The sequence below is a fragment of the Astatotilapia calliptera genome, chromosome 1, assembly GCF_900246225.1.
Source record: "Astatotilapia calliptera chromosome 1, fAstCal1.2, whole genome shotgun sequence".
NCBI lineage: Eukaryota > Metazoa > Chordata > Actinopteri > Cichliformes > Cichlidae > Astatotilapia > Astatotilapia calliptera.
The window spans coordinates 17,007,187-17,150,656 of NC_039302.1; the positions used below are offsets into that span (position 1 = coordinate 17,007,187).

Consider the following 143,470-nt stretch of genomic DNA (forward strand, 5'->3'; position numbering starts at 1 on the left):
TTTATATTGCAAGGTAAAGACCCTCCACAGAGTCAGACGCTTAGCTGCTATCTTATTAACATTATGTACGATTAACTTTTTGAACTTTGAAGGATCTTTGTAAGGTTACATCTGAAAAGGCCTGCAAACTGAACCTCTTTTTGGAACATGATGGCTTGACCCTGTACCTGACGTCAAGGCTTCCAATCAGAAGTCTCCCTGAGCGATATGAAGACTTGCAAGGGCCTCTTTTATTATGCAATTTCGGTTGAGACCTCGCAGTTATATTTCAGAATAAAAGGGAAAGAGATGATCACTTTATCAGGTAAAAATACAGCAGTGAGATTTTTCATTTAGATTAAAGTTTGAAAAAACAGTTGAGGTTACAAAAACAATCTGAGAATAAGCCGAATAAAGCTTTAAAAATAATAAATGTTGTATATCAATATTTTTTACAATAAAATTTATTCTGTATATGTGACATGAAATGTACATGAACAAAAACATTACAGTAATCTGTGACTTCAAAATGTGAGAGCAGAATAACATCAGTGTCTGCCATGAAGCATTAGAGAAGTATTGATGTGACTCTAAATAAGCCCATGGGCTAAAGCCGACAGAAAGTCCAATCCAGCCAGCTTTGCAAAGTGTAATTACTGCAGGGAGGAAGGCCATAATACAGCAATTTTAAACTGAAGGCATGCCTCGGGCTGCTGGATGGCTGACCATTTTCGAATTCTGAATGAGGAGACCCCTATTAACTACTTCCCCCTTTTACTCATGGTTCTAATTATATCACCAAGCATACAACACAACAATTAATATTCTACAACTAACTTTCTTTAATTATGGGCTGGACTGAGTGGTCTCTCCACTTGAGAACAAATTGGGCTGTATGCGGTCCATGAGCTAAAATGAGTTTGACATCCCCACTCTAAGCAACAATTAATGGGCCCATTGAGACATTAATGAGGCAGTAACTCTAGTTTTTCTTTACAGAAACAGCTTTTTCCTCTTTCTGAACAGTGATCTGAAAGCTTTTGACTTCTAATGAATGCTGTTTGTTAAAAAAGGAGCCAAAGGGTAACAGCAGTGTGAGGAGGTGAACACAGGAAAGAAGAAGCATCTGTAAAAGAGCTGAAGTGAGGACAGGATGGAGGCCAGAGGAGTGACAGTGAGTGAGAGTTAGACGGTGTCCATTGTCCACACTGAGCCCGATGTCCACGCCTGCATTCAGGCCAAACCTGTGGCCGCAGGGCACTCAATCAGTCCCAGTAGTGCCTGGCCGATCCACGGGCACAAGGACAAAACGAAAAGCTTTGAAAGTAATCTCCAAGATAATAGACTTCTGCTCCGTCCAGAAGTGAATCAATGCTGTGCTGAAGTGGGCAGGCCAAAAGAGAGACATTTTCCTTCTTCATCTGCTAGAGATGAGGCCACTTTCAACTTAACCTCATTTATTATCAAGACCAGCACACGGCAGTCCAGAGGACTTCAATCTCTGTCTCTGTGATATTACTGCCAGTCTGCACTTCATCCTTTTTCTTTACTCCACACTGCTTCTCTCTGTCACACAGCAAAGATAGATGGGAACAGTATGAAAGAGGGTCACCCACTCCCTCATGTGAGTTCATTATCTTACACAGGGAGGGAGGAAAAGACACAGAGAGGTGTTCACTGGGGATCCCGTACACAGTGGGGAATTTCTCAGAGCTCTAAAGAGGGGCAGGAGGGATGCTGGTCTAAAAAAATGCAGGTCAAGAGTGTCAGACACAAAACACAACACGGCATTCATTGCGCATAGACATCTCCACAATGCCAGAGAGGAAAGAGAAGTGTACTTTATTGTACCAGCAACTGTTCCAATGTTATGGAAATGCATGATTAAAAAGGTGAATTGTAGGTTTTGTGTCACTCGTGGTGGCGCTTTGTTATCCTTCCTGACATTCACTTAAACTAAGCAGGAACAAAGCTGATCTTTCTCTCAGTGTGTGTGTGTGTAACTGCTAGGAAATAGTGTGTCGGGGAATGCGTGCGGACCACAGTTTGTCCCCTATCGGTGTGCCACCAATTGTCAGACTGGAAGCTGCTCATTCAAATCAGCAACAAAAGGCTCTTTCCCAAATGTTCCCTCTCTGCAGATACACTGCTTTCCTCTTGAATGAAGCAAAGCCAGTAGTGCAGAGACAAAGCATGGATAAACGAGGGAGCACAAAAAAGGATTTATCAACTCATGTAAGCAGAACTATCTCAAGAGGTGTTAAGAAAGAGTGAGATCCAGAGAGGGGTAGGGGGTGTATGGGAAGAAAGACCACGACTGTAAGGAGAGAGGGGAAATGTTCCCATAGCTGCTGTCATTATTCTTCTCACCCGGGCGGTTATTATGGTTTGGAGAGGAGTTCTGGCTGCGTCCCGTGTGGTCGCTGCTACAGTGTGACCCAGTCCAGATGGCCTCTTCTCTTTCCCTTCTGTGTGTGCAGCACACTACTGGGACAGTAACAGACGTGCACAGCGCAGCTAACGGCCCACAGGGAGGATAGAAAGACAGTCAAGAGAGGTTTCACACCAACAAACAGAAACTGACACATTTACAGATGACTGACGACTGAACAAATAAGAGGAGAAACATGACTATTGCCGATCTGTTCGCGGACGACAAGAGCGAATGACCTGAGGACAAAAATGATGTGAGTCACGCTATGGTCTTCAAACTCACCAGACGTCAACCTAACTTAAAACCTGCAGAGATTTTTAGACAAATATGCTAAACCACACAAAAAAGTTTTTCACATCCACAACAGAGTTTCAGACATTTCACCTATATCAAGGACGACTGACTTCACATGAATTCACTTTTATACATTTGTTTTATGTCTTCTCTCAGTGAGAACAAATCCAGAAGTCCACTGGATCTGTTGCCTCTATGTCGTTTACGCAGTGTTTTATCTAAACTAAGTGCCCGTAACAACAAATAATCACCGTATCACCTCGTGTTTTTGGGACCGCATTATCACTTTTCCCACGTTTCCTCTCTACATCTTGCCTTCACCAACTAGTCAGATCACAGTTTACATCTATATTTGTCCACAACAGCAACTGTCTGCTATAAAAGAACACTGTAGCTTCAGTAGTAACAAAACTGTAACATCTACACAACCATAACAGATACAATAAACACAATTCCCTTAAATTTAGGTCCCGGGGGTGTGATGTAAGAGCACATGTAGCCAAACCCAACACATCACAATATGTACTGAAGTATTTCAATGAATTTAAAAGATGAGCACCAAAGTGTAGCATTAACCGTTCAGTATCTGATCAAATGTCAAATATACCCACAATTTCCCCTTCTGTTCATGTATATGGCCAAAAACATTATGGCCATACAGGTGCTTTGAGAGGTCACAGTGACCTTTGACTTCTGACAGCCCAGTGATTATAAGTCTGTCATTGTTTTTGTCAAATTCCATCAAATAGTCCAAAGGACATAGCATTCCCGAGAATGATAGCTAGGTCACAGGCCAAAGCAAAGGTGCGAGACTTTTGGTTTATGGTTTAAAAAGTTACTGTCAATGATATGTAACAGAGGCAGGGAAGGTTCATGCTAAAAGTTGCATGGTTTATGTGAAGCACACATATTAGTAAAATAAAGAAGCAATAAAGAACTGCAGCCAATGCTATGGTTGTCAAAAAATCAGTACTCGGATTATAATTAACACTAAAATCACTATTGGATTAGATACTCGTTTGCGAGATTTGACGTCATACAGAAGCTGATGTTCACAAACCTGAGCAACACTTTGAGGCATTTCATGAGTTTAGTAAAGCTCCTGGAGTGTTGTTAATGATAACCAGAGCTACACACATGCTAACGAGCCATTTAACTGGTATTCCATAGCCACACTAGCATCATTAGTGTAGGGGCTATGGCTAAAAATAAAACTAACAATGCTGGAGCTACACAGCAAACTGCACCAGTCCTGCCTGTCTGTACTGTTAATAGACAGTGTTAAATTAACAGGCTAGGACAATTACTTGTGTCTGGACAGAAAACATTGCAGCCTACCTTAATAACTTTATTTGATTATAAATGAAAATTACCAGAACAGCCAAACCTGAGATAACTTAAAAAGGGAAAATTAAAAAATGTAGCTTATATACACCTTACCATTATTCTAAAGTAGGTTTGTTTTTTCTCCACATGGCATAAGACAAATTTAATTTAATTGCATTGGCACTGTTGTTATTATTTGTATTGTTCCAATCTTTATTTTTTTAATGAAACAAATAATTCCTCTTAATTTCGGATCATTTTTTCCCCCTGTGGCATTGAAAATGAAAATGAGTATTTTCCTGGGTATTAGCATCAAGCTTGCAATTCTAGTACTGTGACAACCCTCAGCCATTACTGCATAGCTGTATAAACTGTTGCAAACACTAGAACATTAGCTCAAAAGCAACATCCGTTCCACCTATGGCACTTAAAATCAATAGGCATTTAATTTTAAATGTTTAAAATGTGGCATCAATATGTTGTTAAAGAGCATTCAGAGGCATGGTGTTTATGCCTTACGGGATTAGGACTCTGGCCAAAATAACATCTCTGATGGACAGAGTCTCCCACCCCATGCATGTAAATGTTGCTGAACTGCAGAGCTCCTTCAGTGACAGACTGCTGCATCCTAGATAAATGGTAAAAGGCCTGTATTTATATAGCGCTTTACTAGTCCCTAAGGACCCCAAAGCGCTTTACATATCCAGTCATCCACCCATTCACACACTGGTGATGGCAGTTACATTGAAGCCACAGCCACCCTGGGGCGCACTAACAGAGGCGAGGCTGCCGGACACTGGCGCCACCGGGCCCTCTGACCACCACCAGTAGGCAACGGGTGAAGTGTCTCGCCCAAGGACACAACGACCGAGACTGTCCAAGCCGGGGCTCGAACCGGCAACCTTCTGATTACAAGGCGAACACCCAACTCTTGAGTCACGATCGCCCCAAGCTGCATGAAGGAGCGTTTCCGCAGGACCTTCCTCCCTGCAGCTGTCAGACTGTACAATAAAAAACTGCTCCCAACAAACATAAATGTTTACATCTGCGCTGTAACTGCAATAATTTAATCAACCGAGCCGCACTACAACCTGGTTTGCCTCTTATCTGTAGTTATTTTTATTTAATTTAATAACTGTACAGTACTCTGTTTATAGTAACCATTGTCCATATGTAAATATGTAAGAAAATTTGTGTATTTTCTGTTCTGTGTCCTGTGTACTGTTTGTTTGTATATGTGTCTTTCTGGCTGCTGTTACAAGTAAATTTCCCCTTGTGGGACAATTAAGGATTATTCTATTCTATTCTATTAATTTCTGTAGAATCAATGGAAAGTGGAGCCAAGTGTAATTTGTTGCCTTAAAAAATGAAACAAACCCAAATGATCAAACATGTCTGGATGTGCGACAATTAAGGGCTAATTATACCGGTTACCACCCGCAGCTCCTTCATTAGCTGATTTGTCTGCACTGTGGTTACCACCCAAATCTCGCCGTTGCTCGAATCATCAAACTAACACACGGAGCTTCATCATAACAGTCCCTTATCGACTGGCCTAGAGCTGCTGTCTGCCACCTGCTCCCTTTCTCACAGCTCCGCCAGTGTACCCATCTGTGTAACCACCTTGCCCCTGCCGCAGACCAACCTGTGAGTCCCAGCTCATCTATTATCACTGACAGACAAGCACCACACTTCAGTTCAACACCTGTAACAAGTTCTCAACAACATATGGGTCCTCAGTTCCTCTGACAGCCTCGTGCTCTGACGTCACCTTTAAAGTCAAGCTTTACCATGTGAGTATGCAGTACTCCCCATTCTACCACTACTGTGTGTATATGAGCTGATCATGGTAAGACATTAACAGTTAAAGCTATGTGAGCCTTAGTAAATGGATCTGTAGTACTCATATTTTTCTACAGCCTTTAAACGGATTTCCCTGCTAAGCTCCTTCCTGTCTTCAGTCTCTACCGGTGTTGACTGCTGCCACATGTCATCTTTTATCTGCAGCTTCCACAGCAGTGACAGTCCGTTAGCAGCTTAGCAACACTGTGTCTGATATTAAAGCAGCTTTGATCAGTGTTTTTATCACAGCAGTATATCAAAGGCAACATGAAGACTCTGTGAAACAGGGTGCAGGTAGTTATAAATATATAGAAAATTATCAAATGCCTCTACAACAGTCAGCTGTGTTCAGTGAAAAACCTCTGATCAGTAAAGTATCTGTTTGTCTTTTTGTCTATCTCCAGCTTTTTTTTTGATCTAATGTATATATAATGTTTGAAGATGGCATTTTATATTTTGTCTAGGCAAACTAGCTTAGGCTGTAAAATACTTCAGTGAATGATATTCGTCTATGCTACATGAGTCATGGTAAAACAAAAGTACACCCTTTGTGAATTCTGAGGTTTTGCATATCAAGATCTAGTTTTTACCAAGTTCTAAATTTAGGTAAATCCAACCTGAGATGAATTACAATGAGATATTACACACTGTTGTTATTTATTTAACAGAAACTGACCCAAAATGCAGAAGCAGCGTATGGAAAAATTAGGAACATTATTTCATTTTGGCCTACGCTACAAAACTACTTTACAAGAATGCTTCAGTTCATTTGCAGGTATTAGTTTATGCAAGTCCCCACCACAGCATTTCAGTCAGGTTAAGTTCTGGACCTTCATTCTTTTCTTGTCTTTTTTCAGTCATTCTGTCATAGATTTGCTATAACAAACCCAAATCATCCCAACCACCATGTTTGACAGTTGGTATGAGGTGTTTGTGCTGATAGTCACCAAACGTTTTGGCTGAAAATCTCCACTTTGGTGTCGTCTTTCCAAAGCACAGACCTGTAGAGTCTGAGCTGTAGCTCTTTTTTGCAGTTTGCATGGTCCGACCTTGGGGTGAATTTGTTAGGATGTACACTCCTTGCGCTCCTTGAATGTTTTTCAATAATGAATAATTATTTCCAATGAATCTGTCTCACTGCAGAGTGATGGATTTCACATTGTTTGGAAATGTTTGTTTAACCCTTCCCAGATCAAAAGGCAGCAACAATTTCTTCTGTAAGATCATTGCTGATGTTTTTCCTCCGTGGCATAGAGAATCTTCCAGATGAGCAAACTCACAAAACTTATTGGTGATCAACAAATGAAGTGCAATAATTCTTATGGAAGCAGAAAACCTTCACTTAGTTTTTCATTCACTGTTTCTGCATTTCTGCAGTTCATCTGAGGTTGTGTTTACCAAATTTTAACCCCCACCTGTCTGACATAAATTCTCACTTCTTAGTGTACAGACAACCTTTTAATCTATATTGCATTGCTTTCTTGTCTGAACAGATGTAAGAAAACCTTTACTGAACCCACATAACATGTTGGCTTGTGTTCTGCACAATTTTGCTGCTGTTTTCTTGATTCTGTGCTGTTAAAAAATAAATCCTGTAACTTCATGCCATCCAGCTAAAACAGAAGATTATAAAGAAAAACAAATCTGCTGCATAAGCTTTAATTGGGTAATTTAGAAAAAGGAGATCAGAGATTTAGCTTCCCAGCTGGGAGGGGAATTGCCCATTACCCAGTGATTTTCTCGAGCATGACTATTACTTATGCTATGTAAAGGCTCAATGCTACCATGCCCAGTTAATTACATCCATTACTCAGGATTGGGTGGCAACTTCACACCTGGGGAAACACACACACAGAAGAACACGCTGTCACGTTCCTACTCACCTGAACACACACATAATCTAGATGTGTTTAGACTAAAAGCTGTGGCTGCTCTGGGTTGTTTCTCATTTTCCAGAGCTTAAAGCCCATTTTAGAAAAGGAAGATTGATTCCACGAGCTCACAGAGAAACACCGTCTTGTTGAAATTTTAAAGAAGCGCCTACTTCTTTCTCAGAAAACATTCTTACTGATAGGTTATGCCAGTTTTGACCTTTAAAGCCATCTGCGCTAACCTTTAAAAGCCATCATGTTTAATGTGAATCATAACAGAACAGCTGGCTGGCCGTGTGCATTCACTCACCACAACCTTTTGTTTTCACCACAGCTCCATATTCGGGGTCTGCTGGGAGTGAATTTTCTCGGAGTGATGGATCTCATGCTGAATTTGTCATATGTCATATCCTGTAGTATTGCTGTGATAGTGCGAGTCTTCTGGTGAAAATCAGCTGCCAAATAGTGGCACCTGCTGGGAGAAGAAAGCGTGTACACTGACAGTTCTGAATGACCTTGGTCGAAACAATATTTAGATCAGGATTCCTTCCTTCTTACCATTTTTATCACATTTACCACAAGTTAAAGATATATTTACCACCTAATATGATCCCCTTTTAATTTTTATGCAAACTTAAAGTAAATCAACCTCACAGATGCTGTAGCCAAACTGATAATTTAGAAATCCATAAATATAGACTTATTTAGTTAAACAACTTTAATGTATTACAAAAACAAACAATCAAACAAAAATCAATAGACTGAGCTCCTGACATGCTAAGTTATACTCACAGGCTACTTCTTTTGGGATGCCTTGCTAGCACTGGGTTGGATGCACTTTTACCTTTGGAACTAACAGTACATTCATTCTTCATGGCACAGATTTAACACGGTAAAATTATGATAGCATCACATGGATGCTGCAGATTCGTTGGTTGAACATCTATGATGTGACTCTCCCATCCCAACAACAACACCCCAAACACGCTGTATAGGATTGAGATTTAGTGACTACGGAGGTTATTTGAGAACAGTGAACTCACTGTCATGACCAAGAAACCAGTTTGGTGATTTGAGCTTTGTGACGTGGTCTGTTAGCCTGCTTGAAGCAGAACATGGATAAACGGATGAGCATAGTCAACAATACTCAGATGGGCTGTGGCATTCACAATGCTTAATTCGTGTCAAGATTCAAAAACTGAGCCACAAATATATCCTCAACTAAAACAGCCTCAGCTGGTGATGCAAGGCAGATTGGATCCATGCTGTAACCTATGTGCTTTAAGGGTTGACGTGCTGTGTGTTCAGAGATGCTCTTCTGCTTACTTCGATTCTAACAATCTAGCAATTCTTCTCTGACCTCTGACATCAACAGAAAACTGCCACTCACTGGTTATTTTCTCTTTTTCAGACTATTCTCTGTAAGGCCTACAGGCTGTGTGGGAAAATCCCAGTAGATCAGCAGCTTCTGAGACACAGGGATGCCTTTCTGGGACTAACAACCATGCTGGGTTCAGTCACTTAAATCGCCTTTTTTCTGATGTTCAGCTTGAACCTAAGCGGGTTGTCTTGACTAAAGTCTGCATGCCTAAATGCTTGGAGTTGCTGCCATGTGATTGGCTGATTGAGCAGTTGAATACATGAGTGTAGAAATTGATTATGCTCTCTAATTTCAAAAGCAATAATTCCCACCTTTCAGGTTGCTAAATTCCTCGGTGAAGAGAGGTCAACACCAGTGTTCACTCTCTTGTTATCACAGAGTAAATGAGCATCAATAATGTCTCATTAGTTCTTGATTTCTTCTCAGAGGTTTTTGGCAGGCGGTGATAAAAACCAACACTAGAGAGCAGCACTGTGATATATGACCTTGAAGAAAACCTTCAGACAGTATGGCATCCAGATTATATTTGGACAAAAATTGTGGGGAAAAGAGAAAACCAGGAAAGATCTGGCTTTCCAAGGAAAAGAAGCTTCCTGAAGACAAGCACTTACGGTGACCTTGGCTAATTCGTTTTGTTAGTGGACCAAGACATACCGTCTGAGGTTGTTGATGTCAGGTAAAGGGTTTAATTTAAGAGAGGCTGATTTAAATTTAGGTTTACATAGGGTAAGTCGCTGCAACATGAATGTAAGTAAATGAAATGCCCTCTGCAGTGATGGGAACACAATCACATCTGTCTTGGAGCAGTTTAGGCTTGATGTCTTTCCCAGCATGAAGGTTTCCTGTTTGCAGATTATAAATGGCTCTAAAGGGAAACTTTATTTATTTTTTATTTATTTTTGCTCTGTTTGGCTCCAGACAAACATGTCTTTAACTTTATGACTTATGAAAGTTCAAATTATAAACAAGAAGACATGGATGGATGAGTCTCTACTGTAAGTGTATTTCACATGAACATCAACCCTCACTGCTGTCTGACAGCCATCTAAACATTAGGGACTTTGACTGAAGATTGCTTTAAAAATTAAAAACACTATAATTTGAATCGATTTCAATTTTGAATCGTTTCAATTTAAAGTAAACAGCTGACTGAGAACAAAGTTGTATTTCATACCTTAAGGAATGAATGAACACTTAGAAATTGTATTTGTATGAATAAATGAATAAGTGGAGTTGAAAAGACTAAAAAAATTAAAATCATGTGTTTGAGTTTTGGGTCAATGATGAGATCCTAGGAGGGAAGGAGGGAAGTGAGTGATGAAAATTACTACAGCTCATTGCATTAGATGTCAAACACCTGCAGATGACAGAATAATTACACTATCAAGTTTAGGTTTAAGCACTTGTGGGCTTTATGAACATCTGGCAAATGTTTACATATTTCTTCCCTAAACTCAAAGACATGGCATATAAACTTTATTCATGTCACACTTTGTTAGAACAGTTCCTGTCTGAATAAACACACACACACACACACTCCCGATTAAGTAGCTAAGATTAGAAACAGATGTTGATTCAAAGAAGACATAACAATAGACTGTATCTCTACAGCCTGATGTTTTAGCTTGATCATCAGGACCACAGTATGGATAATCCTTCATGTATAGTCACGCAGACCAGCGTGCCAATATTATAGCCTACAATTTTCCAAAGTACCTTAATTCAAGGCCGGTTTCACACAGTAATCATGAGCCAAATAATCATGTGACATAGCTGTTTTATCAGAACAAAATATGCCCTGACTTCCACAAATGAAAGCCAGGCGCTTGACTTAAACATTGCCAGGACTGGACATCTCAAGCTTAGGTTTGAGAACTCCAGCACCCGAGACTGAGCTCCTGTTTGTATTGTGAGCGTGAATATTAAACACAGCCTAACGGTAGATATCAGTTTTCCGCTGTGACTGTGGCTGGTTTGATAAGTCAGATGAAGGAAGGAACTGAAGGAGCTCCTAGACGGTGATGTCATACGTTTTAGAAAAAACATCAGCACCAGAAGGCGACTGGACAGACTTGTTCCCACTGATGTCGCTGAGAGCTCTGTGTGGCACTGGCAGCTTATTTTCTTGCAAACAAGTTTTAATTTCGTGGCTATATAATAATGATCTTCCACAATGATTAACATTTACCTTCACATTTTCATATACTAATTTACTTTTAATATATTATTACTTCTCATCACCCTTCAGTGAGTTCCAGTATTTACAGAATGAACTAAAGCTACAATTATTGGCTCTTCCCTTTATCATCAGCTGTTTGATAAGTGAGTAATTTTCAACACTGCTTGCTTGTCGGTTAACCTTCCAGTCAGTTTATGAAATAAATCAGTAAATCCAGCCACCTGAACCTTAATATCAGTTGTGATTTTTCTACAATTACTTTGGTACATTTCATTAAAAAAGTAAAATTTTACCATCATACTATGAAAACTGTGCGTTGCAGCCTCTTGAAGTGCATAATGTTGTTATTTTTCCAACATTTTTCACCACTCATAACAGGACATTTTCAGGGCTGACAACACATACTTAAAGTGTGTTAAAACTTAAACCAACTCAAGTGTCACAATCTAAAGCTCAAATCCCCCTTTGTTAAAATTATTTTTTCTATGACCAACGTTGTGCATCATTAAGTCTAATGCTGATGACATAAAATGAAAGTAACAATCATTTATACCCTGGATGTTTTATCTCTTTTCTGCTAATAATTTAGAGAAAATTTGTTGTCTTTAAGTTTTAAATTTAAAAAATGTTTTATGCCACGTGTTGTATTTTGTCACGGTTCCACTCCTGGAACTCCACTCCACGCCTCATAGCCTGTTCTCCACACCTGTTGACTGTTCAGCTGGCTTTATTTAAGACCGGTGTTCTGTAGTTTATGCACCTTTCTGCTGTCACACAATAATTCCAGCATAAATTTAAATAAGTAGGACGGTTTGCCCCTTAATTTTGCCCGTTAGAGTATGCTTCTAGCTCAGGGGTGTCCAACTCCAGAAACAACGGGTAGGATGCTATCTTCTGCTGACCCTATACCTCTAGGGCCATTCACTCACCTTGTGCAGTTTCTCGCCTACCTTTTTCATCGCTGGTCACTACACCACTCAGATTACCTGCTGCACCTGCCTTCCCTCCTGCCATCATCTCTGGTTTGGAACTCTGGACTCTCTGGATCACAGCCAAACGATTATTCACCGGAAACCCGTCGGCAGTCTTCTCCCCCACGCTTCCTCCGACCTGCTCTCAAAGCTTCTGACCCCAGCACCTCGTATCCTGATCCCTTTCCTGCGCTGTGCCTTAGTTATCACCACTTGTATCACGTACAGCTACATCTCGTAGTTTCAAGTTTTGTGTATTATTTATAAACATTCTCCTTTTTGGGAAAGTCACTAAACCCCCGTCTGTGTCTGAAGTTTGAGTCCAGCCTGTGTGACACTATCACCACGTGGTATAGGTGAAGATTTCCTTTACTGTGGGGAAAAAATATATATAGCAATTTAAAAAGCATCAAATTACTTTTACAGCCAAATTACTTTTATACAGTCATTAAATGTAACTAAAACAGTTTTTCCAATAATAAAATTATGCATGGATTCTTTAGATATGTTAGATGTGTTTATTGTACAAAAAGAGCACCAGCTGATTCTGAGAACTTTTCTCATATTTGACTCCAAGAGAAACAGATTCAGAGGTTGGCAGTCATTGGCAGTGATTAATGAAGTGGTCCACCAACCTGCTCCAGAGCTAAATGTATGTGTGAGTTGACTGTTTTTATAAAGGTTGTCACACCATATTTGAACCATGTAGTTCAAATACATGGTCCTTATTTGTGCTTATGGTGTTTCGACTTCCAAGACATTTTTGCTGTTTGAGTAGTGTTGGTACATGGACATAAAATGAGGCACCACTGAATTTTAGCTCTGAATGAAGTACCATGACCAGGAAAGTTTTTCCCCATCTTCTGTTGTTCTTGGCCGGAAGGTGAACAAACTTTTTTTTCTCTCCCTGCAACAGTTTTCCACATCATGCAACACTAAAGTCCTGTCCAGTACAGTTATTGTTTGCAAGATGATAAACTGTGACTCCTGCACTCTTAAGCTGTTGTTTGTTTGGGGAAACTTGTCTTAAAATCCCTGAGGGAATTTACATTAACCCAAAACAACCGCTTGTCATGATTTTGTGCTTTTTACATATCAGAAAGGGATTGTAAAAGAACAAAGTTTTTTAAGTAAAGTTTAAAGGGCTAAATTTGCCTTTTCATGAGCTAATGATAAGTTTCATTGTCAGCGTTAGAATTAAATCTTAACCGACACATAATTCAATTCAATTCATTTTTTATAGCTCCAAATCACAACAACATTACATAACGGTGTGTTTGTTATGTTATAAAGTCAAGATTCTACAATGATACAAAGAAAACCCCACAATGGAAAAAAAAACCCTGTGAGCAAGCACTTTAGTGACAATGGGAAGAAAAAACTGCATTTCCTGTCTCTTCACATCTTACAGACAGACTATACCCAAGTGTATCAAAAAGATGTATCCGTGATGATAGACAGCAATTCACAAAGAAAACTGGTTAGAAAATAAAGATCCAAAGTGTAGTTATGTTTAAAGTTTTCACATTGTGAGTCAGGTTTCACAGGGACCATTTTCTACCTCTTCTTCTTTCTTTTGTTGCCTGGATGGGATCCTAAAAGTGAGTCATGTGACTGGGGAATAGCCTCTTGTCCAAGTGTGGTCTGGTTTTGTACCATTTCCTTTTTTCTGTGAAATTGAATGAAGCCAGATTTTGAATTACTTTAACCTCCTGAAAACTCGTGATCTTATGTGATTCACACAGCTGTGTGAGTTTCCTGTCTTTCACTCTTGTTGGGAGAAAAAAAGCACGAATAAATGAGGAACCTTCATATAAATGTCTTTCTTCATGGACAGGAGCAAAGTTTATAATCCTCTTCTATTGATAATAAGTTGTATAAATACACCACCTGGCCAAAAGTACTGGGTCACTGACACATTACATCTACAGGAGATGCCTGTCTATAGAGACCTATGCCATGAAGCTCTGAGCTGATGTTAATGCCAGTGGAGGTTTAGAGCTCTGCAATCATTGAGTGTCGGTGACTTTTACACCTCTGTTACTTTGTGTTCCTCAATGCTTCAGCTTTGCAATAATAACACTTGATCATAGACTATCTAGAAGCGAAGGAATTCAGTTCAGTTCAGTCAGCTATTTAAAACGAGACATTCTTTCACAAATCTTTATCAAGTCAGACTACAAGGCTGGTCACATTACTTTATACAGCTGAGGCCATAAGACTGAAAACACCTAAATTCACAGGCTAAGAAGTGTAACCCAATATTTTTGTCCATATAGTGTGTCAAACATCTGCAGCAGCACTCTTTGTAGGATACTCCAAGTAATAAAATACAATATGAACACTTCAAGAAGAGCAACATAAAACGTGGAAGAGCTGAACAAATGTCTGCGTGGATATGTGGCATCTTAGAGGCTTCTGAAGCCAGCGGTGTCATGTTGGACTGACCAGGATTCAGTTTCTCAAATGTTAAAGATTCTCCTAACATCTTCTTCCATCTCATAATCTTTCCCAAAGACTGACTCACCTTCCTGTTTATTTTACTGACCAAATTCTGTGGCAGACTCTTTCAATATCTACTAGTATTTTATCTATACTGCAATGTCAGACTGCATCACACCGTTGTTCCAATAAAAAGCCACGACATTTACACTTTTCTTACAGTTTTATTTTTTATTTATGGCCTACGATGTTGCTGAGTCCTTCTTTTGATTTTAAATGTCTATTACCAAACCAGACCAGAGCGCTAAGACAGAAATTACAACAATGTGCAATTTTCAGTCTAGATAGTTTTTGAAAAGAGTAGCATTGGTTTGGAGATTAAAAAAAAAAAAAAAAAAAAAAAAAACTAAGATGCTATTAAATACAACAAGAACTACAATAAGATGAAGACCAAAAAAAGTGTAGTTTTGTTTTATTTTGTTTTCTCCTGCTAAGCCAGATATCCCCATCTCCTCAGACCTTTAGCACTGAGGATCCCCAGGGGTCTCCAAACTCTGGTTGAAGAGGTAAATGGATGACCTTGTTGAGCACATATCATCTGTCTTCCAAGTCAGTGGCCACATGTTTCTAATCTACCCCTTATTTCTGCATGTCTTCATGCTTTAAGTGAGCTAGAGCCAGAAAACATGAAGTCGATGCTTGAACATTTACTTGTGTTCTCTATAACGTGGCAGGGAGAAAACCATATGTCCTCTCCCTTTGCTTGTTTCCAGGTTAAAATGTCTTTACAGTCATTTAAGAGGAAATGCGTTTGCGCTTTGGTCATGTGCAGTAATGGATTGGTCCTAACATCTCGCAGATGTTCGCTCTCCACTTCAGTGACTGGGTGTCATTAAGCTAAGAACATCGGCGATATGTTAGACAAACAGTGTTTACATTCTTGTACAAATGCCAAGTTAGTTGTTTGTAATATAAACATGCTTTCTCCATTTAAAACACTGATGTAAGTGTGTCATTAGTGAGGGTAAAGAGTAGCATGAAGCAGATTTCATAAACATGCACAGTATCAGGTTTCTAATATTAGCACCTTTCAACTTGTCTGACATATTTATTAGATATATCGATTAGATATATTTTTCTTGGATAACTTTGTTTTTTTTTAAATGATGAACATTGCTGTATGATTTATTGTAACATGTCATCATTTTGCGTGTAAATTAAAGCTGCATAATGCTTATAAATTATCTGGTAACTGGCCTGGTGACCTGAATGCTCAATGACCTCAGTGTTGCATTTTATGTCCCAGAACACCAGTATGGCTCCAGAGAGCACCATGTGGCCCTTATATGTTTATTTCTGGCTTTAAATGTAGCTGCAGCTTGTTGTTGAAAACAGGAACTGAAGAAAATAGGAAGCTAACTCATTACCCCTCAGGCTGATTATAAGTTAGCATGCTAGTTTGTAGTTTTTACTTATGACCCTCTCTTCCTTCAGATATGCCGTTTAAAGATCACCTTGCTAAACTAACAATTAAATGTACCGTACTTAACAAACCGCTACCTAATGTGAGGTTTATGTCTCAGTTGCCATAAATTTATAGGGTTCAGACATACATGTCTTTTTTTTTTTTTTGAAATTGTATTTTTTATGCTAAAATATAACTATTGTTGTTATCCATAAATTTTCAAATGTACCGTTTTGCAGGAAAAGGCAGAAATTATTGCTATTTAATGGCATTCATGAATAGAAGAATTCGTTTCAGTGACTGGATGTGATGCTTGATTCATTTCTGACTTCTCAGTGTGAATCCACATGTTGGAACCAGATCCGGGTATAACAATGTGGACCCAGTTTGAAACAAGTGTTTCCCAGATTTCTAAATATTTGTGTTTTCTTGTTTTTATGACAGGTGGTCTAATTAACTTGTTAACACATTTACAGAACAGCATGAAAGCTTCCCGGTTCAATCACAGAAAGAGACACAAATCCCTTTGGGTTTCCATCATGAAAGGTTATGAAAGGCATCTGGCATGAAAACTGCCAGATCAAACATACAGAGCTACCTACTGTGGTGAGTCAGGGCCAGCGTGGTGGTGCAGTGGTGAGAACAGCAAAAAGGTCCTGGGTTCAAATCCACTCCCAGCTGGGGCCCTTCTGTGTGGAGTAACATGTTTTCCCTGTGCCTGTGTGGGTTCTCTCGTGGTGCTTTGGCTTTCACCCACAATCCAAAGAGAATGATAGGTTAATTGGTGGTTCTAATTTGCCAGAGGTATGAATGTGAGTGGTTGTCTGTCTCTCTGTGTTAGCCCTGAAATAGGCAGGTGACTCATGCAGGGTGTCTCCTGCCTCTCACCCGATCACACCTCGGATAGTGTCCAGCTCCTGACTCCCCTGAATTGGATAAGCAGAAAAGAATGGATGGATGAATATATATCTTGCTATTAACAACAATCAGTAGTTACAGCCTTATAATATAATACAATAAGTATCAAAATATTAACTAAATATTCTTAAATGTCCTTATTTTCTCAGTAACTCATTACACACACTGTGATCCATGATAATCAATAGGTTTTCAGTGTTCAGTGCTGTAAAACAGCATTTTACCTTTAGTCACAAACGTTTTAAAAAATTTGCAAAAAAACTGTTTAATTGATCTCTGATGATAGTTTCTATTTTTCTTGCTTCAAGGAGAAAAAAACAATCCTTCTTCGATAAAACAGCCTGAATTAATGTAATCATAAGATGTGAAGGAGAGGTCTGCCAGCCTTCAGTCTGTTCGTGCTGCTGACTTCCTTTGTGGTTTATTTACTCATACTTAAATAAGCACCTCTTTCACGGCACATTTTCAATAACATTTCCACTGCTGAGACTAACACAGCCAATTTTATTTTATTGCTTTCCTGACCGTGAGTTATGTGGGCCAATCCAACAGTAATACATTACAACTAAACATATTGTGTGTGGTAGGCTACATTCTGCAACTTACGACTTACTGTGATCCAGGCCACACCGTTTTAGTGCAGATGTTGTAAGTTTGACACAATCATTAAAGGAAGATGACACACCAGAGCTGTTGTCACAGAGGTACGTGTGAGAAAACAAATGCAGACATAAAACGGTCTTTAACTTCCAAGATCACTAGTAGAATATCTGTGTGTTGTCCAGTTGAACCAGTGTGAGAATAATGCAGTTAATAGGTAAATGCATGGAAGCTGCACATTCTGCTCAGGCAGCAGTATTTCCAGATGTATTAATGCATCTGTTGTGTCTTACAGATAAAGAAGCTGCAGCTTGAAACAATAAAACTAGAGTTCACGTGTCATTATGGCTTAAGAAAACACAAAGTCTTCTGTGATGATGTAATATGATTGTATTTCTATAAACAGCAATAAAATCACACATCATTTCTGTCGCTTGCTCACTTCAGTTTCTTTAGCTGCCACAGTTTATCTCTCACTTTTGGACTGTTTTTTGAGCCAAAGAATGTGTTTGATGGCACACACACTGTAAATTATATCATTTTAATTAAGAGATAATTGCCAGATTATGCGATAATCTAAACAAGTCAGTTTTCCACCATATTTCCTCCCATTCTTATCTTACAATATAGTCTTCATGTATCCTGTAACCCTACCGTGTGCTGTAGTTGCACCTTCTGTCCGAATTCTGTTTGCAGCTGCTCTGCAAGAGATGAGAGACAAACTCCACAATCACCATGCAAAGTGTTGTTTAACTTTCGTAAAGCAAGATCTGTGCATTCTGTGTGAATAACTGTATTCCAAGGGCAAACAGGCATGTGAGTATTGTTTCAGGACTTTCCTTTAATCCGCAGAGCGGTGAGTAATTTAGTGTACTGAAACAGAAGAGACTTGTATGTCTTGTAGACAGACTGTACGTTACGAAAGCAGACAGGACAGCAAGGAAACAGAGGTTAAGCAGAGAGCACTGGGGGGAGGGGGTGGCTACTGGTCCCTTTAATGACTCTACCAGTGAAAATATGCAGAGCAGCTTCTGCTTCTGTCATTAGGGGCCCGGCATCACACAGAGGGAGAGAGAGCCCACTCTACTTCCTTCTGGGGGAAAAAGTGGTTGAAACTCAAGAAAATCAAGATTTTAAAACCTTTAGAAGATACATTTGACTTTGGAGAAAGCTCAGCATCATCAGAGAGCACAAAAACTACATCTCTGATGAAAACCAATAATTCCTGATAGAATGATTTAGGGGTTTCTCACAAAAGATGGTTTTGTGTTTTGGGATTAGATTAAAATAACTGATGCCTTCATTCATCATTTACTGAATATAGCACCAGGTTTAAAGCCCAGAGTAACTAAAGTTTCAGCGTTGATGGAGAAGGAAGGTCTTCAGTCTTTATATTCCATCACAGGTCAAGGATTCAAAATGATGTGTGGATGTTAATGCTGTGCCATTATTAACCAATCACATCACCTAGATTATTTTTTATCTTATCTTGCTTCTGAAATTTAACCAATTCTTTAGTGAATAAATTAGAGTGTGGCTGAAGAAGGAAACAATAGGAAAATCTGTGCATTGTGTAGAACGATATAAACTATTTTATTGATCTGTAATTGATGCATCAGTGTGGGCTTCACTTTGATAATAATTGCATTTACCTCTTCCTATACAAATGCTACATTTTACTTCACCTGGTTATTTTCCACCACTAGTGGAATTTTCCAGACATAAACTTTATTTAACCCAACACTGGGGAAATTCGCTTGTTACAGCAGCACAGGAGACAGGAGGAATTAGAGATGCATTAGAAAACAATAAAAAAGGGACGGGGGCAGACTGGTAATAATAATAATAATAAATAATCAATTTTTTTAAAAGCCAAATGTTCAGATGGTTAATATATTCAGTAAATAACACCAAGGTTTTCCTTTTTATATGTACATAAAGTGCAGTAGGAATTATAATAATATATATACATATTAATATTATTTTCATGTCCTGATGATGCCTGATCATCAAATTGTTAGTAATGTTAAATTTTACACTTAAATTTTGCAGGTGAATCAGCATCTAAATTGAAGACTTTAAACTGAAACTTATCTGACCTGTGAGCGCTTTGGGGTTCTATAGCTCCAGTTGCAGCGCAAATTTGTTGCGATCACGTATTTTGACTGTAGAGGAAGGAGTTTAGTGTTGTTCTCTCTATATTTCTGGCTTTACAACCCTATCTCCTGAGACTTCAGTCCTGTAATTGATGGTGTGTCAGTTCAGGATGTTCTAAGGTTGTATAACAATGGTGTAGAGCTGCCAGTAAGAACCTACATATTTATTATCAGGAAAGAATGCAACCCGCCTCCCACCATTTGGATGATTGGCATGTATCCCACGGGGGCTAAAACAGTCTATTAACCACAAACAATGCAGGAATTTATGCTGCTGTAGTATCCACTGCTACACTAATACCTCTGGTATCAAATGTCAAATGCTTTGACTGCTTACCATTTGGGATTTATTTATCTTATGTGTAAAAATGCAATTTAAAATGTATCCAGTGACTATAGTTGTCTGATGTGAAGGTATCCATTTCATATATATACTTATATATGAAATGGATATAGTTAAGTAAAGTGCTTCAATCTGTTTTCCATCACAGACCAAAGACAAACGATGAGTCACCAATAAAAGACCAAAATTAAACCAATGATGATCACAGAATAAAAGTGCAGTTTTTTCAGTCATGTGAAAAAGAAAGTTGTCACAGTCAAGTACAGCCTGTGATTCAGTAGCTTATAGAATCTAATTTAGCAGCATTAACTTGAGATAATAGTTTTCCGTATGACTTTTCTATACCACTGTTATAGATTTGATGCTTGCTTTACTTGTGATCCTTGTCCTGTTACGTAACCCCAGTTTGGTTTATTTTTTGGACAGATGACCTTATATTTGACTCTAGAATACTCTGATATACGGAGGAGTCCACAGTGGACTCAATGACTACAAGGTGCCCGTGTCCTGTGGTTGCAAAACGAACCCAAATCATCTCCCCTCCATCACCATGCTTGATGAGGCGATGAGGTGATTGTGCTGATGTGCTGTAATGTTTTGTTATTCCTAAACATGTGGTTCCAGAAGTCTTGTGGGTTCTTCAGATCCAACTTTGCAAACACATGCTGTCCTACCATGTTGCTTTTTTAAGAGGCTTTCTCACAGCAAAACTTTTTTAAGAGTGTGTTTTAGCTTCAGTGTAGAGTCTGAGATGTAACTCCTGGCTTTCTTTGCAGTTTCTCTGAACATTGCACAGTCTGACCTGGGGGTGATTTTTCTGGGATGCTGATCCTGGGAAGAGTGTGCCTTTGTGGTAACCCACAGCTGAATCCTCCAGACCAACCACTAAAACTTTTGCTTTTGTAGAGGTGCTCAGACTTGCTGATGAAAGTGCATTTGGGTAGCAGCTGCTACATACTCTCTTAATTCCTAACAAAAGGTTTTTCTCACAGTATTGCACAAACTTTCGTTTTCACATGACTTTAAATAATTACTAAAACGACTGGCGGATAAAACAAATTTCCATTTGTTTGCTAAATGTAAACTGTAACAGATATTTAATGGCCTGTTGATGGGAGATCTTGCCAGAGGCTGAGTTAATGCCATCCTGATGGTAAACAACCGTCTGCCTTGGCACAGTGCAGCTTGAATAAAGTGTGATGAGGATCAGCCTCATCCTCACTTCATAAAAACAACCTGTCTCATTTGATGTAATTCCACAAACTCTGCCCAACAAGATGTTTCTGTTGCCTGGAAACCTGACTTTGTGTGTTTGCTTATTCAGTCACTTTTCCTCCCATGAAGTCATTACTCGCCTCTTCTGTCCTTTCATTTATAAAGACACAAAGTTCATTTGTCATAAAGTGCCATAAAGTTGTCTTCACTAAAAACCTCTTTAGTGAAAGTGGTGGCTGGTGTCTAAGTTTCTGGCGAATATGTGATTGATATTTATTACGCTTAACCAGAGTATAAATTTGTTTTAGTGAAAAGTATTGCAAATACAGCCTCGTTACATCAATTTCAGATTTTCACGCTCACTCGACCGTGTCGATGAATACGCTATTTTTCCATGAGTGCCTTTTCTACACATAAACAAAGGCAGAGCATTGCTTTGGCCCTTTATCTGCCTCCAAACTTGACCACACTGACGCTTATTTTCTCTCCCCAAACCAAAGCACCTCTGCAAAGGAAAGTCAGTAATTGGTGGAAACTAAACATGAAGCTTCAAGGTTGTTGAACCTGATTGTGTTGGGTTTTTCACCTCCGGAGAACCCTGTGCTCACAGACATGCGACTGTATGTGTTTTATGTAATAAGCAGTTGACCAAACTTTGCCACTGGCATTTGTCCTTTTACCTGGCCTGAGGCCTGTGGTGCAGGACCCGGTTAAATTCTTCCGCTGCAGGTTGTTCTTTGCCTTGTAATTGACAAAAAGACGTCAGCTAATAAATGTTCTGTGGAAAAACAACAGATACTGACAATTTTACAGGATTTCTAACAGACATGACAGACTTTGCTCCTCTAGCTCGCTCTGTGACTCTGTGCCTCTTTGTCTGGTTTAACATCACTGAGGGGAAAAAAAAACACTTGCGTAAATCTATGTTTTTAATAACATAGATTTACGCAGCAGAGATGAGCTGGAGATAACAATTCAGCGTTATCTCTAGCTCATCTCTGCAGAGCTTTTTTGTTGTTTCAACCTGCAGCTGTTTTCTCTTTTGTCTGGAAAAGCTCTAAATACCAAACACCAGACAAAGGTAGCAGCTATCTGGTGAACATAGTGGAGCATTTAGCAGTTAAAGAGCTAGACTTGTCCCTCAGGACTTTGTAGAGACCAAAATCGGGCCCCCAGACTGTACTTTCACTAGGTCAGGAAATAAATGAATGGTAAAATGTTGCTGCTTCCTGGGTACGTGTGTCTATAAGCAGCTGTTTGGTTGCTGAGTCATAAGACGTTTTTTAAACAATGTGCATTTCTAAATGTTATTATTATCATCTTGTACAAAATAACCAAATCTTCAGTTAGTAGTACGCAATCCATACAGACAAGTAATCCAAGCCTGCATTTGACAGCACCTGTTTAGGTTTCATTTGGTTTCCTCTGCCACCAAAAACTTTCGGGCATAATTCTCCTCTCACTGTGTCCTTGATCTAGCAGCTGGTCCAGGGGCACTGCACAGATGTTGCTCACTGATTACACAACAAAATGGAGATAAATGCACATGCAAACAATTAATTCGCTCAAATCTGCTTCACATCTGAGAGTAAAAAGAAAGAAAAAAGTATAACTGAAGATTTTGTCTTCTTCGAATGGTCAAAATCTGAATTTCTAATTGCTACAAATGCTTTTTTTTTTTATTTCTTGTGCCTATCACAAGATTATAAAGTTGATGTGGAATATCTGAATCCCCAGCTCTTCCAGCTTAAGAAGGAAGCATGCAGACTGAGAGCAGAGCAGAGGACAAATGCCCAGATTGACCCTGACAGCACTGATCTTGGGCACGGGGATCGATTTTATTAACACCAGCATGTGTTGAATTTCCCATCTTATATATGTAAGACTATATAATAGCTGTTGTGCGTCATGGCTTTTATAAGAAATGTGATGAATTATAAAGATATTAGTGCAAAGATACTGTGGCACGCTGCCACAGAGGGAGGGGAGGGGGTGTTGGCTGAGGCAAAGAGGGAAGAGGTATAAAGGAGACATGAAGGAGTGTGTGTTGAACCAGAGGAGGGAAGAACTGAAGAGGAGGAAAGAAATGTGAAACAGAAGTATAACGGGAGAGAAAAGAAGGACATTCTAAGAGAGAAACAAAAACTAAGCTCAGAACAGAGAAAGGTAAGTAAAAATCAGTTTACTGGGCTACACAAATTCATGTGTCACAAGTCTGTTACTAACTGCTGAGACTGCACAGAGATGTGGCAACACTACATCAAAGTGAGCAGCTGTACTTATGGCCGATGTTGGTTGATTATGTTACAGAAAGTGGAGGGTTTATTCAAATTCCAGAGCTTGGAATTTAACTAGTGCCATTTGTGACTGGAATCAGGTGTCTTACCTGTGGCCTTATTCCGGGTTAGTCTTGCTGATACGAGTTTTACTATTAGTCTTTTTTTCTTCATTTCCTTCAACCCATCCATCTCAAGCCTAACTAACGTGTTGTTTCATTAACACTTTCTCTGTTCTTTCATCTTACAAGCAAAGGTGACAAATTAGTCTGCAGTGTACAATTTTTAAAGTGTGCTAATCTGAACCTTCTGTGTGGAGATTTGGACGGTGAGGCCAGTGTTTCAACAGTGGATGCACAAATGTTTGAGTGTTCCCCTGACAAATACTGATGACTAACACAGATGTGTAATCTGAGGGGGAAGGGGGGCTCTGTCCAGCCATGTTTTGGGGGGGGGGGGGGGGGGGGGGGGGGTTTCATCCCAAAAGCTAAAAAGATCAAATGTATAATGGTGAATATACTTAAGGACAAATTTTCAATCTAAACATGAACTATTATTTTATTACTTTTGGCAGCTAATGCAATAAGTCAGTTTGAGTGTCAATACATATTTTAAAATTTGGATGGTTTTATCAAACGCTGCTAACATGAAACACTTTTTTCTCCACTGAAGTTCCTTGTGAGAAGCACACATACCAGGGGTGAAAGTTCAAGTGTCAAACGTGGCAGAAGAGTGTGAAAATGTCGCTGAGGTGTCTGTTCATTTTCTTGGGAATCACTGCAGCCACTGTTGTTACAGCTCAAGGTGGGTCTCTCACAAAAAGCTCCTTTTGTCATCATTTGAGTAAAAAGATGATTAAAGAAAAGTTACAAAGCATCACAGCCAGCACGCATTCGCGCATCGTAATGCCGTGTAAAGAGTATAGAGTGCAGTGATTTGCAAACCATTTGATTAGCATGATTGATGACAATGTATCAAATCGTAAACGTTTTTCAAAGTTTTGTGCGGGAAAAAAACATTGATGAAAGCGAAATGCTTGATAAAAGGATGTGACTGCCAAGTTCAGTAATGCTAAAAACATGTGGTGTGTAGTTTAAACTGCAACTGGTCAGTGATTGGGTACTAAAAAAAAAAAAAACTAGAGGCAGAGTCTTTCACAACTAAAGATGGGGGGCCGGAAGGCTTGACAACTCTGTGAAAGACTGCATGTTCAGAATAACGTTTCTCAACATAAAATTACAAAGAATTTGGGTGTTTCATCTGGAGTCTGTAAGAACATTGACAGAATGTGGAGAAATCTCTGGCCAAAACCACTGCTCAAATGTCTGTGATGTTTAGTATTTCAACAGGCACTGTACTGAACACAAAACTGATTCTGCAGTAAAAATCACTGCATGGTCTCTTACTCTGGCACCAACATCCACACTCAAACTCACTTAAATAATCTTTCTTTCCCGTTCTTATGGGCTGTTTAATAAAGTTTTTAATTTTTTAAATACATTTTAATTCAGTTAATAATTAAGTTTTAACTTAAACTTCAGTTTTCCACTTAAGTGGAAATGAAACATTACATGTATAAAGGCAAATTGACACTACTGAGCCCTGCTCTCAAAAACTGACATAGATGTAACTCTATGTCTGTAAAGCTAGATTTAATGCGTAAAAGCTCAAGTTTTTCAAATATGTTTAGCGCCATCTTCTGTCAATATGGAACATTACATCGCCATGACAAACGTGACATGAGCTAATCAAATGTTTGTGATATGTCCTTTGCAGGATCATGGAGACAAAGTGGCAAAGAGTCTAGTTCTGCTGTCTACCAAACAGAAGGTAACTTTTGTTTCTTAAAAATCCAATAAATTTTCTGACTGATATAAAGTGTTCTTTCTATCGTCTTAAGTTTTATGAGATATGTTGAAGACTGTAACAATGAGGTGCTATTAGGACCATATTTATTTCCGCACTCTCTTTGCACATAGATAACTATCAGTGGTCGACATGGTTCAATGTTGATCATCCTGGAGGCCGTGGAGATTATGAACAGCTGGATGCCATTCGTTTCTATTACCGTACCCGTGTATGCGAAACTCCAAAGGCAATCGAAGCCAGAACCACTGAATGGATCCCAGCGCGTGAAACTGGGGAGACGGTCCATGCAGACCCGACTGTGGGCTTCTGGTGCCTGAATGAAGAGCAAGGTCCCCAGCTCAACTGCTCCAACTATGCAGTCCGTTTCCTATGTCCAAAAGGTTTGGCCATGAACATTTTTTTTCTGTTTGCCTCTGTGCAGTAAAAAAGATCTATTTTTTTTTTGTTTGTTAAATTTTTTTTTTCATAATCTAAGTAAAATTACTTTTCAGAGTACTTCTATTTTTTTTTTTCTTTCCCCCAGCACATAACAGTATTAACATTCAGGGAACCTGGGGACCATGGTCAGACTGGAGCCCATGTCCTGCCCTCTGTGGCCAAGTGGGGGTGCAACTTCGCCATCGAAATTGTCAATCTGACTCGCTGCTGTGCAGTGGGCCAAAATTAGATGGGAAAGCATGTAATGGACCTGAGTGCCCAAAGACAGGTGAAAAAAAGGCTTAATTAGGCTACACAGATAATAACATAGCACATATATGCAATTACAAATTTGTTACTAATAAACTTTTTCTTGTTTTTATGTTACTCCTTAGCTTGTTCCCTGCAGTGTGTGATGGGGCAAGCAAACTCTGACTGTGAATGCATGTGTGAAGAACACACAATGTTGGGTTCTGTACGCAGCGCTGGTGGTCTTGTCGCCAAAGGGGCCGCCATCCTTCGCTCTGGCAAATTCCTTACCCTTACAGACCACAATGGACATTTCCGCATACCCAATATCTGCCCTGATGGCAACACAACCCTGACTGTCAGGCTCAAGGGCCATGCCCCCCTTGATGTTGTTGTGCCCAAGAGCAGTGAGCGTACCTCTGTCCTCAGCGTCCAGCTAAAAAGAGCCGGTAGATGTCTATAGAATTACTTGTGGATCCAAATATGAAAGAATAATTCTGACCTGCATATTTACTAAAGTACAATCTGTTTAACATGTAGAGGTAATATTTTATTTCTGTTTTTTAGAGAAACTTCATGTGTTGAGCAATCCTGAAAGCAAGGTCAGGAGGGCAGGACAAAGTGCTGCCTTCTGCTGCAAAGTTGCAGGAACGCCACAGCCGGATGCATACCAATGGTAGGACTAATTATATTGGAATTTTAGATAGTAGACATGTTGAACTCCTATTTAATTATTTCATTTGTTTTGTCAACCAACAGGTTTCACAATAACACTCTCATGGAGAAGGAGTCAGAAAGCACCTTGGTCATAAGAGATCTGCATCCAGAGCAGTCTGGAGAATACTACTGCAGAGCAAGTGGTCCAACTGGAGCCATTAAGACTAAAACAGCTACTCTCAGGATCTTAGGTGCAGTATTAATTAAGTGAAAACACGTGCTGAATACACAGAAGTGAGAATTTTAGTATACGCAAACTAAATCATTTTAATTTCTTCATCTAAACACAGGCAGAGATGAGCATTCATGCAACCCTAAACCTGAATCCCACCTCATCCGCCTTCCACACGACTGCTTCCAAAACAGTACCAACTCATTCTACTACGATGTGGGCAAGTGTCCCCCAAGTACATGTGCTGAACAGCTCGACAATGGTATCAGGTGCAAAGACAAAGTGGCTTATTGCTGCGGTGTGGCAAAAATGGAGGAAAGACAGCTAACATGTCAGGGCTACCAACTGCCCACCATGGTGGTGACCAAGTGTGGCTGCCAGAAATGTGTGGACACTAAGGCCATTGTGCATGGTAGGGCCATTGCTGCAGACAATGGAGAACCAATGCGGTTTGGTCATATTTTTATGAATGGAGTCAGAATTAGTCGTACAGGCTACAAAGGAACCTTCTCTATCCAAATCCCCCAAGATACAGAGAGGCTAGTATTAACCTTCATGGACAACATGCAGAAATTTGTCAACACCACAAAAGTGCTTCCATTTAACACCAAAGGTGGGGCTGTTTACCATGAGATAAAACTTCTCAGAAAAAAAGCCCCTGTGACAATCAGCTCCACAGAAACCAATACTCTTGAGCTTGGGGAGGTAGAGAGTCAGGAGCCAATGGTTCAAATCCAGATTCCTCCCTATTCCTTCTACAAGGAAAATGGCGAAGTCTTCACGGGTAACGTCAGTGCTAGTGTAACATTTCTCGACCCCAGAGACATCTCCACAGCTGCCGCAGCTCAAAGTGATCTAAATTTTATCGGAGATGAAGGTGATACCATGCCACTGAGGACCTATGGCATGTTTTCAGTTGACTTTAGAGGTGAAGAAAACAATGAGCCACTGAATGCAGGTGAAGTAAAGGTTTCACTGGACTCTACTCAGGTTCAGATGTCAGAGCACCTCAACACCATGAAGCTGTGGTCACTGAACCCTGAAACTGGTCTGTGGGAGGAGGAGGGGAGTCTGCAGGTGGAGAAGAAGAAAAGAGGCAAAAGGGAGGAGAGAACATTTTTGATTGGTAACATGGAGATCAGAGAAAGGCGACTGTTTAACTTGGATGTCCCAGAGAACCGTAGGTGTTATGTGAAAGTTCGGGCTTTCCGCAGTGAACGGTTCATGCCCAGCGAGCAGGTGGAAGGAGTTGTGATCAGTCTCATAAATATGGAGCCCAAAGCTGGCTACTCCACCAATCCCCGTGCCTGGGGCCGATTTGATAGTGTGGTCACTGGTCCCAATGGAGCTTGTCTTCCTGCTTTCTGCGATGAACAGAAAGCTGACGCCTATACCGCCTATATCATGGCCAACCTCGGTGGAGAGGAACTGGAGGCTGTCCCGTCTGCTCCCAAATTCAATCCCAACCTCATTGGAGTGCCTCAGCCTTACCTTGGTAAACTAAACTACATGCGATCTGACCACGAGGACCCCAGAGTGAAGAAGACAGCATTCAGCATCAATGTAGCAAAACCAAGCCCCAACACAGCCGAGGAAGGTAACGGACCAGTGTACCCATTTGAGAACTTGAAAGAATGTGAGGAGGCCCCATTTAGTGCAGCACACTTCCGGTTCTCAAGAGTCGAAGGAGATCGCTACGATTACAACACAGTGCCCTTTAATGAAGATGACCCCATGAGCTGGACGGAGGATTACCTAAGTTGGTGGCCCAAGCCTATGGAATACCGGGCCTGCTACATCAAGGTCAAAATCAACAGCCCGCATGAGATCAATGTGCGGTCCCACAACATGGGCGGTACCCATCCCAAGACCGTAGGCCAGTTGTACGGCCTTCGAGACACTCGCAGCATTCGCGACATGGACCAGACATCTGTTTCAGCAGTGTGTCTGGAATTCAAGTGCAGTGGGATGCTGTACGATCAGGAACGTGTAGATCGTACACTGGTGAAGGTGATCCCACAAGGAAGCTGCAAGAGAGATCATGTCAACTCAATGCTTCAGGAGTATTTAGTCAACCACCTGCCCCTAGCTGTCAACAATGACACCAATGAGTTCACCATGCTGGCGCCTCTTGACCCTCTGGGCCATAACTACGGAATTTATACGGTGACAGACCAGGATCCCCGCACAGCCAAAGAAATTGCACTTGGCCGCTGCTTTGACGGTACTTCTGACGGCACATCTCGGGTCATGAAAACCAATGAGGGCATAGCGCTAACGTTTATTTGTGGAGACCGTGAGGTTACACGCCAGAACGTCTTTCAAACAATGCAGCGCTCTCAAGGTCAGACAGTAGGAACAAACATCGTGAGAGGGGAAAGCAGGCAGAACCGGCGCCGGCAGAGGGCAAACGCACCACGCAGCAGTCGTAGACGTAGCACCAGAAACCCTGAGGGAAAACGTACAAAAGCCAGAAACTAGACAAGAGGAGACCTAGGAACATCATGAAGACCAGACGATGACTTGCTAAAATGAAACCAGATGGTGTTAACATGTTTTTGTTTATACATCCATAAATATCCCCCATCCCCACTTGAAGAGTAACTAAACTGTTATGCTAATTTCTTGCATCTTCATCTCAAGGAATATGTAATGTTTCTTCCTCTCACTTTACATTACTGTGGCAAATATTTACTTGAAAATGTAAATAGAGTATTTATTACACAAGTATTATCATCTTTCCAACTGTACTATAAACAAGGACAAAAACAAATTTTTTTTTGACCAGTGATTTATTAAATTAGATGCTTATAAAACACTGCAGATGCTGTATCTTCCACATTGTATGTATCCAATTGTCCATGTAACATTTAAACTGGTCAACTGCTTAAAAAGAAAAAAAAAAAAAAAAAGACAGGAGAAAAACTCTCCTTTCAGCCAACTGTAGCCCATATGAAGACATGGTGGGGTGAAGCCCATAAGCCCCCGCTCCTCATCACACTTGATACAAGCCTGCAGAAGCAACAATTAGGAGACCAGTTGTAGCAAGTTAATCCACTTGCCTGATCCATACTTTTTTTGCATTAGTAGAAATCAATTAGTAATTTTCTGTCATGCACAAAAAACAAAACAAACAAAAACAAAAAAAACTAAGTACTGTTTGCTCCATATTTTCAAGGATATTCCAGAGATATCAAGAGAATGGCTGTGAGGTTTTAAAGTCACATTTATTATACTTCTCTATCCCTTTTATCTTACAGTGAATGTTGTGTGCTCTCTGCAAGCTTACAACTACTACGTTCATATTGCGTCAGTCAACCTTTCCAGAAATAAAGATGAATAATGGACTGAATAATTGTCTGCATTTGGCAACTGAAGTTATAGATACTATATACACTTGCCTGTAAGAAAATCATCCACAGGTAAGTGAGACCTATAATATATACATGACATTCTGTTTAAAGGATTTGCATAGAACCATGTGTTTCTATGTCACTAGACTTATAACTGCAATACTGTATCTGACATTTTGACAGGAGCAACATTTAATTTAAAAAGAAACAAAAAAAAAAACAAAACAAAAAACAAGCCCTGCAAAACTCAGATAACAGCAGTTATGGTAGTATTCTCCGTTGTAGCTGGGTCGAGCAACAGATTCCGCGTGATTTGTTTGTGAGTTGAGGCTGAATGAGAGAGAAAAGGCAATTCCATTTGCATGGAAGGAGAAAAGAAGAAGAAGAAGAAGAAAAAAACCGTGAGTGGCGAGACTGGATGCTCCCTGGTATAGTCCCTCTGGTCACTGAAGCAAAATGAAGGGGGCAAGACACAGTTCAGATTTTCCAGGATGGCACTGGACAGCATGAGAAGGTACAGCTGCATTTCTGACAGTCGGGAGAAGGGGAAAGGGCAGTAGTGATGAAGCCAGTGTCACATGAAGTCCTCATAGTCTTGGGCGTAGCCTCCATCAAACGCTGCATAGTCAAGGTCATCTTTGAGCTGTGCTTTCAAACCACCTCCAGCTAAGACCCCCTTCTTCTTCTTTTTTCCTTTGTTTTGCTGTAGAAGGCAAATAAAAGCGACTTAAACTAAATACATATATATTTGAAAACGACTATATAACTACAAACTTTTGCCAGAGTTTACTTTTTATGATTGGACATCGAGTAAGTATTGGGTGAGTAGCACCCCCTGCTGAATAGAAACTTAATTAACTTAATAAATGCAAGCATGCAGTCACTTACTTTTTCTTGTTTCTGTTTTTCACTAAGTAGGACTGACAGGGAATTACTGATTTTCTTCAAGTCCTCTACTTCCACTGTAAGAGGAAGAAAAATAAGTAGTTATTGGACAAGCCCAGTGCATTTTTAATTTAAGACAAGTGTAATAAAAAATGTTCAGTAAAAGCAGGAAAAAAAGACTTACATGAAATACAAAGTTCCCGAAACAATGACTCCAAGAAACTTGAATAATGCACAGATTTTTCAAACTGGGTTATCTTTTCTTTTAGCATTTTTTCAAACTCTGTGAAGTCTTCTTTGGAAGATGGACACATGGCATCAATTCCAGTGACACTGTTTGAAGTGCTGCCAACACCTGAAAAATATTTAAAGGTCACCATTACATACATTAATCACAACAAGATGAACAATATCAGGTCTCAAAAATCCCATATCTGTAGTATATACTTTTGTTAGACATGCGGCAGTTTAAAAAACACAGAGTCTACAGCATCAGGACCACAAAACACATATTTTCCTCAAATCACAGCTTTCCCAAAGCATGTGTAAAGATCTTACTTAAAGCTTCAGCTTTTAGAGTCCACTCTAAACATTTTACAGATAATAGAATGGTGCATTGTTCCTTTGGAGGTGAGGTATAGTATGTGGCATCTACAGCAGGATTACTGGGACATCTGTGTAAAATGTAAAACCCAAACAAGTATTTAAGCCTTTTAAGTCTTAGTTAAATGTTAACTACAAGCAACAGCGACTAATGTATTGCAAACTAAATGTATTGCATCAGTTATACAACCTGATTTTGTGGAAGACCTCATATTCTTGATAAAAAAAAAGTTTCTACACCTGATCCGGTCTTACCAAAAGCATCTTTTGCTAGCTCCAAGTCTGCGTCTTCCTGTAATTTCTTCACTCTTAATTTTTCTGCCAGCTGTTCTTCAAGAGTGAGCTCGTCTTCCTGTAAATAAAAATGTAAGAGTTAAGATATTATTAGAGATAAACGAGCATAGAGTCAGAAGGTTTACAGATGAGAAAGTGGGACTTACTTCTTGCTGTTCCACTGCCTCCTGTTGTTTCTTCTTCATCCGGTTTTCTTTCTCTTTTATCTTTTCACTAAGCTTTTTCTTTTCAGAAACCTTTGGTTCTGCAAATTAAAATAATGACATAAGAAACATAAAATCATTCAGTAATCAAGTATAATCCATTAGTGAAAGGCAAGCGGTACTGGAGTACAAACCTGGTTTCTTCACATCTGTTTTTTTCTCTTCATCTTCTTCATCATCGTCCCAGTTGTCCTGTGAACACAGAACGTAATGTGTGTAATTGTTGCCTTTTTATTAATATCTATGCTAGAAGTTATAAATATATAGCCAAAGATGTACAATATAACAAAAAATAAACAAAACAAAAAAACAAACAATAACAATTTTTTTCTGAGCAACATCTTAACACCTACAGAGTTAGACAACTTTACGAATGTAAGTTAGTTCAAAGGCTGCAATCAGTCAGAATTTTTATTTTAAAATAACAAAAAATCTAAACTTTTTAAAACTAAAATGATCAGTTATCGACATGCAACAGCTGCCACTTCATTTTCTGAAGATGAATAACTTTTGTTCTACCTCTTGTTCAAATTATTCTAGTCCTGATTACACTGGTGCAGATGTATATAAGCTGGATCGATCAATGTTACTGATCCAACAAGGGTAATAACTGTGTTACAGTACCAGGATAAAGAATAAAAATAGTACAGTCTACAGTCAACTTAAAGTACCACATGCACACAGTGAGTGCTTAATACTGTGTGATAATGCAGAACTTGTATATATTAAACAGTGGTTAAGAATCAAAAAAATATAACAACATTAAAGCTTAAGATTCTGTAATTCATGACAATGAGTTACGAGTTATGACATCAGTGTTAATTTATTAATTTTATCCTTTTTGGCTGCTACCTCAAAGCACACTGTGCGCTGTCGATCTTACGTGCTGCACAATAATGTATAATATTTAGTACTTACTGTTATATTCACATAGATCATTGTGATGATGTCGTTTATTATATTGCTCTCTTTTTCTTTACTTGTTTTCTCTTTTTTCTTTCTCAACAGGTGATCCAGGTGATTGATATATGCATTTGTCTGTTTGTTTTGTTGGTTTTTGCCCCTTATCACCATCCCTCTTCCCCGCCCGTTCACCTATAAATTATTAATTTATAGGTGATGACTCTTCAGACATCACTTGGGTTGTGATCCTGTAGATTGCTGTCTTATATTAAGATCCACCTTAAGTGTCACTACAAATAAATGTAATCCTATCCAAGAAGACACTAATTTCTAACTGAAATATCCAATACTTTAAACTGTGAATTACTACACAATAAACATTTGACAACCGGCCTGTTGCATTTCCAGCAGGTTATGAACAACAACAACAGCAGCAGCAGGATGAAAGTCGCCTGGGAATAAATGTAATTATCTTGAGTAAAAATTAACTTTGTGCTATTGTCTTATTTCCACAAAAATCTTAACCCTTCTTCCTAAACAATGACCATTTTGTACTACAGTGGACATAAAACCACCAGGCTCTTCAGTCTGGACGCCATATGCGACAGAAAACGGGAGAACTGAAGAGGCCTCTGCCAGCACTTTCCACAGGATCAATTATCTGAGGCTTCTGGACAGAGACCGTGCCAGCTTTCACGTAGCAGCCACCTGTATTACGGTATCAGCTGAACAGCGGCTTCCTACTGCCTGCTGTAAAGTCGGAAAGTTCCAGGCCTAGTTCTTGGCTGAGTTGAGTCATCAACCCAATGGATGATTTCATCTGAATGGGGCTAAAGTTGGTTAGCACGCTAACGCCGCCTCATACTCAACGTGACTCAAGCTGTGGGTTTGCCAGAGTAGACATAATTATGCTAATCTCCAATAATCGTTTAATGTAACTAAATCTGTGTAATAATGGGATGGACCTGTATATTAGGAACACATGACCAAATCACTCAATACTGAGGTTACCCAACATTAAAGCTTATTTACAGACGCAACAATACACGAGAGCTAGCAGACTAGCTAGCTCAAGTGGCCCGTCCGGTGAGAGATTTGCTTCAAGCACCGCTATCAAAATTCATGACACCAAGAGAAGTAGAAAACACTACTAACGTCCAAAATTTGATTAAACCCATAAGTATGAACTGGCACGCCATTATTCAGTTTGTTAACAATACGTTTGAATGACTGAAACTCGAATACCAGCATACCGTTAGCTGAGCTAGAGTTTCCAGAGGCTGCCTGTTGGAGCCACATGAGTTAGCATAAAGCTAACAGGGGTTCGGAGGTTCGGACTGACAGGCGACGAGAAACCACGACGAAGCGTGGCATTACATCCTATCGCTTTCTCGGTCAGCTAACAGCTCGCAAACAACCGGTGGCCGATTTTAAAAAGCGGCTCAGACTGTACCGAGTGTTCGTCACGATATTGTACCTTAACATCTTCATCTTCGTCCTCGCCTTCCCATTTGTCCAGCGCTGCCGCCTTTTTAATCGGTTCCTCCGGCTCGAAGTTGTCAGCGTCTGTAAAAACAACAACATGAGAGTCGTTAGGTCAGTCCACATCTGACACCCGGAGTTAACAATGAGAGGTGTATTAGGCCCTTAAAACACCGAGTGCGACAAGTAAATGTTGTACAGATAGCCATCCTTCCCAACTTAGTTTCTCACCCCAGTCCGCCATGTTGGCTGTGTTGCTTGTGTTTGACAGGCTCGCTGTACAGTCAGTGCAGCAGCCCGTTGGCCACGTTCAGAAACAGCTCCCACCTTCTGGGCGGCACTCCGGCCTTATCTAATGTCCACGGAGCACTTTCAGCACAACGACCCCGATATAACTAATCTCATCACGCCTTTATTTATTTCAATTGTAAACATGAGACGCTACAAGCTAGCTGAAGCCAAGTTCCACACATTTTTAAGTCGAGCATTGTAAAATAAATGTGTTAAAAGTACATTTTACATAATTCTTACATAAAGAGTCAAAACCTATTCTTAATCTCTTTTGGATACATTTGGATACACTACATATTATTTTAATCGAAGAAAAATAATTAATAATAAGCCTTAATTTTAACTGAATCTCATAAGGGAGTATAATAAAGTATATACATTAAAAATAGTTTTTAATCATTCTTGTGGAGAAAGCGCAGTGCCTCAGATGTATGATATTGATGGGAATTGAAATGGAAATGGTGATCAATAATTCCTCAGCGATATATTAAAATAAATAATATTTTTGAAGGAGCAAGGTTGAGCTGGAAAGGATGTGCAGCAGGTTAGGGTGATTGAGATAGAGATGGAAATGTAGTAATGAATAAAGTTTGCTGAGAAAGTGGAAAGGCTACTTTGAGGAGCTCATGAATGACGAAAATGAGAGAAAGTTGAGGATAGATGGAGGACAGTGAATGAGGAAGTGCAGAGGATTAGTAAAGAGGAAGCAAGGAAAACTATAAATAGGATGAAGAGTGAAAAGGCAGTTGGTCCAGATGACATAACTGTGGAGGAGACATCCAGGAGAGGGGGCAGTGGACCAGATTAGAGTGTGAGAGGATGCCTAGGGGATGGAGAAGAATTGTACTAGCACCCATTTTTAAAAATAAGAGTGATGTACGACCCCTAAATGAAGCAACTGAAAGAAGAAAAGGAATTCTTTATACGACCCTTGCAAATGTGATTAATATCCAATTACCTATTGCAAAAAATCTAGTTTCATACACTCTTTCTGTTTCATCATCAGTGATCATGATTTTGACTTCATTCCTTATTTGTCTGTTACTAAATATGATAAGCTTTGTTTTGATCTGATTTATTGCTAATTTCAACTGTATTCAGAAGCTATTCCAAACTTTTTCTACGGTATAAACAGTTTAGAGCCCTCCTTGTTGAACCTCACAATGAAACCGGAGTTATTATTTATTTGCACACAGTGGTATCTATCAATGTGGTAGCTATTTAACCAATGTGCCATCCCGTTGATACCGTTATCTCCGGTTTTATCTTTAGTAATCTGTCATCTCTAGTGTCAAATGCTTTTTGAATGGTGAACAGAACTGTGGGTAAGACTCAGCTCTGTTAACAAGCAATAAAGCAATAAAAAGAGTCAATCAGAGGTAGATTGGTTCAGTTTATTGATCATTTAGATTCATTTTAATCACACCACCAATTGTGCACAACAGTACAAAACTCACAGCAACAACAGATCAAAGTTGATCAATACTAATACAATCAGGCCCTACTAAGTATTGTTTTGTAATCAAGATAACTCAAAATAGATAGATATATAGAAAGTGTTATCACTATTACTCACATAAACCTATAGTTCCCCAAAAATAAATAACTTTGTACAACAGATTTCTCTCATAATAACTGCACAACAATTATATTCTAACCTTTATCATTTTTAAGTATTATTTCTAGGTATGGCATCCCTGAGAAGGATATATATGGGACAGTGTTTAGATAGGTTTGTACAAAAATAAATAAATAGTCTAGGATCTGTGGGTATTAGATAGACTTGCTGATTAAAACAAACAGCTCCTACTCTCTCAAACTGTTAACTTTGTTCTTTCAGTGCTAAATGTTGATGGTAAAGTAATAGTTATGCAAGATCAATTACAGTGTTGGTAAAAAGAGTACGGAAAGCTTTAAATGCTGTTTATTTCAAAGAAATACAGCATTGCGCAGAAAGACAATCATCATGTGGATGAGGGGGTCTCCTGATTCGGCTGGGGTGAACGAGGTCATGTGTCAGGGCAGAGCAGGACGGTCAGCAGCATCAGCAGTCCCAATAAGAGACACAGGGGGCTGTGGCTCAACGCCAACCCCAGTGACCTCCCTACAGGAATTCAGCAAAAGCATTACAAATGTAGAGCTATGCAAAAATATAGTTCAGGCAGATTATCTGACTTAGAATATCATTAACAAAAAAAATAATCACAGTGAAAAATGACAATCACATCACTGTAGGCACTCTCTTCACACCTAGAGTATCCATGCATAGCATATCCAGCAAGGCATAATGTTCATAATCTCAGTTAGAAAAGAAAGCACACTGGAAACATCTAGAAGTACAATGAGAACAAAGTGCTGAAACCAGCAAGCAAACAACAGCAGCTATTGTCAGCCTTGATTTTGGGAGTCAAATTACAGTAATAATTTATACACTCACAGGTCACTTTATTAGGTATAGCTTGCTAGTACTGGTTTGGTCCCCTTTTGCCTTCAGAACTGCCTTAATTCTTAATTCCTCACAGATTTTGGTCTATACTGACGTGATAGCATCACACAGTTGATGCAGATTTGTTAGCTGCACATCCATAACGCGACTCTCCAGTTTTACCACATCTCACTGGTGTTCTACTGGATTGAGAGCTGGTGAACTCCTCCTACTGGAAACTGCCATCAGAAGATTGTACACTGTGGTCATAATGGGATGGATGTAATGAGCAACAGTACTCAGTCAGACTGTGGTGTTTAAATGATGCTCACATGGTACTAAGCGGCTCAAAGTGTGTGGAAAAAATGGGCAACAGGAGCAGAAAACAACTCTTGTCAGCTAGGAACAGAAAACCGAGGCTAAATTTCACACTGGGTCATCCAAAATTGGACAAACAGATTGGAGGGTCACAATTTGGCTTAAAAAGCATGGAAACACAAAAACGATTGTTGGTTCACTGTGTTCAAAGTTCAGGCTGCTGGTGGTGGTGTAATGGTGTGATAGATATATTTCCGTAGCACACTTTGGGCAGGTTAGTACCAGCTAAGCATTGTTTTACACACGCCTACCTGAGTATTGTTGTTGATGTGTCATGTTCATCCCATTATGACCACAGTGTAATGCACTATGTCACAAAGCTGAAATAATCTCAAACTGGTTTCTTGAGCATGACAATGAGCTCACTGCACTAAGAAACCCTCCACAGACACTAGATCTCAATCCAATTGAGCACCATAGCTGGACCGGCCATCGGGCATACCGGGCATTTGCCCGGTGGGCCGCTGGCGATTTTTTGGATTTTTTTAGGAAGGGTATATATAATGAAAGGTGTTGGATTGGCCAATTGGTCATGATCGACTCTGGGCTGGACCAATTACAGCCGAGGAGGCCGGATGCACCCTCTCCCTTGTTTAGCGATCACGTGATTTTCGCGCATTGCATGCCGGGAACGCGTGGCAAAACAATCCAAGTACCGCATCAAATGCAAGCATTTGCAGCACCGCAAAACGTTCATTCTCCGGTTCCAATGCCTTCTTGTTTTTTCTTTGACGCACAAAAAGGAATGTACAAAAATAAAAGGAGAACAATGCCGGTCCGTACAAAGACAGACTCGACGAAAGGACAAAGAAAAGATACGAGGAAAAAATCAAAGGAGTGAAAGGGTTAGACCCTTACGAGCACACAGAGTGGACAAAAGACGTTAGCGTGCTGCCCAACTTTCACCACGCTCATATTTATAATTATACGGTTCTTGGAATGAGTGCATACACTCATGAAGTTTAGTAACTTCAGGTCACTGCAACAAGCCCAGGTACAGTTTACCGACAGATGGGTACAGGACCTTGAAATGCACCGTGTAGAACGAAAGACCATCGTACGAACAAAGGTAAGTTTACCAGTCTCACGAATCGTCTCATAGATACACATTCGTTAACCGTTTATTACCATAACCTTTGAGCTCAACGGTAATTAATTAGTAGTGGAAATAATTTCTGTTAGCATTACAGAAATGTAGCAGTGACAATAATATTGTATGCTGTAATCGCACTGGACAATTAGTGATACAAAACAACTGTTTTATCCTGTGAATAAAAGTATATATTTTTGTCAATGTACCATGGTAATAACAGAAGCGAAACGCAATATTGTGTCAGGACAATTCACTATTTATGCACAATAAACACAATAAACAAAGGAGCATAGCGCAACAATTTCTGTTCAGCGCCAGACTTGCTTGTAACCTATATCACCAATTATATTAAGAAAAATGACGTATTAACTACTACAAAACTCTGACCTTTGTGGGAATGCTTGGAGCAGACTAACATGTGAGCTGGAGTGTTGTGAGACGTTATATTTGGTATATCCAGACCATCCACCGCGGTAAAGTGAGCCGTCATTTGTGAGCCGCGGTCAAGCCAGCCGCCTCCTATCCGCCGCATAAATTTCCTTGCGCTTTTACACCAGTCTTTACGGTAGCGCCTTTTCGCTTTATGTGCCGATTGAAAGACTATACCCGCGCGCGCACAAATTACAATGTAGCAGCCCGATACAGTCAATACAATTATGGAAATGTCAGAAATTCATTAAAAATCATCCTGAGTAGTTGAGGTCCAACTTTCAACACATCCCCCCTCTGGGACACCTACTGTACCTGTGTGCCAGGTTTCACCCAGATTTACTGTAGAATTCCTCAGAAATTAAAGGGTACTTGTATTCAATGCAATACAGCCAATGCACTACAATTGTGTCAATTTTCAAAAATTCATTAAAAATCATCCTGAGTAGTTGATGTCCAACTTTCAACAGATTCCTTCTCTGGGACACCTACTGTACCTGTGTGCCAAGTTTCATCCAGATTTACTGTAGAATTCCTCAGAAATTAAAGGGTACTTGTATTCAATGCAATACAGCCAATACACTATAATTATGTCAATTTTCAAAAATTCATTAAAAATCATCCTGAGTAGTTGATGTCCAACTTTCAACACATCCCCCCTCTGGGACACCTACTGTACCTGTGTGCCAAGTTTCATCCAGATTTACTGTAGAATTCCTCAGAAATTAATGGAAACATTTATTCAATCTAATACAGTCAGTACAATAGAATTATGTCATTTTTCAAAAATTCATTAAAAATCATCCTGAGTAGTTGATGTCCAACTTTCAACACATCCCTCCTCTAGGACACCTACTGTACCTGTGTGCCAAGTTTCATCCAGATTTACTGTAGATTTCCTCAGAAATTAATGGAAACATTTATTCAATCTAATACAGCCAATACACTACAATTGTGTCAATTTTCAAAAATTCATTAAAAATCATCCTGAGTAGTTGATGTCCAACTTTCAACACATCCCTCCTCTAGGACACCTACTGTACCTGTGTGCCAATTTTAATCCAGATTTACTGTAGAATTCCTCAGAAATTAATGGAGACATTTATTCAATCTAATACAGTCAGTACAATAGAATTATGTCATTTTTCAAAAATTCATTAAAAATCATCCTGAGTAGTTGATGTCCAACTTTCAACAGATTCCTTCTCTGGGACACCAACTGTACCTGTGTGCCAAGTTTCAGCCAGATTTACTGTAGAATTCCTCAGAAATTAAAGGGTACTTGTATTCAATGCAATACAGCCAATACACTATAATTATGTCAATTTTCAAAAATTCATTAAAAATCATCCTGAGTAGTTGATGTCCAACTTTCAACACACCCCCCCTCTGGGACACCTACTGTACCTGTGTGCCAAGTTTCAGCCAGATTCACTGTAAAATTACTCAGAAATTAATGGACATTTATATGCAATTCAATATAGCCAATACACTACAATTATGGAAATTTCAGAAATTCATTAAAAATCATCCTGAGTAGTTGAGGTTCAACTTTCAACACATCCCTCCTCCGGGAAACCTGCTGTACGTCTGGGCCAAGTTTCAGCCAGATTTACTGTAATATTCTTCAGAAATTGCAGGGAACTTATGTTCAGTGCAAGAAAGGCTGAAAGACGACCACCACTGAACAAGACACACAAGCTGAAACGTCAAGACTGGGCCAAGAAATATCTCAAGACTGGTTTTTCTAAGGTTTTATGGACTGATGAAATGAGAGTGAGTCTTGATGGGCCAGATGGATGGGCCCGTGGCTGGATTGGTAAAGGGCAGATAGCTCCAGTCTGACTCAGACGCCAGCAAGGTGGAGGTGGAGTACTGGTTTGGGCTGGTATCATTAAAGATGAGCTTGTGGGGCCTTTTCGGGTTGAGGATGGAGTCAAGCTCAACTCCCAGTCCTACTGCCAGTTTCTGGAAGACACCTTCTTCAAGCAGTGGTACAGGAAGAAGTCTGCATCCTTCAAGAAAAACATGATTTTCATGCAGGACAATGCTCCATCACACGCGTCCAAGTACTCCACAGCGTGGCTGGCAAGAAAGGGTATAAAAGAAGAAAAACTAATGACATGGCCTCCTTGTTCACCTGATCTGAACCCCATTGAGAACCTGTGGTCCATCATCAAATGTGAGATTTACAAGGAGGGAAAACAGTACACCTCTCTGAACAGTGTCTGGGAGGCTGTGGTTGCTGCTGCACGCAATGTTGATGGTGAACAGATCAAAACACTGACAGAATCCATGGATGGCAGGCTTTTGAGTGTCCTTGCAAAGAAAGGTGGCTATATTGGTCACTGATTTGTTGTTGGTTTTTTTTTGAATGTCGGTGAGGATTCCGCACGGCACTCCCCTCCATTCACCTCGCGAATCTCCGCTCTCTTCCAAACAAAGTCGACGAATTACTGCTCTTAAACCGGACTAACAAGGACTTTGCACGCTCTGCTGCCCTCTGCTTCACTGAAACCTGGCTCAGTGAGCGAGTCCCAGACGCTGTCTTAAATCTGCCGGGCTTCCAACTTCACCGGGCGGACCGCGAAACAGAGCTCTCAGGGAAAACAAAGGGCGGTGGAGTCTGCTTCTACATTAATGAAGGTTGGTGTACTGATGTCACAGTGTTACAGAAACACTGCAGCCCACACTTGGAAAGTTTTCTCATCAACTGTAAACCTTTTTATTCACCGCGGGAGTTTTCTTCCTTCATGCTGGTCGGAGTTTACATCCCTCCACAGGCCAACGCGAACAACGCACTGTGCGAGCTGGCTGACCAGATTACTACCCTGGAGAGGAAATTCCCGGATTCCTTTACAATTATTCTTGGGGATTTTAACAGAGCAAACCTAAACCACGAACTCCCTAAATACAGACAGCATATAGTCTGCCCCACCAGGGACAACATCATACTGGATCACTGCTACACCACTCTAAAAGATGCCTATCGCTCTGTGCCCCGGGCAGCTTTGGGACATTCTGATCACTGCATGGTCCATCTTATTCCAGTTTATAGGCAAAAACTCAAACGTGCCAAGCCTGTAGTCAAAACTGTGAAGAAGTGGACTAACACAGCAAAGCAGGAACTGCAGGACTGTTTCGACTGCACTGATTGGACTGTTTTTGAAGCTGCATCTGAGAACCTAGATGAGCTCACAGACACTGTGACATCATACATCAGTTTCTGTGAAGACGTGTGTGTGCCAACAAAGACCTTTTGCACATACAACAACAATAAACCATGGTTCACTCCTAAACTCCAACATCTTCGCAAGGCCAAGGAGGACGCCTACAGAAGTGGTGACAGGGTCCTGTACAAGCAAGCCAGGAACACACTGACCAAGGAGATCAAAGCAGCTAAAAGGATCTACTCCCAGAAGCTGGAAGAACGGCTCTCAGCCAACGACCCTGCATCAGTGTGGAGGGGCCTGCAGGAAATCACCAGCTACAGACGCCCCCCACCCACTATTGAAGCAAACAAAGACCTGGCCAACGAGTTAAACACTTTCTATTGCAGGTTTGAGACGGACAGACTCCCACGCCCCACCCTCCCCTCCCCAGGGACATTGCTTCAGACATTGACCCCCAACACACCTTCCACCTCTCCCCCCTTCACCCTGCCCCTCCCCAATCAAGACTCAACGACCACCCCCACCCTCCCCAATCCAGACTCAACGACCACCACCACCCTCTCCATCCCAGACTCAACGACCTCCACCACACCTCTCACCCCCCTTTCCTCCTCCCTGAAACTAAGAATACACACTCAGGATGTGAGCCGACTATTCCAGAAACAGAAGCCCAGGAAAGCCCCCGGACCAGATGGCGTCTCACCCTCCTGCCTCAAAACCTGTGCTGAACAGCTGGCTCCCATCTTTACTCGCATCTTCAACAGATCCCTGGAGCTGTGTGAAGTTCCCTCCTGCTTCAAACGCTCCACCATCATCCCTGTTCCCAAGAAACCCACCATCACAGGACTGGATGACTACAGACCTGTCGCCTTGACGTCTGTGGTCATGAAATCCTTTGAACGACTGGTGTTAGCCCATCTGAAAGACATTACAGGCCACCAGCTGGACCCTCTGCAGTTTGCCTACCGGGCAAACAGGTCAGTGGATGATGCAGTGAACATGGGGCTGCATTACATCCTGCAACACCTTGACCGCCCGGGAACTTATGCCAGGGTCCTGTTTGTGGACTTTAGTTCAGCTTTTAACACCATTGTGCCTGAACTTCTTTTCTCCAAACTCTCCCAGCTCAGCGTGTCACCAGCTACCTGTCAGTGGATCACCAGCTTCCTGACAGACAGAAAGCAACAAGTGAGGCTGGGGGAGATCACCTCTGAAACCCGGTCCCTCAGTATTGGTGCCCCTCAAGGATGTGTCCTCTCACCACTACTGTTCTCCCTCTACACTAACGACTGCACCTCCAATAACTCTGCTGTCAAACTCCTAAAGTTTGCAGATGACACCACTGTCATTGGCCTCATTCAAGATGGTGATGAGTCTGCATACCGGCAGGAAGTTGAGCGGCTGGTACTCTGGTGCAGTCAGCACAATCTGGAGCTGAACACTCTTAAGACTGTAGAGATGACAGTGGACTTCAGGAGACATCCCTCAACTCTGCTCCCCCTCACCATATCAGACAGCCCTGTGTCGACTGTGAAGATCTTCAAGTTCCTGGGTACAACCATCTCCCAGGACCTGAAGTGGGAGACCAACATCAACTCCATCCTCAAAAAGACCCAGCAGAGGATGTACTTCCTGAGACAACTGGGGAAGTACAGTCTTCCACAGGAGCTGCTGATCCAGTTCTACACTGCGGTCATTGAGTCTGTCCTGTGCTCCTCCATCACAGTCTGGTATGGAGCAGCCACTAAACAGGACAGGAGCAGACTGCAGTGGACTGTACGGGCAGCAGAAAGGATCATCAGCGCCCCCCTGCCCTCCATCCATGTTACAGGAAAAATGATTCTATGTTTCTTTACCTTCTTTTAAATGTACAAAGATGCCTTTTGTCTGCCCTCTGCCTATGGTTAGATTAGTTTAGAATTATCTTTTTAGACTTTCCCAGCAAACACATCTTGTTTCTGGGACATATTGTTTTAGATTGTTTTATCTTCCCTAGCTCTCTGCTGACGAGACTAGCACCATATATGGAGTTGTTTTATTTTATCTGTTTATTATTTGTTATCCTGTTCTCACTGTCTCTGTGCTCTGTGCCTATAAAAATTACCAAGCCACTGTGCATGGTGTGAGTTGTTCTTAGCAGCTCACCCGTGTACACGTTTGATAAAGAAAGTAACTTTGTCTCATTGTGTCTTTATTTCTCCTGGGTCTTTTACAGAGTTTTCCCCCAACATTTCTTGGTCCTTCGACAGCCGGATCACCTCCATCGTGTCCCATCTCCGTGACCAGTCCACGTTGTTCGCCTGTCGACAGCCCACTCACCAGGTGTGTGGAAAAAGACCAAGAGCGTTAAATTCGGGTCTTGGCCAACGTCTTAGAAAGCGACCCACGGTGGTGGGGCCCGATCGAGGTGGACCAGACCCGGCGACACCGACCAGGTAGATACAGACACACTGACACAATCTTGCGTAAAAGCGTATTTTAAATTCAGGGAATTTAAAATAGCGAAAGTAGCTCGTCGCGACTGGAAGCTCCCCACCTCTGTGGGTTTAAAGTAGCTCGTCGGCTGGTAGCTTGGAGCTCGTCGACTGGAAGCTCCCCACTTCTGTGGGTTAGGTTTGGAGCTCTGGGTAGCTCCCCCAGCTGGGTCAAGGGAATAAGTAGCTCGTCTACAGAAAGACTGGCAGCTCCCCTTATGATAAGGGTTCCGATCGCGCGAATAAGTGTGAATGTGAATGTATATGTGTGTATTGTTTTAATTAACGGAGCAAGCTGAATTTTCACGGTCCAATAAGAGACTGAGCTGCTCCTCCTGTGTTTTTTCTTTTACTGCTGTTCACTGACGTGCTGGTGAGTTGAGAGAACGGTCGAGTTCCGTCTCGTAAAGTTCACACCGCTTTTGGAAATAGTCCGAAAATAGAAGGGCGTGTGAGCAACCACTCTCGTCTCTAATACCAGCGAAGGTGATAGCAGCTGTATCGTGTATATATTACTTAAACAAAAATAAGTAAATACATAAATAAGATGGGTAATCAAGCAAGTGAAATTAAAACTCATTCCTGCTGACGAGCAGTGGTGAGAAAAGAAAAGTCCAGACGCCGGACAAAAACAGAGAGAGATTTAAGAAAACAAAATATAAACAGTCAGAAGAACAGAATCCAACTGCCAGTTTAGTAAAACCAGAAGACAAGACACTGTGCAGTGTCCACAATCCTTTTAGTAAACCATCACTCATTCCTGCAGCCGCATGTGCAGCAACACCCATATCAGGAAGAACATAATAATCCCTTATTAAGTGAAAACTAGAGATCAAAGTAGTTTGAGGTAGTTTAAAAGGGTTGAAAACAGACCCCACTGAGTAGATATAAATATAAAAAGTACGAAATAAAGATAAACAAAGGGAAAGTTACAGTAGAAATTATCTTTAGAGTATTTGAAATTAATAATAGCAAGGATAACAACCTGTAAAGTGATATTATCAATGAAACACAGTTGGCATGATGACCATGCCCACAATGTATAAAATGAATATAAAGCAAATAATTCACACGAAAATATTTTAATAAAATAAATAAGGTATATTAAGACTGTGTCACTGTTCAGCCAAGGACAGTGTGTGAAAAGGTAACTGTCTCCACCTTGGGAAAAGGATGATTCTGCAGGTCATCTGAAGCCCTTGATGGATACAAAATAAAATATAAATAATATATTATAATAGAACTGCCTGGTCCGCCATGCAACAGAGAGAACAAATGTGACCGCAGATTGGATGAATTCAAAATTATCTGTTTGCTGAATAAGATGATCCTAACTAACAAATTGGCTCAGTAGTAGTATAGTGGTACACACTGATAAAATATTATAATATGCTATTGCTGTTATATAAGACAAAGAGGATAATATTAACAATGACATAATATTAATATGAAGAGGCACCTTAATCGGTTATGATGTGAGGTGGATAATTGTTAAGCAGTAGTCTGCATCAAGCTTAAGGTTTGCTGAAACTCAGTGTAATGACATGTGAGATGAAGACAATACAGAGAATAACTAAACTAATGAAGTGCATAGAGGCACTTGACCAGCTTGAAACCTATCATCCTAGAATGACACATTGCTGAGATATAGAGCACACCTATAATAACAACCAATAAGCAAAACCCTGTAGACAACAGCTACAACTACAGGATTGAGAAGCTGAATTAAATATGTAGACACTGCTAAGCTGATGAGCATGTTACACATTTTCTTTTCTTTTTATTTATTTGTTTCTTTTAGAGCAGAAGCTGCTGTAACACACCCAAAGAAAGACTCTAGGTCTGACCAACCGTTTCAGTCATGGGCAAAAAGATGTCAGTCAATAAAATTCTAAAAGATAATTTATTGACAAAAGATATAGCAAGAGATAAAAGATAAAACAGTCCACTGTCCCACTTAAGAATTGTATAAAAACACACAGTCCCAAGGCCAGAGCCAGCTATGCCACACAGCCCAGTTGCACTCCACATGTTGCCTTTAACAGGGTTAGAAGTTGTCCTTGGAGACCCACCACCCTGCAAGCATATAGTCAGTGGTCACTCAAGCCTCTGCAACTCTGCTGCCTTTAGGCTGTGGCATATAATAGGCCCTGGCCTGCACAGAGAGACAAAACAACACAGCAGTGTTTGTAGTGTGGGCTATAAGAAGACCAGTGTATCAGTGCAATCAAGTACACCTGCCTCTAATTAGTCCAACCCCATTCCAGCCATTGGCTCACCAAAAATGTGACACACACAAAACCACTCCCAACCCAGTGCAACTTCACACAATAATATGGAGCTGAATTAACACAGGCACATTAGTCTACCATGTTACAAGCTGCATGCTATTACAAGCCAACAAATGCAGACTTCTGCCTTGTTCGGGTGGCAGCATTTTTCTTTTTTCTTTTGTGTCCTGACACGTTTATGTTTTTTGTTTTTGTTTGATTATTTTGTTGGTTTTGGAAACGAATTTAAACGAACTTGTGACAATACTTGAGAATCACAGTGACACATAGTGATTAGGCATATGATTGAAAAATGCCTAGGTTTAGAGCTGTGAGCTATGAGCTGTGAGCAATGCAAAGTTAAATATATATATATTTGTATAAATGGGAAACAACCCTAACTTGAAAGTTTGAAATGTGTGAGATCCATGAATTGTTTGAAGAACTAGAAATTATCTAAAAATGCCTTAAGTGAAAATGTAGAGTTGCATCTATTCTCCCAAACCAGAAAAAAAAAAAAAAAAAAAAAGGAGAAGAAGCATTCTGTAACTTAGAAATAAGGCTGACGTGTTGACAACAGACTAAAACACTAATCCGCAGGTGGCTATCAGGAACAGAGAGGCGAGCAAAGTCACAAACACCAAGGCTGCAGACAGCCACGCAGAAACAGCAGATAACATAGAGACAACGCCTGCTAGAACCGTGGAGAGGAAGGTCACTTCACACGAGATTGTAGGAGTAGGCCACAGAGAAATAATGCAAAACAGTTTTGAGGCAGCCACTTAAGAACTTATTTGACCTTACAGCACAGGCCGAAATTGTGTAGGTTACGCAGTAACCACAGATAGTAAAATAATAGAAGCAAAACCACTCTCTTCTTCATGTTCTGCACAGAGCGCTGAGCTGATAGCTGTGATACGCGAAAGTGAAATACACAAAGACAAACTAATAAACATACATACAGACAGCCAGTATGTTTTCTCTGCTGTGCATCATTTTGCAAAAAACACTCAAAAAAATGAATGAGGTGGATCGTTCAGTGTATATTAATTATTTATTTTCATTTTACTTAAAATATATGTTTTTGTTAAGTTAACATATGTTTTTCTAATCAAGTCTACGTAATTGTGTCTATTATTCAACGTACATAATACTAATGTGTTACTTGATCGCATAACATTTAAGTTAAGTCAATTAGGATCGATATACCTTGTATATCCACAAGGTGGCAGTAATGCAAAAACAGTTGTAATGAAACCGCGCAGAACAAGAAGGTTTCACGGCTTGTGCCTGCTCATGCGCAAGACTTCAAATTTAACTGAAAAAGGCTGTTTTGGCGCCAAGCTACTGTTTCTTTGAGAGGTAAGACCACTTTTTTCTTTGACTATGTTGTGTAGTATCTATATGTCCAGCATGGTTATATTTTGCGTTTGTCTTACAAGACATGTTATATCGTTTGCGTGCGCTTGTTTTACATTAGTTTTACTGGGTCCTGGACATGCTTATTTTGTGGACTGTGTAAGAAACATTTTTATTGTTTTTTGTTTTATTAAGGGATTAGCTACAGGGGTTCATGGGGTTATTCTTTCAAGGGGTTATTTTTCCATTTGCTTTCTTGGGATTCCTTTTCTGTAATCCGAGAGTCGGAAATATCGAATAGGATAGCAAGGATAGCATAAAGTGACATTTAAAATCCAAAAAGTCAAGGGCGAAAGCCACTGTGACACCATTGTTCTGCTCTATCAGTAATCTGTATTATGTAAAAATGGTCTGTAAATACAGCATGTTTCCTAGCGGAGTTATACATATCAATGTAGTTATAAATTACAGTTTGTGAAAGTACACACTTAATTTTTTTTAATAAAATTATTCAAGACATATGAGTGGACAGACAATGGAGGTCGACAGACCTGGTGATAATTGCTTCTATAGAAAGTTAGCACATGGCAGTGTCAATCTCTTGCTTTTCTTCTGAGTAGTATTTTATTTAGTTGTAATTCAAACAATAATTTGCTTCTTGAAATTAAGTAATGAATTTCTTGTTTTACTTTATAAATCTCAGATCCTGCCTTTACCTGCTCCCTCCTATACTGATGTGGTGTATGTGGTATTGCTGAGCTTGTATGTGGTATGTGAACTGTTATACTTTTAAAAACAAAACTGTTTTATAAGTTAAGTTTTCTTTTGTGACCCATCCCATGCCCCTGTTATTTCTTCTCCACATCTGAACCATGGTAAAGGTTGCAGTTCAAGGGCCTGAGGCATGAAATTCTTTTCAGATCAGCTGTGATCAATATTTTTTGGAACTTGATAAATAACAATAAAAGCTGTAATGGCTCCATTAGCATTTTGTGTAAATGTTTGTGTTAAAATTATAGCTTTAATGAGGTCTTACTACATTAGTTTTAGTTTGTATATGTGTACATATAGTATGTATATTTACAGTACAGTATGTTGTGTTTGTTGACATATTTTCAGGTGGAAGCAGAATATGTGAGGATTACTACTGCTGCACATGTTCCAAGGCTTTTTACACAACTTGACCAATACACTGACCAGCTCATAAAAGTCTTCAAGAAAAAAGGAGGCGTTGGAGGGAAGAAAATTAGACAAACTTTGGCCCCAGCCACACAGGTGCGTTATTCTGTTGGTAGCAAAATATTATGGCTAATAAGATCATTTTCAAATTTAAACAGCTAGTGTATGGTAGCTGCACAGTGCACTTACATTTATATTAAGCAAGACAAAGTTTGGTACTCAAAACGTTGGAAAATTTAAATTACCTAAACATATGTAAAATCTGATCCCTTGATTTAGGTTAAACCATAAGTGAATGTTTTTATGTTATGTTTTGAATGCAAAAAAGATGATGTATTAGTTTGTCTTTACCTCCATTATGGACATATATAATGTGGTGGAAACCCTGCCCAACAGGTTAACTATTCATGTCCATGTGATGATTAGTTGGTCTTGTGTACATGTCTATCTGTGCAGTGGATATGTCATTCATTTTGCGTATAATGTGAGTTTCTGTCATCCTAAAGTATATCTGTTTTCTCTTCCTGTATCTCTGCCACTCTCTACAGAAGGAAAGTATTGAAAAGGGGAGGGAGTGTATCCTCAGGGCACTACCTTTTTACCTGAATGAAGACCCAAGCATCCTCTTCAAAGAATAATTGGTTGGTAATTTTAGTTTAGTTTTTTATCTGTATTAAACCAAATTTTGAATAACTAATGTTGTTGCATGTTGTTGTTGTTGTAATTTGCATGGAACCTGTTTAAATGTTTTGGGAAATCTTCTTGTATACCCAAACTATGTATATTTTGAGTTATCTGATGATCTTGCTTTGTCTTTAAATAACTTTTGTGAATGCATGAGTGAGGTCAAGAAATGGCTGTTGGCAAATACTCTTATCCTCAATGAAAAAAAGACTGAAATTATGATTTTTGGCAGTAATGCTCTTCGCGCCAAACTTCAAGATGCCTTTGGCTTTCTTACTAGCTCTTTTTCTGATACTGTTAGGAATCTGGGTGTCATGTTTGACAGCTCCCTTAAACTTGATAAACAGGTGTCTGCTGTTGTCAGATCTAGCTTTTATCAGCTTCGCCTTATCTCCAGGGCCAGACACTATATCCCGTATAATGACTTAGAAAAGCTTATCCATGCTTTTGTAACGTCGAAATTAGATTATTGTAACTCACTTTATACTGGTCTCCATGTTACCCTTCTACATAGACTACAGATAGTTCAGAATGCTGCGGCACGTATTCTAACTAAAACCAAGAAGTTTGACCATATTACTCCTGTTCTTGCTGAACTGCATTGGTTACCTATCAAATACCGTATTCAATTTAAAATTCTGCTGTTTACTTTTAAAATTATCAATAATACAGCACCAATTTATCTTAAGGAACTTTTAACCCCCTATGCCCCTGCTAGGACTTTAAGGTCATCCTCGCAGTCATTGTTAGTTCAGTCTAGATCTCGATTGAAATCTAGAGGCGATCGATCGTTTGCTGTTGCTGCACCTGTGTTATGGAACAGCCTCCCGATTGGCATCCGGGAGTCTGATTCCATTTACTCCTTTAAAGCACGGCTTAAAACTTATCTCTTTAAACTTGCCTTCACTACTTGTTAAATGTTGACTTGTTAGCTGCGATTCATTGCATTTATTTTTATTATTTCTTTCTTTCTTGTTGTTCTCTATCATGGCGGCATAGAGTCTGTTTAACCTATGTGCTGCAGTCTATTCTATTAGTGGCTCTTATCTGTGAACATTGTCTGCTGTTCTTATTAATTTGATATTAATGCTCTTAACTGTATTATTTTATTTATTTATTTTTTTTAATTTTTTTCTTTTATGTAAAGCACTTTGGTATGCCTAGGCTTTTAATGTGCTCTATAAATAAAGGTTGTTGTTGTTGTTGTTGTATATTTATCGTTGAATCTGTAGTCTGAAATAGTGGCACACTGGGGTGCATGTTCCTAATATTGTGTTTACGTCATTAAAGGGTAGCTTTGGCCCTTTTTCTTTCTTTTTTTAAAACTGGATGCCATTTTTCTATGTTTTTGTGTCTAAGCTACAGCTGTTCAGAGGGAGCTGGAACAAATTACCCTTGCTATCTTTACCATCGAAAGAGCTGATGCCAGCACTCCTCCAGCCGATGTGGGTATAACCATCTAGTGTGTCCTGCATGACCTGGAAGACCTGGCCTCTGCATGTGCACTCTTAATGGGTGGGATATATGCACTGAATCTCAGTTAACCTCAAGACTGAAAGCTTTCTTTGAAGTACTTCAGAAGCTCTTCCTTCATCTGTATGTCAGCATACTCTTGACCAAGGTACAGTTGCTCAAGAATACACTGAATGAATAAGCCAACCTTTAATTTGGATGATGAATGTTCTGTCAGATGGACAGAAGTTTTTCGGAGGCTGAATGGGAATAAAATGGTAATTTGTAAATGACAGATAACGGGAAAATTACATTTAAGAGAAATTTAGAACATTTTGAAAAGTTTGTAAACTACTACAATTTGAGAGATTTTACTGTTGTGGGGGGCTAGTAAGAGACAATCAAAAGTATTGAGATTTAAAGGATTTAATTGAGAGATGATACTGCACCAGAAATGTTGAAGGGTGGTGTGTATATTAGCGTTCAAGGCATATTGTTATGAGGTGGAAATATGTTCATATTCAGTTTGTGTTACATTGTGTGCATTGTAAAGGTAATTGCAATACATACTAAAAATAAGGGTAAGTTAGGAGGTTGATCTGATATCCTCGTGTTGGTGTTGTTCCCAGATCATCATACTAAATGTTGTTCCAGGATCAACATTGCAAGTGACCAATCAGAATGTTGTGACGTCATACTTTTGCGACTTCGGGAAAAACCGGCGTAAAACAAAAAACTGTACTTAAGCTGCGTGAAACCGCCTCTGTCCGCCGATCAACTGACCCTAACCCTAACCCTAACCCTTTAATAAACAGTAAGCAGAATTGATATTGTCCTTGCAACATTGGAATTTCATAAATGCACGAATGGCTTGGCGCGCAAAAGAATAACGTCACAACAATGTGACAACATTTTCATGATGGTCTGGGAACAACACCAACACGAGGATATCAGATCATCCAAGTTGGGAATGCAGGATGAATGTATATTTTGTGGACTTTTAAAGACGAACAATTGTTTCCATGTTAAAATGTTTACATCTGAAGTTTTTTGCCCAAACACTAGTAAAATAAATGTTGACAGTGGCGAGTGTTAAATGGTTACTGCTGTGCTGTTGCAAAAAAACTGAACGCTGACAAGCTGTTTTATTGTTAGACCATAATGTTGGCATGTTTTGTTAAAGTTTTATTTGGGATGGTGATGTAATTTTCTTTGATTGCTAATATCAGTGGACTATTTATTATTATTATGATGATGATGATGATGATTGTTGTTGTTACATTTTTTTTTTTTTTTTTAAATTGTGGCTGTTGAGGTGGACACTTCACTTTGCATTGTTAAAGGAAAGCACTTCATTGGCATTGTGTTACTGGACTGACCCTAAGCAATCATTGCAAATAGCAACTTTGCTATCCATTTTAGACACTAAAAGAAAAAAACACTCACAGACCTTACTAGCATCACATGTGCATAACTCAAGTGTCATCTTATCAATGTGTTATGTGATCTTCAATGTGTTTTTTTTTCTCTCTTCTATTTCTGGTAGATACAGACATTTAATTTAAAGTCTTGATGTTGCATCTGTCTACATACTGTTAATTACTAACCCTAATGAGCTGTTGTGTTTTATTTTGGACTGGGTTTACACAAATGCTCACTGAATGTGTTGGCAATAAAAGAAATTTTAAAAAATAAGTTGGATGTACTTAATTCATTTGTGTGGAACCTGTTGACAAAATAGATTTATGTAAAACTAATAAAGCACAAGGTGGCTGAAAATATAATATTTGAATTAATCTAACTTAAATTTAACATTTTACTGCCACAAATAAGAAATGTGTTGAAGTAACTAATCTAAACTATCTAACCTGAAAATATATCATCTTTGTTCATACAACATAACTTGATTTAGTTAGTCTTAAATATGTCTTGTTAATCTTAAGTAGTTTTTTTTAAATTAGATGAACTAAAGATTTTTGCTTTAAACTAACATAATTCAATTTCGTGGAACCTGTTGACAAAATAATTTTAATTAAAGTCAACGTTTCATTTTTTTGAGTGAATTTGGCATAACAGAGGAATGATTACACCAACTGGAAAACCGGTTCACCATGCCAACCTCTTACAACGCCTACTGACTCTTTCATTACTACAGGCAACAATTTTGCTGACAGAGCAGCAAAATAGGCGGCACAACAGACAAACATCACATTGATGGCAGTAAACACACATCAGATTCCACTGGATGTGTTGAAAAATGAACAAAAGCAGCAAGCACAGCAGAGCAGGCAAAATGGCTAAAACACGGTGCAGTTCTGACAAACGACTTAATGATGTATTATGGCAAGCTAGTGTTGCCAAAATTCCTCCACAACATGGCGGCATTAGTGACTCATGGCTGTACGCATTTGTCAACGGGGGGACTGACCAGTATTGTCAACTCTCATTTCTACACTGTAAATTCTACACTGTAAATTTTGAAACCTCAGCAAAACAATTTGTCAGAACGTGCATGACGTGTCAAAAATATAATGCTCAGGGAAACCTGAGACCACACAATCCATATGGACTTTATTGAGCTAAATGAATGCCAAGGGTAAAAATACACCCTAGTGGTTATAGATGTATTCTCAAAGTGGCCAGAAATCTACCCAGTGAAAAAGGCAGATACAATTTCAGTAGCAAAATGTATGTCTAAGTTGTAGGAAAATAAAGAGATGATTGTAAATGACGAAGAATGTAATGATGTCTATCAAGTGTCTTGCAGATCACAGCCCGGTGACTGGGTTCTGATCAAAGTGCTCCAAAGGAAAAACTGGAGCTTGCAAAATTGCGGAACGACCATCCTGGATCCATCAGAGTCACTGCAGGCGAGTCAGTGAAGCCATCTAAACACAGCTGACGGCAGGCTTGCCCACTTGTTGTGATCTCGCCCGGTGGAGGGGTCAGCTTTCCTGGCCGGGGGGTCTACTCGCGACAGGAGGGTGTGTCCCGTCGTCATGAGGTGGTGGCTCTTAACAACTGCAGCGGCCCTGACCATGGCCGGGCTCCTCACCTTTGCTTCCGTGAGGGACAATAAGTCACGCTATATGAAGAAAAGGCAGACACTGTATGACAAAGGAAAGTACACCAAGTTTCCCCATGGCTATGCCACTAATTTCTGGTGGCAGTTTATGAACACTACAGCTTACTGGAATAATAAAACTGACTGCTATGCAAATACATATACACTTTCTGCCCACCGAGGAACGAGAGGAAGTGTATGGACTGTTCACTCAACGAAACCTGTGCCAGTAACGCGACACTGATGAGCCTCAACTGTCGCTCCAACTACAGCTACCGAATGATACTACAAACAAAGACTCATTACCAGACAGGATGTGCACGGACGGCACCAAGCAGTAAAGGAACCAGAGTTTCGCATCTGAGGAGGAGTGAAATTCTTACAGAGCTTGATCCCCAGCATTGGAGTTGCCGAGGTGCGGGATCACGTGGAAATCAACCGATATGCTCTGCTACGACACATCAACTTAACTAAGGCCCTGGGAACGGCCTTAGCAGGAGAACAGAAGGCCATCAGAACGATGGTGTTGAAGAACACACTGACACTAGACCTGCTAACAGCATCACAAGGAGGAGTTTGCAAGCTGATCGGGGAAACATATTGCACTTTTATCCCTGATGGATACGAAACTGGAGGAGATATTTATGAAGCTTTGCAGAATTTGACCGCTCTGCAAAAATATGTCACTGACCACACACCTGGAGCAGCTACAGCACAAGGCTGGCTGGACTGGCTGTTCAGCGGTTCATGGCTGGCTGCTGTAGCAAAGCCATTTTTCCTTCTAGGTCTCATCATGATAGCACTGCTCATATTAGTGTTGTGTGTGTTGCCATGCCTAAGAGTAATGATTTCAAAGATGATAACAACTACAATGACTGCTTATGTTGCCGTGCCTCAAGAAGAACAGCATCCCGTTGCAATTCTGTTAGAGGAGAACTTGTAATAACTGCTAATGAATGACGTGGTGATTAAAAATGACTTGTCAAGTGATCATGCACTGATTAACACATTAGTAGGTTATGCAAGTTTTCATCCTTTTATTTTTTGAAGTTTTCAGTTTTAAACATGAAGTTTTCATTTTACATATTAGGTTTTCATCATTTTTAAATACAAAGTTTTCATTTTAGTTTTCATCCTTTTATTTTTTGTAGTTTTCGTTTTAAAATATAAGGTTTTTATCCTTTATTTTTTGTAGTTTTAGTTTTATTATTTTTTCTTGTTTATTCCACTTGTTATTTCATTTACTATGATTTTCATTTACTATGTTTTTTTATTATTTTCTTTTGTTTTATTCTTTAGACCAAATGACTTCCATTTCTGCTATGCTGACATTTTGAAAATTAAAAAATCGCTTAAGATACTTAATAAATAACCTTCACAGACAATTGTTGTATACATTTAAAATAAGTTAAAACAGGAGGGAATGTTACAGGAAAAATGATTCTATGTTTCTTTACCTTCTTTTAAATGTACAAAGATGCCTTTTGTCTGCCCTCTGCCTATGGTTAGATTAGTTTAGAATTATCTTTTTAGACTTTCCCAGCAAACACATCTTGTTTCTGGGACATATTGTTTTAGATTGTTTTATCTTCCCTAGCTCTCTGCTGACGAGACTAGCACCATATATGGAGTTGTTTTATTTTATCTGTTTATTATTTGTTATCCTGTTCTCACTGTCTCTGTGCTCTGTGCCTATAAAAATTACCAAGCCACTGTGCATGGTGTGAGTTGTTCTTAGCAGCTCACCCGTGTACACGTTTGATAAAGAAAGTAACTTTGTCTCATTGTGTCTTTATTTCTCCTGGGTCTTTTACAGAGTTTTCCCCCAACAATCCAGGATCTGTACCTCTCAAGAACCAGGAAACGGGCAGGGAAAATCATCGCAGACCCCTCACACCCTGCACACAGACTTTTTGATCTGCTGCCCTCTGGCAGACGGTACAGAAGCCTGCAGACCAGGACCACCCGAAACAGGAACAGTTTCTTTCCCCTCGCCATCTCCCTTCTTAACAGTTGACCTGTCACACTGCTCCCACTGCCAGACTGCAACTGCACCTTATGTACATTTTGTAGTATTCATTCCACCTCATTCATTTCTGTATTTTATGTATATAAGTTTAGATTCGTTATTTATAGTTGGTTTACATAGCTTTGTGTATGTATGTGTAATGTGTATATATAGACACTTGTGTGTGTGTGTGTGTGTGTGTGTGTGTGTGTGTGTGTGTGTGTGTGTGTGTGTGTGTGTGTGTGTGTGTGTGTGTGTGTGTGTGTGTGTGTGAGAGATTTACATTGCTGTGCTTGAGAGCCACCATCTACCGGAACAAAATTCCCTGTATGTGTCTGCACATATACTTGGCCAATAAACAGGATTCTGATTCTGATTCTGAGATGTATATTTGTGAATGTGGAGATGTTATATTGGTTTCACTGGTAAAAATAAATAATTGAAATGGGTATATATTTGTTTTTTGTTAAGTTGCCTAATAATTATGCACAGTAATAGTCACCTGCACACACAGATATCCCCCTAAAATAACTAAAACTAAAAACAAACTAAAAACTACTTCCAAAAACATTCAGCTTTGATATTAATGAGTTTTTTGGGTTCATTGAGAACATGGTTGTTGTTCAATAATAAAATTATTCCTCAAAAATACAACTTGCCTAATAATTCTGCACTCCCTGTAGGTCTGTTGACAGAGCTCTGTACAGGTCTGCTCGAGCTGACCTGAAAAGGGGTCCCACCTGTCCAGCAACAACACATGGCATGGAATAATAGACATCATAAACCACAGAGGCAGAACTGTGAAAACAGAAAACCTGAGTGTGCAGCTAGCAGAGGACATAAACAGCTTCTTTGCCCGCTTTGAAACACCACAACAGCAGCATTCATCTGCCTCAGCCCTGCTCCCATCCTCATCCTCACCTGGTTCCTGCACCGCTCCATTCACTGTAACGGAGCACGATGTCAGATGAGTGTTCCTAGCAGTGAACCCCAGGAAGGCGTCCAGACGGAATACGTGGTAAAGTGCTAAGACCATGTGCCCACCAGCTCACCCTCATCTCCACCAGAATCTTCAACCTCTCACTGGATGAAGCAGCCATCCCATCCTGTCTAAAATCAGCCACAATCATCCCAGTACCAAAGAAGTCTCCCATCACCAGCCTGAACTATTATTGCCCTGTGGCCCTCACACCGGTAATCATGAAATGCTTTGAGAGACTAGTCCTTCAGCACACCAAGGATTACCTCCCCCCAGAATTCGACACCCACCAGTTTGCATACCGTGCAAACAGATTCACAGAAGATGCCATCACCCTCCACTCGGTGCTGAGTCACCTAGAACAGCGGCAGAGCTACGCCAGAATGCTCTTTGTGGACTACAGCTCACCCTTCCACCACTCGCCCATTGAGAGCCTACTAACTTACTGAATCACAGTATGGTACAGCAGCTGCACTAAGGCAGATAGAGCCACCCTCCCAGCATGTTTGCAATGAGTAGGAGATGCTCTGTATCTCACTGTACAACTGTATAGTGACAAAGGTATTGGGTTCTTTTCTAAAAATTGCTATAAACAGAGGAACCCAAACTGATGAAAAGTGGCGAATATTTTTTTTTCAAATGACTATTTTTAGTGGATTTTTGATATAGAAGCAGAATGACAGAATGTTAAAAGAAGTTACTTTTAGTCATTCTAAGCTGGGCATTGCGTTCTCTGGCTGTTCAAAGCCATGGAACTTTAGACTTTCCAAGCAAATAATGATGGCCATACTGATGTTCTTTTCAGTACATTTTACTTTATGTTCATTTTCATTTTTATGATGTTTCTATTTTTACATAATTCCTCCCACATAGCAAAATTGGTATGGCCTGGATCTGTCCCACACAATGTGCTTACACATGGCCTGTGTACCGCAAAGAATGACGGCCCTATGGTGGCCCAGATCTGGTTTACCAGAGGTGGCCCACACATGAGCCAGCACAAGGCCAGTTGCAGACACACTGCTGGCCCTGTGCTGGCCCAGAACAGTTTCAGCTCTGGCCCCAGATGTCAGCCTAATGTGTACCTTAGCCATGTAAGCCATGTAATAACAACATGTGCTGGAACATAATAGTGCAAAAGTAACATGACGAAACTCTGTTCAGACAGTGAATGGACTGATTCTTATACAGCACTTTTTTACTCACCCATATTACTCAAAGTGCTCTATACAACATGTCACATTCACCCAATCAGGCCAAATGTGGCATGCCATCACATAAACAGTGCCATCTTACCATGCCAGAAGTCAGCCAGCAGTGCCGGCTTGACACCAGATCCAGGCAAGACCCGTCTGCTATGTGGGATGACTTGTTCTTTTGGCATTTTAGTTGTGGATTATGTTTGGACTGTGTCTCTTGCCCTTTCAGTATTGTTTCCTTGTGCTTCTAAGTGTCCCTTTGTTTCTTTTTAGGTTATGTAGTATGGGTTAGAGATATTTTGTATGTTGTTTTTGTTTAATAAATCCGCCTTTTGGATTATTCCCTGATGTGCCTGAGTTCTGTTATTTAGTGTCACTTTGAAAGGACACACATCCAGCATTGACATATAATTGTTCTTTCAATTTTTGATAAAGATTACAGTGAATTGAGATGTAACTTGGCCCACAGGTACAGTAGGACGCCCAGAGTAAGAAAGTGTTGAAAGTTGGACCTCAACTATTATGGATGATTTTTAATGAATTTTTGAAATTTCCATAATTGTAGTGTATTGGCTGTATTGAATTGCATATAAATGTCCTTTAATTTCTGAGGAATTTTACAGTGAATCTGGATGAAACCTGGCACACAGGTACACTGAAAAAAAGGGACTGGCCATCTCTTGGATTTATGTAAGCATCTTGCATGCATTTAACACAATTGCCTCATGTTTTAAAGTTAAATGTAACTATATAGTGTAAAAACTACATGATATGCAGAAAGGGTGTATTAAATTGTTCATATCATGTTCAGGTGAAGTAAGTCAATAAGATAGCAACGTTAAATCTCGTGAAACCACGCGTGATTTCATCTCGCGGGCTTTGGATCGTGGTTTAAAAAAGGCATCCATCTCAGTCAAGTCGAGCAGCCAACTCTACGTTTTTGGTATGTCTTGATTTTTTGAATTCATTTTTACCATATTTCAGCCAAATGTAGTTAAACGTCTAGATTGTCGCCATGTAACATGCTAAAAAAAGAGCCGTTAGCTTATTTGCTGTTTTATCTGTTGTCAAAGAATTGGCGCTTTTTCATTTGAATTTGTCTTTGGCACAAGAGCCGTAATATCACATTAAACCTAATTACGAGGCACTCATAACATAATTTGGTTTTCTGTGTGAATAGATTTGTCAACTGACTCTTCAGTTACATTGTGTATTTACTGCACCGTGGTGTTAGTGAGATTTTGGACATTGAACAGCTTATATCATCAGCGGCATTATGCTAGCTTACATCCCTACCCCTCCTGCCCTCCTTTTGTTTTTGTTTTTGTTTTTTTTGCTGCACATTGAGAGATGACCTCTATTCTGCATTTCACCAGGAGTCAGCTGATGGATTGTGGGTTCAAGGTGTTATGGTAAGAAAGTATATTCTATTTTCGTTTCTGTAACTTAATTATAATAGGTTTTTTATAATTATTAGGTGCATGCATACTCACCCTATTAATACAACTGAGAGATCCAAAATCTGCCATAGGTTTAACTTATACCTGTATTGCCAGAAAGGTGATTACTGGACTCGCATTAATGCACACTTGAACTGAAATGAGGTTGTAACTTGTGGGTTGTTGGGTTGCAAATCAGAAACAAACATCTTTGGATTTTTTTTAATCCCATAAGATCTGGAAACACAGTTTTTATTCAACAAAACATTACTGATTAACCAAGCACAGTGCCTGCTGTTATTTCAAAATAATTTTATGTCATTTCAGATAAAATGCAGCATTCCAGTGCATCCCAACCATGCCTTTACAGTCAAGGTTTCTGACGGAGCTGAGTTTTTCTCTGACAGTCTGCTGAAAGTGTTTGCAAAGTGATCAGGGGAACAGGGCACAAAGCTAAAGGATGTAGCTGCCATAATGACAGTAAGAACTTTAAAATTCTTTAACTACAAAGTGTATATGTATTGCATTAGGTCAGTAAAAGATTTTTATGCTACATCCATTGAAACAGTCAACTATTACCTGTGAGTAATGATTCCACTAAAAGGATGCCATAATTTTCGTCATGCATTTACTGGCCCACTGAGAAAAAATTATCTTTTTTTAAAAATAAATGTTCTGGAAACTATATATCCATAAAGTTGATGTCAAACAGGAACTTTTGATATTGCTTTGTAGATGCTGGTGTTGCATGTTGACTGGTTTAAAAAGTCAAGAGTTTTTGTCTGGGATCATTTTCTTCTGTGCTACTGAAAAGTTCACAAATCTCTGTTTTCTTTGTTATAATAGTCAAGGATGACATTAATGCTCGGAGTCCCTCATCAAAGTGCTCCGCATCTGTGTGAAAGACAATTGCAACATCTTGGTGCAGGAGTTCATGGTGAGTGTTTTATGAGTAGATTGTGGCTTTGCAACATTTAAAAATGCATTTAGTTATCCACTTGATCCTCATTGGACTGGTTAGGACCAGTAGTCCTCTTTAATAATTTGAAGTTCACATGAGGCCTGGTAGTGAACTCGGCCACCGGCCCTTGAGGCCCCATCCTCACCCCTGTATTAGGGGTCACATCAGTGTGAAAAAACTTTAAATTTGTCATTCTAATGAACAAAGGAAAATCCCACCAATATTTATATTAGCTTTTGTTTGAAAAAATGACCAACTGACCAACAGCTAACCAAATTGTGGGGCTGAAAGTCTAAATTCTAACATCTTCTGAGTGACATAGCCTGGATTTCTGATGGGCCGGTGTCTTTCTAACAAAAACTAATGTAAAGCATTTGAAATTATTATGTTTTTCACCCTCTCTTAGAAACTCTGTTAGACCATGAATGGCAGCATGGCAGGCCACTCTTTGGCTATAGCTATTTACTATGTTGCTTGCATTGGTTTAAATTACTCTAACATTAGAACTGGTAGATTCAAAAGAGATGAGTTTAAAAAGGAATCTTAAAGAAATGTTTTGTGTTTAACCAGGACTTGACTGAGGCCACTGCACAGATTGAGAAAACCACAATGAACATCTGTCTCCAAAGGATGCGGCAGGCAATGACTTTTCTGATGTTGTTCTTCAAGATCTGGATAACGTGACCTTTGCAGTAGCCATGCTGTTTGGACCTTTTTTATTCCTTCAACATGAGTTACCCATCACAACTCTGCTACACTTTTGAGGTGATTCAATGGGTGGTAATGGAGTTGGATGCAACTCAGCTCTCAAGAAAAGCTCACAACTAAGACAAAACTGCTCCTGCAACGAAGCTCACTGTTATGCATGCAAGGTGATCAGCTCTAGGTGAGAGGACATTTAAATCTCACACTTGTTCTGCTGCATTTTTGAAGCTCAATTCCAGGAACGGATCGCAGGGTTCATTTTTATATACTCTGCAACTGCCATGAGGACGAGCCGTTTTTTGTTGTTGTTTGTTTTTCCTTTTGCTCTGTACAAGTTCTGTTTGTCTGTTTGGCAGCATTTTTAAATTTCTCTTTGTATTTTTTCTTTCTTTTACTAGTGAAGAGATGTAGCGTGAACAGTTATACAGTCTAAATATCCCATATGGGTCGTGTGAAATGGTATTTTCAGTTTCATTCAGTTGAAGTAAAGAACGTTGAATATTTCTAAGTGTGCTGTTTTGAACCAAGATGTCACAGTATGATCAGTGCTGTAATTTTTGACAGTCACTGTATCAATGTTATTTTTGCGTCTCTTGAATAAAGGTTTTGACCTGCAAGTGCTAATTTCTTTAGTTATTGGGGTAAAATGGGTAGTGTTAATAGGAAGGTGTTTGCCAATTCAGTAACCTAATTTAATGTTAATGGAAACTAACATTACCTCAAATTGTTTAGTTATAATTGTTGTTTAACTGAATCTTGACGTTAGAGGCCTTAAATAGAATGTTTTGTATTGTTCTTTCCCAACATTTTTCAAAAGAAACGGTCCAATTTCTTTGCTGTGATTGATTCCAGAGAACACGGAAGAACTGACATTATTTAACTGTTGATTTATATAGATTCAGTAGAGGAGTAATGTCAGTTTAATTCTTTACCTACTGCAGTGAAATTAGACATGTTGTTTTGAAAGGTTACTGGTGGATGCCAGCAACCATCTTGGAAGAGAACAATACAATCTGTTATAAGGCCTCCATTTGAAAATTGTGTATTTGATACTAGAATATAATAGCAAAATGTAATTTGAAGATAACATGTAGTATTTAAGTGACCAAGTAGTATTGGGTAAAAGTTATTGAATCGTGTTGGGATAACGTGAGAAAATTGTGAAGGATTAAAATATTCCAAGAGCTCAAATTACTTCATCAAAACATGTTTAAGTCACATTTTATCAACACAAATTGCACAAGTTTATTGAACATGAATAAATTGTGTTAATTTAATTCAATTGTTTAAGTTGCTGCCAAAGCAAAACATCTGTGTGCAACAAATGTCCACCATTGAATTAAGTAAATCCAACAACATATTTTTTTCAGTGTACAGTAGGTGTCCCTGAGGAGGAATGTGTTGAAAGTTGGACATCAACTACTCAGGATGATTTTTAATGAATTTTTGAAAATTGACATAATTCTACTGTATTGACTGTATTGAATTGAATATAAGTTTCCTTTAATTTCTGAGGAATTCTACAGTAAATCTGGATGAAACTTGGCACACAGGTACAGTAGGTGTCCCAGAGGAGGGATGTGTTGAAAGTTGGACATCAACTACTCAGGATGATTTTTAAGGAATTTTTGAAAATTGACACAATTGTAGTGCATTGGCTGTATTAGATTGAATAAATGTTTCCATTAATTTCTGAGGAATTCTACAGTAAAACTGGATGAAACCTGGCACACAGGTACAGTAGGTGTCCCAGAGAAGGAATCTGTTGAAAGTTGGACATCAACTACTCAGGATGATTTTTAAGGAATTTTTGAAAATTGACACATTTGTAGTGCATTGGCTGTATTAGATTGAATAAATGTTTCCATTAATTTCTGAGGAATTCTACAGTAAATCTGGATGAAACTTGGCACACAGGTACAGTAGGTGTCCCAGAGGGGGGATGTGTTGAAAGTTGGACATCAACTACTCAGGATGATTTTTAATTAATTTCTGAAAATTGACACATTTGTAGTGCATTGGCTGTATTAGATTGAATAAATGTCTCCATTAATTTCTGAGGAATTCTACAGTACATCTGGCTGAAACTTGGCACACAGGTACAGTAGGTGTCCCAGAGGGGTGTGTTGAAAGTTGGACATCAACTACTCAGGATGATTTTTAATGAATTTTTGAAAATTGACACAATTGTAGTGCATTGGCTGTATTAGATTGAATAAATGTCTCCATTAATTTCTGAGGAAATCTACAGTAAATCTGGATGAAACTTGGCACACAGGTACAGTAGGTGTCCCAGAGGGGTGTGTTGAAAGTTGGACATCAACTACTCAGGATGATTTTTAATGAATTTTTGAAAATTGACACATTTGTAGTGCATTGGCTGTATTAGATTGAATAAATGTTTCCATTAATTTCTGAGGAATTCTACAGTAAATCTGGCTGAAACTTGGCACACAGGTACAGTAGGTGTCCCAGAGGGGGGATGTGTTGAAAGTTGGACATCAACTACTCAGGATGATTTTTAATTAATTTCTGAAAATTGACACATTTGTAGTGCATTGGCTGTATTAGATTGAATAAATGTCTCCATTAATTTCTGAGGAATTCTACAGTAAATCTGGATGAAACTTGGCACACAGGTACAGTAGGTGTCCCAGAGGGGGGATGTGTTGAAAGTTGGACATCAACTACTCAGGATGATTTTTAATGAATTTTTGAAAAATGACATAATTCTATTGTACTGACTGTATTAGATTGAATAAATGTCTCCATTAATTTCTGAGGAAATCTACAGTAAATCTGGATGAAACTTGGCACACAGGTACAGTAGGTGTCCTAGAGGAGGGATGTGTTGAAAGTTGGACATCAACTTCTCAGGATGATTTTTAATGAATTTTTGAAAATTGACATAATTCTATTGTATTGACTGTATTGAATTGAATATAAGTTTCCTTTAATTTCTGAGGAATTCTACAGTAAATCTGGATGAAAATTGGCACACAGGTACAGTAGGTGTCCCAGAGAAGGGATGTGTTGAAAGTTGGACATCAACTAATCAGGATGATTTTTAATGAATTTTTGAAAATTGACATAATTCTATTGTACTGACTGTATTAGATTGGATACAAGTACCCTTTAATTTCTGAGGAATTCTACAGTAAATCTGGCTGAAACTTGGCACACAGGTACAGTAGGTGTCCCAGAGGGGGGATGTGTTGAAAGTTGGACATCAACTACTCAGGATGATTTTTAATGAATTTTTGAAAATTGACATAATTGTAGTGTATTGGCCGACTGCATTGAATACAAGTACCCTTTAATTTCTGAGGAATTCTACAGTAAATCTGGATGAAACTTGGCACACAGGTACAGTAGGTGTCCCAGAGGAGGGATGTGTTGAAAGTTGGACATCAACTACTCAGGATGATTTTTAATGAATTTTTGAAAATTGACACAATTGTAGTGTATTGGCTGTATTAGATTGAATAAATGTCTCCATTAATGTCTGAGGAATTCTACAGTAAATCTGGATGAAACCTGGCACACAGGTACAGTAGGTGTCCTAGAGGAGGGATGTGTTGAAAGTTGGACATCAACTACTCAGGATGATTTTTAATGAATTTTTGAAAATTGACACAATTGTAGTGTATTGGCTGTATTAGATTGAATAAATGTTTCCATTAATTTCTGAGGAATTCTACAGTAAATCTGGATGAAACTTGGCACACAGGTACAGTAGGTGTCCCAGAGGGGGGATGTGTTGAAAGTTGGACATCAACTACTCAGGATGATTTTTAATGAATTTCTGAAAATTGACATAATTCTACTGTATTGACTGTATTGAATTGAATATAAGTTTCCTTTAATTTCTGAGGAATTCTACAGTAAATCTTGGTGAAACTTGGCACACAGGTACAGTAGGTGTCCTAGAGGAGGGATGTGTTGAAAGTTGGACATCAACTACTCAGGATGATTTTTAATGAATTTTTGAAAATTGACATAATTCTATTGTATTGACTGTATTGCATTGAATACAAGTACCCTTTAATTTCTGAGGAATTCTACAGTAAATCTGGATGAAAATTGGCACACAGGTACAGTAGGTGTCCCAGAGGAGGGATGTGTTGAAAGTTGAACCTCAACTATTCAGGATGACTTTTAATGAATTTTTGAAATAAACATAATTGTAGTGCATTGACTGTATTGCACTGAATATGAGTTTACTGTGATTTCTGAGTAATATTACAGTAAATCTGGGTAAAAACTGGCCCAGAGGTAAAGTAGGTGTCCGAGAAGAGGATTGTGTTGAAAGCTTGGCATCAACTTTTAAGAATGATTTTTAATAAATTTTTGAATATGCAACCAGACTGTCACGATGGCTGTATTGAGCTGTTCCATTGTAATTTGTGTGCGCGCGTGCGTGTGACTGTTCACGCGCGTGCGTGTGTGCGCGAGTCTAGGCTTTCAATCAGGATATAAAGCAAAAAGGCGCTACCGTAAAGACTGGTGTAAAAGCGCAAGGAAATTTATGCGGCGGATAGGAGGCGGCTGGCTTGACCGCGGCTCACAAATGACGGCTCACTTTACCGCAGTGACCATCCGTCGGCTCTTACTTCGGAAACATGGCTTAAAAAATTTCTCTTCAACGACTTAATCCGATAAAAAAAACGATCTCTTTACCCGTCGGCTTCCCGTGGCTGTCATGCGACCGGCTATTGCAGTTAATAATACAACAGCTTCTTGCCATTTTTTGGGTTTCTTTTTATCGCTGTGTAACTGAGTTCAATTGAAAGCCTGCGTGCGCCAGTACCTCTTGCCACAAGTTCCCAGAATCCTTTGCGGTTTTACCCCTGAATGACGTCACATTTTCAATCTTTATCCTGGTGGGCCGGTCTCTAGTCAAAATGCCCGGGCCGATTTTTTGTCCCAGTCCAGCCTTGTTGAACACCTTTGGGATGTGGTGGAACAAGAGATTGTGCAGTCTGCAGATCTGGAGCAACTGTATGATGCTATCATGTCAATATGGAGCAAAATCTCAGAGGAATTAAGAAGTAAGGCAGTTCTGAAGGCAAAAGTGGATCCAACCTGATAATAGCAAGATGTACCTAAACTAGCATAAAACTTTGGTAAGAGTTTTGATAAGGGCGATTATATTTTCATCAGGTAAAGCGATTAATGCATAAAGAAGACAAATCAAGTTTAATGGTTATCAGTGGACAGCAGTGATTCAGGTTTTACCTCTGAAGTCAACAAGCTTATCGTCCCAGGGTGTTAGCACCATAGCTAGAGCTGTTTTCTGGAGGTCTGACAGAACAGAGCGCTGGTTATCAGTTACTGCAACAGCCTGCTCGTAGGAGAACATGGCGATCTTTTCCTGGGAGAATACCACCTTTTGAAAACAAAACACACAGCGGGGGGATAGAGATAAAGATAAATTAAAGACATGATAAAGATTTGTCAAGATGGACGCAAAAACAGGAATACATTTTTTTTATTGTAAAAAAACAAATGTTACTAAAAAATTATGTACTTTTTACACATATGTAGTTTAGCTCACCTTGATATTACAATAATCGGCCCTGACCAGTGAAACTAATCTTTCTGCCAGTGAAAAGAAGGTTTACTACCCGTTTAATCTCTGACATGATATACTGTGGTGTAGTATAGATTGCTGTGGGAGAGTTTGTCATTAGCAGGAATTGCTGTAAAAGTTATTAAAACACATTTAAAAGTCAAAAATAGTATTTCCTCCTTCACATTTTCTAAAGCCATCCAGTTGGCCGGATCGGAGTCTTTGTTGGTTCATTTCTGGCCCCCGTGCTTTATGTTTAACACCCAAGATATGGTTGGTTTAATTAAATCTTGACTCACAGCAAACTTTTTTGGTGCCATCATTGAGATAGCCAAAGGTGCGATTCCCTCAATTTGCTCTTTTACCAGCGCTGACATGGCCATGTCTGGGATACCCACTGAAAAACAAGCAAAGTGTTCCAGTGAAACAGAGCAAAGGGTGCTAGAAACAATGAATCAAAAGCTTTTACAGCAAAGCATAGAGGAAAACAAAATGTCTTTGATTTAAATCTCTCACCACACATTAAGGCAGATGTAGGACTATGCATAGTACAACTAAAATTCATGTGGAAAAGACAATGAATAGACAATACCTGCCAGGACTCCGATCTCAATGAACACATCGGTGCCCCAGGAACTCATGAGTCCAAAAACGAGGCTGTGGGTTAGCAGTTCAACAAGAGCTTGCAGCTGCTCCTCTGAGCAAGACAGCCTCAGCCGACCCAGCCTGAGAACCGCCTTACTGCAGCCATCGGAGGGAGACAGAGTACAAAGTAAATTCAAGTGTCAAGCTGGGCTTGAAAAAATACGCTTCATTTAAGCATTTTCCGATATTGTGCGCACCTGAGCTCTATAGGATTGAAAGACCTCAGCTCTGTGGCTTTAGCGCCACACACAATGTATCCCATTGCCACCAGAGTGCTGGAGTCAAGCTGGCTCGGATTCTGCTTGGTGGAGTTTAACACGGTGGAAAACAGTGTGGCCAGCTAGGACGACAACAAGTTATAAACCAGTCTAATACAGCACAATAATGCCACAGCTGGTATTATTCTTATCAGACGAAATAAAAACTGCCCAAAACACAAAGCAATTTTGATGTAACATGTAAATATTTGAACTGCAGTGGCTAAAATACTTACCTGTCTGCTATTCCAGTCACTGACTGTGCCCAGAGCGGCGATGCTTCTCCGCTCAGTCAGTCGAATGGCATTCAGCTCGTCTAATGATAGCTGTGTCGCTATTACACCGAGCTGAGAGATCACAGCCTGGGAGAAGGATGAGACTGGGCCATATATCTTCATATATTCACGTTAATACCGAGAGGCCCGGAGCAAAGACAGAGCAGAAACACAGTGTTAAGACCTGTAAACTTTGGCCATCATCAAATGAAACACATGTAAGAGGTTTTTGTTGGACTGATTCAGATTAACAATCAGTCTGACCTGCTTGACTTTCCTGAGCACTTCAGTGCGTTGGTAGGATGCAAGAAACGGGTCGTGACCCATCAGCTCCAGACAGTTGGAGAAGGCAGATGAAGGCATGCTAGTCAAACTGCTGGAGAGCCAAACGGAGGGGGCTGTTGTATGCAGAATCTCACAAGTAGGAACCACTGGAGTCACTGGCCAGCAACACACACAAACATATGATCAGGAGATTATCTATGAAAATGTGTCAGCAATGTAATATAACCATGGCTTAGTTTGAAGTTGTCAAGTTTTTTTGTTTACTGAAAAGTATTAGCCAAAGTCTTTCTGAAAAATTTAATTCAAGAAGCTAATTTTCACTGTTAGAAGATCAGCAAGTTCTCCTGCTACAAAAGTCAACTTGCAAAGAAATTCATACGCACAAATGTATTACGCTTTCAGCTGTACCAAAAGACAATAATGCAAACAATGTTTAGAAGGATAACAATTCCATCCAAAACAATGGTTGGGTTAATAACTTGTTGTTTTTTTTTTGGACCACTGTTTCAGTTCATTTTCCAGTCTTTACTTAGAGGCGATAAAACGTTTTTTTTCATCAAGCCTGGTCACGTGATTGGATAATAAATAAAAAATAAACATTATCATTCTGTATTTCCAATTCACTCACTAACTTAACTACGTTATTCATACTAATTAGAGAGCATCACAAAGCTATATTAACTACCCCACTGCCTATTTTTCATTCAATATGCTGTTTGCCTACCAATAATCCTCCCCCCCCGCCTCCCCTCTATATGACTGCATAACAGAGTATATAGACTTTATATAGCATAAAAAGTTGAAAGAAAAGGTGGATGATTTTTTCCTAATTTCCTACTTTAATTAAACAAGGCTAACTTTCATATATTCTATATTAATTATGTGGGAAGTGAACTATTGAGAAAGTGTTTGTTTGATTATTTTTTTTGGTTAAACTGATTATTATTAATTATGGCTTTTAGCCCATGAAAATTAGAAATGCCAGCTCAATGAAAGAAGGATTTACGATACTGAAATTTCTAAATTTCTCTTTCTCTAGACTTCAGGACCTTGATTTCCAAAAAAATGCAACATTCACTGTAATCAATCCAGTTTTTCCTTCTTTAGCCGCATACATTTTACAGTGGATGTCCCCTCACTGTTTGGCAACTTGACTGTTGATCGTGAAACACCTTTGCACATAATTAAAATGTCTTTTTTTTACTTGAAGTTATTAAAATTGAAAGTGCTCTTTGCAGAACTAAAAAATCTTCGCCGGCTGTTTCACCTTTTTTCAAGAGTATATGCTAACATAAGCTAACTAAACTAGTCTGCTTTCTGTAGACTGATATGAACCTCTTCCTCCCTAGAGCCCTTGCATGGGTCCATGTCATGTCTTGTGACACTTCAAAGGCAGCAGAGAATGCTACATTCACTGAAGAAATTCTTAATCCCACCAAATTTGATGAAAACCATACAAGGTTATTGTAAGAGAAACCAAAGTAAGGCTTACATGACTGAGAATTTAGTTTAAGGAAGCCCAGGAAAAACTGCAGAACAAACTGCTGCCTTTCAAAAATGGTCTTCCTCTCAGTCTCATCTGAACACAGCATCCCGATGTCCCCACGTTCCCACTGATGGTGGCTCATGAACAGCTTCTCTATTCGCTCCACAGTCATCAATGCCTGCGGGCACACAGACACAGACAGCAACACGCACATTTGAATGGGTTACAGGAAGACAGCAACCTCATCACCTGATCTTGACACCTTTTGGAGATGTGACACCCGAGAGATTTCTTTACAGGCTCTGACTTAACATGTCATTGGATCAAGTTCTGACACAAAGCTCCACTGTGGACTTCTGGACACTCAGCGAATGTGTTGCACTTTGAAAAAAGTAATAATAATATGGGGAACTATTCAGGCTCTGGGTTCAGATATTAAGTATTAAATACTGAAAGAAGTGCAGCAATAAACTTACCAGGGAAATCTGCTGCAGTTTGTCTTGAGGCAGGAAGAAGAGAAAGCGGTCCACCTGACTGAGTGTTGTCTGGTCCCAGTTCTCCACTGGGCTATGAGGGGGAGACAAGATCATGCTATCATTGTTCCTTTTATCTCAGGTTGTGTGCAAAGCCTCTATCAGTGGAAAGTTTAGAAAATAAATTTCATATAACTTCATTTTCATTTTAAAACCTATAAAAACTGTAAAAGAAACATCCTTACAAGGCCAACTTCTAAAAACTGCTGCGTTGGAGTTTGTTGATTAATTCATGCCTCTGTGAACTAAATATTCTATGGATACATTCACATTCTTGAAATTCTCACCCATTTAGTATATATGTGATGCAGTTGACGTGGAAAAACATAATAAATACAGTGCAAGAAAAAGTAAGTGAACTACAGTTTTTTAAAATTCATTCCTAAAATGGTCACATCTAACTTACACTTATGAACAAATAGTCTAGTTCAATGATTAACACAGACCTCATTGCATTCTTCCTTTTCACAATGAATATATAATTTCTACTGTAACAATGTAGCTTGGAAAAATGATGTGAACTCTAAACGTATGATCACAACAAAGGTTGACATGCCAAAAAAAACACCCAGACCAACTGTGGAGTGATGAAACTACAGTTAGATTGTTTGGGAATATTAATATTATATTAGTTATCCAATTTAATACAACGTTAATAATACAAATCTATATAAAAAGAGCAGTGCATATCAACATAAGTGAAGGGAATCGGCTCATCATCACTGAGCTATAAATAAATGATCAAATTTATCAGTGCTTTAACATCATGGGGGCTTTCAGCTGAAGCTTAGCGTAGGCTGGGTAAGTGACTTTACAGGGAATGCAAAGATATTTAGTCATCTTAATCCTACACCTCAACTGCTAATGATGCTGTAGAAATGCCAGAAATTAATTAATTATATACCTTAATGTCAGTTTTCAGCAGTTGAGCTCAGTCGCCACACAAAATATTATAATTATTTTTGTGATTAATTCAATTTAATGTATTCTTGTTTATATAACACCAAATGAAAACAGTCAATTCAAGGTGTTTTGTATTGTAAGATCAATTATAAGGAAAATAACACAGAGAAAACTCTGACAATCAGAGGACTCCTTAAGAAGTGAGGTGACAGTGGGAAGGAAAAACTCCCTTTTAACAGGAAGAAACTTCCGGCAGAACCAGGCTCAGGAAAGGGGAAGCCATCTGCTGCGGCTGGTTGGGACTGATAGGAAACAAGCGGGCCAAAAGACAAAATGTGGATTAGCATATATGTGTTTCTAAACTTGTGACCTAAAGAGGAGCTGCCCACAGAAAGGGTTCTTAAATACTGTTTCTTGTCATTATTTCTCATTTAACCTAAGGACCAATTTAACCTTTCTATGTAACATGTTATCATTTCAGATCTTTATGTTAATTTTATTTATTTATTTATTTTACAGCTCACACAGCTGCTCAGTCTTGCTGTTTTCCTGAGAATCACTTGTTGAATAAATGTTGAATAACACTGTATCTCCTTTCAGCAGACAGTTCGGTTTGTGGTAATGTTACCCAAAGGCAGCAGGCTCTTGGAGAATACGAGCCACGATTTCCATCTTGGTGCTGCTGTAGCAGAGCCCATGGAGGAAATCCAGATTTTGAATGAAGAACCTGCGGTCCACCTGAATAAAAACCTCATCTACCACAAACGGTGCCATGATGTCAAGCAAACGGAACTCCTCCTCCGTGAACACGCCTGTATACATGCCCTGGAAATAAAGCACAAAAAAATATATAAATAAAAAATAGGATATTTCAAGAGACATGGGAAACAAGAAAAGCGTACTAACTAAAAGCTGGCAGAGAAAAACTATTTATTAACTCTTTGGTAAATCCTGATTATCTCAATTCTAACATTTCATCTATGCTCATGGTAAAAAGAAAGTACACACTCTGCAAGTCTGCAAAATGCAATTCTAAGGTTTTACTTATTAGGACATGGTTAAAAGTTAACTAGCTTTTAACCATGTCTTACAACCTGAGATTACACAACACATGACATATTACACCATGTCATTATTTATTTAACAAAAACTCAGAAGCAGTGTATACTCTTTAATAAAAACCTTTTTGCTTGCATACATTCAAAATTCAACATGCTAGTGGATTTAATAACTGTTGGCACCTTTTATGGCAGAAGTAACGTTAAACAAACTGATACCTGCAGATCAGACTTTAAAAAGTGTCATACACTCTTGAGATCCTTCAACAGTATCTGTATGGGGGTGAGGTGTGGACTCCAAACTAATCTGATCTACTGAACTTGATCTCACAGACGTCCACACTGAAATGAACCTATAAGAAACACTGATGAGCCTTTTTTTGATGTGTGTTATCTTAGCAAGGTGCTCATTTTTGTGGTGAGTACCGAGTACTGTGCAGTTCTTATGTTCCTAACTGATGATGGATGAATATTTAAACTTCCACCTTACTTTTCCGCTGTTTGTAAATGTTTGACAGTTGCTAATTTTAACGGTGTTTTTGGTCTTAGCTAAAACTTGGAAGAAGCTCAGATTATATTTTAAGACAAACACAAGAATAAATCCAGATAACTGTTATCATTTTTGTCTTCTTTTGGTAGCTTCTTTTCCATTGAACCTCAGAAAAGGGCCACTGGGAAATCAGGCTCTACTTACCAACCTCTGCGCCATTTTATCAACCAGCAGCAGCTGCTTTGTTCGGGACAGCAGGAGAAAGTGATGCGGTCCTGCTATAATCATCCTCCTGAGACTGTTCATCATATCTGTGGAAAACCTTTTTATGGCACTCACCCTGCAAGACACACAAGACCAAAACAATCCAAAGTTTTGTTTCAGGGCAAAGAGTACACAAGGGTCTGCTGCATTGCACACATACTCATTTTTCACTAAAGGCATGCAAATCTTATGGATATTAAAGTTTTTCTGCAGTAACTATAATGCCAGCTTTGGACTTACGGCATTGAAAGTGCAATTTCAACTCCAAGATCTTCAAGCAGTTCAAAGAAGAACTCAAACTGATAGAGCACCTCGATTATACAGTTTTTCTGTCCAGAACAACAGACACATAATAGAAGTCACACATTAATGATCCTTGAATTAACGTAAATATCTTAAATGTCAGGAATTAATTGATGTGTAATTACCAGTGAGGTGTGAAGAAGACCAGGCTGCTGCCTGAGCAAGGCCAGGATGCTTCTCGCTGAAGAAGGTGACCGATTTGCCTGAAAACGATCTCTTAAGACAGCACAGCTCACACCCTGCCCCAGCGTTCCCAGACTCCTAGAGTCAATAGATGCGCAATAGTTAATTTATAAAGCTGCAAAATTGCTGGAAAATAAGAGCATCAACCATCAAAGGGGTTCATATATTTTGAAAACAGACAAGAAAATAATTGCTATGATTGCATGTTCATCTGTCTGTCAGATTAAGTGTACTTACAAGAAATGTTGTTTGATCAGATTTGGATTAGTATCAAGAACCTCTCTGAAAATTCCTCTAGCCTGGGGAAGAAAGTGGAAAAGTGTTGGCGTTGTAGTGGTAGCGTGCAGGTTTGCATGATCGGTTGCATTCAGAGGCTGATCCATTCACAGTGTCGCTGATGATGCCATTCTTCACTTAATAATTTAGCAGCTAATCGAGATAGCGTCATGCACACCTCACAACAGAGAGGAAGCATATCCAATAAGAGGAAGCATGAAGAGATCAAAACACAACAGAGAACTCCCTGCTTCACTGTGAGAAGCTTTTACGTATTCATATACCGGAAGTGTTGGTACAGCGCATAAAGATGTAAACTTCCTACCCTTTTCTTCCTCTTCCTTTCCCCGTTTTGAATTCCTAATAATGTTTCACTCATAAACTTTCTTTTATATTTATTCAAGCCGAGCTGTTTACCACTCTGCGGTAATGCAAAGCAGGCGCTAATGTCACAGATGTGCGCTGTTGTGATACCTGCTGCGTGTTCCAGGGTTTTGTAGATGTATTGGAGAGGCTGTTCACAAGTAGACGTTTCCTTGGAAGAACACTGATTAGTGGTGTGCAGCCGAGCAAAGGAGCTACATCGTTCAACCAGGTGACCACCTCTGGGAAGCCCTAAACACAGTAAAGATAACACAAAGCGTTGCAGCAGGTGCTCGACACAGATGCATTCTTCTTCTTTCAGCTGCTCTCTTTAGGAGGTGCCACTGCCTCCATCTCACCCCATCCCTAGCATTCTCCTCTGTCACACCAGCGTTCTCCACGTCTCCCTCCACTACCATGAATCTTCTCTGTGTTCTTCCCTTTTTCCTCCTGCCTGACATCTTTTGGCCAGTATATCCACTTTCCCTCCTCTGCACGTGTCCAAACCATCTCAGCCTTGCCTCTCTAACTTTTTGTCCAACATGCTTAACCTGAGCTGTCCCTCATATGTACTTATTTCTAATCTTGTCCATTCTGGTCACTACCAATGAAGATCTAAGCATCTTCAACTCTGCCATCTTTATCTCAGCCTCCTGTGTTTTTATTTATTAGTACAGCTATAGACAAACCGTACATCAGCAGTTCTCACTGCCATCTTGTAAACCTTCCCTTTCACGCTTGCTGCTTCCTTCTGTCACAAATAACCCCTCAATACTTATCTCCACCAGCTCCACCCTGGCTGCACTCACCTCGCTTGTGCACTGTCCAGGTATTTAAACTCTTACTAACTTTCGTTCCTCTTTTCTCCAGTGGATACCTCTCCAGACTCTCTTCCTCCTGCTCCCTACTCTCACGATAGATCACAATGTAATCTGCAAACATCACAGTTTCCAGACCTCATCTGTCAAGCTGTCCATCACCCTCATGTAAACCCACATTTTGAACCCCTTGATTTGAGCCCAAAGATCCCTGTTTCTTCAAATTAAACTGTGGCATTTAGTGTGTGTGTGTGTGTGTGTGTGTGTGTGTGTGTGTGTGTGTGTGTGTGTGTGTGTGTGTGTGTGTGTGTGTGTGTGTGTGTGTGTGTGTGTGTGTGTGTGTGTTTTACCCATAGTTTGGTGGCTATAGCATTGGCTTGTGGAGGGAGGAGGAGGCCTTTTCTGTCAAGCAGACAGAGACCTTGTGTGTGCTGCGAAATAGCAACAAGGGTTGAGAGCAGTTTATCAGATGTAAGCATCAGCAAGGTCTCTGTCTTCACTCCTACAATGAGAGAGCCGAGCTCCCCCAGCCGGTCTGGGATAAACTGGGCAGCCGGGAGAGAGATGATGATGATGTAAGTGTAAGGCCCAAAAATACAGAGACAATAACTGAACTCACTTCACTGTGATGAGTTTCCAAAACTTACTCCATTGACTGAAGACAGCTTGTCTACTATTACAGCTGCCTGAAACATTAAAAACAAAACAAGTAATCATTCAAACACCTCGTCAACATGTTGGTTAAATTCACCGTTTCCTAAAATATGAAAGTCTTGTGGGGTTTAGTAACACTTGTTCACACAACCGTTTCGGTCGAAATGGCACAAACTATGTGTAGCTTTGAAGATGTTACTTCTCTGCAAGACTCCTTAAAGACATATGAAACCAACAGCTGTGAGGCTGAGGAAAACGCAAAAGGCCTCAGTTCAGATGAGAGCAGAGGATGAAGTAAAGCTTAGGTCTGTTCTTCATGAGGCCTGTCACCAGTGCTGAGACAGGCTGCCAGGCTGTCAGCTGTTCCTAAGATATAAAACTCCCACCAGCTGCTACGCAATCCAACCATCTACTGCCAACACATGATTGTACACTCACTGAAACCGGGCCTTGGAAAGAAAAGAGTCAATTTGCTAGTAAGAAAGGAAATTACACCAATTACAGATGATGACTGTGGTTACCAGCTTCTGGTATAGATTTCAGGTTTAATTTACTCCTCTACCTGTGCAGGACTGAATGGAATAGAGTTCAGGGTGGGGAGGACAGAAAGCAGCTGAGACGTGGAGAGACCCTGCAGGAAAGTCACGCCTAGCGAGGGCAGGAGGAGCGCGATCTCTGCCAGGCGCTCAGCAGGGACTGCAGACGGGACCTGCAGCTCGGTGGTGTTCAGTAAAATATTGAAAACCTGCCAACAAAGTTAAGACAAACAAAAAGAGCAATTATTACATGAAAGTATACATTTAAAAAAACAGTGAAGGAACTGCACATGAGTTCTGTTCCTACCAGGTCACTTGGCAAACGGAGTCCTTTACGTGTGCAGCTCATAATACTCTCGCGGATCACACTGAAAGCCTCGGTGCCTTTATAAACATAGAGATCATCTGGGTCTGCCAGGCATGCGATACTACCCAGCCTGAAATCACAAAGCAATGTTTCAACAACACACTCACAGGAAACACCTGCCAAAATATTACATGTATTTAATTTTAAGAAAGAAAGAAAGATCTTAGTTTTTTAATTGGTTTGATTGATTATTTTAAAGGTTTTTGTGTCATTTTTAAAGGTTTCTATAACCTAAAGAAATCAAGGCATTTCTAACTAATCAGTACACATGCTGTCAAATAATTAAAAAAAAAACTTTACAACAAACCTTGAAATTTTAATATTGTGTGTAGGTGATACTTTTTTTAAATAAAGCAAATTTAGTTATGAGGATTGGAAGTCAAGCAAGTAGATTGTATATATGACAAACTATTAAGTTATATTAATAAAATAAAAGGTTCAAATGCACCTAAAAAAGACCATCCAGCAACATTACATCAAAACTAATTACTGTTGTCCCAGAACTTCTTCAGCGATTTCACTTGGATGAGATAAAGAAATGTTTCCCTTGCTGAAAATGCTGCATACAGCTGAAACTTTTGGGGGATTTATTTCTATTCCTGGATTATTAAGCATGCATCAACACATTGTGTTCTGTCAGGTTTTATCTATGATTACAAAAAGAAAACATGGATGGAAAATGTTGGAAATGCCTTCCTATAGTCATTCCAAACCTGGAAAAGTCCTGAGCTGTTAGGTTCCTGTAGGTGCTGATGAGGTTGCGTGCTACAAATTCCTGCTTTAGTGGAGTGAGGGTGTTTCTCTGCAACACATCCAGCCCATCAAGTAGCTGCCGATGAAAGCATTACAAAAGTGACATATCACAATTAAGTATTAAAAATGGGCCAATACATTTTGCAATATAGTGACAAGGAAAGAAAAAAACAGTACAGTGTAAAATTTGAGGATAAAAAGACTGCATGCTGTGCACTTTAAACAAGGATTAGCTGAAAGACAAACATGTATGTTTCCCCTTTGCCCATGCTTTTTTAATTCAGACTAAATGGAAGGTAATATTTGTTTATATGTTGTATTTATTAGCAGTGCAAACCATCCAAGGTAAATTATAGTAAAACCTTTGGAAAGGTATATGTTTCTTTACTTCCTTGCCTCTATAGCATAACACATTTGTGCACATCTAATGCTAAAAAGTTAACAAACTCAAAACTTTTAAGAAAGTCACACAAAACATAAAGTGTAAAATGTCAATTTGTGGGGGAGTTTTCTCATTTTGTTTTGTAAAGTTTGAAACAATTCCTTTTATTTATTCTTACTTCAGTATTGAAATATCAGTAGCCATGCTCATTCCTAATTCATGTTTTCCCAATATTACTTATTGAACACTGGCCCCTAGAATAAAACCCACAGTAGTGACAGAGACAGATGAGTCTGTGCTTTCTTTTGACCAGCGTGTGACAAGTGGCTGTGTTCTGCCCTGGGGCCGATCCAACTAGCTGCTTGCTTCTCAAGTTTCCCTGCCAGGTGTCAGAGCTCAGAGGGCCGTTACCTGAGCAGCTGAGAGGTGTTGGAAGTTCTGGAAGGGCAGGTAGGCGATCAGGTTTCCTGTGTCCTTGATGAGCGACTGTTGACCTCTGGTGATGCTGGAGGGGGACAATGCTTTGCTGTACCACAATCCAAAGGCCTGCTGCTGGTCCGGGGTCATGCTCTTTAAGATTTCATTAATTTTGTCCCGACTGGAGCAAAAACATTAAAATAATATGGTTTGTTTGAACTTTCTGCTGAAAAGTTAAAAAATAATAACAATAAACTTATTTATATGTGACCTTCTTTGAATTACTGCATATAGTATAGTACTGGCAGGCATCATTAAATTTAGCTTGACTTAGAATAAATATTAAAATTCTTACAAAGGTACAAAAAGGCCTGAACAAGCCTAAAGCTCATTAACAGTCTATCAGAGACTTCAAATCTCTTAAGTTTAAGTCATATAAAAATCAAAGTATAATAGCAGCCTAATGATTAAATTCATTCTAAAACCATTTCCCCTTTTTTTCCAGTCTCATTATTATATATTAGGTTAAATATCCATGGCCAACAGGTACATATTTAAGATGCAAATTTCTTACAGCAAGAAAATGATTTTCCAAAGTGAGAAACTGGAAAACAACTGCAACAAAGAAAACAAGCGTTATCTGGATTAAGATAACTCTGAGAACCAGCTTGCATTACATTATTTACAATGTATAATGGATGCTCTGGACTCTGCATGGCAACGCATCATTTCACTTCTGACTTCATTCAGATCCCAGAGGCATTTTCTCAGGGAAGAAAAATATATTGAAATGAATCTCAGTGAATGTTCAGCAATGAGCAAAGTAAAATGATACAAAGCATGACCCATTTTCCATCTCTTTGAGTAAAAGCACCTCATCCTAACCTGAAAATGAGAATGGATGCTTTTAAATTTCACACCTATTATGCTATCTTTCTTAGCATAATGAGGTGTAATGAGGGCGGGCCCACATTACACCGGTTTTAGAATCGCTGCACTGGCTCCCCGTGTGTTTCAGGATCGATTTTAAAGTTCTTTTACTGGTTTTTAAATGTCTTAATGGTCTTGGGCCTTCTTATCTCTCAGATCTGCTTTTACCATACGAACCCTCGCGGACCCTGAGGTCCTCTGGTACTGGCCTTTTAATTGTCCCTAAAGTCAGGACACATACTCACGGAGAGGCAGCTTTTCAGTGGTATGGTCCTCGTCTGTGGAACAGCCTGCCGGAGGAGCTCAGGGCCGCAGAGAACGTACATGTTTTTAAGAACAGGCTCAAGACCCACCTTTTTAATTTAGCTTTTACTTAGCGTTTATTTATTTTATGCTTATTTATTCTATCCTGTTATTCTATTATTAATTTAGGATTTACCTAATATTTGTTTGATTTTATTCTTATTCATTTTTTAATCTTCTTATTCTATTTCTATTTATATTGTATCCTGTTCTTATTTATTTTATCATTTTACCCTATATATATTGTATTGCGTCATATCTCCAGTGTTTCCTCGGAGGGCGCTCTCTGCACCGGGGCTGTTATTGACCGTGGCTGCTGGGTCTCTTGGGTCCTCTCAGCCTGGCTGGGGGGCTCCTTTGCCTCCCTCCTGCTGTGTGCCCAGCCTGGAGGCTGCGGTCTGTGACCGGCTCCCGGTGCAGACGGCTCTCTGTTATAATGTTTCCTCACTTGGCTCATGCGAGCCCAGCCCAATTTTTACTCTTTAAGTGTGCGCGTGTGTGTATGTGTGTGTGGGTGGGGGGATATATGTGTATTGAGAGTGTGGGGAGTGAGTTGGAGGGTGGGGTGGGCTGCTTTTAACTATGTAAAGCACTTTGTGCTACATTTTCTCTGTATGAAAAGTGCTTTATAAATAAAGATTGATTGATTGATTGATTGATTATTGACTCAGGAGCCACTTTAATAGCCTCACATGTTCAGCTGCTTCTTCATGTAAATGGACAGCTCAGCACATTTAGGCATGTAAGCCTGGTCAGAATGACCAGCTGAAGTTCAAACCCAGCATTAGAAGGAGGGAAAAAGACGATTTATGTGACTCTAAATGAAGCATAGCAGCAAAGGAGTCCCTCTAAAGTTGCCTACAAACAGGAAACTGAGGCCGCAATTTACATGGGCTCTCCAAAATTAGACAATAGAAGATAGGACTGATAAGTCTTAAGTTCTGCTGAGATGGTAAGGTCACCATGGTGGTGGTGGTGTAATGGTGCGAGGAACATTTTGTCAGCACACTTTGGCCGCAATCCAGTAAAACGCCTTTCATGTGTGGTAAAACAGGAGAGTCACATCATGGATGTGCAGCCAAACATAATCTGCAGCCAATGTAATCTGCAGGAACTATGTGACATTATCATATTAATAAGGACTAAAATCTCTGCGGGAGGTTTCCAGCACATTGTTGAATCTATGGCGTCGTTCTAAAGGAGGTCCAATCAAGACCTGCAAATTTGTACCTGATAAAATGGCCGTCTGTGGACATACTATTGTAAGGGTTCAACATAGCCACAATTAGAGTCAAAACTCATAGTTTTGGTTTAAAATTATGTGCAGCAAAATATGTCCTACTTCCAAGATAATCACAAGAACAAAATGAAAAATGTTAGCCTTTCAGGAACCAGAGACACCGTTTTAATCCCTCACACGGGACATGTGGTAAGTTCCGAAAATAATAATGCTTAGATGCATGAGTAGTGGGCTCATTAGTAAAGAAGCTCCATCACTTACACATTGATGTTGTTCTGCCAGGGAGGCAAAGCTTGGATGTCAGCTGGGCTGGCTTTAGTCAGCATTGGAGCGAGCTCAGGGAAAAGAGTAACATCTTTTACCAGGTGAGTCTGCAGTATCTCTGACACCATGGTGGACAGGTACTCATTGGGCAACTAGCAAACGGAAGAAAACAATGTCAGCGAGAAAACTGTGCCTCAAAGAGATACAACAGATGAACTGACAACTAAGACTTCTGGGAAGGGAAATTAAAAGGCGGATGTGGTGGTGGTGGTCTTATTCACCTGCAGTGTGTCTTTGACACTGGCGTAGTACTGAAGGATGAGTCTGATGGTATGATTGTGAGCTTCTTTGAGCACTGGCCTCAGGCTGCTCGGCGATAAATTGAAGTACGCCTGCACATGTGGAAAGAATGCGAGCAATAAACACATACTGGATATTGTGGCAATTCGCATTAGTATTATTATACAACATATCTTACCTTAATGAGAAGCATTTCGTCAGTGTTCTGCAGGTTTCTTCCCGTCTGCAGCAGTCTGCTTAGCACCGTCTACAGAAGGGAAATATGCAGTTATAATAGCACCTTATAGAAGGAGCATCAGACACATATAATACAATTGTCCCCTTTGACACATTATTGTAAGTGTCAAATCAGTTGTGAGCCAGGAGAGATTAACACCCAGAGGAAGAGACTCATCATCTGGATATCAGTGACAGAAGTGTAACTGGACACCAGCTGTAGGCCGGCTGTACACTGAAGGTCAAATGACGCTAATGGTAAGTGATATGATGAATAATTAGATGAATGATAAAGCCAATGAACGGAACTACACAGAAACAGATTGAGTCTTTCTGAATAAAAGATGAGGTGAATCTCTACTCACACTACGCTCTGATTAACCTGCAGAGTAAATTTCCGAGAAAGGTGCTAAAATATACTCGATCAGCTCTCATTGACTAACAGACTCTCGCTGAGCCTCAAAGCAAAACAGAGCACAGCAAATTATCTCAAACCACCAAAAACTCTACATAGATAACAGATCAATGTAATAATGACAATTCAATAATATGACAATAAAAATAGTTGCAGAAATCAACATAGTACAGGATTAGCACTGGGCTTTGCCACACCTCATTTTTTATGAGGTTTTTTTTATAGGGATTTTTTTCTATCAAAGTGTGTTTTTATGTGTTTGGGATCATTGTTACTGTTAGATAACAGTAGATACTAAATATTACATGTTATTGTGCAGTACACAAGATCGACAGCGCACAATGTGCTTTGAGGTATCAGCCAAGAAAGGTGTCGTTTGTGTCTGTGAACATCCGTGTGTACACCTGTGTGGATCAGCATGCTTGTATTCCAAAGGTTTCTCCATGTGACGATCTGCTAGGGAGTGTGGGGAGCCATAGCCCCGTCCCCTAGGGCATGAAGCAGGTATGGAGGAGATCCAGGCCCCAGACATCCAGAGGCCCCAGAGTACGAGGACCCAAGGAGGACCACCACAGGGGCAACCGTGCCACCCTCCTGGGAAGAGCTGAGTAGAGCCCCAAACGAGAGGTCACCCAGCAGCCACGGAGCAGAGGCCAGAGGGGGTTGCAGTGACGTGCCCGCAGGCTCTGCCAGCAGCCAGCTGTGCCAGAGAGGACCAAGCCTCAGGCCCAGAGGCCTGAGGGCACCCCACCCCCGGAAGGGGCCCAGCTGGGCCACAGGCACCAGGCCCCGCCAATCAGCCACCAGGAGTGAGCCAGTACATACATGAGCACCCAGCCCCAGACACCAAGAACCACCAACACACCAACGTTTTAAGTATATTTTTAAAGGTGACCTTATTTGACCTCAAAGAAGACGTCAAAGGTCCAAAGGCCCACATGTTGTCAGTACAACATTTGTGGAGGTAATACACAGTAGTTCTTGTTCTTGTGGAGCTGCTTTTACCAGCTTCACAAAAAACAGAAAAATCGTATATATCACCAACTGTAATACATTAACATGAGCAAAATGCAAAGAAGGTTTTTTGAGCATTTCTAAACCTTTGGTCTGTCTACTTGTTCCACTACTGAGTATCTACTACTACACTACTCATAATCCACACGAGTGCATGAAAGAACCACTTACCCCAAAACACTGTAGCAAGACTCTCTTGTTGTCAGAGTTGTCCTCCAACTTGAAATAGTTGATCACAGATTTTAGCACACTTGGTCGTATTGTCTCAGTGACATGCCACTGGGTGATCTGAACCTCCTCCAGGGATAACAGGACAACCACAGTGGTGCTGACTGCTTGCTCCAATGCTCTAGCCACAGGTGGAGTCAGCAGATCCACCATCTTGGACCGCACACTGTCCACCCAACAGCGCACTACTGTCTGCAGGACCATATTCTGAGTGGCACACGGCTGACAGGCTGAAGCGAAGATGGTAGGGCAGCTCCAGTTGAACTCCTTCACCAGATTTCTTGCTAGGCAAAAATTAGGGTCCGTAGTGGTGCTAGTGTTGTTGTTGCTATTGTTGTTGGTGGTGGTGGCATTGGTATAGGTGGTGTAGGTGGTACACATCCTGTTCACCCACTGGCTCCACGGCTCACGGGACAGAAACAGGAGAAGACCGTCATTAGGGCAAATGGATAAGAAAAAATTGGTCTGATCATTCTCCCAGCATAGAGCCAGGAGTGCAGCATCTGGTGGAGATGTGATCCAGCTGGAGTATTGACACTGTTTAGTCACGCCTTCCACACTTTTATTAGGAGATGTCCCTGGGTCTTTTGAGTAGTTGGCACAGTGCTGTATTAGCCAGGTGTTGTCCTGATTGGCCAACAGGTTTTGTAGGACTGTATTATTGGCACAGACTCTGGAGGTAAAGTTAAGTTGGTCCATCTCAGCACAGAGAGCCACCTCAGTCATGTCCACAATGATGGGACGCGTCCAGTCAGAGTACTTGCACACCTACAGGACCATTTATGGTGAACACAACATGAGAATAAAAAGTCAACAGTTAGAAAATGGCTTTACTGTTGTATATGCAATTAATGCTGTTATCTTTAGTTTATTTTTTTTTTCTGTAAAGATACAAAATGCACTAGTGGATAAGAATATATAGGTTCAGATTTCAGAACAGAAATGTTCAGACTTTGGGATATAATGGGATGATTTTGTTTATAAGAGACTCATGCAGGCTTATTTTACTACATAAGGCTTAAAATAACAGTTCTTTCTTTTTTGTGCTTGTTAATTAGATTTTATATGTTCATTCTTGCCAGGTAAAACACCCACCTGAGGTGGTACGGTTATTTCCTCCATGTCTGTGCAGACTGATGTAAGCCATTTGTTCAGAGGATTTTGCAGCAGCTTTTCCAACACAGACTGCTTGCAGCAGACACTCTTCTGAAAAGCACTCTGATCATTCTGCCAACAAAGTCCGATCACAGAATCGTCCACCTGTCGTTCTCCCCACGTATTGTAGTCACACCACATTCCAATGTTGAAGGCCTCTGTAGGCTCGGGGTGTGGAAAGCTAAGAGAGGTGCGGCAGTGTTCCTCAAGCCAGGTATTTTGTGTGCTAAGAAGAAGGTTATCCAAAAATGTTGCATTAGAGCAAACCTTTTTAGTGAAACCGCTCTGGTCGAAGAGGATGCACATTGTCAAAAGATCATTGGTAATTTCCACCTCATGCCACTCAGAGTAGTGACAAAAATCTAACTGCGTATCCAAGCCAGGGATTGGCAGTGGAGGAGGTACGTTTGTGCAGTTAGGCATGAACTGAAAATGTTCAGGGTTAGACATTACAAACATAAAGAAGCCAGTGTTCTCACAGATGAGGTTGGTCAGTCTGACACTGTCGAGGCTCATGCAGAACGCCAGCAGGGAGGTATCCACCATGTTTGTGAACTTGTTAAGCCACTGGCCATACTGGCAGAACTCACTGACCATGTAGTCTGCAGAGGAGTTAGCGCAGTATCCGTACAACCAGCTGTTCATCTTTTCAGATAGCAGCTTCCGCATCAATACAGCATCGCTACAGACCTGCTTCACAAACTCCACACGTTCATTGTCACTGCACAGTGACACAAGGACAGGGTCCACATTATTTTGCAACCAGTCGTTATAGTTGCACGCAAGTTGTCTGAGGTTGGAGGCTTCCCTGGCAACTCGACGAGGTTTAGTGAGAGGGGTGGCGGCAGGGGCCGGCCTTGCGTTGTCAAAACTGCAGTCAGATGACCTGCTAACAAGTGGAGAAGCCAGTGTTTGAATAACATAACACATGTTGCTCCACACATTCTTCATTTGGTTGGAGCTGAGGGAGCTTAGAGCCTCGCAAAACGTGACCACATGCGTGGAAGACTCTACTCCTGAATTTGAGAGGATCTCAGCACACATTGTGTCGTTGATGGTGGCCAGATTGTAGCTATCACACAGGGTGTCGTAATAATTCATAGTGCTGTTTTCAGCATATGAAATGCTGCGTTGGGAGGGAGCACTGGGAGGAGTCTGGCATTCAGGTCCTGGATGCATAAATGCTGACTGATCTTGAGGGAGGAAGATGTCCAGGAGGATATCGATCAGTGATGTACTCAAAGACCAGCTCACATTGTTCTTAATTCCCCTGAACAAAACAGGAAGTTAATTATTATTGTACATTTTATACATCAAATATAATATAAAAAAAATCATTGGTGTTATTCGTTCCACCTGTTAGTGGTCATAATGTTGTGCCTGACTGGTATGGTAAAGTCATGGTAAAAAGATCTAGTGCGGCTTTACTAGTTTAGTGTCTACATCCATCTTGTGGACAATTTTAACTGAGGTATAAAACACTTACATAATGTGTCCAGCCGGCACTTTCAAAGGATTAATATACGACTCACAGCAGTAATTCTTCCTGCTTTATCAGCAACCTTGTTTTGTAAAGAAGGAAAAGCATTGCCCTGTGGTGCTGATGTAGTTAAAAAGCTCCACAGGGCAGCTTAAAGATGAAGTTTATGCAAATTTTACTAATGACTCACCACATAATGAGCTGCTGGAGGTCTCCTAGAGAACACACAGGAAATCTAATTAGCATAAAACTGTAGAAGAATTCATAATAATAATTTCTGGAATACAAAAAAATTACATAATATAACAATAGAAGTATTTTTTTAAATGCTTTACCTTGTTGACAGGTCTCCTTTTCATCTAAAACTGGGACTTTTATTCCAAACTGTAAAGCTATTCTGGTGTAGTCCATTGGTACTTGGATAAATAATGCCACAAACCTTAAGGTGTATGTTACTGTTGCATCTATGAGTCCACCTAACACATTTATTAAGTTTTTAGAGAGAGAGAGACTCGACAGTATATTTATAAATGTTTCTTGGAAACCACTTAACGCTGCTGAATCCCCCATCCTGAGGTAGGTCCTGAAGAAGCTGCCTGACTCTTCATCAGTGGTCAGTGAAGAGCATGTCTGTGACCTCAGAGTTGTCAAAAAAGTCAGCAGTGGTTTCGCTAACTCCAGAGACACCGTCTTTGTCAGCTCTGCCTCCAGTCCACAGTCCTGTCTCCCGGACAGAATGCAAATTGTTATTTTGGGAAGATCATCTAAGAAGTTTTCTCTCAGCAGTGGCTGAAAAATATTGTACAAGTTCATCAGGGCACCATAATATGTGGTTAAGTCAAAACCGGCTCTGGTGGTAGAGGAGCTGAAGCTGCGTGTATCTCCATTAGATAGAGAGTGGATTTGATCAATAACTTTTTGGATATCTTCTTCTAACTTGGTGCCCTCACCAGGAGTCTGGTTTGTGGTTCTTTGCATTAATTTGGGTTGCAAACTCGTTTGCTCGACATCACATATGATTCCTGTTGATGCTAAACAGAAAGAAAGACAGAAAGAAAGAGGGTCATTGTGTTATTTTTATACTATGTATTCAGCAAGCTCTTACTCTAACTGAAGTCTGAAGCCTCTTTTAGTAAGTAAGTAAAGTTTATTTGTTAAGCGCTTTTCATAGACAGCCAATCACAAAGCGCTGTACACAAAAGGCTAAAAAGAAACAGAAGGTTAGGTACCAAAATAGACAATTTAAAACAAAAAACAACAACGACAAAAAAGTTACAACTGTTGTCAAACGTTCACTGGCATGAATGTCATGGTACTTTGGGGGCTTTAAATCGTTTATTTGAACTGTTTTTTTCAGGGTGGAATGGCTGTACAGCATACATCTTTAGTGACTTGAAGAAACGAGTTTGGTGCACAAGCTTGAAGTTATTTGGAATTTTCCCAAAGTCACACAGGGTTAAAATTACACAATGCATACATATATAGGCTCAGTATTTGTCATGGACATTAGGCCGTTTCCAGTTCGTGGCTGGCTTGAGCTGTGGTGGTTCCTGAACATCCTAACTATTTTTTTCTCATCTGAAGGTGACAGTTCAGGTCTTCTTTCAGATTTTTGCAAAGCGGAGACACACCTTAAGAACTTTTTATGTACAGTTATTTCAACTGATGATCGTGGAATCTGCAGTTGTTTAGAAATGGCTCCTTGGACTTTGGCCACCCCAGTGAGTGCTATCAGACAAATCCTTTTTATGTTGGCAAAGAGAAACTATCACCTCAATTCAATCATGATCAGTGACGAGATCTTAATACACCTTGGTCTTATCAAGTTATAAGACACCATAGAGCCTTCAGCATCACGTATTAAAAGTGAGTGTATGTATTTGAACCTGTATGCAGCCTTCTGACCTTGTGTGGAAAAGAGAAAAACCAAAATGAATCCAAACTTATGCAACCAATACTTGGTTTTTTTTGTAAAGATGTATGCTGTACAATTATTCCACCCTGGAAAAAGAACGGCTCAACAAAATCATTAAAAGCCGTGACATCCATGCCCATATCATACAAAATGACGGCGTTGCTTAGTACGAAACAAATATTGATTTTTTTTTATGATTGAGAACCAACAATCAAGTTTACTATTCACACGATATATGATACTTGCGATGGAAAAGTCAAGACTTTCTATTAGCTAATAATGCTAAATTAACAGATTATTTTTAATTCAATTTGTGTTTTATTTATCATGTAATACTACATTAGAGGAACATTTTACTTTATTTTTTAAAATTAAGACTGCCTAAAAACTGTATTTTGTACTCACCAAATAAGATGCACACAATGCAAATAGCTGGTGCTGACCACATTGTAAATGTCCTGAAATGTAAGCAGGAAACCCCCTCAGAAAAGTTTTTGTTAAATCCTTTTTGTTGTAGAGAAAGTTTTTAGCTTTGCTGAGAGAACAGGCCAGAGAACAATCTTCATAACTGCTAACACTATAATGCCTGTCTCTGCTGAAGAAGTATTAAACCTCCTTAGGATTTTATCTTCGATCCTTCTTCGGTGCCGCTGTGCTCAAACAAGCTGCCGACTCTTCACTTCAGTGTCAGCCTGCAACTCTACACCTGGTCTGAAAGCACCGTAATTAAGGACACTGGTAAAGGGGAAAAAGGAGGTGTGAAATGAGGGCTGTGAAACGCAGAAGGGATTTAAGCAATGGGCACAGCCAAAATGTTGCATTATTAATCGAGTGTGTTGATTAAGTCCTCCATTTGAAACTGGACTCCTGTCAGGAAGAGACAGAAGACACCAGACTGACTGCTGGAAGATTTATATGACATCTGCTACCAACAACTCCCATACCCGACCTGATCCAGCCTCTAAAAAGAGTAAAATTAGAACATCTTTGAATCTAAGATACCATAAAATGATAACAATTCTTATCAACATACTATTTCCCCAAATATATGCAAGAAAAATGATGCGTATGATTTAGATGAGTATGTCTCACTTGCTAAAATTGATCTTTTGTTCCTTGTTTCACCTCTTGTTTGACTGCAGCTCCATTTGTATGTTGAGGAGAAAGTGCTTACAAAAACACGCATGGTCAAACAGAGAGCAGAGAGAAACCTACATAGATCCTAGGCAAGTGAGAGGTTCTCACATAAAAAAATGAAATCAAACCAGTGCAAATACAGCAAATAATAGGAATTAAATATTCTCCCAACATCTTTCACTTCTTAGAAATGACTTGTTCATCTTGTTTGTACAGGTGATTATAATAAAAGCAAGTCTTTACCCCCGTCCTAATTTCTTAGCATACTTGTCATACTTCAGTGTTTCAGACCATAAAACAAAGATAATGAACTTTTTAAATAATGATGTAATTTATTAAAGGGAAAAAGTTATCCAAACCTACCTAAAAAGTTGTCCCCCTTTGTTGAATTATGAATCCGCTTGTATTAACCACAGGTTTTCTTGGGGCGGTTTGGGGGGGGGGGGGGGGTAATCTGAGTTCAATTTTACCAGCCACAGGCAGACCACCTGTTTGGTCAGAAACATTTGCTGACTAGAAGATGTCTGTCAAATTGAAAAAGGCTAAATGATCTCAAAAAGGAACACTTCACACCATGATCTAAAGAAACTGCTGAGAAGACTGACATCCATCAGCCTGGAAAGCCATTTCTAAGGCTTTGGGACTCCAGCAAATACAGTGAGTGCCGTTATCCACAAATAAGGAAAACTTCAACAGCGGTGAACTTTCCCAGGATGGGCCAGGCGACCAAAATTGATCCAAGAGGCTCATCCAGGAGGTCACAAAAGAACCAGAACAACTTCTAAAGAACTGCAGGCCTCACTTGCCTAAGTTAAAATCTAAGTTCATAATTCAACAATAAGAAATATATGTATAGGAGAATTCCAAGGATAAAACCACTGCTGATCAAAAAGAACGCAAAGGCTCGTCTCACACTTACCAGGAGACGAGATGATTATCCACAAGACTTTAAGGAAGTAGCAAAATATTCTGTTAACTGACAAAAGTTTAACTTTTTTTTGGAAGGTTTGAGTCCTTTTATATCTGGATCAAAACAGCATTTCATAAAAAATATTATACCAACAATCAGACAGTGGTGGGAGTGTGATGGTCTAGGCTGCTTCAGAAAGGGGACGACTTGATGGAATCAGGAATTCTGCTCTCTACCAGAAAACCCTGAATGAGAGTCAGTTTTTCAGTTCAAGCGTTCTTGGAGTGTGCAGCAAGATAATGATCTGACACATACGACCAGGTCAACCCCAAAATGGCTCTGGAAGTTCAAAAAGGTCTTGGATTGGCCTAGTCCAAGTACAGAGTTAAATCTGATTGAGATGCTTTGGCATGACCTTAAACAGGCCGTTCAATTACTTTTTAAAAAACATAGGACTAGGTAGCTTTGGATGGCTTTTTTTCCCTTAAACATTTTATATTAACTCAGGTCATCTTTGTCTAATATAAAAGAACAATTGATGATCTGAAACATGACAAATGTGAAAGTACAGAAGGGAGCAATTAATTTTTCACAAAGCTGTAAATGTTAATGAACTTTAGGTTATAAATACCTTTGTACCATTCAAAAGCAAGTTTTTGTAATTTGAAGATGGATTTAAAAAAAAAAAAAAAGTGTGATTTTGACTTAAGTGCAGCCTTTGAGCTTTAAGCAAAAATATTGGATTAACTTTATTAGACGCAACACAAAACACTGAGTGAACATTATGCTGATCAAACTCTGTTGAGATAAATAGTACGAAGCACTAAATCCAACATTTGTAGGCTCTAATACTTTGTGCCATCATTCCCGTGGAATTGACGATATCAGACTTCTACCTTTGTCCTCCCAGAATTTAAAGAACATCTTTCAGCATCATCTGAACTGTAGAGGAAATAAAACAAAAAAGGGCATTCAAGATGTTTTTAACCGTTTTAAAACTGTGTTTCAGAAATGAACTGTATATACACTTTACAATAGCATACAGCCTGACAGATAACAAAGATCTCCTAAAACATTTTAAATACATCTTCAGCACAAATAGCAATTCTTGCAAGTAAAATGGCTTAATGTATACTGAAAATTAAACCAAAACAATAAGAAAAAAAAAAAAAAAAAGGCATCGACACAACTGATCTTTTTGGCAGAAAAAGTGCCATGATTTAAATTTAATTCAGGACTTTCCCACAAAAGCAAGCTGTACTCTTTACATGCTAAGCTTAACAGTTCAGTGACATAGCGCTAAACTAAACATACAGATATTTGTAAGAAACAAAAAAAAGAAAACACAAAACTCCATCTGATGTAAAGTTAAATCTTCATTAATACATTTAAAAGTAGATATGACATGCCTTTAGAAATCAAAAATACAAAAGCTTTTTTCCTTACTTTAAGGATTTTTTTTTTTTTTTTTTTTTACATGAAGCTGCATGTATTGTACAACACTCAGTGTACAATAAACTGGTAATGCACATAAAAATGAGTTGGATGAAATGTATCCAATGCCTCCTGTTGACCCTTCAGAATAAAAGCCATGACTGACGATTTTACATAATCGCACAGCCCAGTGACGAGATTGAGCGCATCGCACCACACAGAGTGAGGCTTGCATAACAGAAGATGGTCAGGATGGTGAGAGATCATTGGGTGGATGGGGAGCTGGGCTACCACGGTGGGATCTCGAGACCGGTCCCCTATTCCAAGCACATTACTTTTGACTCTGAATGGAATCATAGAAAGACACTTGAGCCTTCAGCCCACGTACACGTTACATTCATAGTCTGTGTACATGTGTACTCATTACGTTGTGTCTGAGCAAACACCGTTGTGGCTTTTAACAATGTAACTTGAATACAAGCTGATTTTTAAGTTCTGGAGAGCAATTTACTTGCGGCAAGAAAGGCAAAAACAAACACAAAACAACCGTGAGCAGCAGGGATTGTTTGGGAAGAGTAGGATTCAACCTAGCCAATTTCCACATGGGGGCACGACTCAAATGGCATCACAGTACACAATATATATACTGCACACTATCGGCAAGGAAAAAGAAGAAGAAAATTAATAAATTGTCAAAGGGTGGATATCTCCATGTTTCAGCATCAGCAAAGCTTGGAGGTTTGATTGTCTCTTTCCAGTGAAGTATTTTATGGGTTGGAGCATGGGAGAAAAGCCACGAGGAGGAACTTGTATTGTATGGCACTATACAGGCAACACACACGCACGCACACACGCTGTAACATAAAATGCACTTAAGATTCCAACAAAATCTAAAGAAAACGTTGCCACACCGTCACAGGCTTGTATTAGCGACGGGCATCCGAGTTTCCATGACCTCCCAAGTTTAGGCTTGTACAGTGGCCAAAACACGGACAACACTTCACCCTACTGTGCGTCTCATCATCAATAAATTATGCTGGGGAAAAAAACCAAACAAATAAAAAACAAACCAAAAACACATTCATTTAGTTACCATTCTTAAACAATCCTTTTAACGGCTAAAAACAAAGAACAAACGCTTAAAAATACTACGAAAAACATGTGAAACAGGCAGAGGGGCAGACGGTGAAGCTGACAGTAACAGTATGCTGCTGGTGCCAGGTATAGCTGGTACACGGTCTGGCCATTGACTTCTGCCACAGGTAGACTTTATGACACACTGGCAGAGGTGCGCTACATTAGTCATAATGCTACTGATATAGCCATCAAGTTACACGTGACAATTAAAAGAAACCGATCGAGGTTTTAGCGAGAATACTTGCTCAGGAGCCGGAGACAATACTGATTACACACGAATGACGAACTGCTATTAAAACGAGGAGTTAACGGTGACACATCACTTTGAGAATGAATGCCCTTAAATCATTACAATGTGTCAGATTTACAGGTCAAAAGATCCTTAACATTTAAATCACAGAGCCATGTTGTGTCCACGCGTGAAGCCAACACATTCATTTAAACCTCAGAATGAGAACAAGCTATAAAGTCCTGGATTTATTCCATTTTATTTGACTATGCAGCGGACTGTCATTTACAGGTTCTCCTATATGGGGAAAATGGTTAACAATGAAACTTACATGACCCTTTTAAAATCTCGTATCTTACAAACAGAAATGAAAATTTTCTTTTAAACCCCATCTTTAAAAACAAAAAACAAAACACCAGTTTTACCAGAAAGCGCAAAAAAAACAAAAAAAAAACCAAAAAAACTGCAACCAACAACAGAAAGTTGACGAAGCTACAGAGGAATGCATATGACTTTCAAGGCTACAGTTTTTAGGCTTGCCCATACACCGAATCAGTGAGTGTGTGTGGCTAGGAGTAAACATACACACATGCACAGATTGATTTACAGGCCAGTCACTCCTGCTAAAAATGGTCTGTAGCCACAGAGTGTCGTATCGTCAGTACTGACAGCGTGAGCACCAGAGGGTTGGACTGCGGTCGGGCAAGGTGGAGTTCCTCTTTACCAGGTGGTGTTTTCATATCCACTAAACCAGCACCAAGACTTCAGAATTTAGTGTGGAGCTGATATCTGGCTCCACAGCTGAAGAGTCGCTTAAAAAGTGTCGACGACCTGGGCTTGTCCATAGTGTGTAATTTCATCTATGCGCTTACGATTTTTAGAAAATCTCACCCAGATCTTTTAAAAAGGTTTTCTTTTGAAGTTCTCTTTTTTTTCTTGTTAAAGCAATGGTGAATTTAAAAACAAAACCAAAAAAAAAAAAAAAGGCTAATTTTTTTTTTTTTTTTTTTTTTTTTAAAGTAATGGCAATGTTGTAGTTTGTAATCCAAAGAGAGGCTTTTTACACGCACGTGTTGTTCTCAGTCTTTTCATGTTGTCCCCATTTCGAGAGTTTGTGGTTGGCTTCAATCGGGGGGTAAAAGGTCGTGAAGCCGGAACCGTTCCCGAACGTGCGGCCGCACATCCTCATTCTGCAAGTCGAAGGGGTGGGGGGTTAGATTAAGTTTACTCACATGGTCAAGTTACTCTTATTGCTGATGTAGTTGATCCTACAAGAGTAAATGAAAGACAGGACAGCTTACCATCTCAACCAACTTCTCAAGGAAGGGCACCAGCTTCAAAAGCTCATTGTCATTCTTGTCCATGAACCAGCTCTCTATGGGAATCCCATTGGACAACTGCAGAGACCAAAGAAAAAAAAAATCTATTTAATTAAACTGTGACCAAAGAAGAAAAGATCTGCTGTTCTGCTGTGTTTGAAGTAGCTGAAGATCTTAAGTGGGGTGGGTGGTGCTTTCTCCCTATAACAGATGTGCACCAATCTGAATGACCAGAATAGGCAGGATTAGAAACAAGTAGAGCTCAGGTTGAGCTGTTTGGAGACAAAGAGAGAAGCAAACCTGAGACGGTTTGGATATATGATTAGGGGGAAAGCAGATATACTGGATAAAAGATGTTGAATATGGAGCTGACACACAGGAGGAAAAGAGGAACCACAGAGAAGATTCATGGATGTAGTGAAGAAGGACATGCACACGGTTGGCGCTGACAAGAAGATGCTAAGGATACCACTAGCTGCAGGATGATCAGCTGTGTTTATCCCAAAACAGAGCAGTCAAAAGTGGTAGCTGTAACAGTTCACTGTCTAATCTAGTAATGTCACTTCACCCTTCTATCCTCTGCTTGGGGAGTTACTATCTATACTATCTATACATATAGCTTCTGTTCCTGAATTCTGGCATTAAAGCTGATCTAAAAAGGGGCGTTGGAGGAACATTATGTGCCCTTTTTGATACAAACTGTCAATTTCACTGTATTAGACACGTTTCAAGTGATGTACCAAAAAAAGACATTGACATTTAGTGTTGAGCCATATTTGAAATTTTGTTCAACTATCACTTGTGTTCAAGTGGATTTTTGTGCTAAATATTCAGGAATAAATCCCAGTAATATCCAATTCATAGTAGAGGGACAAACGAATGAAATCCCAAAATTTTTTTTCATTATTCTACTCATTGTCAGAATCTCTGATGCTTGCTGATAACCAGGCAACACCTGCATATCAGGTGTTGGTGTCTCACCTGATATGCAAAGGCTTGTGGTGAATTGTCAATAATGATGGTCTTTGAGAGATCTCTTCCCAAAATGTTGAGATCCTTGATGTAGTTTCCCTGGACACAGACACAATGCTCACGAAACAACCTGTGCCTGCAGTCACAGTGGGCGAAGAAAGGGGGGGGGGGGGGGGGGGGGGTGACAAAGTTAGCAAAATTAGTAAACAGTTAAACATCTGCTTTATGAGCTCTACTCTTGATTCGCTCTGCATAAAATTTGCTTTAAAGTTTCTTGTGCACCAATAACCAGCTAATTAAGCTCAACATACCTCACAAGCTGCTTTTTAGGATCCAAGATGTTGAGCAGTTTGTCTGCATACACCTTTTTAGAGGCTGTAAAGAGGATGATCTAGAAAAGAGAACAAAGAGTTCAAAAATCTTCAACTTTAAATCCTCATCTTCAAGCATTTAGAAATAATTAAGAGAAAGAACCAGCTTGTAATTACCTCATATATTTGAGACATGCGTTCCAGAAACTCTCTAAAGAATGGCCTCAGGCGCACATACACCTGCACAGGACAGTTTAATGGTCAGTGATCATTTCGAATGAAAATATGATCCCATAAGAAAAATTTGTCCTTTGAGGCTTTTTAGAGACATGAATATGGCCCCCTCTAGTGGCAACGTGAAGAAAGGAAAAAAAATAATAATAAAACAAGACATACCTGATAAATGACATCCTGAAAGAGGACAGGGAAGGTAAGTGCTGCGTCCTCCAGCTCATTTAAACTGCAGTGCACCAGAGTTTCATCCTAATCGACACACAGAAAAATGTCTTGAGTCTTTGGAGGCCTTTAAAGATTTCCAGAGAGATTCATTAATTTGAAAAAAGTGTTGCTGACCAGGTCTAGGACCAGAGAGAACTCAGGTGTGCTGCGCGTCTTCAGGGGAAGGGCTGGCTTACGAGTGAGCTGCTCCTCTGTCAGTGGAGGGACGTGCTTAATGAAGAAGTACCTACACACCAAAACAGACTCATCAGTAAATGCCACAACATTCACAGTAAGTTGGAAACCATTAAAAAAAGGGTTTAACTTAAATCTCGAGTCTGCTTAGATTCAATAGCCAAAATGTTTTACTTATCGCATTTTTAATGACTACCATTGGAGTCTGCAGACAATAAAATTAAAAGCCTTGTGTGACTGACCATGCTCCTAATTGTGTTTTTTCCTAAAAATAGGACAGTAAGACTATATAAGTGAGGTACTTCTGTACATAAGGGTGTCAGGTTGGTGGTCTGAGTGTCATGTCTCTTCACTTTGATTCTACTTAGTTCAAAGGTCTTTCAACAATATAAAAAGAGAAACATTAGCCTTTATCCCCAATTTGTCTGCCTGTCCACATGCTTGATTAAGCTGAAATAATCACTGTAGTGTTTTTGTTGTGGAAACGGTTCAGTGAAGTGTAGCAAGCCTTTAAACTTACGGGTCAAACACTTCCCAGTCTTCCTCGTAGGATGCCTCTGGTGGTACTGTAGCTGGAAGGGTGTCCACATGTGCCATATCTGGACTGGTGCCTGGAGCTTGGAGCGCAACAACAGCATTTTAAAAATATTAGAATCAAGACCATAAATCAGCATCACAAGAAGAGCAATCAGTTGCCACCATCTTCATTGTTACTATGTTTTCTCAGCTGTGGTATCTACCTGTGAGAGGGGGGAGGTCAGCATCCGTATCCAGCTCTCCTTCTTCGGTTGTGGGAGAAGCCTCGAGGATGTGTGGCGGTCGCAGAGGTGGGAGCTGTGAGACGCTCGAGTAGTAGTTGGTGGTGACGCACAGTTCCTGCGTGGATGTAGCAGTGCTGGTGGGCGTCTCCACAGCTTGCTCAATGTCCAGCTGCTTGACTATCTCCTCAGCTTCTAATGCTTGGTCTGGAGAGTCCGAGCCGGAAGAGGCTGAAAAAAAGAAAAGAAAAAAAAATGGAAAGAAGAAAAATTTAAGATGGTGCCATTCTGAACTAACTAAGAAATGCATCTTCATCCTAACTTGCTGTCCAAAACAACTGGAAGAGGGGCTGATTATTGTCAAAGAGCAGCTTATGTTAGATTGTTTGACTTTAAAGTTAATAATAAAAAGATAAAACGTGGTTTCTGTTTACAATTGAAAGCACAACCCCGACTACTTTGGACTCCACTTACCATTCTTAGCTGGTGAGAAGAAGTTGAAAACGGGGGAGAAGATGGTCCCGAGAAGGGTCGTTCTGGGAGGGCTGGTGGTCACCTCAACGGCTGTCGTCTCCTCCAGACTACCATTGGGCTTCTCTTTACTCCTGTCGTGATTGGTTGCCTCTGCAGAGGAGGAGAGGGGACACGTTCAACAGTGTTAGCAGAGAAAACAGAACTAAATAATAACTAATCTTGTTTATGTGAGTTACTCACGTCCATTGACGGATCCTCTCCTGCCAACTCTGCTTATATTCCTCCTGGGTGTGTTGGGGTCTGTGGGTGTAGAGGTGATCAGGTTGTTGTCCACATCACAGTGGAGGCGTGTCTTCTTTGCTGGGGTTTCCTCCTGAACCTGACAAGACAACACACCATTACAGGAGTTGTGTAAGTTATGAGTGCAACTGTAATTAAATAAAAGGCAAACAGATTTATCTCTGTTCAGTTGAGACCTCTAAACATTTCCCAACCATGAGAGAGAAGGGAAAAATCTTTTGTTGATGGTTCAGAATGACCGTTCTAGATTAGACCATCAGACACATCTACTATATAGACTGACTAACCGGTCCATTAGACCAGTTATTCTCGCCCTTGTAAACTGCCCTGCACGCCAAAAGTGATGCCACATCTGCTGCTGCAAGTCACGTTCTGGTGCAGATTTGGCCAGCCACGCATCTCCAAATTTTGGTTGTTTTGTTTGTTTGTTTTTAACCACCAGTTTAAGGACGCACCATTACATAAGCTCAGCGACTGACAGATTACACAGAAGGGGATGTTGCAACATTGCAACACAACCATGCCACCCCCCCCCCAAAAAAAACACCCCTAAATAAACAAAAACACTGGTCTCCGCTTTAAATACTGCAGCAAGCATTCGCAGACGGTGCTGGTATAATCAGTACCGAGTTCTCGCACTTGGCATATAACATGCAAAGAGTATAACAGGCTAATCAGGCATCAAACACAGAAGAGCCTTTTTCTTTATGTAGAGATATTTTTGGCACCCATTACCAGCTACAGTCTGTCATTTTTGTTATCTGGTGGTGCCATTTAAGCATATTTAATAATGTCACTGAAGCATAAGGTGATTCAAACGCCCAACTTTTACTGAATGTGGATCCACCGTTTACATGCACAGTAACCCTGACACATGAACAACAAAGAAAAAGCTAAATGATATTGCTTTTGTTTTCCCCCCATATCTCTCAAATGCAAACTCTCATTATGCTTCCACTGAACCTACAAAAATATCTGCATGACACAGTGTATTGTCATAAAGGTCAGAATCTAAATTAAGCTCCCCCCCCACTAAGGAGTTAAAAACATATTTATAGAGACAGGGCAAAAACAAAACAACAAAAAGAAAACACCTTTTGGGACTTCATAGGAAACTGCAGGGAGAAACCTAGAATGTATAGTGTGATTATCAAAATGGCCATATGTCTTTTCATAGGACAAACGTCTCTAAGCAGAGTTGACTTTTCCACTTGTTACCACCTCCTGTCCTTGCACACCAACTCTGTGAGCCAGAAGCTAAAATTAGACCAGAGCCCGAGTTCTCAGACAAGCTGCTGCATTCCACCAGACATTTCCTGGGAAACATGACACTCTCCACCAAGAAACACTGTGTTAAACTTAGAGACATTGATAGCGCATTGGTTTTTAAAGCAGTGTTTAACATACGTGCCCAAAAAAATTTCATCTCTTTAACAGCTAAAAAAAAAAAAAAGACAGCAGGAGAATAACTTCTCTGCCTACAAATTTTTATTTTTACTGCTCACAGACTGGGTGATGCGAGCTTGGAAGAGGTTACCTTTACAGCATTTCCTCTGATGAACTTCTTGATGGTGGAGAACAATCCTCTCCCAGTAGTAGGAGTGTCCTCTTCTACTTCTGAATGCCTCCGCTTGGTTCGGGATGGGCGGCTTGCCAGAGTGGGGTTCGGTTGCTGAGACGCCTTACGCATTCTCAGCCTCATTGTTTTAGCAGTCACATGTAAGGCTGTTTCAGAAAAAGGAAACAAAAAAAAGAGCAAATACAGGAAGAGACAGAGGAAATCATTATGGCTGTACAGTAGAGACAACAGATTTAATCAAACGTTCAGTTGGTAATGAGTACAAACAAGTTGTTCTAGCAGTCTCGAATGCATTAACTTTTAAAATGGGTGAGTCAACGGGTTGCATCTGTGTGCAGAGGAGTAACACTGGTGAATTTTCTACCAACATCTGGATGCATTCAAGATCCCGTTTCACTTACATCAGTGGATCCGGCAACAACAGCTGGCTTTACTTTCATTTGTACCACTAATGGAAAAAAAAAAGTTACCCAGGATCTTACTGTACATATACTCAAACACTCCCACTCGAGTGTGCTTGTAAGATTAATGTTAAAGGCGAGCCCGTGTTAGACATAAGCTGAATAACTATACGTAAATATAAACAAAACAAAATCTGAGGGAACTACAGATATTTCGTTGAGTGATTTAGCACTGTCCTCGCCAACCTTTGCAGAAAACTTAAAAACAATTCACAGTGAACAAAAACTGTCAAGCATGCCTGGCCTTTGTGGTTACGCAACTAAAAATGTGTCCAGACATATCCAGCAGCAGTCCACACACACACACCTTCTCATTGGATACAGTACACATCTCACATACTGTAAATGTACTTCCCTACATCTGCTTCACATTTACACAGGGGCGTATCCATGGACATGCCACAAGTGTGCACGCTGTTGCCCAATCCCACATACAGGGGAGTGAAAAAAAAAAAAAAAAAAAAAAAAACTTAAAAAAATAAACATCACCAGGAGCGTGCATGCTGACAGTGTGCCTGAAGGCTGCGGCTGCTCCAAGTATCAAATAACTTAGCAAGTGAAGACAGTGTCATTACTTCACTGTAACTGTACTCGTAAGGGAAGGATGCAGTCTATGATTTATTATACATAGGTTTCCTTAAGAAAATAGTTTAAAAAAAAGTTTCTCATTTGAGGGGGCTGTTGGGGAAAAAAAAATAAAATAAAAATGTAAATAAGGCCATGAGGAGAGATTTTGTAATAAACCTGCCAATTTAATCCAGTTTTAGAACATTTTAAACTGTATGTGTATGCTTTTGAGAGTTAAAAAGAAGATTATTTTAGTCTACTTGTGCACTTTAATTCTTCTGAAAGATCCTGTTTTACTTTATAGAACACCGTATTTCCATCATCTTGGCACAAACACTTACACTGTACTAAAATAAGATCACAAAATAAAAGCTTCTTTATTAAACAATTTCAGGTTTCCCTTCTCAGTGAGTTTTATGATTTCACAAAAGTATACAAGAAAAAATGTCTAGGATTAAAATGCGTCTACCTGCTACCTTTATTCAGCTAGCTTTTTTTTTTTTGTTGTTGAAATATCGTTATCAAATCTTGTATTTAGCTTTTTTAAACCATACGAGTTTCTTTGTTATACTCATTTTTCTTAAACTTTTAAACGCTCCAAAATAACTGACATTGTAGATAATCCACCACAGCACTCCTTACACAGCCCTTAATATATAAAATATCAATTATGTTAGCACATACTACTTGTTAAATCTTAGAAAACAATAACTAAAACTTTACTTTTGATACTATTCTGCCCACTGGTTTAATGTATTCTTGTTTCCTCTACATTACAGTGGAAACACTCAAAATAATGGTGAAGCTCACACTGGTTTTTGTTTAAGTGATCGATATGCCATTATAGCCTGCAGTATCAAGTATTATTGATTCCAATATCCCAGCGGTTACCTTTAATCTTTGCAGACTGTCACTACTTGTTTTTGTTATGGTAATGTGTTTAGCAAAGAACGACAACTTCTGACACCGCTGTTCTCCTAATTACAAAGTGTTATGAGTAGAAATGTCATCTTTACGCGTTCACTTTGCATAGGGGTTTTTCTAGAAATGAAGGAACACAGTTATGTCCATTACTTTGTGTAGTCATGCCTTTCTTTCTTGTGCATTTCACGGGAATGTGCGCAGCATACCGGACTTTCGAGTTGCTGCTAAATAAAGAAGCATTTAAGTGCTTGTTTTAATTGCTGTACGATCAAACCCCACTAAAGCTCAAGACGGCAACAGCAAAGCTACTAAAGGTCTACCTTTCAAGCACAGCATGCACTAAATGTTTGCTTCACCAAGGAAATCAGCCACTGACCGAGAATCATGCACACAGCAAGAGAGCGGGAAATAGGAACATGCATGCAGCTGAGATTGTATGAGCAAGCTAGCCGCTAGCCCTGAAAACACACTGGAAAAACGAGTGAGGCCCTTCGCACAACCCGTCCGCTCTGCAAAATTTACCCCGAGGCTAGGGTTGGCTAAGTTGCTTAACGAACAGATGAATCATACAACATAACCGGCAAAAACCACTAACATTTAGACGTATTTCACACTATTTCCACTTCACTTAGCGACAAGAAAACAGGCGTTTGAAAATGTTTGATCAGTTATGAACCGACCATACCCAGCTAAATGAGCAGCTAAAGCTAATCAACTGAACCAAGTACAAGAGGTCAAATTATGCTTCGTTCATCGTAATAAAACCAAACCAAAAACAAACAAACAAACTTGACTACACAATCCTGCTTTAACGCAATTTGATATCATACTGACAGGCTTTGCGTCAGCCTGAAAGTAACGTTGCATTGTTTATGCGACCTGGCACTCTGGTCGCTAAAAGTAACGTTAGCATATTCAACGAACCAAACCCCCCAAACAGGCTAACTTACCGTCTGCAAGCCAGTGCGACATCGTGCCTTCAGCGGAATGACGTTAAAAATGAACAAGACGACTTAATAAAAAGCATAGGTCATCCAAGCTGGCGTAAAGTTTGGTGGAGGGGTTCACTCGAACGGCGTTACTGTCTTCATGTTTGTCAGCGGAAACTCGGAATCGTCAATCAAAACAGCCAACAGTAGCGCTATTTTATCTGCTAATCCCATCACCGCTACATTTAACCAACAATGCAGCTGATGCACCGGTCTGCTGGGGTACACGGACACGTCTAACTGAGCGCCCTTTGAATTCTATTAAACGGAAAGCACGGTGGTAAAGAGCCACCCTGGCGGAACTCAGCTGAGGAATGCCAAATTGGATGCTAGGTTCAAAGGATGCTAGCAGGATTTACCTGGCGACAATCTGCATTGTTACATCTGTTACCTTATTTGGGTAAGAGTAGGTACATTCTATATGACTGTTGAACTAGTAACAATGTAGTCAATTTAGTAATAACACTGAGTAGATAAAATGTAACTAAACGTGATATCAGGTTGTTCAGGAATTAGCCAGGTCCGTGGTAGGCCATGTTTAGCCGTCCTTAGCTATATAACCTAGCTTAGCACCGCTGGGTTAACTAACCGAGCCTTCTTAAAAACCAGCTTCTGGCAAATAGATGTGCACAGGACAGGGGAAAAATAACTATCTTGTCGTTAGCCACTATTACATAAATGAGGAGTAAATAAGTCAAATGAACGGGGTAGGTTAGCGTGAGCGACTTACTTTACAGTGATCCGCAGTGGCTGGAGATGATGACTCAAGGCTGATTAACCATCACAGCAGAGGCACTGGTTTGTTTTTGTGATCGGTTCCGAGTTTTTCCTTCTATAGCTACTCACGGACTGTCTTCAAAATGACACACCGTTGTGTTACCAGGCGCCATTTCCCGCCTCTGCTCAGTCTCTCCGAGGCAGATACCCGTATGGGACACAGACACACCCCCTTACCTCTCAAAAACACCAGCCAGTCTGCAATGATCACTGCCGCGAACCGTTTCTTCTGCCAGCGATCATAAAGGTAAAGGACTGCTCGTCGACAAAGCAACAACCAAAATAAACAAATAAATAAAACAAACACAAAACCCCACTGGATATGATGCACTACAGATACCCAGGCAAAACACGACTATTTTGAGAAGGATGACAACCTATGCATCTGCATTGACTCTAAAGTACCGTCACAAATGACATGAAGCATCACCTTTAATAAAATAAAATTACATTCATGTGCCTTTCCATGAGAAATCAATTTTCCTGGTTGCACAAACAGAACTAATTTTATGTTCACAGAAACCTCATTCATGGAAGCATTTGTACAGTATGTCAGCTCCACATGTGCTTGGTTAATCACACTGTAGGACACCAACATTGTTCTAAGTATTGCTTAAGCATGAGTATTTTGCTCAATTTGATTAATAAAAAGTTTCAAATGCATGCAATGGCATCATTTAAGAAAAAAGAAAAGCACTTTTTAGTCTGTCAAAGTAAGAAACGGATTCAACAGGCCATGAGTAGAGTCCTTGGCATTTGTAATGCATTCCCACTCTTGTAAACAAACAAACAGAAAAGTTTTCCATATAAGAGTCCCACGATTATGTTAGAAAGGCAGAATGCCAAATTAGTCTCTGATAAACATCTCAAATGAAGAGTTTGTACCAAGCAACAGCAAAGTGAGAAGAAGAAGAGTAGCTAAACCAAAACATGGTCTGTCCTTGAAGTTCAGATGTGGGTCATTAGGGCCGGCATGAGCCGGTGCAGTTATCAAATACTCAACAGTCAAAGTACAGTATATTATCTCTACTGTCATAACTTAAAGCCATTAGCAAATTAACAGCAGCTTGGGGAAATGCCTTGTGTGTTTTTTTCCATAGTATGTTACATTATTTAGAATTACTTCATTAGCTGCAATGTCTGTTCTTCAAAATAGTCCATGACATTGAGATTGCAACCTATAAAAGTTCTTAGACATACTGATGTTTTTTTGTCAAGAGAAATCTCACTTGTGGAGATGGGTCTGAATGTGTTTTTTATGAGATACGATTGTATGAGTTTCCATTCAAAGAATGTCGTTGGCTTGATGTCTTTTTTTCCCATAATCCACAGCCCGATCTCCCTGCATATCTCGATCGTCATCATCTAGAGGGAAAAAAAGAAGAAGAGAGAAACACAAATATTAGAGAATGCACAATTAAATAGATGCAAAATTTACTACGTGTTCTGAATAATCTCTGGTATATGAGGATGACACCATAATGTAACATCGCAGTGCTGACTTTAAGCTTTAAAGGATGTTGATGTCAACCTTCTGTGAATTGTGTAATATCCAGAGCCCTCTCTGATTCCCTTCAGCAACACTGATTTATGTACAAGAAATATATCAACAGATTGTTCATTTTAGAAGAAACTCAACCCACATCATTCTAGGATATTAGCTTTCCTGTTGGTAACTTTAAATAGCAAGTGTATATATATATATATAAGAGACTTCATGTTATGGCATATGTATCTGATAAATGTAAGACAAATGAAAAAACAGCCAATCACAGAACTGGCAGATCAGAAATAAAATTATTTTTTCCTTTGATAGATTCAAACAAAACACAATTTCCCTAAAAATACTATTGTAGTTTCGGTATGAAATAGTGCAATTTCATTTAAAATACAAAGGGCAATCAAAACAAAGAGAGAGAAAAACAAACAATAAAACAAACAAACAAACAAAACATGGACATGCATTTCAATATTTCAAGGAGAACACAGACACATTCAGGAACACAGTGAGCTATATATATATATCTACTGGGCTAGATGTAGGTCAGATGTTTGGTGGGCACAGACAGGTGGTTTAGCTAAAACGAAACATAGGCAGGACAGAAAACACTAGATGACCACTCAATTACTCTCACAGAACCGCAAGTTCCTGGGTCAAGTTCTCCCTCTACATAAGATAAGAGGGTATTAAGACTGTTATAGGGCTGAGTAAAAATATGCAATTCTCCTGAATTGCACACAAAGCAGTTCTGCTTTGATCCTCAGGTATTTTTGCCACATTTCTTTCTTTTTTTTTAAATATCTGTATTTACGATGACGTAAAGACCAAACTCAGGGTTGCTGTGAGCTACTTAATGTAGCAGGTTGGCAGGACAGGGGTGGAGGGAGGGAGCAAGGAGGAATGGTGGATAAACATCTGGACAAACAGTCCAATCCCCCGGCCTGGCTCACCTTGAACGTCTTCCTCCCCACCATCACCATCCTCTTCCTCATTGTAGGCCAGCTCGGCCTGCTTGTCAGCCTCATACTCACCCACGTTCCCATCATCCCCATTGTAATCCGCCAGCTTAGAGCCGTGTTGCGGATCTACTGGGGACTCGTTCTCATCAAAGAATCGGCCTGCAGGAGGCAGAGAAGGGCCTCATCAGGACGGAAGGGAAGCGAAGGCAGTTGTAGGAAGATAGGGAGGGGAAATACTGCATCATGTATGCATGAAGGAAAAAGTAGTTGCATTAAGAGAATGACAAAAGATGAGAAAGATGAGGTAAATACATGGTGCCTTCTGAAGAGAAAAAAAAAAAAAAAAAGCCAATCGTGGTCTTGGATGCAGTATTATAAATTAAGAGTTTGCCTACCACATGATTCACAGCATGTGGTGGCGGTAGTGTGGTCCAATGTGGCTTCAAATAAGAGGCCTCTTTGGAGAGATCTGAAAACTAACTCGAAAACTAACTCGAAAATGAGTTTTTACTGCTGCAGTTTCTTTCACACCAGCATATAAGACTGCTTATGTTCCTGTCTAGACCCTCACAGATTTCGAACCGGGATGGGAATTGGGATGAGCTGTGCAGTCTGTAAGCTGATAATGTAAACAGAGATGACAGCAAAAACAAATCACCTAAAGGGTGTTAACTTCTACACTAAATTGAAATTTAGAAGAAGGATCAGAGCAGAAGAAAAACAAAATGAAAACTTAGTGGGTTTTTTAAGCAGCAGGGCTGCAGATGATGAGATGGAAGTGTAAAAGAGAGAAAAGAACTGAACATTTTAAAAAAGAGAGAGAAGGAGGAAGAAAGCGCAGTAGAGCAGAACAGAAGTGAGGTAACAGGAAAGGAAAATTGAGGAGCCAAGTGTGTCATTTGTCTCCCTCCCCCTGCAAGAGACCCTTCTGTGACAGCCCTAACCATGTTCAGATAGGACTTATATACTTAGAAGTCCCATCTTTCATGAAAATGTGTTATGTTTAGGAGGATGCACTGACTTAGAAACTGGAAAAACTGTACACATGACACCACAGTAAGTTATATTTTAATCCCTGCCTTATTAGATATTCAGAAAAGTATAAACAGAACTAACTTACCATAAATGCTATAATTGTACTTGAGTGGAATCAATCAATGAGTTAAAGAAAAGAAAATAATCACTACCCTCATTGCCAATAGCAGGGTTCACTTTTTCAGAGTTTATTAGAGGAACTCACTTTGGCGGTGGTGTACTGGTTCTGCTGGAACTTGGTCTTTGGCGTGGTGAGGCTGGATGGGATTGGGCACCTGGGCAGGGTTGGGGGGCAAAGGAATCCTCTTCAAGTGTTCACCTTCAACTCTGACATCACTGGGAACTGATTATTAGAAAAACAAAACAAATACTTCAAACGTCAGGCGCAGTTGTTCCCAGTACTGCTTTCTCAAAGCTATATTTGCCTTCTTTAAGGGAGCACTCAAACTTTTGAAAGAGGTTACACATCACTTGAAAAACTCATTACAAATGGAGGAACTGTAAACAAATAATGTAACAGGATAACAGTTCTCTCCCCTTTCAGTCTAGATGTGGCAAAAGACAAACCACCCAAAAGCTAAAAATCTATAATAAGCTGTAGTCACATTATTATCCCATGCCTAAAGGCTCAAAATAAACATTGTTAAAATTAATAGCAGTTACATGGATGTGGTTACTGCACCTCGAAGTTGCCTTTGCTGTTCTCCCAGCTCATCTGCCTTGATACCCACTTTGTTGTCTTCTTCAAATACTATTGATTTGTCTCCCTGTTTGTTGATGCCTGGAGGTGCAATCACTACGGCTCGGCCATCCAGTCTGTCCTGCTGGAGTCCGGGCTGGTCCAGCAACATGCCCTGGCCTCCGGGACCATCAGCTCCCCCGACTCCAGGTCCAGCACCGGCTCCCACGGCCACATCCGGGGCTTCGTCGTGTTTCTGGGTAATGGCTGGTTTCTTCAAGCCTGTAGGCCAAAGACAATGTGAGAAAGGTCAGTGACCTACTTGCCACAAGGATTTTGTTTTTTTTAAAAAAAAAAAAAAAAAAAAAAAAAAAAAAGGGTAGGGTTACAATCAGTGACAGAAGGGAGAAGGATTTCCTCACTTTATATGCACTATTCAGGTAAGTAAGCTATGTGGGTCAGTTATTGTTCTCTAGTTACGGATTCAGTTTCACTGTATTTCACTAAAAAGCAACCTTGAGGGGTTGAAAAATGAAACCCAAGTTGAAAACCCAAAGAACTATCCATCCATTTTCTTCCACTTGTCCAATTTAGAGTTGGGAGTTTCACTGCAGCCCATCCCAGCTGCCATAGGGCAAAAGGAAGGGTAACCTGGACATCCACACAGACAAGGGGAGAACATACAAACTTCACACAGAAAGGCTCCGGACAGCTAATGGATTCAAACCCATCAGGCAATGTTTATAACCATCACACCACCATGCTGCCCACAAAAGAACCATAATTCCTCAAAGCGGCACCTGAGGCTGACTCCAGAAGTGACTCATTCCCTTTAGACTCTCATGTTAAAATGGCCAAACAGCAGAGTCAACAAGTTTAAAGGCAGGTAAAAAAAAAAAGAAAGAAAAAAGAAAAGCAGATTCAGTCTGTATAGCAAATTTCTTCCTTCATGGAAACTGTGATGAGGTGAATTTAAATCTAACTAACATGTTTACTTATATTAAGGCCTAATCTAATGCTGATTATGGTCTGTCAATACCTATACTGGCCGATTAAAAAGTCCAAATGTTTTTGTCATTACACAGCTACAGAATTCTTTCAAATCAATAATTTGCTGAGCTTGATCTCTGAAAGTTTACATTCATTACTTACCAAACTGCACATCGTCGATTTTTCCCACCTCACTGTCTTCAATACCAGGCATGCCAGCATCACTGCCGGGCTTACCCATCTCTTCTGTAACACAGCACAGGGAATGGGAGTGAAGCGCTAGCATATTAACAGGATTAACAACCAGACAGCGTGAGGTAACTACTATTTACATTAAAATATTAAAAGATCCATGTGAGCAATTATTATTGAAGATTTTCTCCTAAAAGTCAACATCTTCATTTAACGTGTAGAAAGCAGCATAAAGTAAACGATAGCAGCGTTGCTCAACTTAATCACTCTACCTTTCAGATCGGAGTGTCTGTCATGTCGGTGAGTGGCCACTGTATGGCGCTCTCCAGCCGTCTCCACACCAGGCTCTGTATCTGCATGTCTACCCCCCACTACATTCTTGTGACCATCCACTGCACTCTGAAAAGGAAAGCAGATTACAGAAAAGACAAAGCTGTTTAATGAACAGGAAAGCTTAGAGAACAGAAACACAGGACAATTCATTTCTATTTTAAATACATCTGTGTTAAAGATCCAAAAGTAGTGAATAAATGCAATGTGCAAACAAAACTTTTCATCATTTACTAAAGAAACACAAGAATAGCTCTTATCCTTTTTGTTAAGATTAATCAGACTAACCTGTCTTAGCTTTAGTGTTTCTTCCTCCAGAGTCTTTTTTGCTTCTTCATACTCGTCTTTCAGTTGTGCAATCTGGCGTCCACACTGTAAACTAGTTAACATGTATTCATTCAGTTTCATCTGCACAATAAGGAATTTTTTCAATTTTATACATAAAGAAACTATAAAACAAAATCAAATCAACAGTTGCTTTTCTCTATTTTACACTGCCCTACACTCCTGATAATAAACCTTTGCAGACAAATAATGTGTTTATTCCACTATTGTATGTGTAACTTCTAGAAGCAAAATATAGCAAATATAGCATTTCACTCCATTCATGATACCTGCATGATAGGCATGTAGCCAGTTACTTGAAAGCTGTACAATCCCTCTATAATTTCCTGAGATTTCTTGCAGACAGCGCCATTTTTGCAAAAATTATAGCACAAAGGGATAAGATATCTTTTGTCCAGTAAGTTGACCATTATCCCTTTTTTTTTTTTTTTTTTAATTAAACTCACTTTGTCTACTGGATAACTGTGTTTGGCCAAATGGAGTGTTGCCTCTAGGTAATTTCAGTGAATCCTTGTGAGCTGGACGGACACACTGTACAAGCTCGCTTTTGTGGATGTGAGAATTTGACGATTCATGTTAGCAAACACTACACTGTTTTGCTTGGTCTTGATGCGTCAATTAAGCAAACACACAAAAAACACACCTCAAACTGCAGCACAAGTTAGTCGCACTGCTTTGCCATGCAGACGCAATTTTACAGCACTTGTTGAATTTGTTCTTGGTTAACATCACTTGCCCTAAATCCAAAGTACTTCCAAACAGTGGGTAATAATCTGCTTCGAAGAGCAACCACTTCACTTCCTGCTGTGCCACACTTTTGATTTCTGCTCTGATGGTCTTATCTGTACCACATAAGTACGGTCAAATAGAATGAGGAAACTTCATGCTGTGCGGTGCAGGGGAAAGCTGTGATTGGCACATGCTGGGCACATCATCAGGCAGTGATTTACGAAGTGCCTGATTAGATTTTTTTCTGTGCGTTCTGTTGGTGTAGCATGCATTTTCAATATCGTTTAATTATCTTCATTTAATTGTGGAAAACCAAAATTGTGATAGACTAATTGTGCAGCCTTAATCTCTGAGAGCTCACAGTTCCTCGAATATGGGTATATCTAAGACTCAGGCACATGTAAAGAACTAACATACCTTTCATATTCCAGTTTTCTTTCCAAGTTAGTGTTATTTTTCTTCACTTCTCTTAGCTGCTCTTCCTGCTTCATGAACTCTTGCTTGAGCTCCCTTAGCTGCTCTGTTTGTAATAACAGACACACAAAAACAAACATTTTGAAGAGGTTTATTGAAAGACTTGTACTGCTATATGAAATTGCTTTGTATGTTACATATTCTGTGTTAAAGGAATTGCCAGAGTGCCCTCTGTTGGCCAACACAGGCTGAAGTCTATGGGCTCAAAATGTGGTCATAAATATTTTGTACTTGTAAAAAAGATTTGTGTGTGCGTAAAAAAGATTTGTGTGTGCGTAAAAAAGATTTGTGTGTGTGTAAAAAAGATTTGTGTGTGTGTAAAAAAGATTTGTATGTGTAAAAAAGATTTGTGTGTGGACTTAGAAAAAAAAACCCTGCAAGTTACAAGTACGGATTTTTGACCCTATTTTTCTTCCCTTCATCTGATTGGTCAATGTCATGTCAATCACAAATGTAACAATCCAATCAGAGAACAGATGGGTTTGGCTGTCAGAGGGGCGCTGTTTTGAACTGCAGGTCCTTGAAGGGTGATACCGTTTGAAGCTGGAGGATCGCTATATAAATATCCGATAGCAGCTAGGTCCCCTAACTTTCAGTAGCTGTTGAAAGGATAAAGTTGTGGTATATCAGTAGTTAGAAATAACATTATTACTTTAGGATTAGTTTAACACAAAGTCAGGGCTGACCCAGGACCATTGCTGTGAGTCACAGTGCGCAGCATAAAAGTCCTTTCACATCGGATGCAGGATACGCTGCTAATGCTAACTGCTAACTAAAAGCAAAGGATCCAGAATTTGTTACGCTGGCTGCTGGGCTCTGTGGGTTTTTGCAGCAGCTCTACCTGTACTAGATGCACCTGCTCCTTGTCTTTTCTATCTCTGACTTTATGTCCTCTACAAGAGTTTGTTTTTTTTGCTAGTTCTTCAAATGTTCAATAAAAACATGTATGCTAATTCATAACGAAGAAAGCTTTGTAATGAAGACTGTCATTTCCAAAACACTGCCCGCCCCCACCCCGCGGTCCGCAGCGCTGTTGAAAAGGCTGTTGAAGTCCCTGTATTAAACACGTAGACCTGTGACACAAAAATCACCAAACTCGGACGACCACAGACTGTTTTCCTTCGTGGTGATGAAGGAAAACGCTGGGTTGGCATGTAAAAGGGCATTTATTCCCTTCAAAGAACTGCAGTTCAAAAAAAGCGCCCCTCGACAGCCAAACCCATCTGTTCTCTGATTGGATTGTTACATTTGTGATTGACATGACATTGACCAATCAGATGAAGGGAAGAAAAATGGGGTCAAAAATCCGTACTTGTAACTTGCAGGGTTTTTTTTTTCTAAGTCCACACACAAATCTTTTTTACGCACATACAAATCTTTTTTACGCACATACAAATCTTTTTTTTACGCACATACAAATCTTTTTTACACATACAAATCTTTTTTACAAGTACAAAATATTTATGACCACATTTTGAGCCCATAGAAGTTTTACCTTTAAGCCTTTGAATTTCTGTCATTTGGGCTGTGACATCATCCTGCAGCTTCATCTGCAACATTAAAAGAAAGAAAAAAAAAACCATGTATTAGTTATGGTAAAGATAAAACCAGTTTAGGTTCCTGCATTATCAGACAGCTGCACGAATGAAAAGAGGGGAACAGGTTAATCCTGTTATGCTTCATAGTGAAAACTGGTTGCAGTCAGTACAACCCTTTTCTTTATTCCAGTACTCTGAGTCATGCGATACTGATCCAACGCCTGTTCTGTGATCTCAATCTACAAAATGTTTCAGGATTTATTTCACAGAAAAGAAAAAAGCACCAGCACACAAACTGAAAGCTCATTTATTGCTAGTTTATGAGTTTTTTGGTTTTGGCTTTGGCTTTTTTTAATTTACACTTTGCCACCAGGTAAACCATAATAAAATCCAATACAGCTACGCAATAAACATTAATGATGTGAAACTTAAAAGTCTCTCTATTACCCTGAAGCTTCTGGCTGCGCTTTATTTTGTGTTCTAGTAAAATAAATGGCATGCAAAAACTCATGAAGAGCAGTAAAATACCAAACAAGAAAGTTAAGCAGGGGGAAGGAAGGAAACTTGAGGCTTTGGACATCACAGTGACACCCAAAAGCTACATTTTTTCTGTCCCACTAGATTACAAATATGGATTTCAAAGCATGAAATGTAAAAACAGCAGCTATAGTTAAGTTGAAGTTATACTTCTATAAATACAACTGAGGTGGCAGCAAGGTTTTCCAAAGCATCAAAAAGATCTTGGAGGCTCACTAGGATGCATGTACCCACCATTTTGTCATTAATATTTAGCCATATTTTCTGAAAATAATAGAAGCAACATATTGAAAATATTAATTTGCAGAGCTACGGGATTTGTACTGATTTTTATGGATATACTTTATCTGCCTTTCTACCAAAAACTTGTCATTGTTAGGCATTCGAGCTCTTGAAACAGTTGGGCAAACTGACTGAGCCAGAAGGAGGTCAATAAGACTGGACAGGAAATACAGCATTAATGTCAACTGCTCTAAGACTAAGGCTTGTTAGACGCTCATAAGTGGGTAATGGCCTCCCTGTGCCGCCGGGCTCTTTAGAACAACATGGTCACACTAAATGAAGAAGTATAAGGCTCCATAATTCATTCTTGCACCTAACTTAAAAACTATAGACTCTACTGTTTGAAAGCCACTTATCAGACTTATCTGTCACTTTCTTTGTGGTACACACTTCTCACAATGTGAGGCAGACTGTTGAAACAAGGTTGGTCTGTTGACAGAAGAAAGGAGGAGAACAACCACTCTTTAATGGCTACCTTTATCCTGAATAAGGAAACAGAGCCGGATCTTGGAATTTAGTCAAGAAATAAGGGAGCTTAGACAATGTGTTCATGTGTTCAGCCAGTGTGTTCATGTATAGCCCTTTATAAGTATCATATAAGTATTATGTTGCAGGTCAATTACATTTTACCAGTAACCTGACTCCAAACGTTGGGAGAAAGTTTTGTGTGTTGTGGCTAAGGACAGCTCATCAATAAATGTTGAGCAAAGCAAGGCAATGTTACCCACAACCTTACCCAACCTGATAATCCTGCAGATTTAGTTGTAACTATGCAATAAATGTGTTGCTTTATTGTATAAGGTTGCATGAAGTTAAAACGATTAGTTGAAAATCATGAATGCTGCATTTGTTTTATTGCTGTCTGTGGTCAAACCAGAGAGCGACAATCCACACTGGATAAACATAAGCTAAACAATTTTAAGCTTTTGCTTTTGAAAAACATCAAACCGAGCCAGACTGGATGCAAATTACACACCCAGGGCGGCTGGACTCGGAACAAAAGTTCAGAAGGTGCTGGGACATAAAAGCCAGTGAAATACTGGCTGGGTAACTGTGCAGGACAAGAAGTGGGAATGTCCATGTGGCGCGCTTTGATGTGCCTTTCACAGTGAATACATAAATGCCCCCACAGACGTGTAATAATGTGCTGATAGAATGAAAGAGCAAATCAGCAACAGAAACAACATCATAAAGTTGAATTCAATTTGCTTTCTTTTGTGAATGTAATTTCCCCTGTTATGCACCGGAAGATAGTTGGCAGCAATGTAGTGAAATCTAACAATTAACAGTGCAAACCAAAATAATCGAGCAAAATTAATTGTTTCTAGATGAATGAAACACTGCTCTGTCTAGCACAAGCACCTCTGAAGTTGGACCAACAGCACACACCACATCACCAGTGTATGCTCCAAAGCCTGCATCACATAATACATCTCAAATAACAAAATAATTGAAAATCACCTACAAAACCACAGTTTAAGAGGCCTATAAACACCCTTTTGATTCAGGAAGCTGTCAGCTGTTAATTTCTAGCAAGATATTCTTGGTGGAGAAATATTCAGGTGAAAGCAATCGAGAAAGATGAAACTATGTGGCTCATACTCAAGACAGCCTGCCTCACCTCTCTTAAGTACATAAGATATTTGCACTTTCTGATATAAAGTGCTGAGATTACAGCACAACAATGAGATAAGGTGGTGAAATTAGACATGGTGATATGACTGAGGCTAAATATTGTCCTTTCCTACTTGTATTACAAGTAATACTTGTCCATACACCCCCGATTTGGTGTAATGACGAACCTCCTTGTCATTCCTGTTTGCTTTTCCTGAGAACATGACACCCACCTCTAGATTAAAAAAAATGAGTGAGTCAGTCTTGCCCCCAAACACACATAATTATTACAGTGACACTCGGTCAAAGACGAATAAGCTTGGTTCTGTATAGATGCTGTGCCGTACCCAGGAAATGTTTTATCTGCTCTAATACCTTGCGTGACCTGCAATGTTAAATTTCAGTAAAAACGACACTTAACTCGATCAAACCAAGACAAAGGCAAAAAGAGAAATGTACCTTTTCATCTGTGCACTTTTTAATGAGAGCATCCTTGGCCTGGAGCTTGCTCTCCAGGACGCTGTAGTCCCCATCCTTCTGGTCGATCTGTTTCCTGTGCGTGTCCACCTGCACCATCAGCTCCGAGTTCCGCTTCTCCAGCCGGCTCCGCGCCGCGTCCGTGCGCTTCACCTGCGTCTGCACCTCCGCCAGCTCATCCAGCAAGCGGCCGTGCTTGTTGGACACTGTCCAGTAGTTGAAAGACAGCACGACGATGATCACCATCAAGAAGATGAAGATGAAGGACGGGAGGCGACCTCCCCGTCGGTTTGCGCCAAACCCAACCATTTCCCAAACAAAGTCTAACGATATTTCAGGTTGTTACTGCAACCCAACGAGCTCAGTGAAGACTATTCTCCCGGTGTGAAACACATCCGTCTACGTGACATGCCGTGTATATGCGGCAAGCGCTCGGAAGTCCAGACGTTTAACAGACAGTCATGAACGCTAAAGGACCTTCACATTTCTAGTGATCTTTGCTCTCCTTCCTCCTTCCGCTCACTAGGCATCTTCACTGCAATCCGTCCAATGTTAGTAAGTGAAATACGCCCGCAGGGACGTGGCCTAGCTCAGCTGGCAGACGAGACGTGGACACGACGGCGCCGTGGCACTGAGGAATGCTATAAACCATATAAGCTAGCTGTACAACGTTAGCCTTTAGCTAATTATTTTGTGTCCCTCTGGTAAATCGAGCAGTACCGGACGCACAGACGTCTGGAACTCCACTAATCCCTAAAATCGCCGTCAAACAGGACTACTGCTGATCCTGAATTCTGACCCCGACGTTACGTTAGCTCGTATTAACTGCTAGCTAGCAACCGTAGACGCGAAAACACCAGCGGCTGCTGTCAGAGAAACACATTGTCTTTAATTGCGAAGGACTGGTTTGAATCTCGTAATACAGCCAATTAAACCTTAAAAAACCCACTGTGAATACTGGGTTTCTGTTATACACTGTCCACGATTCACTGCCTTCCACACATCACGTCTGCGCTGCATGAAGTTGCAATCAGCCACTTTAATTTCCGCTCGCTGCCAGCGGACGTGCGCGTTTCAAAATAAAAGTCTACATTGGTATTTAAATTTCTTTCATAACTCTTAGCACATCTGAACGCTATAGACTTTAGTTTATACTTTATATATTTGTGTTTTACATTATCTGTTAAACCATTGTCTACATGACAAAAGCGATTAAACCTGCCTTAAAACACTAAACAGGGACATACGTTATGACCGGAAGCAGGGCGGTCTTGAAGAGTGATTGATCTGGCTTTAGTACACAGAAGACAGTGCGATATTTCCTTTTTGCGCAATAAAAGTAAATAAAAAATGTAATCTCCATAAACTGATGAAAATTATTGAAATTTCTACATTTCTATTACTCAACAACTCAAAAGTCCAGGTGTACCATGCTAATTATTCACCAAGTAAATACAAAATTGACTGTGTGACTTCAATGCTGCTAAATTACAGCTAAGTAATGAGAAAGTTGGTATATATCAGTCACAAAAACTGTCTAACTTTGGTCTAGTTGCTGGAAGTACTTTTGGTTATTTTTCCAGGTGTTAAAAAAACCCCAAAAATAATAGTCATTCAAGGAAAATGAATTACTCCTTAACGCCCACTCACATCCTGGGCCATCTGATCTCAGGAATTTGCATGATAAGGTGGGGCCAGGTTTCACAATGAATGCACCCGAAACTCTGGCTGATTGGGACCCACACCCAGTTTCACACCTTGGCTCAGGCGATTAGAAGATCATCAGGGGGTCCTTTTGTCCCTCTGTGGGGGGTTACTCCCACTAGGTTTATATCTGGGACTCTCCACCATTTGACCTCAGAACTGAAGAAGCTTCTCGGATGAGAGGTGAAACGTCTTCAAGTAACTTAAAGAAGTCCAGACGCTTTTCTTTGCAAGCTCCTTTGACTACGATGACCTGGATGACTGAGAACCTTCACAGACAATTACTGGTTATGAAACAACACTAACTGGAACAGCTTCACCAAACTGCAATTCACGCCAGGTAATTGCATTACCTGGCATGACCTGGCGTTTTCATTACTTTAGCCACTCCTTTTCAAAGCCAAAATGTGAATACCTGAAGACAAATATAAATAATCTAGTAAGACAGAAAAAAAACCCCACAAACAACAAAATACAAACGCATATTTTATTGTAACACGGATAAGAATTGTAACACAATGAGGTAAGTTAAATAATCCACATCTGTGATGTTCTTGAACCACAAAATAGTCACCACCCTATCAGTAACAAATCCACAAAGTCTGCAAACAATGTCCTGTCAATTCAGTTCACAGTTTAATACAAACATGTATTTTCTCTGTTTCTTATGAGGACAAGAGGAATACTGATTACACAATCTCCTTTGTCTTTCAGTCACGGATCCAAACTTACCAGCTGCGTATTTGTGTCTTTTTTAAGAGATGAAACTGAGTAGAAAAGATCCCCTGAGGGAGAAACATTCTTTTGTTTTTCTGATGAGAAATAAGCCACTACAGACACAGGTAGGCTCATTCTGAGTTTGCTACCATTTCTGCTGATGACTTGGCACAGTCTCACAGGGCACTAGGGAATACAGTATGAAGGCATTTCAGTAGCTTTGTGCTGCAGTCACATTGTTCAAGAAACGATCTCACGACACCCAAAGAGTTCTTAAGCGCTTCACAGACATCAGATTCCCAGGGCAGCATGTCTGCAACACCAGCATCCTGGAATGCCCTCAGAGTTTAGACCCAAGTCCTTGTTAGGAGAGTGGTCAGAGAATAGTTTCTCTGCACTCAAGGCTTTGTTCAGAGGAGGGGGAACGCAGTGGATTGGTGCAGGCAGTGGATGTTTGTGGGAGATGTTTTGGACGGCGCATGGAAGGGGACGGTGATGAACTCAAAGCGCCGCAGCTCTGGAGATGAAGATCCTCATGCCCACGCTTTCTGGGACTGCCTATGATGCGCTGGGTCATCACCTTTGAGCACAAACCACCAAGAGTCAGTGACAGACACATAACAGAGGCATTTTGAGACATTTCATATCTCTTCAATACAGATGAAATTCAGTTATGTATCTTTTTGAAGTCTCCAGATGTTTCTAAGTTACAAATTATGCAGAGGTACTTATCCAATAACAAATGACTATTTTTAACACATGATTCAAACTGATAAACCCTTTGAAATAGCAGTACTGAAAATAAAATTGATTAATAGGAATTTCTTTTCCAAATTTAATGCACATGCTCTTTATTATTATTATTATTTTGAAATATTTGAAATGTTTTCACCACAATAATAATAATAACAATAATAATAGCAATATTGTGTTCAAAATAGAAAAATGCTGATTGAGCCAATCCAAAATGTCTTCCTGATTTTCATCCCTGTATGTTTGGTTTTGGTGTAAAAAGCTTGTAAAACACTGCTAAGCTGGTCCAGTTTAATGATTTTTTTTCACCACTAACGACCAAAGCCAGAAGGTATACAGATTTCTAAAATGCACTGAACTATCAAAGGCTTTTATCCATAATATATTCAGGTTACCTGATCTATGACATTTGCACTAAAGATGGCCTCCTCCATGTGTTTCTCATCTGATTTAATGACACACTTGATGTTGTTGACAACTTGCTGGACTTCAGGAGGTAGACTGCAGCTCGAGTGCTCCAGGAACTTAGCCACTAGTATTTTGGTGTCTTTGTACATCTTAAGGTCAGCCAGGGAGTGTGGGCGTTCGTTGGAGGAGTGTGTGTGGAGCGATCTGGGTTTAAGGTGGATGTCAACTTTCTTGCCCTCTTTCTGCTGCTTCCTGGCAGACATATGTGTGGGTTTACCTCCAACTACCTCTGTTGAATTGTCCCTTGGCTCTAAGGAGGGGAAAAAGCAGCAAAAATAAAACAAAAACAACCAAATAAACCCGCATTAAATCACACACAGTTCTTAAAATTAGAGCTAATGCCACTTGTAGTTTCTTGAGAAACATGGCTTTTACAAGACTGCATTGCATTTGAGAGAATGCCAAAGCCAGTTTTAAATGAGCTGCAATCATCTTTACACACAACACTATTTTCTTCTTTCTGACAATGCATTTTAATTTATTATAGTAAGCCAACCAGGTTACATTGATTCACAAAATAGAGAGTGCTGTATAGCAGCAGATGTGCAAATTTCTGATGTTTCCCTAACTATCACATGAATTCATCATTTATACGCTCTTACCCTGATCTGGTGATGCATGAGCTAACTCTTCAGTAGCAGGATCAGTTCCAGGGGTGCACCCAGAATTTTCTCCTGTAGACAGGGGATAAAAACAAGCTGAAAAAATAATGTATTTTAAATGTAAAACCCAGAAAAATGCAGCAAATAATGATGTTGGAGAATCTGGAAGTGAAAGATTGATGATGATTCTTAGATGGACTAATTAAGCTGCAGTGTACAGGCCATTTACAGGCCATTTACAGTGTAAAATGGTAACATATTTGCTGCACTTACTTTCTGTCATAGTGGAGCACGAGATAGGGTCACTGGTGGAACGGACAATGCGTGCCAGTTTGCGGTACCTCCTGGCTGCTCGGAGCACCCGAGGCTTCTCTGAAGGTGAGTGTCCACTTTGGGCTGAGGTAGAGGGGGGTTGTGATGCAGAGGAAGGTGACCAAACACTGAAACACAGCCTTGGGCCGCGTGGCCTGGCAGGAGGTGAAGGGGAAGGGGAAGCAGCCAAAGGGCTGAAAGCTGAAGTTCCACCAGAGGAAGCCACAGAGGTGGGGGAGCAAGGCTGAGGTGGCGGGGGGATAGTAACCGGTAGTGTGAGCTTCCGGCTTGTCATTCTTGCTTTGATAAGGGTGTGTGGTGTGGGTTTAGGTGGCTCCTCTGGTAAATGCTTGGCTGAGGCCAGCTCGTCGCATATGTGCATTGAAGCCTTGAGTTCATCACATAGATGTGTGTTCTCTGCTGAGTCCTCTTGGTCCAGATTGCTAAAGTTTTCCGAGGACCAGTCAGGTGAGCGCTCCAGCGACTCCTGCGTGTGTGAGGACTCACTGTATCCAGTATCACTAGGGCGAGCATCAGTGTTAGTCAAGCCACGGCGGCAACGTGAGGCATCACGTGTACAAAGTTCCAGGCTGGTGCAGCTTCCATCAGTGGGGGCAGTGTGGAGCGTGCCATAGGGAGAGGAGTCAGAGCCCTGGACCTCCAGGGAGCACAAGTCCTCTGAGGAGCAAGTCTGGTCCTGGTCAGCCACCTCTGACACCATGAGAGAGGCACTGTCCACTGAGGCTGCAAAAATGCATCATTAGCACGATCACCAGTGGAAAAAGATATTTAGGAACAAATAGCACTGTGAATATTCAAACTGTCTTTACCCTGAGTGCTGAGACCTGCGGTAGTATTTCTCTCACACAGACTGGACTCAGTGGCCTGTTGCTCTATGCTGATGGTAACCTGAGAAGACGAAATTATTAGTAAACATAACAGGAGTCCTCAATAAATATGGATATTTGACATGTGCTATATCGCACAACAGCTGCGTGGCGCCTAACCTTCAGTACCACTGGTTGGTCTTTAGAGGGCTCTGCAAGACCACAACACACTTACCAGTAATTTGTCACTATAAAGAGCAGGGGTACCAGTGCAGAAAATTACAGTATAATGTTGAGCTGAATAGGAACTTTAATTAGAAGCACTAATGACCTTTTTGAGGTACATTATATGATACATATAGGTTCACATAACTTTTTTGATCTCATGGCATCTCAATGCTGAAACCATCAGATTCTGATGATTTCTCACACATCAAATCATTTGCTGCATGGCTGTATTCACTTTTTGACAGCTTATCTATTTCAGGCGAGCAGACCTTTCTTTTGATTCCTCTTTGAAAGACAAAAAAAATAGGTATGAAGAGAACTGCGGATTTAATCTCTGTAATGGCACAGAGAATAAGTGAGGGGTGATTAAACGATGTTGAGAAGATAACAGAAGGATTTACTCGTACATTAGAAAGTTATTTTTAGCGCTGAACAATGAGACGCAGCAAAGAAAAAAAAAAGCTCTGATCACTTCACCCAGACAGTCGAGGCAGCTGGATGATACTGAGCTTATATTTGTTGTGATTTTGGGCTTCTAAATTTTGCACGTGACATGACATTCAAATGTTTCTAACAAATATTAATTAGAAGTGGAAAACAGTAGACACATAATTAAATCCTAACCATTTTATTAAGGCCTGTAACCCTTAAAAACACACATCTAATCTAAAAATCTTCCCACTGACCTTGAAACCCACTTGGCTTTGAGAGCGAATGCATAAAAGTTTACACCTGTCACATTGACTCTTCCTAAAATACTACATTTTACAAAGAAGTCATTTCACATCACTGAATGCACAACTAAAAGAAAACACGAAACTGAAAATTCATTAATAATTAGAATCTGGTGAACCTCAGATAAAAATGCACCTATGTGGTGTTGTTTTTCCTCACCTGGCTGGCAGGTGTTTGACCCACCACAGACTCATATGGAGGGGGCAGGTCAGTTGGGTACAGGGTGCCTGGGCTGTTGATAGGAACCCCATATATGGCACTGAAGGGAGAATGGGGAAAGTCCAGATGCAAGCCTCTGTAAGGGACAGAAAAGCAAAGAGTCAATCAAACAACCCAAATAATAAAATACAAAGAATGCCTAATAAATATAATTGTCCACTGACTGATAAAGCTGCAGTTAAAACCTTTGTCTTAGGGTAATATACAGTATGCATGTGAACACTGACCAGCTGTGAAATATGTCCACACAATATCCCACTGCTCTGGGCAGAAAAGAGTTTATAGAGGATGTCACAGAGACTATGACCTCTGACCTTTTGGATATATAACAGCTCATCATTTAAAACTTTTATTCTAATGAAAACTCCTGTGAAATGTTGTCACAATTAGAGTATGAATACTTGAGACAATGTGTTTTTGGACATCGCAGTGGATGTAGCGAAAGAGGACATGCAGACCGTTGGCGTGACAGAGGAGGATGGTAGGAACAGGGTGAAATGGAGGCCGATGATCTGGTGTGGCAACCCCTAAAGTGAGCGGTCGAAAGAAGAAGAAGAAGAAGAAATGGCAATGAGCTTTGACCAGCAAAGTGTAACTGAAATTCCCGGAAGGTGTTCATGAGATCTTGAAATGGACAAACGAATGGAAGACAACCAGAAAACATGTGCCGAGGAATGATTAAATAAACAACAAAACTATTCTTGGATACTTGGAATACAAAGAGAGAGTGCTCTGAGACAGTCGCACAGTGTTGTGTTTAAGAAACTGTCACCGCCAGCGTGAATATCCAAGTCAAACATATGGTATTGTCTATAAAAGCCTTAAGAAAGAATGGATGAAAGCGATCCTCTTGTCTCCTACACTCCAGTCCTAACAATATATATCGGCGCTGTATTATTCGGCGTGCAGCACTATGTTTCATATGGTACCAATTAAGAATGAGCAGCCATGCGTGCTGTCATATCTTTTAATTACAACCCCATTCTCCTCTAAAGTGGCAGAGCATGAAATACAACCTGAGTATTTCCACCAGTCATTCAATGCATAATGATGTCATGACACATCCCTGGCCCTGAGCATGGATGCTATAAATGCTTCCGTTGCCTTGTATATATTTATGGGATAACTGACAAACAGATGAGGCTTCCTGCCAAATGGCCACAACAGCACCGCTCTCTCTGCAAAGGCTTAGAAAATGGAGATGGTGGTGAGGGAGGGGGTCAAATGATCTTCCATTGCAGCTGAGTACCGCGGTCACAGCTTCGTAATGGAGAGAAATGCTCTGAGCTCAATGTGGTTGATAATAACACGTGTGAAGAGATGTTGCCGTTGCTGCTTAATATGATGGGTTTGCCTTTTCCATGCAAACACTGCTTCGTGCACCTGTATATTTACTTTCTCATAGGAAATCCTGGTGAGATTTACAGAAGTAGAGGTTAAATATTAATGTGAAAATGGTCTTTAACCTAGAAACAGATACCAGTAAGAAAATGCATTAGTTATTATGCTTTTAGCGTCTACTAAACTAAGCAGCATCGCTTTGATGTGTGTCCTTTCCACATCCAAAAACCTCACACCTATAATAATAAGTGAAACTTGTTATTATAGGTGCTTATGAAGGGGCACAAGAGTATACAGAACAATCCCATAGTCTGTATATAAAAGCTGGTCCTTCCTGAAATGTAAAGTCAACGTCGAAATGCCTCAAATCTGTTTTTCTTTTTATTTACCAGCAGGGGGAAATCCTTTGGTTGTAAAACATTTGATTTTATAGAGGAGTACAGGAAAAATTTGCCTCAGCTCGCTTGATCTACAGCCTCACTGAACACTTTTCTGATGAGTTTATGGTCTTATTCTCTAGTTTCAAGTGTGCATTTATACTACAATGAACTTGTAATTCCCATGATGTATGGGTGTGCAGTGTCGCTTAGATTCACAGTCAGATCTGCACAGTCTGTGTAGGATTTTAAAAAAATATTTAAGATAATGACTCTTGAGTGTTGGTGCTACTGTGAAAAACTGAAAGCTAGAAGAAATGTATGTTGAGCCACATCTAATTTATTTTTATTTTTATAGGAAAATGGGAAATAAGTGCCATGGTTTATTAAAATGTGAAAACATAAGTGAAATATGGTGTATGAAGCAAAGACAAAGTTTGTGGAATTCCACTGAGCTTCAAAGTCAGTTTTTGGTATGGCCATCTTTGTTCTTTAACTCAGCCTGAACTATCTTAAGTAAGGTTTCTAGTAATCTCTTGTGGTTGTGTTCATGCATAGTTCTCCGGGCTTCTTGAAGGACATTCAAAGCTCTTTTTTGGATCTTGGCTGCCTTTTGTTTCATTTGATCATAAGAAGATTCCACACTTCAACAATGTTGAGATCTGGGCTGTGTTCATAATTCCATCAACACACTGCTCAATACAACTGGCTGTGTTTTACAGATAGCTGTAGACACTCACTGCTGCATCTCTCTCCTGCCCTCCTCCATAAATACTGATGTTTATTTTAACCAAAAATTATACATTTGAAGTCATCGCTACTTAAGACCTGCTGTATTCAATCCACTTTTTGTGTAATTTGGTACAGCTCAGTGATTGTTCCTCGTTTCCCTTCCTTAAGAATGGCTTCTTGACATTTCCTATGGACATGACTTTCAGATGCTGTTCATCTGCTATAGAAAGATTTTTTAAGGATACACTCCACACCATGCTGAGATATGTTGATTTTTAGCTAATAGATTAATAAAGTTTCTCTCTAATAGCTCTCTGTGAAGCCGTTTGTGCAAAACTAGTATTTGATTGCTGTCAAACTGTGTTATACTAGGTTTCCTATCGAAAGAATTGGGAACAAATTCTGTGTTTTTGCAACAGACTGCTAGCATAAAATGCCTAAAGATACAAATTAAAATTGGTTCTTTGCTAAGTTGTCTGTTTTGTGCAGACACAACACTGGTTCATCCCTTGAGTTAGGTGCCTTTTTATGCTTGAATGATTCATATGTCAGTTTTAAATGGCTAAACAAACAAAATATTCCTCTGCAAATGGTTAGGCATAAGGACTAGACTGCAAAATAATGACCGTAAGCAATTCTTTTCATTGAATAGATTATATAATATAAATAAAACCTCAGAAATAATCCCTAATGTCTTTTTAAAGAGAACATACAGCTACTTGATACCCAATTTGAATTGCTGCCCTCTGGGAGGATGCCCAATGCTTCAAAATAAATAATATTTACAGCTATATTCTTCATTTGTCTTTAGCCTAAAATGAGTGCCATTAACTTGTAGTTTGTGTTCCACTTAATGTAACGAGTTATGCTTTTTTGGATTACACTGCAATTTTTATGTAACTCTTTGACAGTTGCACAAAGATGTAAAGTGGTGGCTTTAGATCATTAAGTGTCAAGTGTCATAGAAAAATGAACCCAGATTAAGTACCATTGAGTTTTTGGTTAATAACGTAGTATTTATTATGAATTACAAAGAAAACGTAAGCTGTTGTGAATACTGTAGACTGCATTTTTAATATGTGAACTTTGAAAGTATCTATATTTAAAAATGGGATGATGATCAAAACTGCTTTGCTTCTCACCTCTGTCCATCCATTGAGGGGGTACAGGTGTACTCTGGGGGGTAGTATGGCGGTGGGGGAATGGGAGGAATAAACTCATCAAAGTCCAGTGTTTGGTGGAGGATTGTTCCGTGGGGGGTCATACAGTCAGCGTTCAGGGCTCGAGCTCTGTGTGGCATAAACTGAAAGCAGCAACATTTTAAACAAAGAGGCATTATCAAGTTGTCTTTGTAGGTTCTCAGTCAGAGTAAGCTTGGAAAGAAAAGCAACTGGACTTCTTTAAGTTCCTTGAAGAGGTTTCACCTCTCATCTGAGAAGCTTCTTCAGTTCTAAGACCAAATGGAGGAGAGTCCCAGGTATTTAAGTCCTACTAGGAGCTGTCGCTTAAGAGGACTACTGATCTATGTCCAAAATGTGAATAGATTCCAGTGTTCACATTTTGGACAGAGACGACAGATGGTCGAAGAAGCCATCTATGACCACTGTGAACAACCATCCTTGAACAGTGGCGGTGACTTACAACACAGTATGTCACTAACATGTATTCAGATCTCTGAACACGGTCTAACTGATGCAAGTGCCGTGCATGGGGCCAGCTTCTTTTCGAAGGCTCTTTACTCAGCCTTTTCTAAGTGGGACAACTTTCCAGTCACAGTCAACCTGCTTTTCTAATCTCCAGGCTGCCGCCGCTGCTATTGACTCGGCTAAATTTACTGAGCTAAACAAAAGGTTGACACCCTTTGTAGCAAATGGGAAACGAGGCCATTCTTGGAAACTCGACTGGTGGAGATAAGACAGTGCTTTTTTTGTCCTTTGCTTCTCTGTGAATCAATACTTAGAAGTCATGATGTTCAGCAGCCGCTTTAATTTACAGAGGCTTTCCTGCTTTAGTGTTTGCTCTTATCAAACAGTATAATTTCCTACTGTCATATAGTTATCTAACTCCTGCACGGCATGTATGATGTCTTATATTCAGCTGAACCAACAATAAGGTTAAAATTCTCCTGACTGATTCATGATTGATTTGTTATTAGACTGTAGCAACAAAAGGCATTAGCACCAAAATGCATTTATATCTACACTTCTCCATACAAAGAAGTCTGAGGAAGATCTATGTCTGCTCATCAGACATATTATGCTGAGCACTGAAGCAGGGTGTGCTCTGATTTAAGGCATTAATTCAAACTGTGAATGATTTTCCTCCTCCATTTACATTCTTAAATGCTGTATAATTCAAACAGCCTATAATAAATGTATTCATGTCCTTTGTTATTAATTTCCCTTGTTTAATCAGAATAAATACGAGAGCTAATTGGTACTCATCAATACATTTTGTGTCTTTGTCTCGCTATTTGTTACATTTTATAAAATAGATTAAAAAAACAAAGTAAAATAATATCCATCCATCCATCCATCCATTCGCTTCCGCTTATCCTTTTCAGGGTCGCGGGGCGCACTGGAGCCTATCCCAGCTGTCATAGGGCGAGAGGCAGGGTACACCCTGGACAGGTCGCCAGTCTGTCGCAGGGCCAACACACAGGGACAGACAACCATTCGCACTCACATTCATTCGCACATTCACACCTAGTGACAATTTGGATTATCCAATTAACCTATCCCCACAAGCTGCATGTCTTTGGACGGTGGGAGGAAGCCGGAGTACCCGGAGGGAACCCACGCAAACACGGGGAGAACATGCAAACTCCACACAGAAAGACCCCGGCCTGATGGTGGAATTGAACTCAGGACCTTCTTGCTGTGCGGCAACAGTGCTAACCACCGTGCCACCGTGCTGCCATAAATAATATCATGTTTGCATAAAGTCAATTTTTATGATCATATTTTTTTGCAATAACACTTCTAATTTCTTGAAACCTTGCAAAGTTCACGGTAAAATGTCACATACAGGTGAAAGCACCAGTTTTAATATTGAGACTCCTTTAATCTTTCGGTAGGGTCTTTACCTTACACCATAAATCGCCTTTGAGGTGCCTCCTGTACTGATTTAGCACTATATAAAAAAAGTTGATGTGTTTAAAGGAATGAAATAACTGCTTTTGGTGTGCAAATCAGATGATTTTGACCATGTTAGTTCTGATTAAAACAGTCCCTACCATCCTTAAACAGATCAAATCTGCAGCAATGTGCCGCATGCCCTGATGAAAGCATGAAAAAAATGCATGTTTTTAACTGCAGGGTGGTCACTGAAGAGAGAGTTAATTCAGCTACCGTTGCCGTCTGCACTTCGATCACACTCACCATCTGCAGCACATCAGTCGAGACCATCTGCATACAGCACATTGCAGTGGCTAGAGCACACACAATGGTGGAGATGACGTTAAGGGCACATACACTGAAAAGCAGCTCCTAAAGGAAAGAGAGAGCAGAAGAGGAGGATGTTAGAGTAACAAGAAACATAAGAGCAAAAAGGATATGAGTGACAAATAAGAGGAATTAGAGTCATGTAGGAGGTAAAGTGAGGAGGAGGAAATGGGAAAGAAAGATAGCTGGTATTATGAACAGTAAAGGTTGAGAATATAAGAACAAAAGGAGGTCTAAAGGTAAAGAAGCTATGATAGGATAAGTTTAGGCACATAGCAGGGTGGCACTGCAGAAAGAGAAGCCTGGTTCTGTAAGACAACTATACAAACACTAATAAACTAGAGTGTTAATGCATTTGAAATACTTTTAAAAGGTTAAGTACCTTTAGAGAGAAACAGAACGCCCGTGCATTTTTGTGGATTGTTGCAAACACACTCTAAAGATCATTAAAATCCAGGGTAAAGCATGAACTTACAGTAGACACACACACACACACACACACACACACACACACACACACACACACACACACACACACACACACACACACACACACACACACACACACACACACACACTCTGCCAATGCAGTGAACAGCAAGGGTACAAACCAGTATTGAGTCTGTCAGCAAAATAAAGTGCATGCTGGTGAAATACTAGACCAGCATCTTGAATCAGAGAAAATAGTTCATATGACTGCAGTCCCATTATGCTGCTGTTTGTGCTATTCTTTTAGACAAATGTGGAAGAAAATCATCCGTATTGGCTATTACGATCATATTTCCCATATTTAAGTGGCTCAGTTTTTCCAGTAATATCAGCTTTTGGTATGTCTTTACAAATAAAGCTGTAATACGGGTGCTGCATGAATTAATTTCCAGAAGGCATGGGAACAACATCTGTTTAAGAATTAGCTCAGGGAATAGCAACTGTCTGGCACACACAATGCACTGAAAGGACAAAGGATGACAGCACTTTGTAATGTTCATTCAAAATAAGATAAACTAAACACACTTTTTCATATGTGAACAAAAGAAGTCTGAAGCATGATCTGTCCACTCATGTGCTTGAATAGAATCCTTTAAAGAAAAGTCCAAAGGGTTAATCTGATAGACGGATTCACTTCCCGGGATTACTATTATGAAAAAAAAGACAGTTAAAAGGAAAGGAGGAAGGGGAAGCAGAGACGGGTGGGTGTGTGGTAGTATTAGGGGCAGATTAAGTTAAATAAAAAGAATTGAAGGGTTTTTTTGGTCATTATTGTTATTATGATTGTTTATTATTTTTAGGATAAAGTCAAAATTTTGAGAAAAAAATCTAAAAGTGGTGATTAAAGTTTTAAACAGCCACCGTGTACAAAATACCTTGCGTAGATGAGTTAGTGAAACAACTTGATCAGCTTTCATTTTCTGCTTGTGATACGACATACCTCCTGTTCACTGCAAGAGGATGTAACCCTCAGTATCCTTGTATCTGTCCATTGCCAGCTACATCATTTTGCATAAATCCAACCAACTCTTCCAAGTTTGTTTGTTTGTCTCTTTTTGCACCATCTCTTTAACATCTTTACACTTCTCACCATGTTGTGTGCTAAAAGAGAATTCATTTCCTTGTTGCTAAAACCGATTCTTAAGTACGACTTCACCAACTCATCTACATAAGGAATTTTATGCAGGGAACAGCAGCTGTGGCAGTTGTTTGACATGAAACAGCAGCTTTAATCTTCACATTTCAACTTTATTCACAGAGAAAAACAACTGGAGTTGTGTTTTCCAAGTCAACCCCTGTGGACAAATGCAGGTGCACAGACACACGATCACAATGATACTAAACTGCCCTGCTGCCGGCACAACTAACAGGTGCATTCAACAAATGTGTTCAACTAAAATATATGAACTCCTTAAAGACAAGAAGAGATGAGATGGGAGCTAAAACTCGCTGTGGACTTTCTGTGGACACAGGAAGCTCCCCAGTTACCATACAAAGTGGTTTTCCAGCCTGTCTCACAGATTATTCACTGGATTCACGAGGCGCATAATTATCAGTGACATTAGAAACCTCAACTGGTGTTAGGCCCACAGAGAGGACGGCCGCCTCACCTGCTGAGGTTTATCAAGTCATGCAATGCAAAAAAAAATAAAAATGTCCTAATGGATATAAGCCAAATAATCTTTTATACAATCAAATTGATCTTAGACTTTAAAAAGTAAATAAATAAATACAAATCTGCCAATGGGACGATACAATTTTGCACGGCTTGAATTCCTCACTGCTAGAAACAACAACAATAATAATAATAATAATAATAATAATAATAATGAACCTTAAAACTACAAAAATATGACGATTTAAGCCATTTGTCCTTATTGCAACTCGATACCAAGTTATTTAAAATAGACTCTATCTGCATTTTTCCAAGTACAATAGCTTTAAATCACTTGTGAAACCTGTTTAAAAGTTTTCAAAATGAAATGCACACTGAGACTTGATATTGGAATAGATTAGCGCATGCACTTCAGTGGCCTGTTATCAATGGTACATCAGTAAAATGTGCCCGATGATCACCAATACAAGCAAGACAGCAACTTCCTTTGGAAAACATTGATGTTGTAGATTGTTGATTGGATTGCTTCATATGATGGACATTTGATGCATCTAGATCATATATTAGGAAAAAACATATGTTTTGACCAACCACAACCTTGATCAAAATGATAAGAACATCCACACTGAAGGAGGTTTAGAGGAAGTGTGGCGAGTTTAACAGCTATACAGTTTGTTACTGCTTTGCGAATAAAAATGTGTTAACACTGACAGGGCATCAGTATAGGGAATAGAGATAGAGCACATGCACATGGGAGCATGACTAGGGAGACAGAAGGGGATCACAACAGATGATAACTAAATGTTGCAAAGGAAACAAAAGAAATATTATACTGAAAGAACTAGATATAAAGCTAGAACATACACTACATCTCGAAATCCAAAGAAGCAAATCAAGAACTTACAGAAAACTCAAAACATCCAAAAAACTCACAACCCCAGCTCAACAACCCATGGCGCATGACAAAAGATGACAACTCGAACAGACCAATAGTCACTTGCCTACTCCTTTTAAAGTTTGTGTCATAAAATAAATCATTTTAGCATCTTCAGTGTTCAGAATTACCAGCCCTGCCACTGTTTTTCAAACACACTCAATAGCCAGCATCTAGTTGCCAAAGATCAAGCCTGTGTGAGCTGGAAGTTTAAAGCAGAAATGATGCCAGTTGGAACCAAAATTAGGTTGTGCAGTGCCAACTATAAAATGCAGCTAATACATGTTTCCCTTGGAAAATAACAGTTTTGAAACATGTTTTGTGTTGGAGGGAAGTCTGGATGGAGCACAAGCCTGTCTGACATTTTAAGCATGAATAATCACCACAAGCCGACCATTAGAACAGAACTGGTGAAAGAAGACTATTATTGCTCTGTGAGTGCATTGAGAACTACACTACTTTCATTATTAACAGAGTGAAGAACATCCGTTTTTTACAATATGGCTCACATACCACTGTTTTTGCATATTTTATCCCATTTACACTTCACAATAGTGCTAACCCTTCTACTGGGTAGATTTTTGGATTTTCTCTTACTGAAATGATAAGTGAAGGCAAATATTTCGCACACTGAATTGCATTGTTTTTTCTATCTAGGCAATATGTCTAAAAATATTTGGGGGAGGATCAGATAAAAAATTGCACATCAGAAGACCAATGTCCTTTATTTCTGAAGCCCCTACAGCTAGGCTCAGCTAGGATATCAGAACATTTTTTTCCCCTGTGCACATTCAATCTCTTACAATAATAATTATTATAATTGTAATAATAGAACAAATACAGTCCTACTGCCTAATCTGGCCACAAACTTTCTGTGGCAGAGGGCTTAATTGGTTTTTCACATCACTGATCCTCAATTGTTATCCCTCGAACCGTGAAGATCTTGTCCAGACACAAACTAAACATACACCTCAATTAGCTGCTCCCTGTGGCTGACCAAAATACATCCGTTTCAAAGGTGCACCTGGCTTTTATTCAACCGGCTCTGAGTTTCTGTTAAAAAATCTTTCTGACCTCTTTTTGGCAGGCTACAAAAGCTCTTCATGGGATCTGAAAGAAAATCCTGGACCTCCTTTAGGAAGAGCTACAGCAGTTTAAACTCCAGTGACTGAAAGCAGCCGATGTTCTGGCCCCATAAAGTGTTAAATATTTAGAAAAGAAGAGTTTTATTCATGACCTGAAGATGTAACCTTTGTCATTGCTCCCAGTTTCTTTTTTTTCCCTGGATCAGTGCTTCTTAACTGGGACTCCTGAGATAAACATTGTTATTGCATCAGTGTAGCTAGTCTAAAGACATAGCCTGACTCCTTTTTATCCAGATTTCATGACCTGAATGCAGGACTTCAGACCCTATCTTTTAAAACTGATGGATGGATCAGAAAACGGTTGTTGTAGTTCACTAGGGCAATGATGCCTTCCCATTACTGCATGAGTTCCAGAGCAAAAACAATATGTCGAAAGCTGGCGAGCAGCTTGTCGTCAGGGCTCACTTCAGCAGAATACACGTGCAGTTTCATGAGTATTTTCAGTGAGAAGCAGGTAGTCAGGTTGGATTAGAAACCCTTTTGCAGCGACAACTCTAACACGAATGCCAATTGAATTAGAAAGTCAATGATTGATGTGGCAGCCGATAAAGCTCTGAAGTGGAGTTTGCAGAGAAGCCATTAACTGAAATTTTAGATGATGGTGCAAGGTGAATACAAAAAAGTGGGTTTGCACTCATAAAAATGTGAATGAAAAAGGCAGAACAGCAAAAACTGGGAAACCCTGCAGTGCTATTCAGTCTTTGTGTGACAGAAAAACAATTTGCTTTGGATCCAACTATGACTGCACATTGTATTGGATTTTCTGAAAGTTTGCAGTGATATTTAAATCACAATATATGCCTCATATAAGTCAATAAGGAACTCCTAAACTTTGGTTTTTACCATTGTGTGAGTTACTGCAAAAGAAGAAAATCATTTTTTATGGATTCCTGGCTGAAACCTGTATGAAGATGACACACGCTCACAAGTTTAAAACTCATCCCCCTATCATTCAAGGGCATACTGATGGTACACAAACTCACATTTGGCATCAGTATGAAAGGGAATACAGTACCTATCCCTAACTCCAAACACCAGGAAGATGGTGCACTTTACAGATATTTTATTATGCTGTCCATACAGGCAAAGCAAAGCAAAGATGTCTGTTCTTTGTGCTCTAAAGAACCTTGCATAGAGGGTAACAAAAGATACCAGCAAGACAAGTCTTTCACTGTGAGTCTAAAACCATTATTTACCAAGAATACAAATAGAGAATATGTCTGGGAATATGGCCTTGCCTTGCTGTTGGCAGATGTTATCCTTCTGAGTTTTACATGTGGAAGGTGCCAAGGCAGACAGAGAAAATAAGCAGCAAATACAATAAATACAAAATCACTCTGTTGATTTTTTGATAACACTGCTGAATGCAACACTCACAAAAAAAATTGCTGGCAACACTTAGCTAAAAGCATCATTGTTTTCTAAAAAAGATTAATCCACTGTGTACCCCTGCAGGGAGCGCAGAGGTGCAACTCAGTACCATCATGTAATAGATACACTCTTTGTGAGCTGGCTGACTGTCAGATGTTCTCTGTTGATCATCTACGTATCCTGCTGTGCAGCTTTGATAGTAAAGACTCTACCCTGAGACAAAGCTGAGATTACAGTAGCGCACAGCTGCACAGGGAAACAAACCTGTGTCTAACCACTGCATGCACTGCAGCACTGAGTGATTTTTCTCAGCGCAAGAATCAAGAAATATTTACGATGGCTTTGTGTGACTTCGAATTTGGTAGTGCATCTGCCACACAGATGTGAGAAGATGCATTTCTTTGATTTCCCTTGTGACTACAACATTCACGATGCCACCATAAATCCTGCCCGGCAAAGAAAATTAATAACGCCGCCAACACGTAAAGGGTGTAGCATGGCTGCTCAGCAGATATTTAACCTCTGAAAGATACCTTGCCCCAGGTCAATCAGGTTAGTGAATAAGGTTACACATCCGCCCCTTTACAGGAAATCGCAAATTACCTCAGTACTCCCCCTCACTGATGATTTATAGCCCCGGGCAGAGTAATGAAAAGAAAAATGGGGTGGAAATTAATGTGCCAGCACAGAGCGAATGACAGACATTGGCAGCAACGGTGGCTGGTTTAATTTTCTTGTTTTTTTTTAAGAAAAGCGCTACTGCTGAGTAACAACAACTAATAAGCGAATGAGAAACCAATTTTACTCAGTCCACCTGCTTTTATAATTCAGGACACTGTGTCGTTTAGTGATCGAGGCACTATATGAGTTCATTAGAGTCAGCAGTCGTCTAACAGCCATCTGAAATAGCCGGAGACTTGTGTGTGACAGCTTCCTCACAGACATAACTCAATACATCTGACTTCTTTGGCACTTAATAAAGGTTTATAGCACCAATTCTCCATCTCTTCCAAAGAGTTATGATTACAGTGACAAATGTAGTTGATCTTTCCTCTTTTCATAAGCATGCTTCATCCTGAGAAGTCTTTTATTTGGTTATCAATGTTTTATAATCAATCAAGGATATAAAATGAATGGATATGATTGTCGTTATGCAATAACGGCGCAGTAGGACAGATTATATATTATTCCCTCTTATGCTGCGAGTCAAGATAATCTACCGAGGTCATACTCTTGCAAACTAGAGCCAGCCCAGAGTAGATACTTGCTGCATACTAAGAGGTCTGCCTATTGGGGAAAGACAAATGCTTTTGCTGCTTTCTGCTCAATTAATCTGAGAAAGAAACCCAGCTTTGTTTTGTATTGTTCCCTGACGGCAAATGCTACAGTAAGAAAAGAAATCTGAAACCTGAGGTTAGTCTGGTGACTCTCAGAGGATGTAGCTCTAAAACCAACATGTTGACCAGCTACAATTCTAACTATGGAACCATATCTGTAGGTTTGTTCGATCACAAACAAAAACATCGGTCAAAGACACAAAAGAAGATTCATCCTAAAAATATTAAGCTCAGCAATTTAACCTAAGTTGTTGAGATGTTTCACTGAAAACTGCAACATTCCCAATCTTGGAACTATTAATATCTGTACAAAACTTTGGTAACAGTTTATATGCATGACCTGCATCTAAGGGTCTCACTCCGATGTAATTAAAAGAATATCAGGGTATGTTAATTCTAGTTATCTACAAATACTTAAAGGTAGGTTCACTAGAATGAAGTTAAAGGAAGAATAAAACAAAAATAAAGGAAACAACGAAACAATTATATTGTAAGTACATTTAAGTACTGTAATTTTTATGTATTGCATAACCTCGGGTATTTTAGCAGACACAAATTGTTCTGTAAATAATTTTAAGTATTTTGTAAGTAATTTCGAGCGGCGCATACCTTCTGGTTATTTTACATGAAAACTGACATATATTATAATGCAAGTAAGTTTAAGTTTTACATTTTCATTATCCTGATGTGCATGGCGATGTTCTATTATTCAAATGTCCCTTTCTTTTACCAATATTAATTATATAAGGACTATTCTCCCTTTCCAGCTCAGAGAAAAAAATAAATACCATAACAATTTGCAGGCCTATGTGACTTTATACTGATGGAGCCAAGTCTGGCTTTTGTCCTTACCGTGTAATTACATTGTAATTTCAAATTTTCAAATTAAGTACATTGAAATTCCATTTAATTTAATTGGGAAAACACTCTTAGATGCAGACCATATTATAAAACGCTACCAAAATTTCATCCAACAGTTTTTCAGTCTGGATCAAAGTGTTGCTCTCCACTGAATGATACTGACGTCACATGAGCCATGACGTAGCATGACTAAAAATAGAGAGGAAAGATCATGAAAAACAACATTTGCAGGTGACAAACAAGCACCAGGAGGTGGTTTATGGATCCAAACTGAGTTCTCCCTGACACAGTTCAATCAGACCTCAATTTCCAGCTCTGGATTGCAAAAACACAAGAAGGCAAGTAAATGAATAAATGATGGGCATTTTTAAAAAAGGCAGCTGTTTGGATTTGTGTCTCAGTCTGGCCTCCCAAATGTCTCTAAAAATGTGACATCACTGAGTCGTTAAAGCTGGCCATGACGGTTTTTGCCAAACAACTACCAGACAAATGTAAAGTGTAGTTCAGTCATACAGAATGTTTTTATGTTAAAAAAAATATACCAGTCACAATATACAAACAGACACACCTTGAGACGTATACGTATCGTATTGCAGTCCCTCAGTGGATTTAGCTTCAGCGTCTCTCCCAGGCTGTTGCAGCTTGAACTTTGCTTCTGTAGCTCGCAGCATACACACACTCCATCGCTGTCAAACTTGAGCTGGGGGGGTGAAGGAGAGAACACACATCCGCACTCATGCATGCATGCCACATACACGGAAACACACAGGCACACACACACACGTCACACACACACATACACGCACAAATCAGGCCTGAGCTTGGTTTTCTGATGTCACTTTTTTCTGAAGATGAGTGATGAGCGACATATTTACCCCTGACATAAAACATATTCTCAGTTACAGGGCGTGTAATCAAAAACTTTGATGACAAAGTTCACAAAACGTATTTCGCTGTGATTGAGAAAGGCACCTGCACATGCATAAAGAGACAAAGGACTGTGAGATATGATGAGCTTCCCAGTAAAGGACAGCGGTAGAGCATACCTCTGCTATGTGTCCCAGATTGAGAGAAAGCAGGACATGAACCCAACAAGTATGGGTTAATTACATTGGGGAAAGGAGATGAAGAACATTAATATTTCAGTCACGACTGTGGGAGGGTCTCTGGGGAACCACATAAAGCGGTGAAGTTGGTGTAGTCGGCTGCTCCCACTTGCATAAGGACAAAAGCTGCTTATAATGTGGAAGTGCTCAGGTTAGTGGGTTGGGTGCCAGATGAATCACCAGGGGCTGCATCAGTCATGAAAAAGATAGAAACCCCTGGTACTATGAATTAAATTAAAAACAAATCAACTAGGAATCTCATTATGTAAATCTGCATGATGTTTTGATTGTGTTGTGAAATGGGAGCTCACTCAAATACCTAAAGATATTTCAAGCTTGAAAAGTCCTAATTCATAGTTCCATTCAGATATGTCCGAGGTAGAGATATGACGAGATCAAATTTTCACTCGGCTGCTATCAAGACCAAAAGAAATCACGACAAAAAATGAAATCAGGTGAATGCAGTGTGATTGATGTTAACACGAAAAATGTAAAGGACACCAAAGCATCCTAACATAAATAAAATAGCATGAACAAATGTCTCCGATATATTCAGATGCACTACAGATATATATACACTACAGCGAGGCTAAAATACAGCACCAATGTGCAGTGACTTAATCAGGCCACAAACTGTAGAAACACCTGTGAGTCAAGTGCTTGGCACCACAGGCTAACAGAGCAGTTAGCTCAGAGCGCTTAAGGTGCAGAGAGGAGCAAAGAAACTGCAGGATAAGAGAAGACAACAAATCTGGAATTATACTAAAAAACAAGTCCTTTATGGTCACATTAGGGAAAACAGTGGTGGAAAACAGCAGCACGAGCAGAACTATTGCGATAGTGTTCAATGAACTCGCAATCTTGTTGCTGTAGAAATGAATGCTGGGACAGGTACTTTGCATTAAGACAGCGATAAAATGGTGAAGTCAGTCTTTTGTTCGTTTGCGACTGAATAGGGTCAAGTTGGCAGTTACATGCTATCTCTTTGTGTTGATATGACAATTAAATCAGTGAAAATTGCAAATCTGTTATATACACAGAAATTCACATTAACTGCTTAATTTCATCGTCCTGCCAGAAACCTGGAGGTTTGAAACTTAGATTAGATTCACAAATCCTTCTACAAATAGTGACGCAGATGCTGGCAGTTTAACTGCAAAATGATATAGAAGCTCACCTCAGCCTTAATTTTATTTTATAGGAATATAACCAGAATGAAACGAGCGCTGAGTCTCCTGTTGCAGACAAGTTGCATTGATCACTGCAGACTGACTCCAACTGATTGCAGTGTGTTAGCAATCTGTCTGTGTTTATAAATTAGATTGCGATAATTTTTAAACATTTACCAGTCTGTCTGAGAGTGACTGCTATTCGAGTCTGATGCAGTGATTGTTGGGAGACAGGTTGCTTCCCACAAGGACACCAGTGATCAAAAGTGGCTGCCCAGAGTTTGAGGGTGTTGCATGCTCAGTAGCTTCTTGCAATTGATTGCCAAAAGTGAAAAGAGTTTACTGCAATCCCTGGGCAACCACTGATTTTTAGCAGTCACAAAGAGGTGAAACTGCAGTCTAGTAGTTCATGACAAGTAAGAGTTGCAACAAACTGGAAAGTGTGACCACAACTGTTCTGGTGGTGGATTATTCTCTAAATATCATGTGAATTTTTAAAGTTCACATGATATCTATTTTTCACTTTTAATTACATTTCAGAAACTTTCCTCAAGACATTCACTGAGTTGAGTTAGAAGTTCTCCCAGCTTTCACGCCTCTGCCCAGCTGACCAATCAAAGCATGAAGTGGATGTAGACGTCAGGACAACAGTTTGAGAAAGTTACACATATTGCTGGTGACGGCCGCTCCGACAATTCTGACATTAAAACATTTGGGGAGCGGAAATTTCCAACAAGAAGTGACAAGCGCTTCTGGTGGCGTATTTTGGGCCCTTTAATGTATCTGTATGCTTGAACGCACCGTTACAGTCGGGGTTTCTCACCGTCTGCTGTGTTTGTTTTGACCACACTTTTTAAAAATGTCTCCCAACTTTATCGGAGTGAAACAGAAAGAAAGAAAAAACATTGGCTTTCTCTTTCAGAGTTGTTTATCTATTTTATTTCAGCTCTCTGTGATTCTGGCAGAGATGGATGTGTTTATTGGGAGCCATTAGTCATCAACAGACAAATAGTTCAGCTGACTTTCGGTGCTGACTCAGTCCTGCAGCCTGTTTGGAACAGAAGCGCTGCCCGTCAGCCCATCGTGTGCTCGCATTCATAGATGTAGGCTCCCATGCAGACAACACATTTCTATTAGTCACTCACTCTTCATGATCCCTTTCGACCATATATATTGTTTCCACTTTTATTCACAGCCTTAGTGCATACCCCTACAAATGTTAGTGATAACATATCAATATTAAGATCCATTACTTGTCATTGACTGCTAGTGGGTCAACTCAGGTGTTCATTCTGGTGACAAGGGGTTATGGTTATGAGTTCTAGACATGAAAAATGTTGATTGGCTGCTCTGTTTGGTGAATATGAACTATGGACAGACTGGCTAGATATACTATTCAGCAAAGTTTTGATTTGATTTGATGTCTGTGTGCTCTGATTTTACAAATTTATTTATGAAAACAAGAGCTTTTTTCTGTATTTTGTATGAGTCAAGTTCAGTACTAGGTTCAATTCACTGTCTAATCAGTACAGATCAGAAACACTGCATCATTTCTTCCAATTATTAAGTTTAAGCCTCCAAAAAGCCACATTAAAAGATTAATGTCTTTTTTGGAGTGTACTGCAAAGCTGGAGCATGCATGGGCTAAGGTCCAGTTGGTCTCACCAGCTGACAGTCTTCCAGAGAGTTGACAAGTTGAGCGTTCTGGCAAGAGAGGATGGAGCCCGCCAGGTTTAGCATCACACAAACTGCAGACAGCAGCATGAAGAATGTGATCTGTGAGAAAAAGAGAGAACGAAGAGAGAAAATATTTGAATCATAATGGTATTAATGGCAAATTGTAGCTTGTTGCTACTAAAATTGATTCAGCGCTTTCTGATACTGTTGCTGAAAGTAGCAGAGGCGCAGTGTACTTCTCTAATCAATCGTTACTCACAGTGACTCTAACAGATCACCAAAGAGGAAATTAGCTCTGATGTCAGGAGAAATCAATAACCTGTTCCCCCTCAGGCCTCCACAGTCTGAAGGCACACAATGACACAAGAAACAACTTACTGAGGGATTGAAATTCAAAACTTATTTCTGTTTCTCAACATCATCACAGCTGTGAAGTAGCTCATCTCTCTCAGACACACATGTACAACCTCAACAGATGTAATATTGTCTTACACTCTAAACCAGTGGTGGTGTCTCTCCCTCGACCCCGTTTTCCTGGGGGTAAAGGTTTCTTTTTTATTTTCTTGGATATCAATCCTGTTAGTGGAAACATGGCTTCTATTCCTGCCACTTGACATTGCAGGTCAAGCGTAAAAGAAAAGAGTTTTAAAAATGACTCCTGTCCAGGAAACTGAAAACCAGTCTCCTGCATTGTGTACCAAAACTGACACCACAGCTGCATCTGATTGAAAACTGTAATATGGAGCTATTCCCAAAGTTTGCTTTTGCAGAGTGTTGGGACACTGGAACAGCATTAGCCGAGGACACTGAGGTCACTAGAAGGAGGAGTTCGATGCGTAAAAAGGTTATTGGGAACACACATAAACAGATGGAGAGGAGGAGAGCCAGACAAGGAGGTGGAGAAGGGAAGGAGCTGGAGGTGGCATGTAATAAACAGATGGAGCGATAAGTTTAAGTGCTTTTTTCCATGACAGAAAATTGAAAGATTGAGGGGCTGATGGGAAAGCTTGAGGAGCAACTCCTTAGATGGCAGAAAGCAAATAAATAAATAAATAAATAAATAGAAGGAAAAGAGTGAGGATGAATGCAAACAAAAGAAAAAAGAAACGAAGGAGACAACCGGTAATAAATGGGGACAGAAACATGCAGGGGAGGAGACAGACAGAGCATGACTCTGGAGTCCCATGGTGCATCGGTGGTAATGATGTGTATATCTTCTTAATTAGTATTTCATTTGAATGTGATATTAGCTGTCTGGTTCGGTGGCGTAATAGCTGCGCAAGAACAATACCAGACTGAGCAATCTGGTCTTCAAGAAATGTATTATTAAAAAAATTTCCATACCTCTAAAACAAGGAGCCTGTCTCATATATTTAATACCGACGTGGCACTACGCATGTTTTTGAAGTTCTGCACTGCAAGGACACAACTGCGCTCAGTAACTTGCTGCCCGACCATTGGTGACATCTTGAGAGACATTAGTCAAAAATAGACTTCCCATCTATTAAAATAAAAAAAAATGTTTCAAAGTGGATGACAAAACATGTCCAACATGAAGGACATAATGTTGTTTCAACCAAACAGCACAGGATGGCCACGTGCCGTGAGCAAATTCCTTGCTGTTGTTGTTTAAATGCAGTTATAATCAATATTTGGATTCCTCCATCAGCAGATAAACATGACAGTGTCTCTGGTGAATGGATTTGGATACTGAATGAATCACAATCTGCACTACAAGCTGGACATGCAGCTGAACACTTTGTCTAACAACAATCACCACAAGGACAGACACAAAGACAACGACTCAAAACTCCTTATTGTAAATTATTTTTAATTTACTAAATCACTGTAACCTAGTCATTTCCCAGCTTTTCTGATAAATGTAAATTATATGTTCTTCTTCTCCTCAATCTTTCCATTTATATTAACAGCAAGCTATTGCACAAACTGAGAGCATAATCACTTATGCGTCTTTCACTTACACCCACACTGACCTGTTACCAGTTAATCTAATTAGCTGCAAAACGTTTCCTTTTAGCACCACTAACTTTCTTACTTACCAGCCTTCTGTTGGCTCATTCCACTTTTTTTCTTTTTTTGCAATCAAATTCAAAAGAAAATAAGCTAAACAAGCTTTTTCTTAACATGGCAAATTTTCTCACTTTGATATGTTTTCCACAATCTAGTTTTAATCAAATATGTGTTCACGAGAACTGCAAATTACTACATTCTGTTTATATTCACAACTTACACAGTACCTCTTCACAAACAACTGCCAGTAATCTCCGCCAACAACTCACAACTGGTTCATTAATAGGCATTTTTCCCTCATGACCAGTTGATTAAGTCATCTGAGCGCAGTGATAATCTGTTTGATGAAAATATAATGCCAAACAAATAGCTGTGGCGTTATACTGTAAGGTTCATATTCTCTGTAGCTCTCTAGTGTTATAATTATTACAGTAAGAAACTGTTTTGTTTTTTATTTCACAATAAGTACAATTTTTTGATACTGTCAAATCTAGCTGCCAGCACTTTTCCATAATTTAACAGAATACATTTCTTACAGAGAGTGTTTTTCTTCCTTTTAAGATGCATGGAAAATGATACGCAGCGTGTGGCTATACATAAATCTGAACTGTACCGCTTGAGCTAATTTATAAAACAATAGCTAAATCATGAAAGCACGTATACACACACACTGTATAGTGCTGTCAAACACACTGTCATATAGGGAATTTGATCAATTGTCTCCTTGACAAAACATTAGCTCATTATCATCGATTAGATGCATCTGTAAATAGCAGCTATGACTGATTTTCTGACTGCTGGACAAAGTGTGGAAGTGTCTGTGTACACAGGGCTGACATTTGTCAGCCAAACCAGCAGGATCTGCCTGTTACGGTTTAAAAAACATAAACACACGGATCTACTGTTTCTGCTCATTCTTTCTGACAAGTGTTTTGAAACTATCTAACTGAGGTTTGTAAAAAGCAACATCACTAATGCAAGGCTGTGCTGCACAATTTTCTCTTGGCATCCTGGATTTATTATTCTCTATTCAGGTTGCACCCAGCAATGGTGAGGGCTCTTTTGGTGTGGAAATTAATACGGTATTGTAGATGAATATGGTAATAAGCAGAGAAACAGACGTTTTGTCACAATATCCCCAATTGGTTCATCCTGTATTGACAGTAATAGTTAACATTTGCAGACGGCTGTTTTGTGGAAGTGAACAGGAAGCAGAAGGCATTTTCATTAGTTCAACTGGGGCTGCAGAAGCATTTAACTTGAATGATGCCACGACAGAAAATACCATGATGAGGTTATTGTAACGTGCAAACTGATGACAGTAAAAGCTCCTTGGCTGACACACACGGCCATAAGTTGCACATTATTGAAAGCACTCCGTGTTTGCCTTGTTGCCTGCTGAGCCAGTCAGATACAGTACTGTGCCTCAAACAATTACCAACTGCAATTCAAACAGAGGAGAAAACTGTTTTTCTTTATCAAAGCTCCAGTGACTGCTGGAGTGCGGCGCCGTAATATCATGTTTCTTTAAAAGGATATTTAATTTCTAGTCGGGCGCATTTGCATAACTGTTTCGTGAATCTGTGTCAGATCTTACAATTACCCTTTATCTCAATATATGGCTACAATAAAAAGCACACAGCCATGAAACAGAAGAGCAGGTGCAGCCAACTTCATCGGTTCAGATTTACTATGCCGCTCGTGCAGACACCCAAATGTGTGTGTGTGCATGTGTGTGTGTGTTTCTATTTTAGAAAAGACCACAAATAAATCCCTTTGATTTGTCCTCCCCAGGCCTGTGTGATTGAGGCTCTCACCTGTGCACCGCAATGTTTTCTCATTGCTGAACTGATTGTCATGCCTGGCCTCATACAATACTTTCTCATTACCATGTAGGATCACACAGCACCATTAGCAGCTAGTCATTAATTACTGCTGTGCTGGCCTCTGCATGCCAAAGAGGAAAACACACACACAAAAAAGCCACACACACGGCACTCGGT

The 143,470-nt window shown here is 39.9% G+C and overlaps 7 protein-coding genes and 2 long non-coding RNA genes across 18 annotated transcripts in view; 2 read left to right on the forward strand and 7 right to left on the reverse strand.

Moving 5' to 3' along the window:
• Nucleotides 1–13,625: 13,625 nt before the first annotated feature.
• LOC113020961 (uncharacterized) lies at nt 13,626–19,503 on the reverse strand. Its single transcript, XR_003272253.1, has 3 exons — nt 18,357–19,503; nt 16,787–17,110; nt 13,626–13,946 (listed from the first exon to the last, which is right to left on the reverse strand). It is a non-coding gene; the product is annotated as an uncharacterized LOC113020961 (long non-coding RNA).
• A 3,787-nt stretch (nt 19,504–23,290) lies between these two features.
• cilp (cartilage intermediate layer protein, nucleotide pyrophosphohydrolase) lies at nt 23,291–29,889 on the forward strand. Of its 2 annotated transcripts, none has more exons than XM_026166656.1 (9): nt 23,291–23,582; nt 24,365–24,496; nt 25,469–25,522; nt 25,672–25,941; nt 26,085–26,267; nt 26,374–26,676; nt 26,795–26,903; nt 26,987–27,135; nt 27,235–29,889. In XM_026166656.1, exons 2-9 carry the CDS (start codon nt 24,433–24,435, stop codon nt 29,595–29,597), a joined length of 3,495 nt encoding a protein of 1,164 aa, XP_026022441.1. In that variant the 5' UTR covers nt 23,291–23,582; nt 24,365–24,432; the 3' UTR covers nt 29,598–29,889. The 2 variants fall into 2 exon arrangements, with proteins under 2 accessions (XP_026022441.1, XP_026022452.1); XM_026166667.1 differs by lacking the exon at nt 23,291–23,582 and adding an exon at nt 23,601–23,819.
• A 435-nt stretch (nt 29,890–30,324) lies between these two features.
• Nucleotides 30,325–35,207, reverse strand: eif3jb (eukaryotic translation initiation factor 3, subunit Jb). Its single transcript, XM_026166679.1, has 8 exons — nt 35,071–35,207; nt 34,835–34,923; nt 32,589–32,646; nt 32,398–32,495; nt 32,213–32,309; nt 31,539–31,709; nt 31,358–31,431; nt 30,325–31,172 (listed from the first exon to the last, which is right to left on the reverse strand). The coding sequence occupies exons 1-8, from the start codon at nt 35,081–35,083 to the stop codon at nt 31,044–31,046; spliced, it is 729 nt and encodes a 242-aa protein (XP_026022464.1). The 5' UTR covers nt 35,084–35,207; the 3' UTR covers nt 30,325–31,043.
• Nucleotides 35,208–36,503: 1,296 nt separating this feature from the next.
• strc1 (stereocilin 1) lies at nt 36,504–85,282 on the reverse strand. The gene is made up of 26 exons (XM_026166692.1): nt 85,227–85,282; nt 84,075–84,899; nt 82,437–82,505; nt 82,240–82,350; nt 81,956–82,110; nt 79,216–79,402; nt 78,383–78,498; nt 77,610–77,739; nt 77,329–77,511; nt 76,760–76,798; nt 76,463–76,657; nt 75,406–75,546; nt 74,893–74,954; nt 74,598–74,733; nt 74,410–74,498; nt 74,110–74,245; nt 72,986–73,182; nt 71,398–71,488; nt 70,928–71,099; nt 69,415–69,590; nt 69,112–69,267; nt 68,816–68,958; nt 68,566–68,714; nt 68,273–68,370; nt 67,640–67,790; nt 36,504–37,234 (listed from the first exon to the last, which is right to left on the reverse strand). Exons 1-26 carry the CDS (start codon nt 85,251–85,253, stop codon nt 37,140–37,142), a joined length of 4,029 nt encoding a protein of 1,342 aa, XP_026022477.1. The 5' UTR covers nt 85,254–85,282; the 3' UTR covers nt 36,504–37,139.
• On the forward strand, nt 48,425–52,659 carry LOC113021878 (uncharacterized). 3 transcript variants are annotated; one of them, XR_003272371.1, is made up of 4 exons: nt 48,425–48,734; nt 49,435–49,500; nt 49,851–50,551; nt 51,954–52,659. It is a non-coding gene; the product is annotated as an uncharacterized LOC113021878 (long non-coding RNA). The 3 variants fall into 3 exon arrangements; XR_003272374.1 differs by lacking the exon at nt 48,425–48,734 and having other exon boundaries at nt 48,741–49,500; nt 49,851–50,006; nt 50,459–50,551; XR_003272370.1 differs by lacking the exon at nt 48,425–48,734 and having other exon boundaries at nt 48,741–49,500.
• A 419-nt stretch (nt 85,283–85,701) lies between the features above and the next one.
• Nucleotides 85,702–87,328, reverse strand: LOC113028942 (uncharacterized). The gene is made up of 4 exons (XM_026179471.1): nt 87,102–87,328; nt 86,957–86,981; nt 85,766–86,556; nt 85,702–85,712 (listed from the first exon to the last, which is right to left on the reverse strand). The coding sequence occupies exons 1-4, from the start codon at nt 87,175–87,177 to the stop codon at nt 85,702–85,704; spliced, it is 903 nt and encodes a 300-aa protein (XP_026035256.1). The 5' UTR covers nt 87,178–87,328.
• Nucleotides 87,329–91,464: 4,136 nt separating this feature from the next.
• On the reverse strand, nt 91,465–103,864 carry ctdspl2b (CTD (carboxy-terminal domain, RNA polymerase II, polypeptide A) small phosphatase like 2b). Of its 3 annotated transcripts, XR_003272376.1 has the most exons (14): nt 102,777–103,503; nt 99,833–100,020; nt 98,236–98,374; nt 97,996–98,145; nt 97,504–97,752; nt 97,284–97,380; nt 96,704–96,815; nt 96,527–96,613; nt 96,308–96,370; nt 96,131–96,210; nt 95,829–95,955; nt 94,830–94,925; nt 94,599–94,718; nt 91,465–91,670 (listed from the first exon to the last, which is right to left on the reverse strand). XR_003272376.1 is itself a non-coding variant. In XM_026166728.1 (13 exons), the coding sequence occupies exons 2-13, from the start codon at nt 99,995–99,997 to the stop codon at nt 94,653–94,655; spliced, it is 1,431 nt and encodes a 476-aa protein (XP_026022513.1). In that variant the 5' UTR covers nt 99,998–100,020; nt 103,546–103,864; the 3' UTR covers nt 94,520–94,652. The 3 variants fall into 3 exon arrangements, 2 of the variants coding, with proteins under 2 accessions (XP_026022513.1, XP_026022503.1); XM_026166728.1 differs by lacking the exons at nt 91,465–91,670; nt 102,777–103,503 and adding an exon at nt 103,546–103,864 and having other exon boundaries at nt 94,520–94,718; XM_026166718.1 differs by lacking the exon at nt 91,465–91,670 and having other exon boundaries at nt 94,520–94,718.
• A 142-nt stretch (nt 103,865–104,006) lies between these two features.
• Nucleotides 104,007–116,325, reverse strand: golm2 (golgi membrane protein 2). Of its 4 annotated transcripts, none has more exons than XM_026166749.1 (10): nt 115,257–116,325; nt 112,322–112,376; nt 110,770–110,872; nt 109,567–109,657; nt 109,221–109,347; nt 108,919–108,999; nt 107,770–108,048; nt 107,293–107,430; nt 106,044–106,211; nt 104,007–104,957 (listed from the first exon to the last, which is right to left on the reverse strand). In XM_026166749.1, the coding sequence occupies exons 1-10, from the start codon at nt 115,581–115,583 to the stop codon at nt 104,878–104,880; spliced, it is 1,449 nt and encodes a 482-aa protein (XP_026022534.1). In that variant the 5' UTR covers nt 115,584–116,325; the 3' UTR covers nt 104,007–104,877. The 4 variants fall into 4 exon arrangements, with proteins under 4 accessions (XP_026022534.1, XP_026022525.1, XP_026022554.1 ...); XM_026166740.1 differs by having other exon boundaries at nt 108,919–109,002; nt 115,257–116,324; XM_026166769.1 differs by lacking the exon at nt 106,044–106,211 and having other exon boundaries at nt 115,257–116,324.
• A 1,126-nt stretch (nt 116,326–117,451) lies between these two features.
• Nucleotides 117,452–143,470, reverse strand: part of fam189a1 (family with sequence similarity 189 member A1) — a 122,439-nt gene continuing 96,420 nt past the window's right edge. The window contains exons 3-12 of one of the 2 annotated variants that reach the window (XM_026166783.1): nt 139,425–139,535; nt 136,053–136,217; nt 127,670–127,777; nt 125,432–125,592; nt 121,780–121,915; nt 120,661–120,739; nt 119,792–120,574; nt 119,519–119,590; nt 118,844–119,166; nt 117,452–118,275 (exon numbers count right to left, since the gene is read on the reverse strand). In XM_026166783.1, the coding sequence (XP_026022568.1) occupies nt 118,072–118,275; nt 118,844–119,166; nt 119,519–119,590; nt 119,792–120,574; nt 120,661–120,739; nt 121,780–121,915; nt 125,432–125,592; nt 127,670–127,777; nt 136,053–136,217; nt 139,425–139,535 (2,142 nt within the window). In that variant the 3' untranslated portion in view covers nt 117,452–118,071. The remainder of the gene's footprint in view (nt 118,276–118,843; nt 119,167–119,518; nt 119,591–119,791; nt 120,575–120,660; nt 120,740–121,779; nt 121,916–125,431; nt 125,593–127,669; nt 127,778–136,052; nt 136,218–139,424; nt 139,536–143,470) is intronic. The other variant, XM_026166792.1, reaches the window with a different exon arrangement.

Excerpts from the sequence above, each read along its gene's own strand:
- ctdspl2b (XM_026166718.1), bottom strand. The coding sequence starts at position 102,798 with ATGTCGCACTGGCTTGCAGACG. Across the intron at positions 96,371-96,526 it reads TTCAGGATGTCATTTATCAG|GTGTATGTGCGCCTGAGGCC; the intron begins GTATGTCTTGTT and ends TGTCCTGTGCAG. Across the intron at positions 94,926-95,828 it reads CACAAGCCTTTGCATATCAG|TTGTCCAATGGGATTCCCAT; the intron begins GTGAGACACCAA and ends TGGTCTCTGCAG.
- LOC113028942 (XM_026179471.1), bottom strand. The coding sequence starts at position 87,177 with ATGGACTACACCAGAATAGCTTTACAGTTTGGAATAAAAGTCCCAGTT. Across the intron at positions 86,982-87,101 it reads AAAGGAGACCTGTCAACAAG|GAGACCTCCAGCAGCTCATT; the intron begins GTAAAGCATTTA and ends TGTGTTCTCTAG. Across the intron at positions 86,557-86,956 it reads CTCCAGCAGCTCATTATGTG|GGGAATTAAGAACAATGTGA; the intron begins GTGAGTCATTAG and ends TGTTTTGTTCAG.
- strc1 (XM_026166692.1), bottom strand. The coding sequence starts at position 85,253 with ATGGAGGAAATAACCGTACCACCTCAG. Across the intron at positions 77,740-78,382 it reads ACAGCTCAGGACTTTTCCAG|GCTGGGTAGTATCGCATGCC; the intron begins GTTTGGAATGAC and ends TTGTGATTTCAG. Across the intron at positions 74,246-74,409 it reads GAAATTGCACTTTCAATGCC|GGTGAGTGCCATAAAAAGGT; the intron begins GTAAGTCCAAAG and ends TGTGTCTTGCAG.
- golm2 (XM_026166740.1), bottom strand. The coding sequence starts at position 115,583 with ATGGTTGGGTTTGGCGCAAACCGACGGGGAGGTCGCCTCCCGTCCTTC. Across the intron at positions 109,658-110,769 it reads AGAAAACTGGAATATGAAAG|TTTACAGTGTGGACGCCAGA; the intron begins GTATGTTAGTTC and ends CATGTTAACTAG. Across the intron at positions 107,431-107,769 it reads ACAGCAAAGGCAACTTCGAG|TTCCCAGTGATGTCAGAGTT; the intron begins GTGCAGTAACCA and ends TCTAATAATCAG.
- cilp (XM_026166656.1), top strand. The coding sequence starts at position 24,433 with ATGTCGCTGAGGTGTCTGTTCATTTTCTTGGGAATCACTGCAGCCACT. Across the intron at positions 26,268-26,373 it reads ACCTGAGTGCCCAAAGACAG|CTTGTTCCCTGCAGTGTGTG; the intron begins GTGAAAAAAAGG and ends GTTACTCCTTAG. Across the intron at positions 27,136-27,234 it reads AGCTACTCTCAGGATCTTAG|GCAGAGATGAGCATTCATGC; the intron begins GTGCAGTATTAA and ends ATCTAAACACAG.
- eif3jb (XM_026166679.1), bottom strand. Across the intron at positions 32,647-34,834 it reads ACGAAGATGAAGATGTTAAG|GACAACTGGGACGATGATGA; the intron begins GTACAATATCGT and ends CTGTGTTCACAG. Across the intron at positions 31,710-32,212 it reads GCTAGCAAAAGATGCTTTTG|GTGTTGGCAGCACTTCAAAC; the intron begins GTAAGACCGGAT and ends AATATTTTTCAG.